The sequence below is a fragment of the Triturus cristatus genome, chromosome 7, assembly GCF_964204655.1.
Source record: "Triturus cristatus chromosome 7, aTriCri1.1, whole genome shotgun sequence".
NCBI classification, from domain to species: domain Eukaryota; kingdom Metazoa; phylum Chordata; class Amphibia; order Caudata; family Salamandridae; genus Triturus; species Triturus cristatus.
Genome location: NC_140590.1, coordinates 1,729,459,811 through 1,729,603,989, shown reverse-complemented (window position 1 = coordinate 1,729,603,989; position 144,179 = coordinate 1,729,459,811). Strand labels below are relative to the sequence as shown.

The following is a 144,179-nucleotide window of genomic DNA, read 5'->3' as shown; positions in this document are numbered from 1 at the left end:
ACTGACGTTACCACTACTGAAACCCCAGGTGGTTTGGAATTATCACCACTTTTGAAGTAGGTGCTTTCTTTAATTAATAATGCCCAGTTTACTTTGGCCACTGAACGTTGTGGAGCCCTTCTCAATAATACTAATTATGATTATTTGTATTTTCGTTTTTAGAATTACCTAAACGAACGAAAGATAGGTAGCTATGATTGCACGTTATGATGAATTCACTGTCATGATCTAATCATATGACAAATGGCACAATAGATATCGATGCATGACCGCACACATAGACGCACCACTTTCGGTATTAAACACACCATAATGAACTCAGTCACATCACACCACGATTCTGTTCACTTTCACCACTACAAATCACGACTAGCCATGATTCCTTCAGCGCATTTCCCCACTATAGCACTTTTACACAGTTCTCTCCATTCCTTATGAAAATCATAATTAGCCTATTTCAAGTATGATTATTGTACACTCTAATGTCAAGGATATTTGGTATTTTGTATATCTTGGACGACCTGTTCACCCACTGGTAGCCGGTTCGTGAGTTTCACCACCTATTTTGGTTGACATTGCAACTGAGTACATGTATTCAAGTTATGTACTAGACAGGTTTTTAATTTTCTTTTAAAACACAGCCTTGAAAAAGTCGCGGGACATACATTCCCATGTAGCGACGAAACACGTGTCGGCTGGATGTTGTGTATCGCACGGAAGACACCTAAGAATAAAGAACTACTTTCAAAAGAAGACCATTTTATTCTGTTCAACTTAAGTTCTGTACTGTTATTTGTGAGAACACCTAACAATTTGTTTGTGATACAAAAAGGATGTGTGCTAAGGACTGAATGCCATATTTTGTAGAGCTTTGGCTCTTTTTTCTGGGGAGTTAGGCGGTACTTCCCACCTTCTAGCACCATCAAAATACTTCAGACAAATAGATAATTTATGCTTAATTTCCCTGTGGCGCCGTTACCTAAACCTAAAACCCCAACTCTATTATTTGAAATATCAGGATCCTTGACATAAAGCAGGGGTTGGAAGAGGATAATGCCAAAGCTTTCATCATAGATATCCTGACTAAAGCTTTCCCGCAAGTTGCTTCCTCTGCAGTGTGGGAAGCAGAAATCAAACGGGTGCATTGGGACCATTTCAAACTCAACACTGGCCAGAAGAAGTCAGGAAAATTCTGGTATACATACAATTGTTTGCCCTTAAGGATCAACTACTGGGGCAGCCCTTAAACAAAAGACCATCCAGGTATAAGACGTATCATTTAAAATAAGGTTGGACATTTCACGCGTGACAGAGGACAGTAGGTGGGAGCTGGGTAAGCGGATCGACCCTTTGAAGGAAATAGGCGCCCAAGTGCTATCCTCAAAGTGATGTGGGACAACAAGATGTACTATTTTCATTCTCCAGAGGAGAACAGGATCATATTCAGGGTTGGCGGAGAGCAGCTCGAATTGGCATATTTCAATAGGTAGTCAGGGAGGGGAGAGGAGAGGGTGTTAGGGGAGGTTGCACGAGTGGTGGTGGGGAGCATTGGGGAAAAAAGGGAAAAAAAATGAAAAAGTGTCCTTATTTTATATAACCTCCTTTATTGGATATAGTTTGACCTGGGAACATGATGATGAGGGACAGAGCGGGCCTTATAGGAGAGGACTGTCTAGAAATCTTGTGTTGGTATGTGAACTGCCTGAGGGTAAAAAAAAGACAGTGACTGGTTCTTCAATACTTGAAGGACAGCCCAGCTAGGATTCTTATGCTTCAGGAGACGCTTTTCTTGCGATCTGAATGTATGGCATTGTTTGATAGACAAAGGTGGGTGGGTAAATTCGTTGCCACAGACCAACAATGCTTCTCTAAAGGAGTTGCTATAGTATTTAAATCAAATTTTGGAGTAGAGCTGAGCACATCACAAACAGATGAGAAAGGGCGTAGGAGTTGTGCTACTTCCTACACATTGGTCAGTTATTATGGCCCTAACGAAGATGATATCACACCCTTGAATAGTCTCTGCCATTCTCTCGCTGATTTTGAAGCCCCTCTGATATTTGGTGGGGATTTTAATGTCCTTCTAAACAATAGGCTTGACAGACCCTCTCTCAGCACCCAAATTGCCGCACCATGGATCAAAGCCCATCTCCTCGCTATGGTAAGCAATTTAAACTTATGTGATGTATGGCAGAAGAAAAAGGGTGACGCCATGGACTATTCTGTTTTTAGTAAAAAAAATGGCCACTACTCAAGACCGACTATATCTTTATAAAGCTCCCAGAAGTAGGGAAAGTAAGGAATATAGAGTTTTTGCCCATTCATCTTTCTGACCATGGTGCAATAGCTTTAAAAATAGATCCTATTCAAGGTCTCCTCCCAGAAGGTGGACCTTGAATAGGAGGCTTTTTCTGCAACCACATATTCCGGACAAGGTAAAGAGGAAGACCGCTGTCTTTTTTAATCAAAATTTAGACTCTGCACCTCGACATGTAGTATGGGATGCTTTCAAGGCATCGCTGAGAGGGGTTTTGAAGGGCGCCATTGTGGGCTGGGCCACAGCTGAAAAAAGAGAGATTGCTGCATTAGAGGAGCAGTTAATAGAGGCTGAAGCATCTTTAAAGGCTGGGCATGTGTGTGGTGTGGAAAAAGACAGATTAGTGGGGAAGGTTGAAGACCTGCAGAGTGAATTTATACTTAAAACTAAAGAAATTACGCTGCAGAAATGGGAATTCAGCAAAATGAGGGACATTGATCAGAGAGAGAATTGTGGCAAATTACTTGCAATGAAGAGCAGAATAGATAGGTCTCATAATTACATCAATAAGATTAAACTGGGTAATGCTGGCCAGTAGGTTGAGGATAGAGATGATATTGAGCTGGCTTTTTACCAAATTCTTCCAGGACTTGTACCAGGAGGATTTAGTGGTCGAAAAAGGTGCCCTAGGTCAGTGGCTCGCAGAGAAACAGCTCCCAAAGCTGAGCTTAGATAGTCTAGTATGGCTTACCCAAGATATAACAGGGAGCAAAATACTCACTGTCCTTAAAAAAATCAAGAAAGGGAAAGCTTCAGGGCCAGATTTTCCCTATTTGGCTGAAGCTTTTTATGAGATCCTGAGAGGCACCTCACCTCTACCAGACACGTGGAGTGAGGCTGTCATTGCACTAATCTTAAAGCCCGGGAAGGATCCTGCACAATGCCAGTCTTATCAGCCAATATCACTATTGAACAGCCACTATCAGATCTTTGCTGGGTTATCAAATGCCCGTCTTTGTAAGATAGTGGGACTGATAATTAATGAAGATCAGAAGGGCTTCCTCATGGGAGGTAGATGAAGGATTTGGTTTTCAATCTAATTGGCTCAATAGATCTGGCAATAGCACACGGTGCCCCATTGTTAATTATCACACTAGACGCAGCAAAAGCCTTAGATCGAGTTAACTGGCGTTATCTGAATAGAGTATTGATGGCTTTTGGTTTTGATGAGACCTTCAGAGAGGTCCTTAATAAAATCTACAAATCTCCACGGACTCAGATTGTGGTTAATGGCAGCCTCACAGCTCCTGTGTTAATAAAGCGTGGTACGAGACAAGGGTGCCCTCTGTCACCTATTCTCTTTGACTTCTACATTGAGGCTTTGGCTCAATGTTTGAGGCAGAACAAAAAGATCTATCCCTTTGTTGCAAATGACTTTACAAGGAAGCTAGCCATGTATGCCGATGATTTGATCATATTATCATTTAATGCCAGGTAAACTCTACAAGAGGTATTCACTGAAGTACTGGCTTTTGGGAAACTGCCTTGGTATGAGGTTAATAATGACAAAACCGAAGTCATGGCCTGGAATTTGGCAGTTCAGAGGGTAAGGCTATCAAAGGAGATAAGATATCTTGACGTAACCAGAGTACAGGAGCTAAATGAAATCCCTAAAGTAAATCTAGTTAGAGTCTCAAAGGAGGTTGATGCACTCCTGAAAAGATGGCAGAACCTCCCGCTTACACATTTTGGGCAGGTTAACTTGATTAAAATGTGCATCCTCCCCAAATTTGCCTACTTATTTAATAATATTTCATTGGCGTTTGATAAAGGCCATTTAGTTAAAATCCAGGGAAGAATTTCTGCTTTTATATGGGCGGGCAAGGGAATCAGGTTGTCTTGGAAGGAGCTAAGGCGTAAGCCTTTGAATGGCAGCCTGGGTCTATCTGATCTCCAGCTGTACTGTTGGGCATATCAACTGAAGAACTGCAAAATGTTACTTCTCAGGCCAGATAACACTTTGATTGGCTGCATGTTTAAGGCTATGCTAATGGACAGCATAAATTTGATGCCCACAAGTACTTTAAATAAGTCCGGCTGAAGGTTTTATATGCTGCTGTCAAACTGTTGTATGACTGCTGCTCTAGTTTAGGTTTATCCTACTATAGTGAACGGGGCCCCGTGTGGGACTCACCAGGAATACCTGAGTGCTTCTTGGATGCTTTAGTCCAGCCATGAAAAGAGGTGGGTGTTTGTCAGGTTCGGTGCTCTTCCCAAACGCTCAGGTGCAGAATGTCGCTAGTTCCCAATGCCCCTCCCAGCTTTCCGAGCAACTCGCTCCTTAATGCAAGTTCGCCTGAGAAACCTAAGGGGGGGGAAAGGGGATGGGACAGAGAAGAGCCAGTCACTAGCATCTTTTTCTTTCTTCGGTGTTGTCGTTCTTTCTATTTTCTTCTAGGTGACAGATGTGTATATACTGCAAAAGAAGTTTTCACGTTAGTTTTGGACCATGTCTATTTCTAACTCTATCCTATTTTATATTCTTGTGTAATCTTCTTCCTTGTATACCCACCCTGTCTAGAAGTGACCAATGCTCCTCTTCTGGTATTTTGGTTGTCTTGGTGTGTGCTCTTCTGTAATGCAATAACTAAATTTTAGAATTGTGTTTGCCTTCTTTTCTACCTTATGCTATTCTCCTTATTTTTCTTCCTACAGAAAAGTCTTACCCAAGATGCAACCAATGACGCCTCTACTGGATTCTGAATAGGTAAGTAGTATTTCTTCCTTATGTGATGATCTACTAACTTTTAATTGTAGTAAATCTCTGCTCTCGATTGTCTTATCCTAACTAAAGAAAACTCAGTAACTTAGTTGTCTCTAAACTTCCTCCACCTGCTCTGGTTCTCCTTTCTAACTCTTCTGTACTGTAACAGGAGCTGCAAGGAAACGCTATTCTGAGGTGGGAGGAGACAATGTAACTGCTTGTGCTGACTCTATTATTCACCGCTATATTGTGGGTGTAGTGCTAATGCTACTCGCAGCTGACTGAACCTGTTATGCAAACGCTGCTCGCAGCCCACTGAGTTTCATAACGTAACAAAATCTCTCCTGTGTTGTCTCAGCGCTAACATTACCTAACCCACAACCCTGAGGTAATATTTGCTTGTCTTTTATTCCTCACGCGCATGCCTCAAAAACTAACGCCTCATAAAATACTGAAGCGCATGCACGGTGAGCGCTTAATTCGGAACAGTCTTACTTGTGCCTTGAAACGGGGGAACTGAATGCCTGGAAATACACGACGATAACTTAATCCCTCACTAAACTTCGCGACGCATATCAGGTTGTCCTTCTCTCCTCAAAGCTTCGGTGAAGTGCGCCACTCCAACGGCCTGACACCTGGATCCTGATGATTCCTGGGGAACGCTAGAGCGCTAACCTGCTGCTCAATCGATCCTAATGTAGCAGCCATCTTAGATTCCGATCTGTTTTTAACAGTAAGTTTCTTTTTTGGATATGGTCTGATGGTCCTGACAGTACCCCCTCTCAAAGAATGTCCTCCCAATATGGGGTTATTAGGAAATCTCTTATGAAATTCCCTAATTAATCTAGGAGCATGAATGTTTGAAGATAATTCCCAAGATCTTTACTCAGGCCCATAGTTCTTCCAATCCAACAAATAGTACAACTGTCCTTTAAGTATCTTAGAATCTAATACTCGCTGTACCTCAAATTCTTCTCCTGCTTCTGTTTCGATTGGTTTAGGTTTTTTTTTAATTTGTAAGTCTTTTGACACCTTTTTTAATAAGGAGACGTGAAACACCAGATGCACTTGCAACCCTTTTGGCAACCTCAACTGATAATTTACTGCACTTAATTTCTTCTCAACCTCATAAGGGCCTACAAATCTTGGCTGAAACTTCCTGACCCCCTTAAGTCTAAGATTCTTCGTGTTTAACCACACCTTATCTCCCGCGTGTAAGTCTGGTTCCTCCCTTCTTTTCTTATCTGAATAAAACTTGTAAGTCGCCTTTGCCTTGGTTAGGTTTTCAGTGGCTAACGAATGCACTCGTGTCATGTGTTCAACTAAATCAGTGACAGCTGGTACATCTACCTCTTGAAAATTTAAAGATTGATGGGAATGTCTTCCTGTGTTTAGATAAAAAGGTGTAGACATGTTTTTGCATTGTTGTGCGCAAACTCTGCTGCCCACAGATAATCCGGCCAATCTCCCTCCTGCTCTAACAAACATAATCTTAGATACTGCTCTAATTCTTGGTTGGTGCATTCTTTTTGGCCATCAGTCTCTGGGTGATAACTAGTCGTATACCTGGAATCAATACACAGTTTCTTAGTAAAGGCCTTCCAAAAATGTGATAAGAATTGGGAAGCCCTGTCTGATATCAAAACCTTAGGTAATCCATGGGCTCGAACTATATTTTGACTAAAGGTATGTACCAAGGTTGTTGCCGTTGGAATGCTTTTAAAGGTACAAAATGGGCCATTTTAGTAAATGCATCTACACACACTAATATTGTATCATAACCTTTACTGGATGGTAAATCAACTATTAAATCTAAGGTTATGGTGTGCCTTGGATGTGGTGGAGTAGGCAGGGGCTGCAGTAGCCCCTTTGGAGCTTGCCTCTCCGGCTTTCCCCTAGCGCAGATCTCACAAGTGGCTACATACTGTCGTACGTCTTTTATCAAACTAGGCCACCAAAAAAGTCGCTTCACTAGATCTTCAGTCTTTGTTATTCCTTTATGACCTCCCAATATATCATCGTGGCTTTCTTTCAAGGCCTTTTGATGCATTTCTGGAGTCGACAGGTAAAGGGCTCCATGATGATACAGTAAACCTTCCCGAATCTCTCGCCCAGAATCTTCTCTCACCCATACTTCCATTTCTTCTAACGACATCAAGACGTGATTTCTTTTTTCCTGCGACTCTCGCAAAACTGCTCCAATCACCTTTTCTACTGGAATGATTGTCTGGGACTTGACCTCTTCCAATACTTCTTCTGTTCTTCTTCTAGATAAGGCATCTGCCTTGCCATTTTGTGCGCCAGGACGATAGGTAATGATGAAGTCATAGTCTGCGAAATATAATGAACATCGTAATTGTCTTGGTGTTAAGGATCTAGCAGACTTCAAGAACTTCAAATTTCGATGATCTGTGTAGACGGTTACCACATGCCTGGCTCCCATCAAATAGTGTCTCCACTCCTTGAATGCATCTTTAATGGCTAATAACTCTTTCTCAGTGATGGTATACTTAACTTCTGCTGCTGTTAGCTTCCTAGAACGATAAGCCACCGGATGCAGTTGTCCTGTAGACTTATGTCTTTGGGATAACACTCCTCCCAAGGCCCAATTGGAGGCATCTGTTTCTAAAAAAAAATGGCTCTGATGGATCGGGATGAAGTAATATCGGGGCGGTGGTAAAATCCTTCTTTAGCTGTTTGAATGACTCTTCTGCTTCCTTAGTCCACTCAAACCTGGCACCCTTCTTTAGTAACCTAGTCATAGGAATCAGCTTCTGAGAAAAAAATTTAATACACCTCCTGTAAAAATTAGCAAATCCTATGAAACTTTGAATTTCCTTCACTGATTTCGGAGATTCCCATTCCAAGACTGCCTTGATCTTGTTTTCATCCATAGTCACTCCACTGGGAGCTAGCACAAAACCCAAAAATTCCACAGAGGTACACTAAAGGCACATTTTTCCAACTTAACAAATAAACTGTGCTCTCGTAATTTCTGCAGGACCTTTTTGACATGTTCTTCATGTTCTACCACAGTGTTCGAATAGATTAGTATGTCATCAATATACACTAATGCATTCCGATCAATGAATTCCTTCAACACATCATTGATGAAGTGTTGGAAGGCGGCTGGGGCATTGCACAGGCCATACGGCATTACTTGATATTTAAAGAGGCCATGCTTAGTCCTAAATGCCGTCTTCCATTCATCTCCTTCTCGAATTTGAACCAGATGGTAGGCCCCTCTCAAATCCAATTTGGTATAGATTTGTCCTTCCTTCACCTGATCCAATAACACAGAAATCAAGGGCAAGGGATATCGATTCTTTATAGTTATCCTGTTTATTGCCCTATAGTCAATGCAGGTTCTCAAATCTCCATTTTTCTTTGGAATGAAAAAAAGTGGTGATGAGACTAGGGATTGTGACGGTCTTATAAATCCATTCTCCAGATACTTTCGTATATACTCCTTCAGGTGTTCATCTTCTCTTTCCGTCAGGGCATAAATTCTACTACATGGAAGATTGGACCCCGGTTCCAATTCAATTTTGCAATCGAAGTTTCGATGTGGAGGAAGTCTTTCCGCTTCCACTTCACTAAAGATATCCAAAAACTCAGCGTATTCTTCAGGTAGTTCTGTTGTACTTGTTACACAAATTGTGGATTCTTTTTCACTTAAATGAAATGCCTGCGTCTTTTCTTGACTTCGGTGACATTCCTGATAACAATTTTCCTTACAATAGTCCAAGTTCATTGTCACAGTGCGAGCTCCCCAATCTATTGTAGGATTGTGCTCGGTGAGCCATGGTAGCCCCAATATCAGTTGGAACTGTGGAGCATCTATCAAGTTGAATTGCAGAAATTCTCGACGACCCTCTTCGGAGTCCAACTCCATTGGTTCGGTATGGCTCACAATGGGTCCAGATGAAAGATTCATCCCATCTACTGCTCGGACAGCCTCACTTCTTTCTTTCTTGATTGCCTTTAACCCAATCGTTTCAGCGAACTTTAAATCACAGAAATTGCCTGTAGCCCCCGAATCTATCATTACTGTGACTTGCTTTAATATTTGTTCTCCATACCGTAATGTCATCATTACAATCAAATGCGGAGCCGCAGACTGCAAGGTATTCGCCAAGGTATGAGCATCTGGAGCTGTTTGAGAACCTGCAACCACCTGTCCAACTCCACTTACTGGTGGTGCAGAGGTTTCCCGACGGCTTCTGCTTGGGTTTCTTTGGACAATCCCGAACAAAATGCCCAGTTCCTCCACAATATAGGCATTGCTTGTTCAACCTCCTTTTTTCTTTCTCTTCTTTGGTAAGCGGACCTCGAATCATTCCAATTTGCATGGGTTCTCCCCCACGGGCGATATCACTTTCCTTGCAGCCTTCAGATTTTAATCGATCAAACCTGCCCACACTCAGACGATAATCTCGCTTCCTTTCTCCTCTTCTTTCACCTTGACGGAAATCAATCTCTAAAACTAGATCAATTAATGCTGAAATCTCTGTGGGTCGATTGGGTACTTGTGCTAACGCATCCTTTAATTCATCCTTTAAACCTCGATAAAACACAGCTGCTCTTTTGCTCTCCGGCCATTCAGTTTCTACAACCAACTTATTAAACTGAGCCAAGTAAGCTACTAAATCTCGACTACCCTGTTTAATTTCCAATAACTCATTGTCTGTCGCCTGTGAAACTCTTCTTCTGTCAAAAATTCGAAGGAATTCTTTCTTAAATTCATCCAAATCATATAATATTGGAGCATTGCTGGTGACCAGAGGCATAGACCAAGACATTGCGTCTCCACTTAAGTAAGACAATATGAATGTCACTCGAGACTGCGCATCGGGGAAAAGTGCCGGGCGACACATGAAGTGTAATGTGCATTGAGTCAAAAACACTTGTGCTTTTTGAGGATCTCCACTAAATCGTTCCGGGGGCGCCAAGGGAATTACAGGTGACAATGAATGAATTACTTGTGTCGTTATTTTAGGCTGAGTGACTGAAGGCTCACAAGAAGTTTCTTCAGGATTGACTGAATATCTAAAACTGGGGCCAGACACAAGACTACTCATTTTTAGGGTTAAATCTGTGGTTTCCTTTCTCAACTCCCTGTTCTCCTCTCTAACAGATATTAATTCCCTTTGGATACCCTCTAAAACTTCTCCTAATTTCTTCAAATCCAAACCTTCCGCCATTCTGCTCAGGAGCGAATTTAAACGTGGGCACTTCACTCTGTCAGGTTCGGTGCTCTTCCCAAACGCTCAGGAGCAGAATGTCGCTAGTTCCCAATGCCCCTCCCAGCTTTCCGAGCAACTCGCTCCTTAATGCAAGTTCGCCCGAAAAACCTAAGGGGGGGAAAGGGGATGGGACAGAGAAGAGACAGTCACTAGCGTCTTTTTCTTTCTTCGGGGTTGTCGTTCTTTCTATCTTCTTCTAGGTGACAGATGTGTATATACTGCAAAAGAAGTTTTCACGTTAGTTTTGGACCATATCTATTTCTAACTCTATCCTATTTTATATTCTTGTGTAATCTTCTTCCTTGTATACCCACCCTGTCTAGAAGTGACCAATGCTGCTCTTCTGGTATTTTGGTTGTCTTGGTGTGTGCTCTTCTGTAATGCAATAACTAAATTTTAGATTTGTGTTTGCCTTCTTTTCTACCTTATTCTATTCTCCTTATTTTTCTTCCTACAGAAAACTATTACCCAAGATGCAACCAATGATGCCTCTACTGGATTCTGAATAGGTAAGTAGTATTTCTTCCTTATGTGATGATCTACTAACTTTTAATTGTAGTAAATCTCTGCTCTCGATTGTCTTATCCTAACTAAAGAAAACTCAGTAACTTAGTTGTCTCTAAACTTCCTCCACCTGCTCTGGTTCTCCTTTCTAACTCTTCTGTACTGTAACAGGAGCTGCAAGGAAACGCTATTCTGAGGTGGGAGGAGACAATGTAACTGCTTGTGCTGACTCTATTATTCACCGCTATATTGTGGGTGTAGTGCTAATGCTACTCGCAGCTGACTGAACCTGTTATGCAAACGCTGCTCGCAGCCCACTGAGTTTCACAACGTAACAAAATCTCTCCTGTGTTGTCTCAGCGCTAACATTACCTAACCCACAACCCTGAGGTAATATTTGCTTGTCTTTTATTCCTCACGCGCATGCCTCAAAAACGCCTCATAAAATATTGAAGCGCATGCACGGTGAGCGCTTAATTCGGAACAGTCTTACTTGTGCCTTGAAACGGGGGAACTGAATGCCTGGAATTACACGACGATAACTTAATCCCTCACTAAACTTCGCGACACATATCAGGATGTCCTTCTCTCCTCAAAGCTTCGGTGAAGTGCGCCATTCCAACGGCCTGACACCTGGATCCTGATGATTCCTGTGGAACGCTAGAGCGCTAACCTGCTGCTCAATCGATCCTAATGTAGCAGCCATCTTAGATTCCGATCTGTTTTTAACAGTAAGTTTCTTTTTTCGATATGGTCTGATGGTCCTGACAGTGTTGCACGCCGGATAGACATAGTAGATGGAGAAAATTGTCTGCCCTGGGATACCTGGAACAACTTAACCAACGACACATTATCCAGATTTAAATATTACCAAATCTCAATGTGGTGCAAGAGCCAGCAGTGGCATCCCCCTGTGGACAACTCAATGGAGAACGACCTGCAAGATCAAAACCTGAAGTGGCACTCTGGTACATCTATATCCTTTCTGCAGTAGACAGGAAGCTGGAACATCCTTACTTGGTTTAGGAGAAATACTTGCCTGATGAGAAGCTGAAAAATCTATGGCAAGTATCTTTATACCTGCTTTACCCTTTGATAAAATCTGCTGCATTAAGGAGAAACCACTTTTTCACACGCCACAGGATTTACTGGTCTCCACTCAACCTGTCCAAAATAAGGGGTGGCAGAGAAGCCAGGTGTACGAGATGAGATGCCCAGAAGGTGGACGACATCCATATATTTGCCCCCTGCCTCATGCTAAAGAAGTTCTGGGGCAATGTGGGTAAGACCCTGTTGGAAGTTTTGGGTAAAGCTGTGGAGGTAAGCTCCTCTGTAAATATCTTTGGTATGGTCTTGTTGCCTGATGGGGTGGAAGGCCTTTCCGGGTTGCAGAACAAACTAGTGTTTTACTTAATACTCTTAGCAAGAAGGGAAATCTGTAAGAACTGGGGCCAGACATGAAGAACCAGAACCTTTTGGACCTGGCGGCGCAGGGTACGCCTTAATCTCCTGGGTTCTCCTGCTTAGCTACACAGAGACACGGGGACACTCTGTCAGCGTAAAAGATCAGATTTTATTAGCTGCAGCTAGTACAGTTGTCCTAGAAGTACACACAGTATGTTCTCAGGAGACTGCCACTTCACTCCGTGGCGCACAATCTTTTATAGAACATAGGTGACATATACATTAACGAAGGACACACCTAAAATATACATGAAAAACCAGTAGGAATAGCCCGAAGGAAAGTCAGAGCCAATAGAAAAAGTCAGAAAACAAAAGTATCGAGTAACTCGAAGAAGCCTCTCCTCCAACTGTGTTTGCCACCCCTCCCACGGGTTAGGGTATTTATTTATTTTATTTATTTATTAGATTTTTAAAGCGCGACAGCTACCCAAAAAGGGTTTCCCGGCGCTAAAAGATATTAACCACTTGAGCAGATCTAAAAACTCAAAGGAGGGGCTGGAGCAAATTACTGGCAGAAGAGCCAGGTCTTGATGGCTTTGCGGAAGCGGGTATGGCTGATTTCCAGACGTAGATGCTGAGGAAGTGAGTTCCAAAGCTTGGGACCCAGTAGGGAAAAAGATCTGCCCCCCATCCTCGCAAGGCGAACTTTGGGTACACAGAAAAGACCTTGATATGAAGATCTCAGACAGCGAGCCGGAGTGTAAGCACGCACAAGGGCTTGCAGATACCTGGGGGCATTGCCCCATTTGATTCTGTGCATAAGGCTGAGTGTTTTCAATTTGACCCTATTTGCGATAGGTAGCCAATGGAGAGCCTTAAGATGACCGGACATATGTTCCCTTCTATTGCACTTGCAGAGCAGTCTTGCTGCAGCGTTCTGCACCAATTGCAGGCGACGCATGATTGCTTGTGAAGACCCCAGGTAAAGAACATTTCCGTAGTCTAAACGGGAGGTGATTAATGCATTGACAACGGACTTTTGAGTGTCGTCAGGTAGCATCCAAATGATTTTCCTAAGCCACCTCAAGATGGTGAAACAGGTGGATGTCAGGTTAATGACTTGGGGCTCCATGGTTAGGCCGTTGTCAATGATAATGCCTAGGTATTAACATGTCTGTAACTGGTTTGCAGGTGGCGAGATACGTTTGAGTGTTTTGGAGGACAGTTGTGAAATGAGAGAATACGAGCGGAGGACAGCGAAGGCCAGAAGATGAGATAAAGTCAGAAGAGAATAGTGTGAACCAACAGATAGTTAAGACAGGGATTAGAAAAACCAGACAGGGATTAGTGTACTCGGCCAGTCTCTAACACCAGCTTTGTAAACAGAGGCACAAGGCTATTTCGACACAATATTGCAGGAAAAGCAGAAAAGACTTCGATCGTCGTGCTGCCTGAGTGAGGGCAACACAAAATGGCGGCGGAGCACAAAATGGCGGGTCAATTCGATCACGATCGAAAATCGAATTTTCTCAGACCCTCCTTTTGCCAGAACTCAGGCAAGATACATAGACTCACGTTAATCTGAGTCAATGTCGATGGCCATGAGGTCATCGAGTTGTTGCTGTACAATCATTTTGATATTTTCTATTCTTTGTGACTTGGGTTTAGGGATGCACACAGTAGCACAAAGGTCGCAGATAGCGGTACCACAGTGCATACAAAGGCAACAAGAGAAAATGATGGTCAAAACTACTCCAAGGAATGTCAATACCTTCCTACCCCATTTGGACAGTAGTCCCCAAAACCACTCCAATAATGACCAATCTCCTTCGTCCTGATGAATCGACTCAGAGATTATATGTAACTTAGAGATAGCTTGGTATACTGTCGGAGCGTCATCAGGTATGAAAATACAACAACTTGACCCGATCAATTTGCACACTCCACCATGGTCCGCAAGAACAAAGTCTAAGGCAACTTGGTTTTGTAAAGTCATAAGACGATCCGCCTGTAGTTCTGCCGTGATATTACTTAAGGCTCCTACAGTGATGTCTATAGTGGTTTATACAACACGAACCAGTTGCCTTATATTTCTGCTGTTGGCCATTGGACCCCAAAAAGGAAGAAATCCTTTGAGGAAATCTCCTCCCTCTTGTCCTGCTGTGTCTTTAGAATCAATAATCCCTCTGCCATATCTGTTTCGATGATGATTTGCAGAAGCGGTGTATGTAGGGGGAAGAAGGAAAGCTGTATAACAGGTACCAGAAAAAACAGTTGGCAACCACGTGTAAGCCCTATCGTGGCAGATGAAATATGTACCCTGAGATGGTACTAGAGGCGGCGAATTCTGAGAGGAGTAGACGTATGTGTGGGAACAGCTGTTTCTTTGTACGATGTCAGCAGACTGACCATTTATTTGTAGACAGAAATTTCCTTGATGAGGAATAGTCCAAATCGGTGGAGATTTTCCTTGTTTAACTTTATCACTAAGGCTAGTGACATAATGGGTGACGTTCCAGTTAGTGTACGCTTTTCTTTCGTCAACGGAAATCTTACTATTTTCCATGATTTTAGCCATAGCTACCATTCCTTTTATCAATGAACTATGACTAAAATCCGGACCATCAATATATGAACTAACGGATCGTCTGAATTTGCTTTGATAGGCATTGGAGAAGATAACAAAATAAGCCCAAGCAGAACCCTCATAAGAGAACGGGTGGTATGTGGCGCAAGTGGTATACACGCCAAAAGAATACACAATAATATAATAATACATAAAGTAATACCACAACGACTATACATTACTTTACAATGATTCATTTTATCCTTTCTTTCTCTTTTGCCTAATGTAGTCTCCATCTTTCTAAGTGGATGCTCACAGCAATCTTCCTCAATCACTTAGTCACGATTGTCTGCTGTCCTATGACACTGCAAGTCCTGCAGGCCTATTGCCACTACTCAGGTCGCAACTAAGACTCCTACCGTGACCCTGCAACCGGGATAGAATACTACATAGGAGAGAGTAAATTTTAAGTGTTCTTTAGTCTAGGTCTTAGGTTATAGTGTTCTTTATCAGGTGCAGTTTGGTCTCGGAACAATGTTCGCGGATTTGTCGTATTCAAGCGACGATGTGGTGTTATCGCTTCCTGAAGAATGTCGTCGTCCTCTTTCTCAGACAATGTTCCATTCAGGCGTGCATCACTAAAAGGTACAAATCGTGGAACCTTCTCACTCTCAGAGTCACTAATGCCCTTACGTACCCACTGATCAAACGGTAGAGGCAAAGGCACTTTCTTGCAATGCACGCCGTGAATCCAGTTTTTCTTTCCTTCGACTTTTACTGCTGTTCTTGTAGTAAGCAAAACCTGACGAGGTTCCTTCCACCAAGGCTCTAAGTTCTTCGTTCTTTGGAAATTCTTCACACAAACCAAGTCACCTGGTTGGATGGAATGACCTGGGTCTGTGGAATCCTCCGGCAAAGCACTCTGAACCTGTTGATGGAGAACACGCAATTTAGTTGTAAGTTCATGTAAGTAATCAATCAACATTGGATATGGCAAGTCTGAGTATTTCTTAGGGCGAGGGACTCCCCATATATTAGCTGGGCTCCCAAAAACCACTTCATAAGGGCTAAGTCCCAAACGAGAGTGTACAGCAGTTCTGGTGGATAGAAGAGCTAAGGGTAAAGCATCGGGCCAATTAAGTCCTGTACTAGCCTGTACTTTCGCTAGTTTTAGTTTTAAAGTTCCATTGTAGCATTCCACTAAACCCGCTGACTGTGGATGGTTTGTCGCATGGAACTTTTGCTTGATACCAAGACCCGCACAAACTTTTTGCATGACTTGGCCCACAAATTCGCTCCCATTGTCACTCCAGACAATGCGCGGCAAACCAAACCTGGGGAAAAATTATTTTAGTAGAACTTTGGCTGTGGATAAGGCTGTATTGTCTTTTAGAGGGTATGCTTCTATCCACCTAGAAAAGGCGCATACTACCACCAGAACATATTTGAGGTTGTTGCATCGTTCCATATGAATGTAATCGATCTGCAACACCTCCAATGGATATGTCGGAGGAGCAAAGTGACCTGCTGGAGTTGGGGTTCCCTTTCCCGGATTGTACATCAAACAAACAATACAATGTTTCACTACATTGTCTGCACACTTTGGGATTCCTTCGTTTTGCCACACTGGAGCCAGAAGCTTGCATATACCTTTCGCACTTAAGTGGGCTGGACCATGCGCCATAGTAACTACTGGTAGTACATAAGCGTCTGGTAACAGCCAACGTTGGCATTCAGATAATTCCACCCAACATCCCATCTCATCTAACATTCCTGTACTTTCTTTCCACTTGCTCAATTCTTTCTCTGTAGCCTCTTTCTGAATCGACTTTACACTTTCTACTGTATCCTCATATATTCCTCTCTCTCTAACCCAATTCGCAGGACCCGCAACATGCATTCGACTTGTAGCATCTCTCGCTGTCTTTTTCGCTACTTCATCTGCAAATGCATTTCCTCGACCAACATCGTCAGTAATCTTCTTGTGCGCACTACATTTCACAATTGCTATTTGGGCAGGTAAAGAAAGTGACTCAAGAAGATCAGTCACCAATTGACCATGTTGTATTTTAGTGCCATGGGAAGTAAGGAATCCCCTCTCTTTCCAAAGACGCCCAAAATTGAACGCCACACCAAACACATACTGGCTTCAGTATACACATTCACTCTTTTTCCTTTTGACAACACACATGCTCTCGTTAAAGCTATCAGTTCTGCTGCTTGAGCTGAATTGTGTCTGATACGTGCTGTTTCCACGACTGTATGTGAAGTAGTAACAGCATAGGCTGAAACTGTATCTCCATTAGGAAGCTTGAAACAAGAACCATCCAGCCATAGAATTCCATCCGGATTTTCTAGCGGCGTATCTTTCAAGTCAATTCTTCCTTTTGTCTCTTCCTCAGTACGGAGGAAACAATCATGTTGTTCTTGAACACCTTTCTCTACTGGAAGAGGCAACAAAGTAGCTGGATTTAAAGTGTTACATCGTTTGATGTGCACATGACTAGCCAAAAGTGTCAGCTCATATCCAGACAAACGAGCACTCGTAAGATGTTGTGTTTTTGTTCGGTTTAATAAGGTATCTACTGCATGCGGCACCATAACAATAAGTGTGTTATCCAGCACTACTCCAGCAGACTGTCGAATAGAAATTGCTGCTGCTGCTGTCGCTTTAAGACAACTAGGCAATGCTTTAGCTACTGGATCTAACGTAGCCGAAAAATATGCACATGGTCGCTGTTTGTCTCCAAAACGCTGTGTTAAAACTGACAACGCACAACCCTCTCTCTCATGGACATAGAGCGTGAACGGCTTACTGTAATCGGGAGTACCCAATACAGGAGCAGAACACAGAGCAGCACGCAAGTCAGTGAAACTCTTCTGACATTCGTCAGTCCATGGAAAGGGCTGAGGTGTATCTTTCAAAGTAAGTGCCAACAGAGGCTTGGCTAACAAAGAAAAGTTCGGAATCCACTGCCTACAATATGAAGTAATACCCAGAAAGGCACGTACCTCCCTTTGTGTGGATGGCACAGACATTTGCACAATCGCCTGAATTCGTTCTGGGGTTAATCGTCGTCCCTCCTTTGATAGGAGATGACCCAAATAGGTAACCTCTCGACGAACATATTGTAGTTTAGAAGGTGAAACCTTATGATTCAGATTAAACAAGTGACGTAACAATGCAACAGTCACATTTTTGCAAATATCTTCTGAATCAGCAGCGATTAACAAGTCGTCCATGTACTGAATAAGAGCAGCACCAGACGGCAAATGAAAAATATCAAGATGACATTTTAAAGCTTGGCTGTAAATAGAGGGACTTTCACAATAGCCCTGAGGTGCGCGCTTAGACCGGAAGCTTCGGCCTCCAAGAGAGAAGCCAAAAATATCCCTACTTTCTTCTGCAATGTGAATACTAAAGAAGGCATTCTTTAGATCGATAACAGAAAACCAAGTCGCTGTGGAAGGTATCATTGTCAACAGAGCAGTGATATCTGGGACAACAGGAAATTGTGGTACAACAATTTTATTTACCTCCCGAAGATCAATTACGAAACGATATACAGGAGGCTGAGAAGGATCAGTGCGTTTAAGAACAGGAAGAATAGGACTATTGCATATGTTACCTCTCGTTTCCTCAACCACATCCTTCTGAATCAAATCATGAATGATTTCCAAAAGCGCTTTTTCACCTTCAGTGGAAATTCTATACTGCGGAATACATGGCAATTCAACATTAGGCTTGAGAGTGACAACATAAGGTGGAATCTCAAGACAGCCCACATCGTTCGGACCCGTGGCCCAAAGCGTTGCCGGAAGAGAAAGCAATTCAGGTGGAAACTGATCTTTGGACAAATACATTGGAGAAGTCAGTTTCTGTCCTAAAGTAAGATGTACACCCGAAGGAGAACAATATATCGTAGCATGCATTCTTTTCAATAAGTCCAAACCCAACAGATTCTCACCGCAACCATTTGTCAAAAGAAGCGGAGCTTCCAAATCATAAGGGCTAATTGAAATAGGCAAAGGGCAAGAAACCGGATTACGAACAGAGGCACCAGAAAATCCTACAGATACATTCGTTAAGCCAGACAAAGGTGCCCCAGGGAGTTTAGAATGAATGATAGAACTTCTCATCGCCCCAGTATCTAGACGAAATGGCTCTGAAACACCCATTGTAGTGACATTAACATAAGGTCCATTCTGATCTACTGGAATCGACACAACTCCCTTACTTTGTCCAAGGCTGTCCTAGTTAGCATGAAGACTTTCATTCTCGCCTTCAATATAATGGTCTTCATTGTAATACTGTGTAGACCGAGCGTTTTGCTGATCAAAGTAATTCACGGAATTAGGAGGAGGAAAGGAACGCTGTTCTTGAGTCAACACACCTCGACCTCTACCTCTATTTGTTGACTGGAGGCCACCACGACCTCGTGGAGCAGATCATGCTCCACTGTGCTGCAATAAAACCGGACAACGATTCTTAAAATGACCTTCCTCTCTACAATAGGCACATTGATTAGGTCCTAACAAAGGTCGCGGAATATATGGCTCAGGTTTTTGATACAACCTCTGAAACTGCGGAGGCTGTTGAAACTGAGGCTGAACATAGCGAGGAGGATAAGCTTGCTGCAAGAGAACCTTCGTTTTCAATTCTTTTGTCTTTTTCTCTTGCTTTTCTTTTTCTTCTTTATCTCTATTTTCATAATATTGTGCAGTAGCCAATATCTGGGCAGAAGAAGAAACAGCCCACGAACTTTCAGAATCTTTCAATTTGTGTGACAACTCAGGAAGCAAATTAAATACAAATGTGTCCACAAATAATCGCTGTCCACCCTCTGTAGCCATATCTTGACCACAGTGATCAATAAATGTCTCCTCGAAACGAGTAAAGAAATCAGAAACACTTTCATCTTTCTTTTGTTTGCATGCCGCTAATTTATCCCAGTTAACTCTCAAGGCAGGCATCATCGTTTTCATTAATGTAATAATCCTACCAGGGAGTTCTGAAACCAAAGCATCAGGGTTAGCACCACCCACTTGAGCTGCATCCTCGGCAGTTATAGCAGCCCAATCACCACCTAATGCTTGAACATGATTCTCTCTACGAATCTTAGCCCATAATGCTTGCGGAACTACATTTCCCATCAACATATCGATATCAGCTAGATTCATGATGCAAGCATCAACCGTCTGTGATAATTCTTTATAATAACCCGCAGGGTTTTTACGAGGATCCGGTAGAGTCTGTTTAAGTGCTAAAACTTCAGATCTCTTCCAGGGGACATGTACCCATATACGATGGAAATGAGCAGGAATAGCTGGATTATTACCTTGAGCCGCAACTTCCTCCTTCCACACTGGAGGAACCTCTCTCATGGGATAATTTTTCAGTGTCAGTCTAACCGACGGATCGGAATCAAGGAAAGTCTGAGAAGACAATAAGGTTCTAAAGGTAATAAGTGTCCTTACAGCGTTTTCAACCTTGGAACCCACAATAAGTCCTTTACCAAAGTCAGCCTGAACATCTAACAGACCCTGTGGAACCGAACTCGAATTCACATCCTCCCATTCTTTAATGAGAGTATCACACATTACATTGAAAACATATCTTTGCGTAGGCGCATTCCATTGTGAGAAGGTAGGCATAATATCGGGCACACTGTACTGGGGACCCCTCTCGATCCATTTACGTGCGAGAGAGTCCAACCTTTCTCGTTCTTCAGAATCTGGGAACTGACTACGAGACTGTCTTCGAGCAAAAGCCGGAGACACATTTAAAGCTTCAAAGAAAGGAGATAAAATACCAGTGACAGTGTCCGTGAGTCGCTTGCGCATAGACGGAGAATTGGACATAAGAATAGGGGACAAGGTATTAGGCGAACTAACGGAAGGAGAACCGGTAATTGCAGGAGGAGCAGAAGGCAAAGGAGAACGAAGATCAGGAGATGAGGGCAAAGAAGTTGAAGTTAAAGGCAAAACTGGTAGAGGCGGTAATACTGGAAGGGGCAAATGTGGAAGAGCCGGAGCAGGCGGAGGTACTACTGGCGGCTGAACAGGCTGTAACAACTGGGGTGCATTGGCACCTTGTGCATAGGGCAGAGGCAATCTCAATAAGTGAGACATCAGGGGATCTTCTTCTAAATCTTTCTTGTTATCGGAAGGGGAAACAGGCAACACCGGATAGCATTTATCTATCGCCATACGATGCTGTCTCTCTGAAATTTCCATCGCATTATCAATTTCATCATCTTTGAATTGTTGGGCAGCCTGTATAATTGTCATACCCTGTGCTTTCCTATCTCGTTTTGTTTGTTTAATTTCTCTCTGTTTGGCTTCCTTACGCCAAAGGCAGAAAGAGTCAAACATTGCCGGCCGGGCTTTTCTTTTGAATAAAAGTGCTTCCAAATTATCTAGCACATCAGAATCGAAACTACCATTTTCTGGCCATTTTAAAACACCATCTTTCTTCGTGTATCGGGTCCATGTCTCGTTAAAGGCAATGGGGCCAACACCATGTTTTGAATAGAGCTCATATGTGGGAGTTCCAACCGAAGGAATCGGACAAGAGTCCTCAAGCCGGGAATCCCTATTACAACCAAAGTAACAAAGTTTTCCAAACTTAGTCAGACCAGGCATCTCGTGATTTCACCGGACTGTTCACAAACATCAAGGGGGTAAAACTCAGTTTACGCAGCACAAATGCACTTACCCCTCGGCTTTGGCTATTGCAGTAGTCGAATCTAAGTACCAAAGAAACAAAGGAACAAAGAACCAAAGGACCAAAATTGTGGGAGCGACCCACCAAATACTTAACTAAGGATGTCTGCTTACGCCAACAGAGGCCCGTCTATCGCCTCGCCTTACCATACATCACCAAAGGAAGGGCCAAGGCAGGGCGGCAGTCAGGGCAGCAGTCGTCAGTAGCCGTCAGGAAGGAGTAACCGCGCTGAAAAAGACCTTCGGACCACTTTCGACATACAGGGGTCGCTTGACGTGGCTCGCGATTCCTCCAGAATTGTCTTGCGGGGTTCCTCACGACCTTCAGGCAGAACCACTAGCACTGAAGCCGCCCCATGTTGGGCGCCAGTTGAAGAACAGAGCCTTTTGGACCTGGCGGCGCAGGGTACGCCTTAATCTCCTGGGTTCTCCTGCTTAGCTACACAGAGACACGGGGAAACTCTGTCGGCGTAAAAGATCCGATTTTATTAGCTGCAGCTAGTACAGTTGTCCCAGAAGTACACACGGTATGTTCTCAGGAGACTGCCACTTCACTCCGTGGCACACAGTCTTTTATAGTACATAGATGACATATACATTAACGAAGGACACACCTAAAACATACATGAAAAACCAGTAGGAATTGCCCGAAGGAAAGTCAGAGCCAATAGAAAAAGTCGGAAAACAAAAGTATCGAGTAACTCGAAGAAGCCTCTCCTCCAATTGTGTTTGCCACCCCTCCCACAGGTTAAGGTATTAACATGTCTGTAACTGGTTTGCAGGTGGCGAGATACGTTTGTGTGTTTTGGAGGACAGTTGTGAAATGAGAGAATACGAGCGGAGGACAGCGAAGACCAGAAGATGAGATAAAGTCAGAAGAGAATAGTGTGAACCAACAGATAGTTAAGACAGGGATTAGAAAAACCAGACGGGGATTAGTGTACTCGGCCAGTCTCTAACACCAGCTTTGTAAACAGAGGCACAAGGCTATTTCGACACAATATTGCAGGAAAAGCAGAAAAGACTTCGATCGTCGTGCTGCCTGAGTGAGGGCAACACAAAATGGCGGCGGAGCACAAAATGGCGAGTCAATTCGATCGCGATCGAAAATTGAATTTTCCCAGACAGCACCTCCTACGTGGAGAGGGTGGTAGAACTCAGTAAGATACTTTAGGGACTTAGATCAAAAGATCAATGCTCATTGGGAAAGAACTGAGCTTGGGCTATTTTGAAGGCTTTTAGATCTTGAATAGTGGCGCTTGAGGAACAACGCATCCAATCATTATACCACTCGGTCAGCTTATGAGGTGCTCTGCGGGCTGGCCCTCATAGGAACATCGGCTGAGACTGACCCCCAAGTTTATGAGCAGCAGGGGCAGATTAGACTGAGTGGTTGCTTATTCTATGGAGGTTATATGAGGACAAAAAAAATAATTTCGTATTTAGCAGAGCAGCTCCCTTGATACGATCCATCGAAAGTCGCTCCCAAAGCCAAGCTTTTGTCTCCATCAATGGACACTTGTGCTCCCAAGGGTCCTCCTGCCGCCAGGCTGGCAAGAGGGATGGAGTATGGGCCCATGGCAGAGTGCCTCCACCACTTGCATTGGGGGGCAGGGGCCTCCCAAACTTGCCCTGCACCGCTGTTTGCAGGGATGGGTGCACAATCCTTCACAGGTCAGACAGGTAACCAGATGGCTGAAGCTGGCACAAGTGGAGTCACTTGAAGGCAAGAAGCTGGAGGGTGACTTTAGGAAGGAGTCTGCTGAGCGCTGCCATCATTGTCACCTGTTGCTAGGGAATTCTGGTCGGCAGGTTGACCTCAGCCCTCTGGTTGCCAGGCTGGTCAAACAGATGACCAGTTGATGGCTGGCTGACCAAATGTGTGATTGTTGTTTGGCCAACCAGGTGACCGGCAGTCGGTCGTCACATCTGTCTCTGTATTGTGTCTCCCCCAGGTTCTGTAAGCCCCACATAATAGGGACTTAAAAGTCAGGGAAAAGGGCTTCCCAGGCAGGCCTAAGGTGGGTGTGGGGGTGGGGTTAACCTTCCTTAGCTCTTAGGCTCCGACACCAGTAAGGTGGAAGGTACCAACCCAGGGCAACCTTAGCCAATGGATTCGGGAGACAATCCCCACCAAGAGCATAGTGGCTGCAGACTGGTGAGCACTCTTGTGTCCTTTTGGGGTGTAAAACTAAGACAGGACCCCCTAGAAGGCCCAGCCACCAGCTAAGATTTTCAGTCAATCAATCAGGGGTTTATAAAACACGCTACTCACCCGTGAGGGTCTCAAGGTGCCGTGGGGGAGGGGGGAGCGGCTCCGGATCAGTCGAAGAGCCAGGTCTTGAGGTCACTCCTGAACGTGTGCAGGGTCGGGGAGTGTCTGATGTTCATAGGGAGCTCGTTCCAGGTCTTGGCTGATATGTGGGAGAAGGCTCTCCCGCCTGTTCTGTTTCTGTGGATGCGGAAGATACTGAGACCAAGGAAGAGTCTGGGGCTCATAAAGGCTAAGCAATTCTAGTAATCCCCTATGAGAGGTGGGCAAAGCCATGGCTTTCACTTGGGAGGTCTGGTCCCCACAGGCCAGGGTTCCACGCCCCGGGAAGGGTCTCTGTACCAGGGCATGGTGGTCTCAGCCCAAAGAAGAGTCTGGGGCACCTGTAATCCCCCGTGTGAGGCTCGTGAGGCCAAGGCTTTTGTCTTGGAAACACTGGGCCCGATTCACAGAACTAACTTAAGACAAAATCCTAAACTTACTATCATTTTGGTATTCACAGAAGGCACTTACTCATTTCGGTATTCACAGAAGTTAGGAGTCCTAACTTTAGGACTCCTAAATGCCTTCTGTGAATACCGAAAGTCTTAAAGTTAGGATTTTTCTCAGTTTAGTAGTAGTAAAGTCTTGAATATGATTTTAAAGTGAGAAAAATAGATGGAGTTCTGGTAAGAGGGAAAGAGGACAGAAGAGATTTGTTTAATCATTGTTGTGAGTGAGGGCTTCGACACATTTATGGAGGCCAGTTTAGGATGTCATCTGCCCAAATGTTGAAGGCATCAGTGAAGAAGGCCCTCTTATAGGGAGGAAGCAGAGTAGTCTATGAATTTGGCAGGAAATTTAGGATTTTTGACAGGAAGATATTATATGGAAGTGTGATTTATGGGGGAGACTCTGGTGACTGAAAACAAGAAGCAATGCTTCTAGGGGCTCCTAACGGAAGGTCAAGAATGGAGGAAGTGTAAGAGTCACAGTAGATGATGTAGAGTCCACCACCCATTGTTTCAAGCTGATAACAAGAGTTACACAATACCAAAAACAACCCATGAGCGTATTTCTGTAGACCATATCCTAAAGGAGTGGAGGCCAAGCCTCTAGGACTGATCACTCTTTTACAAATTCTTAGACAGCCTACCTTTTCTTCCACACAGAGACAAACACCTGAAGTCCATAAAGTTGACCCATTGGCTGCTTTAATCTGCATTCGTGTTTTTACTTGAGACAGAACAAGCACTTCTTCACACTGTGACAATCACCCTCTCCCTCCCCCACCCAGGCAGAGCACACCCTTCCTGTTTGATTAGAAGATGAAGCGAGACCTCCTCTTGGCCTCGTCAGTTGCTTTCCTGCCCATGTCTTAGAGATGAGGGACAACATCTGTGCTAGTCACCTCTGAAGACAGTATCTGCACAATAGCAGTCAGAGAAATTCTTTCCCATCTAGCCTGGGGATGGCTGACCTCACATACGTCGACGTGAGATTTTCCAAGACGAAGAGGGCACCCTTAACCTCTCAAGAGTACCAGGAAGGTAAGGATATTCTGTTATATGTCAAGTATTGATGGACAGACCTTACATTTTTTAGGAAAAGCTTCTAAAATATTTAGCAGCACTCCACTGGTTTGCCCTCTTTGTCCTGAAGTTGTTCGTTTTCTAGCCAATGCTTTAAGTCTGTGTGTTTTGTCCTGAAACCCCTTGTTTCTCATCCTATTTCTGTATCTGATAGATGTATTTATTAGTTATACAATTTGGCATTCTTAATCGCTTCCGGTTTTTTCATACTTATCCCTACTTCAGTCCTACTTCGCCTGTCCCGATGCATCGATTCAGTGTGAAACTAGGGGTGTGTAAAGTTACTGTTATATATGAGCAAAGCTTTTTTTGGAAGAATTTATCAAGCAAATTGTCAATAGCTGATTGTGAGTTGCAGTTGTTTCTGAAAATGGATGTGCTGTTTTCACCGGAATCAACTTTAAACTTTTTCTCGGAAATGTTGGCTGCCTCTTTTAGCATATTTACTTAAAAAGGATGAGCGGTGCATAATTAGCACGCACACTGAAACTTCAATCACTGGTAGAAACCGTAGTAATCAAAGGAATTACAGTTCAGTTATGAGAGAAAAACGTCCAACTTTCATTAAAACCATTGGTTGTTCGATTCTCTGCACCTGTGTGTTCCCGATGAGTGTTATCTGATTAGGCTTGTGTCATTTTTTTCGTCATTTTTGTAAGTTATACACACTACTCTTTAGAAGTTATTTACCATTCCACGTTTCCAGCATTGCTAACTCGTTCTTGATGCTAAATGTATTATTTGAATGTTTTATCCATCTGCTGGCCGGAATTCTATGACCCAATCACTGATCTCTGTTTACATGTTTCCTATCCAGTGACAGTCAAAGATTGCAGATTGCTCAGTGTTTTTAGGAACCATTTGCGCTCTATAATTTGAAGACAGAAACACCATGTCACCTATGTTTAAAACTACTTACAAAGATGCCTTTTTTGGACTAGCACTAGGGCATTCCTGCCCTATAATAAACATTTTGCTGGTGGTTTTAACATGGCATCCAGTTGGTTGGTAGACTTGTCTGCTTCTCCTTTCCACTATTTTCCCTCCGTGCGTAGTCAGACTGGCCATTGGCATAGCGGGAGGGGGGGGCGGGGGTGGCACAAATTTGGGGGGCTCTTACCTGCGGCCATCGCAGGGCGGCAAATACAGGAATCACAGCAATCCGCCCTCCACTCTTACATGCAGCTGCCGCAGGGCGGCAAATGCAAGGATCGCCACTGGTGGCCAAAGGTCTAGCTACGCCATTGAGACTGGCCATTCCCTACTCTGGCAGAGTAGGGGGCTGATGTCAGAATAGGATGGGCTGCAATGACCCAACCATGCCCAAGTAGCCCTCATCTTGTCATGGCCACCTGCAGCGTGAGGCTGGTTTGAACATTTTGCCAAGTCTGATTTTCATTTCTACTCCAGCCTCGTTTTGGTGCGATTCCATTCATAATCTCAATCACCATTGTCACTCGCTGTCATATAAATCATGAGGGCCCCTGGCCTGCGAGCTCTTGACTGGGTCTGACATGTAAGCATTTCTGAAGCTCTTCTTCAACATTGTCCCAATGCCTGAACTGCAGGAGTCCTGCTAATCTTCAACTGGGCTTAATTTGTTGTCATGAAGATTAATTAAACAGCACCAAAGCTATTAGTGAATGAAATCTTTATTGGCCCATCAATTTATCACTGACTGCCCTTGTTGGATTTGCTCAAAACTTAACTTATCAACAGAATTCTAAACCTGCTAAACGTGCCAAATTTCTTGCAGATCCTGCAAACACTGTCAAATTTATAACAAATGAACAATTCATTGAGACCCCCCCTTTAAATGTCCTTTCCTATGTTCCCCTCCTACGTCTCTGCCAATGTTCATGCACATCCAGCAAACAGTGCCATACGTATTATTTCATCAATTCTTTTGGTACCTCCTTTAACTTGCCCACCCTGACTCCTTTGGATCTGTACAAAACCGGAATACTTGAGCTGGGTTAACCTGGATTAAAACCCTCAAGACCTGGTTCTTCAGCTAAACAGATCTGCGCCCCCATCCCCTCAGCGCCTTGAGACCCTCACGGGTGAGTAGCGCAATTACAATTCCATGATTGTTTGATTGACTTGCCAAATGCCTGCCACATTTCATGCAGACTCATCAAATACAGCCCAAGTGATTAGCAAATTAAATATTTACCCCCCCCCCCCCCCCCGATGGATCGGCACAAAACTAGAGACACTAATAGAAAACCAGTCCTTCTATGCTTCTCTCAATTGTTCCACGTTTCAACATGAAGTACCAAGTTTGCAAGCACATAGTATTTGTGTCCGCTCTCCATTTAACGGGGCCTCCTTGGTGAATCTGCATGAGTTTGAAAATAGCAAGAAAAAACTCAACATGCTAATGGATTCTAAATACCATGCATATTCATCAAATGTGTGCTAAGGTTTGAAGGAAATCAAACAAGTTTTTTCAACCTTCAAAATGCACAAACATTTTAACCCTTTCAAGCCCACATGGCAAATTTTCCAAATGCTAATATCTGATGAACAAGAGGATGGATGTACATTAAACCAAGAAAATAATCAGTTTTGAGAAATGTTTGTGCCTGCCAAGTTTGGTGTAAATCATTTCAGCCTTTCGGGCTACGGGTGAGAGTGGAATTCCATTCTTTACTGTCATCTGTATTGCTGTTTAATGAATCCATGTCAAATGTGGCAAGTAATTTTCAAGTGATACCCAGTGCGGATATCAGGTTTTGTGAAGATCCAATGGGATGGCAAAGTTATGGTTGGGGGCATCATTCACAATGATGAATTGGCACAAACTTTGGCAGGGACTTAGCACATTTAACCTTCTTCAAGGTTGGTTAGTTTCCAGCAGATCCATCAATGAGTGGCTCGGTTAATACGGAAAGGGCATAAAAGTGTTCATTTACTATTAACATAGGCACAGTGTGATGAATCAGTACACACTTTGGTTAAAGCTTGGAATGTTTGCTTTTTGACTGGTATGTACCAACTCATCAGGAGTCTTGAGGGATGTCATATGTGAGGTCATAAACAGTGCATATACATAGATTTATGCACTATATTCACTGAAAAAAACAAATGTTAAAGTAACATTATAGTTAGGTACATTTCTAAGTGACAACATTAATGTTTTGAAATAATGAAAAACACAAAAATTCGCCAGTTATTGCCACCAGCCTAAATTATAACTTGCACCCCTGCCATTCCCTGCTTATCACCTCACATACAACATTACTCATGACAAGTTCTATGGCATCATTTATGACATCACCAAATGAGTGTGCTAGTCTGTTTTATAGCTTACATAGTTGTCAAAATTAATTTACTACTCATGTTTCACAGCTTGGATTCAGTTAATGCATGTACATATTTACAAACCCTCATCTGCTCCTAATGCACCATCACTATGTAGAGGTATTAAACACTTTCTAAATTTTTTTATTCAAGAGTAACTCTGTGTGCCGGTGACAGTTGATGTGTGTTCATTATGCTTCAGACAAGTTTGAGGGTTCTACAGAAAAAGTTTCCTGCAGGAGAAAGATTGCCTTGAGTCATTAGAGAGAATCTTGTCAGCAGGATAATTTATACTTAACATAGAAGACTGTGTGCACGTGTTGTTGTTATGCTAGAATAGATGAGCTATCTGTAAAGTTTTTGCTACACTGTGAAGGAAGCAGGTAGTATGTTCTTTAGCACCTTCAGATTGTGGTTATTTTGTGCAAATAGTGTTTTTTTTACAACTGTTGCGTAGAGTGTATGCTGTTCTTAGTAGTTTTTGTTTAATACTCAGTAGTGCACTTCTCATGAGAGTTTCACAGTCTGCAGACAGTGTGATAGATAGATAGTAAACTCTTTCCATAGAGAAAAAACTGCTTACAGCACCTACATTTCAGCTCATATCAACTTCATTTCTTAATGTTGGTTTGGTGAGTCAAGTGTTTGATACAGAGAAGAGCTGTCTGTAGTAGGGCATGTTTTAAAACTGGCATTCACTATTTTGGCTTTCTGTCAGCAATTGTACAGATATTGAACACTGCAGTCAATGAGTGTCTTTCGTATATCTGTGGTCAATTGCTAATTTAATCTATGCTACCTGTAAAGTGTATGCTATAGGCTCAATGTTGCATATAACGCTTGTTTTCAACATCTAAGTGAGTTGTTTGTGCGGTGGTAGTAGTAATGTCCTATTACTTACCGGTAATCTTCATTACTCTTGGTCCCGTGGTCCTCGTCCCATTCCTAACAAAGTGGAGATCACTATCTCCGCGACAGAAAAAAAGAACAGGAGCATGCTGGGATACCTAACCCACTCCCTCCCGCTGGGAGTACATAAGCGGTACCAGCCCAGCATGCAGCCTGAAAATACCAAGCCAACAACCGGAAGGCCGGCCGCCAGAGAGGGAGAGAGGGAAGTAAGGAATGGGACGAGGACCACGGGACCAGGAGTAATGAAGATTACCGGTAAGTAATAGGACATTACCCCCAGGTCCCTCCGGTCCTCGTCCCATTCCTAACAAAGTGGAGATTACCAAAGCAGAGAACCCGGCCTTCCGGAACCCCACCAAAGCCAGGGGCACCAGACCGAGAAAAAACAGCACCCAACCGAAGCAGAAGGGAGCCCACAAGAAAACGCAGGCAGGAGCACACAACCAGCCGCGCCCCCAACCAAGCTGACAGAGCCGAGACCCCAAAACAAGCAGGGGACCATCAAGAAAGCACCGCAAACGAGCACAAGACCCCCCCAGGCAAGCCCGAAGGAGGCCCCGCACCCAGAGGCAAGCCCCATGGGAACCCCCAGAGGGGCAGAAAGAAACCCCCCCCCCCCGAACCACCAAGGAAAGGGAGCCCCGGAGAAGCCAAAGCGCCCCAAAGGAGCAACCCAGCCAGGAAGGGTAAACAACCAGGGAGAAAAACCACCAAGGGAGAAGCCCACAGCCCCAGGCACCACCAAGCAGCCGTCCCAACAGGGACAAAACAGGACATCCCGGCCCAATGCTCAAGAGCGCACGAGAGCAGGCTGCACAGGGAGACAGGCCAAGGCCCAGGAAGAAACACAGCAGGGCAAGACAGAGAGCGAACCCCCCAGAGCAGGGAAGAAGGCGACCCACAGCCGGACCAACCCACAAAAGACCATACCAAGAGGCGAGGGGAAGGAAGAGGAGAACGAAGAGGCACGTCAAACCCAGAGAAACAACGAACGTGACCAACCACAGGACCAACCCCAACACACCAGGGGAAGCCACCAGCAGATCCGCAAAGACTGAAGAGGGAGGAACCAGACAAGAAAACAGGCACCGACCCAGAGCAACAACCAGGAAGAAAGGGGCCAAGGAACCCAGACAAGGCCCCCCCCCCCACCAACCAACAGCCGACAACCGCGGCAAAAAGGAACCGGAGGCACAGAAAACCCACAGAAGGCCCAGGCCAAAAGGCAGGAAAGACAAGCCGCCAACCCCAGCAGAGACACCGGACGGCTGCAGCCAAGGCCGCCACACCGGGAGAAGAAAACCCGGGCACAGGAACCAGCCAGAGGCCAGGACCGAGGCAACCAAAAGCAGGAGACACAGGGACACGAACCCAGGAACCCACCCAAGCAAGGCCAGGGAGAGCAACAAGCGCCACCCAAAGCAGACTCCACACACGGCCAGTGCACAGCCAAGAGAGAACAACCAAGGGCCGAACACAGAACCGGGGAAACAAACCCCAGAACCGGGAAGGAGGAACCCCCACCAACCAAGAGCCGACCCACAGGTCAGGAGGACACCAAGGAACCACCCAAGGCGAACCCCAAGAAGGGCAAAACAGGAAGGACGAACAAGGAGGCCAACAGCCCAACAACGCAGGCTGCCCAGAAAGACCCAAGAAGCAAACCGAACAACCTACAAGCCATCCAGCCCGGAGGACCCCAATACGGAGCATCAGAACCCGAAAGGAGAGGAAAAGGGTCAACCGACCCAACCCCAAAAACCCCAACCAAGAAGGGGCCCAGGGAACGCCACCAAAGCAAGCCAAGCCACCAAGAGAGGAGAAGCAGCAGGTGAACAGAGAGGGAGACCGGCAAGCCACAACCGTCAACCAACACAAAGGCCACAGCGCACCAGCCAGGCGCACAGGAGCAGCACAGGAAAGGACACAGGACCAACCCGGCACCCAGACCAACAGGGCCAGAACCACCGGCCATCAAGAGGCCAAAAAAGAGGCCCAAAAGCACCAGAGAACGAGCGGTCAGGGAAGAACCCAGGCAGGGACCCAGGCAGGGACCCCGCAAAGGGAGGCCAAAAACAAGGACTGCAAGGGAGCAAACGCCACAGAGGCAAAGCCGAGGCCCCAGCAGCACCCCGGAACACCCCAGGCACCCCCAAACCAAAGCAGAGGAGCCCGGAGAAACCAAAGGCGCACAACCCCCGGGTGGAGCGGGAACAGCCCCAAAAAGGGAAGAACAAACCACACAGAGCCAGCAAGAGCAACGGCCAGAGACACCACAGGCCGAAAGCAGTCCGCACGGGAGCGGGAAACGCATAAGCCCAAGGACAGGCCCACAAGGGGAAAACCACAGCCCCAGGGCCCAGGCTAAGCCAACCACCAGCACAAGGCCGAAAAAGGGGAGCGGGGATGCAGCAACGCGGCCCACACACCAGGGAAGGCCGACATCAGACCACAACCGGCAGCCCCACCAACAAATCCACTGGCCAAGCCCAAGAGAAGGCACGGCGAGGAGGACACCGGGAACGGCATCCACAAGCAGGAAAGAAGGGCACAGGGCAGCCCAAACCCACAGACAGGGAGGGGCACAGAAGCAGCGCACCCAAGAAACCAAGGAGCCACCCAGGCAGAAGCCAAGGAAGACCCACAACACCCAGCCACCACAGGAGGCAAAAGTAGCGGCAGCGAGAGGCAAAGGACCCCAAGCCACAAAGAAGAGACACAAGAGGGGAAAAGGAAACCACAACAGGAAACCAAACCCCACCAGCCAACCCAGCGCAACACAACACAGCACCAGGCAAGAGGCAAGACGCAAGCAGCAACACCAGCCAGAAAGCCCACCAGGGGCCAAACCAGGACAGCCCTGAAGCCAACAGCCAACCAAGGCCAAGGCCTACCAGGACAGAGGGAGGGCACAACAGCCCACCCCCGGGAACCCAAGAAACAGGGAGTCTGGAGGCACCAAGGACCTCGACGCAGGACGCAAGAAGCAACCCAGCCAAGTGCAACAGCAGAGGAGACGCAGACAGGGGTATAACGGGGGCCGCAGGCCCACCTCCCCGACCCACAACCAGCACGAACCTCACCCACAGGGAACCCGCCGGGGAAGGAGCCCACCAGCCCCGGCAGGAGGGCCCATCGGAGGGTAGGAGAGGAGCAAACGCAAGGGCACCGGCCCGCCCAGCCGCAACACCCAGACATGACCAGGCGCCAGCAGGGAGGAAAGGCCACAGGCCAGGAAACCCCACACAGCGAAGCCCAGAGCACCGGCCAGGCACAGGGGGGCAGAAAGGAACAAGGTCCCCCGAGCACGGGCCACGCCAACACCCCCGGAAGGACGCAAGAAGCGCCCAGAACCAGGAGCCGCAGGCAGGCACCCAGACAGGCACGCACCAGGCACGAATCCACAAGAACAGGCAGGAACCAACATGGCGGACAGGCAGTAGGTGGAAGAAGCCGGGCAACAGGCAACCAAGGCAGACATCCAGCCAGGCACCAACCAGGGGGAACAGAAGCACGCAGGGCAAGAAGGCTGGAAGCCCACAGGCCAGAGGAACGAACCAGGCCGAACCCCACCCAAAAACGAAAAAGCCCATGAGAGCAGACGCGTGCACAGGGGAGCGGGCGGACGGCCACAGCACCCGCCAGCCCCGGCACACCCCCAGCAGCGGAAAACAGGGAGCCAAGACCGCAGGTCAGCACAGCAGAAGAGCACAGCACAGGGAAGAAAGAAACCCGCTACGCGGCACCCACCAGGGGGACAGGCCAACCCCACCAAACAGAGACCGTCTCCCAATCCCCCGCCCAGACGCCATCCAGCAACAAGCACCGAGCAAGCGGAAAACAAGGAGGCCAGGGAACCCATAACCCGAGGAGGACGCCCCCCCCCGCAGCACCGGGAAGCAAGGCAGAGACACAGCGTAGAAAGCCACGCAACGCCCCCAACCCAGCAAGCAGGAACAGGGAGCGCCACAAGCCAGCACGGACAGTCCCCAACAGGAATCAACCAGCAGACGGAGAGACCAGAGGATGCCGGGTCCCAGAGCACGAGAAAGCGCCAGCAGCAATCAAGGCGAGAATACCACCTAAGCAGCCGAGCAGGTCCCCCAGCCAAGACCGCCGAAGCAGCCCACCACGCACAGCCAGACCCAGCCAGGCAAAGCACAGACCACATAGCCAGAGGAACATGTAAGCGCGAGTCAAACGTGAAGAAAAGTGGAACCGCTATGCGGTACATACCACAGGGGCAGGAAGAGCAGACCAAAACGCCCTGCCCCCAAGATCCAGCCCAGGCGCCCTCCAAGACACCAGCGCCGGGCGAGGAAGAGGGCTGCAGCAACCGGCCAGACACTGACCCCCATCAAGGTCCGCCCCTGCACCAACATCAAGAACAGCAGGGGCAACAGGGAGGAAAGAAGGCGAGCAGCACACCAACAAGCCAGGCAGGGAGACCAGGAGCACCGCCCAGCGCAGCCCCTGGACCCCCATAACAGCCACATCAGTGCGTCTTCCAGCCTGGCCAATCCGTAGGAAGACGCGCGCTGTAACCCGGAAGAAATCCGGAGATCAGGGCCGGGCACCAATTAACGCGACTCCCAGCAAGCCCGGCAGGCCAGGAGACGCGGAACAGGACGTCGAGGACAGCCCAGCAGCTCGACGAGACATCCATGGAAGAAACACACAGGTAAGGTAGCAACACGTCCCATTCTGTCGGAAGACAGAAAAAAAGAACAGGCTGCATGTTGGGCTGGTACCGCTTATGTACTCCCAGCGGGAGGGAGTGGTTTAGGTATCCCAGCATGCTCCTGTTCTTTTTTTCTGTCGCGGAGATAGTGATCTCCACTTTGTTAGGAATGGGACGAGGACCGGAGGGACCTGGGGGTAATGGGCAATTTTCTCCTGAGATATTTTGTACTTACTGTCAGACCTCTAATATTCTGCAAATTTATAGAGCAAAATGTGTGAAAGTGAAGTGTAGATGATGTAATCAGTGATGTCGTCAAAGATTTAATCTATGATGTCATCAGGGATGTCGTACATAATGTCATAGAACATCTCATGTGTGATGTCGTATATGAGGTTATAAGCAATGCAAGGCTGGGCCATAAGTTATAGTTAGTGCTGCTAACTATAACTGGTGAATTTCTGTGGTGGTTTTGATTTAAAACGGTAATGTCACTAACAAATTCATCTAACTATAACGTTACTTTAACCTTTGGTTTTTTTCACTGAATTTCTAGGGTTTTTCTTAAATTAAGACAGATCCTTTTATCATACCTAACTATAACATTACTTTAACTTTTGTTTTTTTCAGTTAATTTCTAGTTTTAAAAAAAAAATGTTTATGGAATCTTTATTTTTTTAAGTGTACACGTGGTAGAATAACTGAATAAAACATCCTGTGTACAGACTTCTGAAAAGGAATTGCTTTCCTATTGTCTCTTAACAGGAAAGTGTGCACACTTTGCAAAATGTTTCTAAAAAATTATGTTTGTGTAGAAAACAGAGTAATACAACAATATTGACCACAAATTTAGGTCAGTGTTTTACTATTGTCACATCTGCCCTTTTCAGACAATACAGTCCTCTTAGGTGAAGGACATCTATCTTTTTGCATGTAAATTTTTATTCTGCTTACATTTTTCACACTATGGACTGGGTGATAATCTTCGTCTCTTATTGACAAGCACTGAAAGAATTGCCAAATGATACTGTTATATGGCAGGGACCTCCTTCTTTTCTTTACATCTATCACAGGTGCCTGATGATTAATATTATAACATTCTGTACATTGTGGTACGTTTATGTACCTTCTTCCTTCCTAGGGATTAAACACTGAAATGTAATAACATCTTTTGACTACAAAGAGGAAAAATAAATTCTGAAAATGTTTTGTATATATATGATAAAAGCCTTGAAGTAGGTACTGTGTGATGAAAAACATGTTAGCTGTTTGTCCTTGGTCTTAATACACGTTACGATCTACAACCATTGAAGTCTACTGTCTATTTTTTATGAAGATTCATGTGAATTTCAAGATTTGTAACTATTGTTTATAACTATTGTTGAGAGTGCTTTGGTATTATATGCACTATTGTGTAGGGAAAAGTTCTCCTCTCCACATACACCTATCTTCAAAACAACGTGGATGTGAAGTACGTGGTTAGCAAGGAGTGGCTGCTCTGCTGATACCACTCCCTAGATCAACAGCGATATGCAGAGGTGTCTGGGAAGGGAGCGTCCTGTCTGCTTGCTACTCTCTGTGCCAAGACCTCTCTCTTGTATCAAAGACCCCTATACTACAGCATGGACAAGGACTGATTTCTTTACTGACACCTCACTCTTGCATGACAAGTCACCGTAGCTAAATTATAAAATAATTTGGTTCTCCATTACCAAGCATGCAGGATAAAAGACATACAAAGTACCATAGAGATGCATGTACATGCAGCACCATATTTACAGTCTGCCAATTGTAGTGAATATTGCAAAACTATAATATAATTGCAATGTATAATAATTATTAAGCGAAGAAATCAAAAGTAACTTTAAATGTTTTTATTACAAGAAATCAATTTAACAACAACACAAAACTACAACAACTATATGAACAAACTATATGAACAACTACTAATCAAACAAAACAAACAAGTATATAATATATCTATCATTGTTCTCTGATGCTCATCAGAAGGTACTAATGCCTCCCCCCATTTCACTTTATTTTCCTACAGGATTTTGATATACATATCACTTCTTTTCTAGTCATTTAGCCACCTTAGCCTGCCAAAGAGTCATCAGTTTCCTGGTATATCAGAGCAGGCTAAGTGGCAAAAACTTTTCGGCATATCAGCAAGTCTATAAATGACAGTTAACAAAGCCTAGATTATGCAAAGTTATTTCATGCTGCTGAACTGCACAAATGCTCAGGCAGTTCCACATCCTTCTAACCTCAATGCTCTGTGTCTGAAGAGGTAGTTATTGCTGAACATCACAATTGTTCTCCAAAGGCAAGTTTCCATTTTCCCCTGAAAAACAACCGACAAAATTAAAAGGATAAAAGCAACACAATACTCAATAATTCATAACAGTGATACATAGTGCATAAACAGGGGTTTACACAAGGGAAGAAATTATCTGCACAACTTGCAATCAGTATATACTATGAAACAGCGGTTCTTGTAGACAATGTATGGATAATCTATAAAACGGCATAATAGCATTCATGTACTGGAATAAAGATGTATTAGGAAAAAACATATTGTGCTGACCAAATACTGTGTTAACAAAATTTTTATTGTGTTCTTTTGAACAAAAACAATGTGATATAATATTAACAGTACTCTGTGTCCCAAGTGACAACCAGATACCACCAACAACTTGTGTTCAATTATAATGGATAGGCAGGTTTCTTTTAAGTCTGGGCAGTGAACTCTGCTCCGCTTGTGGAGTTTGCAGAGTTTCCCGCACTCCGCGTTATGCGGAGCTCACAGAGTTCCAGAAAAAACTTTTTTTTTCCTTCCTCATGTTTGTCAACATTAAGTTGTTGAGCATGAGTGAGGAAAATCCAACTCCTGGTGGGATCTTTCCTCACTTGCGACCATCAAAATCAGGTTGTCGAGCACGAGCATGGAAAATCAACCTCCCGGCAAGATTTCTCAATGTGGGCAGTCAGATTTCTCATTGCAAGTGGTCACATATGCTTGCGACCACTCGCGTTGAGAAAGATGCAGCTCAGTAAAAGTCTACTAGAGCAGCAGAAAGGAAGCAGCACCCGCATGCGCTGTGCATGGTGCCGTTTGCAATGATTGCACAGTGCGGACAAGCATCTGACACTGAAAATCACTCCAGACAGCATATATCTAACGCACTCTGCCGCTTGTGGAACTTCGTGTAGCATGGCGGAGGTTTTTTTTCACTCCGTGAACTCCACCCAGGCTTAGTTTCTTTGTACATGAAAACAACCTTATAATAATATTTATATATATATACATCGGTTTCTCTATTAAAGGTTAAATAGAGGGCCGTTCAAGGTTAATTTCAAATAAAGCTGATGACGTTTTGACCCCTGAAACATGGATGATGGGTCTCATTAGGACCTACAAATATGGGACACATGCTATAATTGTGGGCAGGCACACAAAAAGTGGAATTAAAGGGAATTGTGGTACTTACTTTGGCCCAGCCATGTGTCGATGTAAAAGGAGGGGAGGAGTAGCAGTAAAGCAATGTGACAGCCAGGTTCTCTTCATATAGTAAAGAATAATTAAAAACACATAATCTGTGTCTGGGTATCTGCTGGATAAGCCTCTCGGGAACAAAGGTGAGCCATGTGACTTGAAATCAGAGCCTTTGTGTTTGCTCCCTTTTGGTGGGAAATGTAAAAATGCTTCCACCAGATGGGAGCAAACACACGTTTCCCTGCCCACAGTACTGAGGGCAGGGACACTACTGTGTCCTGTGGGTGGGCTCCTTGGGATACACTAAGTAAGCCGGCCCCAGTGTCCCCAGGGACCCGTTTGCTTTTTTTTAGCAATCAGCCCCAGGGCATTGGAGCCCCTGGGGGATTTGAAAGTTTGGGGAGGCAGGCCATGTGCCACGAGGAGCATTCTTCTGGGTCCCCACCACAGGGCCTAGGAGGGAAGGGTTCCCTATCTTTCCCCCTTATATATTTTTTTTTCCTGTAATGGTTGCCAGTAATGTTTTCTCCTGTTGCTGGTGGGCAATCAGAGTGATTGCTCCTGCTGGAGTCAGCGAGATGGCCCAAGTGAAAAAAAGCTCCGTGTGCCCATAAGAATGCTCCAGTTTTAAATTGGCTCTCTAGTGAGGCTGCCATGAGACTCTTGTGGCTCAAAAAGTCCAAAAATCCAAATATTTTTTTTAAACTTGCTGAACGGATTTACACCATATCACAAAAAGTACAATCTGCGGACCATGCTCTAGCTTCCTGCTAAATTCGGTGTAATTCCGTTTAGCAGTTTTAGTAGAAGTGCTTCTTATAGAAGTCTACGGCGATTTTGCATTTTGGGACCCCCTTTTGTATAAAAGAAATCCCCTCCAAGGGAATGGAAGACCATGTACTTGTGCAATGCAGGTGGTTGTTTATTCTAGTTCACAATGAGATCCAACAATGGCCAAACTCATTTATGCATTACGGCTTACAGACAGAGACTTATTACAAGTGTCATTGGACATAATACACTTGTAATATAGTGGAAGGGATAACATCCAGTGGAAGGGATAACATCCACTCTTGACAAATTAGCCCATCAACCAAACTCTAAATGAGGCCCTTAGTCTTGGTAAACATCATCTTGGACAAATTAATATGCAACATTGAAGAATGAAATCAATTTAGTCATTGTTTCTTTTATGTGGAAGTGAGCCCTGAGATCGCATATCTTAGATATATGAGTCCTGGAATAAATCCAGCACCACACTTGGCCCTCTCATAGAAAATAATAGAGGCAGGGACTTAAAATAAAACCACGTAGGAAATAATGTTAAACTCAATCAAGTTATTATGGACCAGATGTACAAAGCATTTTTCCTGTTGCAAATGGCCTGTTTCACTGAATTAAGCTATTTGTGACAGGCAAAAATGCATTTTGAGATGTACAAACCCAAAATTGTGATTCAGTAACCTGTAACCGAACTTCAATTTGGGTTTTGCAATTCGGTATTAGGAAGTGGCGTGTTAAGGGCTTCCCTCCCTAATACCAAATCGCTGTGCCATGTATAAAATGTGGTCACAAATCATTCGCTTTTTAATACCAAATTCAATTTGATAGTAAGCTATTCGCAAACTCGAAAGGTCCCCGGGGGACCCCTTACCATTTGAGAATGGCTGTGAAAATGTTTTTTTAAGAGCAGGCAGTAGTCCCACGGACCAATACCTACTCTTCAAAAATGAAACTGAAAAGTTTCAGTTTTCTTTTTTTCTTTTTAAAACGCATCCAGTCATCCTTCCTGTGTTTTTAGCGCATCGCAATGGGTCACAAATCTACCTTCCTCATGTGTATTAATTAGATAGAGTTCTGAAAGGATTGGCCAGCCCCAGGATATTAATTAGGTAGGACTCTATACGACCAACTGGGATTCACAAATGAAACTCAATAGAGTTTCGCACATTTGGAACTGTGATTCCCTAATTGCGATTTGCATGGAATGGCAATTAGGAACTCACAATTTTGAACGTAGGTACATGTGGCCCTTTGACTTTTAGAAATACATATACATTTAATTTAATTTAAAAATATATATCAATGAGAAATCTATATTGTTTTATTATAACATTTTTAATAACTATTTTTAGATTTACAATTAGATATACTTTATTTTTGATTAATTACATTAATTCTATACATAATGTTTATCAATATTGATCACATAAATATAAATATAAGCAAATGTTTACTTAATTTTAATAAATTATATTTTGTATTCAAAATTAAGTTAATATTGGTGTAGAATGTATTTGTAAATACATATTTTCCATGAATCTACATAAATATAGAAAAATGCCGTAAACATTTTTTTCCTTTGACTGTTACACAGAGAGATCCTTACCCTAATGGGGAGACCTACACCTACTTTAAAAAGTTACTAGCAGTAAATTTACACTCCTATACTTTTCTAACCCTGTTTTAGGGGGTAACTTTACACCCTAAAATGGTAAATATCCAAATGTAGTATAGTTACTACAAGGTGTGAGAGTAAATATATATTTGTAGATTTACATACATTTACATTTGGCAGTAGGGGACTATGTATTTGGTAATCTTACGCATTAACATATCATGTGAGCTGGTAGATTGATCATTTCAGCTGCCTACTATTAAAAATCTTCTCTAAGTGACTTCTAACCACCACATTCTTCCATAGTTAATTACTCTTTCAATACTGGAAGTCTTATTAATCATTAAAACATTCACAGCATTAATTTATAGAAAATTCCACTGTTTAGATATATATATTTTTTTTAACTGCAACATTTGTCTCACTTTATATTTTCAATAAAATCTTGATGTGTCTGCTAACCATCACCTTTGCAATGATGATAATCTAACCATATATTTTTCATTGGTCTGTTGGTAGGGGTCACCTATGCGGATCTGAATTTGATTCATCAACCCAAAGGCACAGGTATGTCTTGCTGCAGACCTGTAACTTCATCATACTGTGTGAGGTCCTAACCAGTGCAATGCGGGGCGTACGTTATAGATAGCTGAGGTAACTATAACTTCTAATTTTCAGTGGTTTTGCATGTCAAATCCGAGCCTAACTATAATGTTCCTGTAGACTCAAGTTTTTTTAATTAATTTCTACATTTTTTCAATTCTAACTATAACATCCCTGTAACTTTTGTTTTTTTCAGTGAAATTCTATGTTTTTAATACCATTTCCTAACTATAATGTCTCTATAACCTTTGGTTTATAAATGCATTGTATTAACACTTTATACAATTTAAAACAAACAATTAACATATAAAATAACATATTTTCCTTTTTACATATACAAACACTGATTTCAATTTATTTTATGGATCCGCAGATCCACTGCAATGCCACCCCAGATCCGTTCAAACAATCACATCAAAAAACATACATTAAATCAGCTATTTTAGTGTCACATCTCTCTGGAGACAGTCTCTGTAACAGAACTCCATTGCATAATTTACTTTCCTTCAAACATTTAGCACTTCCCAAAATATTTTCAGACCAATATATACAGCAATAAATTCTCAAGAGATAGTTTGAAGAAGTGTTGACATGGCACCACATCCGTTTCAAAACACCTGAAAACCATACACACTATGATGTATGAGAGGATGGTAAGAGAGACTTAAGGTGGTGCATCATCATCAATAGTTAGATCATCTGTGAGACCCTTACCACTTGACCACACACTTACCATTCTCGCTGTTTCAGCAAAACTGTAAGACATGGTGGCTCATTGTGCGAAAGTGGAACTAAATAAATGCACCGATGATGACGTCACATATGACATCACTCATGACATGGTCAGTGACATCACTGATGACATCACTGATGACATCTCAAATGACAGTGCATTGCGGGGGCGCGAGTTATAGTTAGCTGAACTAACTATAACAGGGGAATTTCTAGGGTTTTGTATGAGGGAAATGTCCAGCTAACTATAACGCCCCTGAAACCTATGGTTTTTTCAGTGAATTTCTAAGGTTTTTTAAATGCCAATTCCTAACTATAACGCCCCTGAAACTTTTGGTTTTTTCAGTGAATTTCAAAGGTTTTTTAAATGCCAATTCCTAACTATAACGTGCATGAAACCTATGTTTTTTTCAGTGAATTTCAAAGGTTTTTTAAATGCTAATTCCTATCTATAACTTATCTATAAAGATATCATGTTTAATGATTTTCATTGGATTTCTATATTTTTCAAATTCAGTGTGTCAATTTCATTAATAATGTGTTTTTTAAATTCTTTTTATCACCATTTTTTAAACTTATTTTTTTAATTAATTCTTTTAAAAATTAAAAAATATTATTTGTTTTTATTGGGTTTTTCAAACACATTTTTTTATGTTTTGAAATATATTTTTTTAACTATATGTTCAAAACTTTATTTTATATATATTTTTTCCATGTTTTTGGATCCGCGCACCCTATGCGCACCGTTCTTGATCCCTACGCGTTAGCATCCACACATGGTATGCGTTGGGTACGTGTTTAGTGCACGATCGCAATGCGACCGGTACGCGACTCCCAGCCTATAAATGACACGTTCGATGTACGTAACGCGACGTTTACGCGGTTCTGCGATGCGTCATCTGCGTCTATGACGTGGTAGGTGCGCGAAATATTTAACATTTAATAAAACATATATATGTATTTCATGTGAATATTAATCGAAGACAAACTCTAAACTAGTCTTAAAAGTAATATATTTTTACATCTAATCCTATATTTTTTTTTAATTCAATTTCGCGGATGCGCGCTGGGTGCGTGATGCGTAAGCGCAGGTTGCGCGGATTCATGTGACCTGCAAAAAAAGAGATTTGATTGGTTCATTACACTTCCTGTTCTAAGTATTGAAAGACCCCACCCAATTCAATCATTCTTCTTTCACCTTCTTTGGAGGAGCATCTCTTTGCAGAGAAGAAGATTTTTTAGACTTAGCTCTAACTTTTTTCAACTAAAAATGGCTTCAGGGCAGCAGGCATAACCTGCATCTCCTCATTCATCTGAGGATGAATTTTTGGAGGAGGCACCACTTTTCCCGAGGGGCAAACAAAGACCAATGCCACCTTGGTCACGTGCAAGATTTGCAAAAGAGTGCTGTCGCGAGGGGATCCTAACAAGAAATACTCGTGCAGCACGGCAAGTATGATGAAACACCTAAGGACCCTTCATCCGAACAATCTTGCACGAGAAGAGTGCAAACGGATGAGAAACACTCCTGCTCCTGGGCCTTTCTGAGTTTCTTTTCTTTTTCTTTTTTTTCTGGCATGATTTCTCTATTTTAACGTTGAAAAACAGTATCTGTAAAAAAGAATCACAAATAAATGTATATTAATAACTTTCAAATGTATACTATTCCATTACTGTACAAACACATTTTATATAAAAACTGACTAAGAAACTATAGCCCTGAACCACAAGTGTGACGATGGTTAAAACACTACATGCATAGTGCATACTACTTTGAAGCAGTTCATGACCTAAAGCCTACCTCACTAAAAGACTACATGCTAACTGACTGAATGATTACAGTACTATAAGGAGACACACTGGGTGAGTAACAGGGTGTTTGCTAGAAGTGTATGCATACTGACTGGGGAATTGAAGGTTTGAAAGACAACTGTGTAGGTTGATTAAGAGGACTGCATATATAGTGGATAGGCGTTTGAAGCAGCCCATGTGCTAAGGCCTGGCTCACTGCATGAGTACTTGGGTACTGACTGATTGATTAGAGTACAGCAAGGAGAGTGCCTGGGTGAATTTATAAGTGGTTGGCTTTTGGCAGAGTGAATGGATTCGTACTTGGTACTGAATGGGTCACTAGAGGAGTGCAAAGGGAGTGACAGGATGTTTGCTGGACTGTATGGATACTGACTAGGGAATTGAAGGTGTGAAAGACAAGTGTATAGTATGTTAGAAGACTTCATGCATACTGCATAGACATTTGAAGCAGTCTATGTGGTAATGTATGGTTCACAACATGAGTACTTGGAAACTGACTAAATCATCAGACTACTGCTAGGACAGTGCCTGGGTAAAACTTATACATTTTCTGTTCTGACGCAGTGAAGAGAATAGTACGTGGTACTGCACTTTAGTGTCAAACCCTGACTCATTTTATCAATGCATAAGCAAAGACTAGCTTCTAATACTACAAAAACTTGACAACATAACCGGTTTGAAAACAGTTATCTGTCAGCAAATACACGATGTTACCAAATGCTTTTCTCACAATTCTTACCCAAATGCACACAGACTCACAGTGTGATTTTAGACAAGCAACACTATCCTAGGAGTTTACCAAAATTCATTCACTAGTCTAGAACAGGTAAGGGTACTGCACACAATCAAAAAATTGTCTTAGGGAATTTTTACAGACCACAACAAGATTTATTCCCCATACAATATGTCCAAAAACAGTACGAAATCTTGGGGTCTATGTACAAAACATTACGAAGGTGTGCCAAAGCACTCCTAAGGTTTGATAAGCCTCCCAGCACAAAAACAATTACATTGTACTGTTTTTTTGACATACTGCACACAATCTACATATTTAAGTACAGCACATTAGGGTCATAGCATGACTCATGTTATTAATGCATAAGCAAAGACTGGCTTCTAATGCTACTAAAACTTGACAACATGACAGGTTTTAAAACAGTTATCTGTCAGCAAATACACAATGTTACCAAATGCTTCTCTCACAGTGGTTCCTAAATGCACACAGACTCACAGTGTGATTCTAGACAACAACCACTATACCTAGGAGTTTACCAAAACTCATTCATTACTGTGGAAGTGGTAAGGGAACTGCACACAATCTACATATTTCAGGACTGCACTTTTGTGTCAAAGCCTAACTCATTTAATCAACGCATAAGCAAAGACTGGCTTCTAATGCTACTAAAACTTGACAACATGACAGGTTTTAAAAGAGTTATCTGTCAGAAAATACACGATGCAACATAATGCTTCTCTCACAGTGAATCCCAAATGCACACAGACTCAGAGTGTGATTCTAGACAAGCACCACTATCCCTAGGAGTTTGCCAAATCTCATTCACTACAGTGGAAGTGGTAAGGGAACTGCACACAATCTACATATTTCAGGACTGCACGTTTGTGTCAAAACCTGACTCATTTAATCAAAGCATAAGTAAAAACTGCCTTCTAATGCTACTAAAACTTGACAACAAGACAGGTTTTAAAACAGTTATCTGTCAGCAAATACACAATGTTACCCAATGCTTCTCTCTCAGTGGTTCCCAAATGCACACAGACTCACAGTGTGATTCTAGACAAGCAACACTATCCCTAGCAGCTTACCAAAACTCATTCACTACTGTGCAAGGGGTAAGGAGACTACAAACAATCTACATATTAAAGTACAGCACATTAGTGTCAAAGCATGACTCATTTTATCAATGCATAAGCAAAGACTGGCTTCTAATGCTACTAAAACTTGACAACATGACCGGTTTTAAAACAGTTATCTGTCAGCAAATACACGATGTTACCAAATGCTTCTCTCACAGTGGTTCCCAAATGCACACAGACTCACAGTGTGATTCTAGACAACAACCACTATCCCTAGGAGTTTACCAAAACTCATTCACTACTGTGGAAGTGGTAAGGGAACTGCACACAATCTACATATTTCAGGACTGCACTTTTGTGTCAAAGCCTAACTCATTCAATCAACGCATAAGCAAAGACTGGCTTCTAATGCTACTAAAACTTGACAACAAGACAGGTTTTAAAACAGTTATCTGTCAGCAAATACACAATGTTACCAAATGCTTCTCTCACAGTGGTTCCCAAATGCACACAGACTCACAGTGTGATTCTAGATAAGCAACACTATCCCTAGCAGCTTACCAAAACTCATTCACTACTGTGCAAGGGGTAAGAAGACTACACACAATCTACATATTAAAGTACAGCACATTAGTGTCAAAGCATGACTCATTTTATCAATGCAGAAGCAAAGACTGGCTTCTAATGCTACTAAAACTTGACAACATGACAGTTTTTAAAACAGTTATCTATCAGCAAATACATGATGTTACCAAATGCTTCTCTCACAGTGGTTCCCAAATGCACACATACTCACTGTGGGATTCTAGACAAACAACACTATCCCTTGCACTATACCAAAACACATTTCTTCATCTAGAAGAAGTACTACATTTTAGTGTAGAAACATAACTCATTTCACAAATTCATAAACAATGACTAGTTTCTAATTCTACCAAAATATAAAAACAGCACAGTTATCTATCTGCAAACACATGAAAAACACAAATGCTTATCACAGAATGGTTTCTACATGCACACACACTGTCAATAAGATTGTAGAGAAAAAAGTACTCCCTACACTTTAGCAGGAGAAATACATTAGTCTGATTAAAATCAAAATAGTCTACATACATCCCCTTAAAATTAAATAACTCACCTTTCAAGCTATTTTGTAGATTAAGAAGTATATCAGTCACACACCAGATATCAGTCACACACAGATTTTCTTATACAGAATCTCTGCACTGTGCACCTCTCAGCAAAACCAAAGAAGGGCAAAGTTTCCCTTTCATTTTCCACACATATACATGTAAACATCAAATCACATTCCTTCACACATAAATTCAAAAGCAAACACACATTTCTATTGGTTAAACATTTCAACCCTTTCCAAATGACATAAATTTGAACCCTTCCCCCAATCTGCCTTCTGCCTGTTACCATAGAAACAGGTAATGGAACACTGTACTGAGCACACAGGTCACAAGTTCAGCACACAATGTTGCTAATCAAGACAGCAAGTGTGCTTGACTTTTCAACATATCAGCTTATCATATATAATGTTCCTTACAATCAGTTTTTGTTAACCAATAAGAATCATGCGTTTAAAAAACAGAAATATACACCCTACCTTTCAGTGTAGAAGGTTGTCAAACAACCAATGATTTCTTGCCTTTTTTCAAAACTGCATCTTAGCCACCATTTTAGAAACATCTTACTTTCCAAACTGCAATTTCATTTACAGAGACCATCTGAGTGCATCCAAACCTCCTTTCAAGATGCTTAGAGTGTGGATTGAGGGACACAGCTATATTTTCTGGAGCCAAAGGTATGCAGAAAACAAAGGCATTCACAAAGACCTAGGTTTGCCAAATGTAGACATTAAATGGATTGGACAGAGAGGGTTAAAGTGGCACCAATTGATACCATTGGTGAAATCCTTCATGCATATCCAACACCCTGACCTCATAATAGTGCACTGTGGTGGCAATGACCGAGGCACTTTGACTGGGGTAGGTCTGGAAATCCTTATGAAGGACACCTTTGCAGAACTGATTTCACTTTTGCCCAAAACTGCCTTTGTGTATTCTAACATATGCCAAAGACAGAAATGGAACTGGTCCGATCATTTTTGTCCACAAATTGAGAAAGCTAGGAAACATGTGAATAAATCTGTTTCTGCTTTTCTCCGAGACTATAGAATGGGGTCCATTTACAATAACAATCTGCGCTTTCATATGCAAGAGATGTATAGGAGAGATGGAGTACACTTTACTGATGAAGGAAACAGAGTCTTCCTCAACAACTTTAGACTCTGTATAGGTACTTACTTATAAGTACCAAAAACTTTCAATGAACACAACAGCTCTTTTTAGAGCCACTGAAGAACAAAACACTTAAGCTTGATCTTTATCTCCCAAAAATTTCAATTTTTTTTCCTTGGATTCGCGCACCCAACGCGAGAGAATCCATGCATCCAACACGTTAGGATGCGCGCACCCTGCGCGCATTTCACCGTTTTTATTTTTTTTAAAAGGGGGCCCCTGGGGATCCTTCTTGGACCCCCTAAGCACCTCTAGAGGGTCAGAGTATTTCCACTCTTACCCCCACTAACTTGTTTTTGGCAGCAGAGTGTTTAAATACTACTGCATTTCAGACTTTATGAATGCTATTGTGGAGGTGTCTGGATACATGTGCAGATTTTATTAATTGCAGGAATAATGCTCAGTTGCACTAGCAGTATGTTATTTTTATTCACTTAAGAGTCAGGTATGTTTACCATGCTGAGAAGTTGCAGATAAACATTTTTCTGTGTATGAATAAATGTTTTAGGCTTCCCCACATAGCACACTATCAAGGCAGTCGAAAAGTGAAGTATGTTGTCTATGTTCATTGTGGTTTTAGACTTAAAAGGAGCAACAATATGGCACATGTTGAAATTGACAAAGGCAGTGCTACTGCCGAAACGCGCCTTTCGTGTGTTCCTGCTTCTAGGAAATTTTGATTCATTAAATGGTTTTATTCCCCTGACTTCGAGTGCCTGCTCTCTCTCTTATTGGAGTTTGGAGAGGTGTTGTTTGGAATATTTAGTGCATGTGATGGTGCTGATTTTAGAGCACCACCAGCGATAAGGCAGCATGCCAGCAGACCGCAATTTGCCCTTTATACACACACAAACACACACAGAGGAATGCTGAGGCCAATTCATGGAACAACTGTAAAATCCATTCTTCACAGACCTCACTTTTTGGTCCAGCTGCCACATTGTAAGTATTATCTTGTAAACCAGAGGGATTCTGGTATTGGGAACAGTCCAGCCCGAAGTGCCAAACCAGGAAACACTGAGTGACACATTTGTGTACCGCTGGCAAGTGGCTTGCTCGCTTAGATACCCAACACCTGACAGTTCTGTGCTAAGCTAAGGCTGCTGGTGACTTGCTCATGATCAGCTCGGCTCTATATTTTGTGTTTCTGACCACAGTGGACACTGAGGTGCCACCTCTAGTTCCAGTACGCAGACAATTGTGTGTCTGCAACAGATGGTTTGTCTGCAGTGAGTGCATAGATCACATTTCAGTTGAACAAAACCTTAGTTATGGATTTACCAATGGAGGATGAGGAAGGATATACAACTTTACACTTTCTTGGAAGGAAGAAGCCTGCAAACGAAGGTATGCACCTTTTGTATGACATTTTCAGCTATTCATGCCATCTTTGCAGGGCTATAACATCGAACCTCCTGTACCTCGAGAAGTGACACGTCTTACCGTAAATAAACCCTGTAGAGCAGAGACTGCCTCTCACCTCTTGTGTTTCTATGACTTTTGTTACAGTAAACTCTGCTGGGAGCTTCCACTCTCAAAACATGCACATGTAGTTAGTATTACCTTTTGGTATGCAGGTTAGACTGTCTTGCACGAGAAGAGTAAGCTTTGATCATGTAAAGTTTAGGGAATCCTCACATCCTGTGAACCTATATACCTAGTGTAACTGTAAGATCTATAATTTAGGTGGCATTATGTCCAATGCTATGGTTCTCTGCCTTGGGCCCCTGTGAGCTCTGTGGGGCAGGAAGCTCTCTCATTCTTTCACTACATGACTTCTGATACTCAGACCTCTTTGTGGTACTGACCCCCTGTGTGCCACAATGACTCAATGATTTTTGTTGTTCTTAGTTCTACCAATAAGGGACCTTCCTCTTATCCTTGTGCCTTTGTGACATGGGAGGCCAATGTATGTCTAGGAGGGCCAGTTCCATGCCAGATTTTCAGGATTGCTACTGGCTATGTTAATAAGTTCCATTTATATTGCTTGTTGTATAGTTTTGTTTGACATGGCTATCCTGCAGATCTGACTCACATACATGGCACATTCTGTCTAAGCCAGGTTTTTCTGCTTGTTGTTTTTATTTTTGGATCACGTACTGTTACGACCTGCCAGTAGTTCTGGAAATCAATTAAATTAAAATTGTAAGGCACCAGTAAGTGCAGGGTCTTACTGGGACAGAAAATAGTCTGGGGCACCAAAACAAAAGTGCCCCATTTGTGAATTAGCTAACTTAAAAAGAGATTTTTGCAGAATTGAACTTGTAAAGACATGCATGTGTCTTGCAAGATATGGAAATTGAATAAATTTGAACTTGCTGCATCCAAGGCTTGTTTTAATATCATGGAGGTCAAGGGTAAAAACTGGCCTAGCACAGCATAAAACTGGCCCACAAACAGCCTAAAAAGGTGTTGTTTGGAATATTTAGTGCATGTGATGGTGCTGATTTTAGAACACCACCAGCGGTAAGGCAGCATGCCAGCAGACCGCAATTTGCCCTTTATACACACACACACACACACAGAGGAATGCTGAGGCCAATTCATGCAACAACTGTAAAATCCATTCTTCACAGACCTCACTTTTTGGTCCAGCTGCCACATTGTAAGTATTATCTTGTAAACCAGAGGGATTCTGGTATTGGGAACAGTCCAGCCCGAAGTGCCAAACCAGGAAACACTGAGTGACACATTTGTGTACCGCTGGCAAGTGGCTTGCTCGCTTAGATACCCAACACCTGACAGTTCTGTGCTAAGCTAAGGCTGCTGGTGACTTGCTCATGATCAGCAAAGCTCTATATTTGGTGTTTCTGACCACAGCGGACACTGAGGTGCCACCTCTAGTTCCAGTGCGCAGACAATTGCGTGTCTGCAACAGATGGTTTGTCTGCAGTGAGTGCATAGATCACATTTCAGTTGAACAAAACCTTAGTTCTGGATTTACCAATGGAGGATGAGGAAGGATATACAACTTTACACTTTCTTGGAAGGAAAAAGCCTGCAAACGAAGGTATGCACATTTTGTATGACATTTTTAGCTATTCATGCCATCTTTGCAGGGCTATAACATCGAACCCCCTGTACCTCGAGAAGTGACACGTCTTACCGTAAACCCTGTAGAGCAGAGACTGCCTCTCACCTCTTGTGTTGCTATGACTTTTGTTACAGTAAACTCTGCTGGGAGTTTCCACTCTCAAAACATTCACATGTAGTTAGTATTACCTTTTGTTATGCAGGTTAGACTGTCTTGCACGAGAAGAGTAAGCTTTGATCATGTAAAGTTTAGGGAATCCTCACATCCTGTGAACCTATATACCTAGTGTAACTGTAAGATCTATAATTTAGGTGGCATTATGTCCAATGCTATGGTTCTCTGTCTTGGGCCCCTGTGAGCTCTGTGGGGCAGGAAGCTCTCTCATTCTTTCACTACATGACTTCTGATACTCAGACCTCTTTGTGGTACTGACCCCCTGTGTGCCACAATGACTCCATGATTTTTGATGTTCTTAGTTCTACCAATAAGGGACCTTCCTCTTATCCTTGTGCCTTTGTGACATGGGAGGCCAATGTATGTCTAGGAGGGCCAGTTCCATGCCAGATTTTCAGGATTGCTACTGGCTATGTTAATAAGTTCCATTTATATAGCTTGTTGTATAGTTTTGTTTGACATGGCTATCCTGCATATCTGACTCACATACATGGCACATTCTGTCTAAGCCAGGTTTTTCTGCTTGTTGTTTTTATTTTTGGATCACGTACTGTTACGACCTGCCAGTAGTTCTGGAAATCAATTAAATTAAAATTGTAAGGCACCAGTAAGTGCAGGGTCTTACTGGGACAGAAAATAGTCTGGGGCACCAAAACAAAAGTGCCCCATTTGTGAATTAGCTAACTTAAAAAGAGATTTTTGCAGAATTGAACTTGTAAAGACATGCATGTGTCTTGCAAGATATGGAAATTGAATAAATTTGAACTTGCTGCATCCAAGGCTTGTTTTAATATCATGGAGGTCAAGGGTAAAAACTGGCCTAGCACAGCATAAACCTGGCCCACAAACAGCCTAAAAAGGTGTTGTTTGGAATATTTAGTGCATGTGATGGTGCTGATTTTAGAGCACCACCAGCGATAAGGCAGCATGCCAGCAGACCGCAATTTGCCCTTTATACACACACACACACACACAGAGGAATGCTGAGGCCAATTCATGCAACAACTGTAAAATCCATTCTTCACAGCTCTCACTTTTTGGTCCAGCTGCCACATTGTAAGTATTATCTTGTAAACCAGAGGGATTCTGGTATTGGGAACAGTCCAGGCCGAAGTGCCAAACCAGGAAACACTGAGTGACACATTTGTGTACCGCTGGCAAGTGGCTTGCTCGCTTAGATACCCAACACCTGACAGTTCTGTGCTAAGCTAAGGCTGCTGGTGACTTGCTCATGATCAACTCAGCTCTATATTTGGTGTTTCTGACCACAGCGGACACTGAGGTGCCACCTCTAGTTCCAGTACGCAGACAATTGCGTGTCTGCAACAGATGGTTTGTCTGCAGTGAGTGCATAGATCACATTTCAGTTGAACAAAACCTTAGTTATGGATTTACCAATGGAGGATGAGGAAGGATATACAACTTTACACTTTCTTGGAAGGAAGAAGCCTGCAAACGAAGGTATGCACATTTTGTATGACATTTTTAGCTATTCATGCCATCTTTGCAGGGCTATAACATCGAAACTCCTGTACCTCGAGAAGTGACACGTCTTACCGTAAACCCTGTAGAGCAGAGACTGCCTCTCACCTCTTGTGTTTCTATGACTTTTGTTACAGTAAACTCTGCTGGGAGCTTCCACTCTCAAAACGTGCACATGTAGTTAGTATTACCTTTTGTTATGCAGGTTAGACTGTCTTGCACAAGAAGAGTAAGCTTTGATCATGTAAAGTTTAGGGAATCCTCACATCCTGTGAACCTATATACCTAGTGTAACTGTAAGATCTATAATTTAGGTGGCATTATGTCCAATGCAATTGTTCTCTGCCTTGGGCCCCTGTGAGCTCTGTGGGGCAGGAAGCTCTCTCATTCTTTCACTACATGACTTCTGGTACTCAGACCTCTTTGTGGTATTGAGCCCCTGTGTGCCACAATGACTCAATGATTTTTGGTGTTCTTAGTTCTGGCAATAAGGGACCTTCCTCTTATCCGTGTGCCTTTGTGACATGGGAGGCCAATGTATGTCTAGGAGGGCCAGTTCCATGCCAGATTTTCAGGATTGCTACTGGCTATGCTAATAAGTTCCATTTATATTGCTTGTTGTACAGTTTTGTTTGACATGGCTATCCTGCAGATCTGACTCACATACATGGCACATTCTGTCTAAGCCAGGTTTTTCTGCTTGTTGTTTTTATTTTTGGATCACGTACTGTTACGACCTGCCAGTAGTTCTGGGAATCAATTAAATAAAAATTGTAAGGCACCAGTAAGTGCAGGGTCTTACTGGGACAGAAAATAGTCTTGGGCACCAAAACAAAAGTGCCCCATTTGTGAATTAGCTAACTTAAAAAGAGATTTTTGCAGAATTGAACTTGTAAAGACATGCATGTGTCTTGCAAGATATGGAAATTGAATAAATTTGAACTTGCTGCATCCAAGGCTTGTTTTAATATCATGGTGGTCAAGAGTAAAAACTGGCCTAGCACAGCATAAAACTGGCCCACAAACAGCCTAAAAAGGTGTTGTTTGGAATATTTAGTGCATGTGATGGTGCTGATTTTAGAGCACCACCAGCGATAAGGCAGCATGCCAGCAGACCGCAATTTGCCCTTTATACACACACACACACACACACAGAGGAATGCTGAGGCCAATTCATGCAACAACTGTAAAATCCATTCTTCACAGACCTCACTTTTTGGTCCAGCTGCCACATTGTAAGTATTATCTTGTAAACCAGAGGGAATCTGGTATTGGGAACAGTCCAGCCCGAAGTGCCAAACCAGGAAACACTGAGTGACACATTTGTGTACCACTGGCAAGTGGCTTGCTCGCTTAGATACCCAACACCTGACAGTTCTGTGCTAAGCTAAGGCTGCTGGTGACTTGCTCATGATCAACTCAGCTCTATATTTGGTGTTTCTGACCACAGCGGACACTGAGGTGCCACCTCTAGTTCCAGTACGCAGACAATTGCGTGTCTGCAACAGATGGTTTGTCTGCAGTGAGTGCATAGATCACATTTCAGTTGAACAAAACCTTAGTTATGGATTTACCAATGGAGGATGAGGAAGGATATACAACTTTACACTTTCTTGGAAGGAAGAAGCCTGCAAACGAAGGTATGCACATTTTGTATGACATTTTTAGCTATTCATGCCATCTTTGCAGGGCTATAACATCGAAACTCCTGTACCTCGAGAAGTGACACGTCTTACCGTAAACCCTGTAGAGCAGAGACTGCCTCTCACCTCTTGTGTTTCTATGACTTTTGTTACAGTAAACTCTGCTGGGAGCTTCCACTCTCAAAACGTGCACATGTAGTTAGTATTACCTTTTGTTATGCAGGTTAGACTGTCTTGCACAAGAAGAGTAAGCTTTGATCATGTAAAGTTTAGGGAATCCTCACATCCTGTGAACCTATATACCTAGTGTAACTGTAAGATCTATAATTTAGGTGGCATTATGTCCAATGCAATTGTTCTCTGCCTTGGGCCCCTGTGAGCTCTGTGGGGCAGGAAGCTCTCTCATTCTTTCACTACATGACTTCTGGTACTCAGACCTCTTTGTGGTATTGAGCCCCTGTGTGCCACAATGACTCAATGATTTTTGTTGTTCTTAGTTCTGGCAATAAGGGACCTTCCTCTTATCCGTGTGCCTTTGAGACATGGGAGGCCAATGTATGTCTAGGAGGGCCAGTTCCATGCCAGATTTTCAGGATTGCTACTGGCTATGTTAATAAGTTCCATTTATATTGCTTGTTGTATAGTTTTGTTTGACATGGCTATCCTGCAGATCTGACTCACATACATGGCACATTCTGTCTAAGCCAGGTTTTTCTGCTTGTTGTTTTTATTTTTGAATCACGTACTGTTACGACCTGCCAGTAGTTCTGGGAATCAATTAAATTAAAATTGTAAGGCACCAGTAAGTGCAGGGTCTTACTGGGACAGAAATAGTCTGGGGCACCAAAACAAAAGTGCCCCATTTGTGAATTAGCTAACTTAAAAAGAGATTTTTGCAGAATTGAACTTGTAAAGACATGCATGTGTTTTGCAAGATATGGAAATTGAATAAATTTGAACTTGCTGCATCCAAGGCTTGTTTTAATATCATGGAGGTCAAGGGTAAAAACTGGCCTAGCACACCATAAAACTGGCCCACAAACAGCCAAAAAAACAGCCCACACACTGGCCTATTAGACTAGCCCTTCGGGTACTGCCCTATAGGCCAATCCAACGCTGAATAACAGAAGGAACCACACCTGTAGTGTCTAGCAGATTCCTACCCTAACATCCAAGATTAATGCAATGCATCTTCGCAAGCTGCAGGAACAATTCCTCATTATGGTAAAATATAATTGACTTCCTATATAGGTTCTTCGGAGTGGCAGATGTAAAATTTACAAACAGATTTTCAATGTATTTCTCATCTGAAATATTACACGCCTATGCCTGCCAGTGTGAGTGAGTTAATCAGATATTTACACCATTGGAAGAAATACCTCACACTGTTTGAATTGAGTGGGCACCTGTCACACCTTATTATGCTCAATTTCTTTACAGTTCATGGACTCCAGTCAGCTGAGCTCAAAATCATACATTAATGTGAGAGGATCTGATTTAAAGTTGGTCGGTTAATTCCGACCCATGTATAAGCCCTTGTTTAGGCATGGTTTGGGTTAAGGAGTTTGCAGTTAGTTAAGACATCCGATAATTATCAGATGTGTTAAATACCTCAAGCTTTGTTAAATATGGCAGGTCAAACTTACTGAAATTTAAAAGGGGAAATATATATGTTATTGACCCCACCATGTGGATTTTGGTGCGCTAACCACCAAAACCTGCACGTTACTTATTCCCCACAAACATGTAATGGGTGTTATTTATTGTACCTGATGAATAACGTACCCTGTAGTATTGTTATTTACCATGTGTGATAAATAGCATCTACACTCGTAATCAGGCCTTAGATTATTTACTCAGACTCGGGTCTGAATCCATTTGGTCCATTTGCAAGAAGATATCACCCATCCCCAGTCTTGTCAGCACGTGATACATGAACTTCCATTCAACTGAATCGAACGCTTTTTCCATATCAAGGAATACAGCCACTGCCTGAGCGTCCCGTCGCGTTTGCTGAATTACGCCAAATACCGCTCTCGTATTATAGGACAGATTCCTACTCGGGACAAATCCAGCTTGCTCCGGCGCTACAAGTAGCGGCACAAGCGGGCCAGTCAGTTCGCCAAGATCTTGGCATATATCTTGGTATCAACGTTAAGAAGAGACAGGGGGCGGTAAGAGGTACACTCAGCTGGCAGCTTATCTGGTTTCAGGATCGTAACTATGAGAGCCTCCCTCACCGAGGGCGGCATATGTACGTTAGCACTCATTTCCTCAAACAATGTGCTTAAGGGAGGAATGTGAACGTCTTTGAACTCCTTATAAAACAAGACCGCTTGGCCATCTATCACAGGAGCTCTACCGGATTTCATCCCCATCAGGGCAGTTGTGATTTCATTGGCGTCCAGGGGATGCAAGAGGTATTCCCTATAGGCATTTGTCAGCCAATGCAGCTTAATGTGGGCCAAGAAGTCATGTATTTCCGCATCTGAGCACCCTGCCTTAGAGGCATGAAGCTGAGTGGTCAAGTCAAGTCAAAGATAGCTTTATTCGATTTCATTAAAAACCATAAAAGCACAGAAAATACAACAATCACATATTAAAAAGAATATACAAGTAAATCCAATTAATTGTATCTTAATAAAATAATCTTATTTGAATATAAAATTGAGGGGTACTAGGACATAGAAGATCTGCATCTAATTACATATTTCAAAAATTTAGATACGGCCTTAATAGTCATTTCATCTTCAAGCATAAGCAGTTTTACAAAGGCTGGTCTGCACTGCCTTAGACCCCAGGTTTTCAGTAAAGGTATCAAATGTCTCTTCCTGCCCCACACATAAAATTTGCAGAACAAAAGACTATGAATAGATGATTGCTCAGAGATATCATCACATGGACATTTGAGTAAGTGGGGCGACCAATTATTTGTTTCAGGAAATGTGATTAGCCTATAATAACAATCAGTTCTCAAACGGGCCAGTAACATTCTGTCATAACAGGTATAATCAGGCGATAGATAAAACTGTAATCCAAAGCCCTGAAGGAGTAACTGATGATGTGAAACAGATTTTTTCGTACTCTCTTTAATCCACCGACTGTTTTCTAAGAAAGCAAGACATCGGTCTTTAAAATCCTTTCTTGAGAGCGTGGATAATAGAGTTGGATTATTAAAATAATGTGGTAGGCCCATATTTGTTAGAAAAGCCTTTATGTATGCTAACCATGGAATGTTTTTACCTCTTTCGAGGTTGATACAATCAGATAGGACAGTTCTATTTAAGGTAGTAGCTAGTGAGGTCCATATCTTATACCACAGTAACAAGGGGCTAATTCTGATCAAATCAGAGATATAAGTTATGTCCAATTCTTTATGGTACACATACGTGGAGATAGACCTGGGGACTGCTAGCAAGTACCGGAGGAAAATATTTTCCCTTACTTGAATTACCCGGCAGTCTGCAATACCCCAAAGACCGGCGCCGTATGTGGCAATTGAAACACATTTAGCTTTGTAAATGTCCATTAAGATACGGACAGGTCTACCTCCTAATTTGTTTGCGAACTGTTTCAAAGCTCCAAGTGAGCGTGCAAAAGCTAAATTCCTAGTGGTAACTGCTGGTGTCCAAGAACCCCTATAGTTAAATAAAATCCCTAAATAAGAAAATGAATCTGTTAATTCTATCTTAGACTGATTTAGAAAAGTATTACAAGGAACTTTGGACGCTGATGAACAGCTCATGGTAAAAGTTTTTCCAGTGTTAATTTTTAGACCCCTAGATGACATAAAAGTTGAAAAGGTGGTTAACGCTTTTTGGAGCCCTAGTTGAGTTCTGGCCATGATGACCGCGTCATCAGCGTATAATAAAATAGGAACGGCCTCGCCATTTATCTGGGGATAGTCTACTTTCTGCTTCAATAAAAACTCCGCCACTCCATTTATGTATAAATTAAAAAGAAAGGGAGCCAGGATGCAACCTTGGCGTACGCCTTTCATGATAGGAAATTTGTTTGTGCATTCACCATTTTTACCAAAACGGACCTTTGCTCCTGCTCCACGATATAGCTCTTTGATAAAATTCAAAATATTCAAATCAATGCCTAATAAGTTTAAAGTGTCCCACAAGAGTTCATGGCTTAAACAGTCAAAGGCTGAAGTTAAGTCGACAAAGGTCATAAAAAGGTTGCCCTTCTTAGCTATCGTGTATTTTGCAATTATAATAGCTAGATTAAGTCCTTGTTCGACTGTGCCTAGTCCTTCTTTAAAACCGTATTGAAATTTAGAAAGGATGTCGCTGTCTTTAGCCCATAATTGTAATCTATTTAGGATAAGTCTTCCGGCTACTTTCATCAACGAATACAGCAGCGAGATAGGCCTATAACATTTTGGATCATTACGATCTCCCTTTTTGAAAATGGGGACGATTATTGCTTCCTGCCAAGTCAAGGGGAAACCCTTTTTATTGTAGCTGTTTAATAGGTTGGTCAGGAGCGGGGCCCAAAAGGGGATATTTTCCTTAAATAGATCTATGGGAATCCCATCCGGGCCCGGAGCTTTGTTATTTGAACTTTCAGTTAGAGCTAGCTCCGTTTCCGTTATAGAGAACGAAATATCCAGAGGGAAACCCACAGTTAAAGTGGACAGGCTATTATTCAATGTACTTTGTGTAGGAGTTAATAAACTAAACAGGTCATCCTTCTTGTACAGTTCAGTGTAGTGATCTACCCAAGCAGATTGTTCAATTGCCAGATCTATCACATCAGTTTTTCTATCCACAAAAAAAGGAGCGTTAACTGCTTTCCAGAATGCAGTATTGTCTCTCAAACAAGACGCCTTTACTAGGGCAGTCCAGGCATTCTCCTTAATCTCTTGTTTTCGCTTTCGTAAGGTAAGTTTGTAAACTAGTCTGGCTGCTCTAATATCTAAATAATTCCTAGGCGTGGTTTTTAGGTACTGTTTCAGATTTGCATGGGCTTTGCTACATTCAGAGTTGAACCAGCCCTCGAGTTTTGTTCCCCGTCCTTCACTGGGCGTTCCAGTCAGATTGTTAGATATTTGCAACGCAATCGACTGGAAGGCTTTAATAACCATGTTAGGATCTGGAGAATCTGCCAAACAAATCATGATGTTAAAATACTGGTCAGTAATTAGGCTATGTAGGAAGTTTGCAGAATCAACCATTTTCCATTTAATTGCATATCCATTTTTCCTCGCCATTTGAATAGAATGACCATAGAGATTTTCCACTGTGTTTGGTAGTTTTCCGTTCCTCAGTCCAATATCAAAGATTATACTGATGGGAAAATGATCACTCATAGCAATATCCTCTGTATTAAACATGAGGATATTGTGGCGATAGCTGTTAGTGATTAAAGTAAAGTCTATCGTGGAATGTAGTCCATGCCCAAAGAAGGTAGGTTGAAAACTAATTTGTGGGTTGCAAAGCTCGTTAGCATAGCCCAAATTCCAATCGTGAATTAAAACATTTAGTAGATTACCTAACGTTGAGTGCTCGAAATGAGTACAACTTTCGCCCAAGGAATTTGACAAACCGCATGTACCCTTACTGCTGTGTGGGCATAAGTGACAGTTAAAATCACCGGAGAAAATAATACACGTATCTTTATGACCCCGGTCTGCCCCACGATAAATCAAATTGTTTATATCCTCGAGAGCATGCTTGTAGTCTCCCTTGGGAATATTGTTATATAAATTCACCAGAATAATTTGTCGTTTGCCTCCAAAAACGAGGGAAAGAATCTGGTAAAAAACATGACCACCATTAGTCAAGAGCTTTATTGTCGTGGTTACCGCGTTGGAAATATACGTACAGAGACCTCCCGAAGGTCTGCCCCTCCTAGACTGGACTGCAGGGGTAGTGAATGTGCGGTACCCTTCGAGATGGATCTCTTTAATTTCCCAAGACTCTTGCAAGCAGATGATATCATACTTGTCGATAAAGTCTCTAAAGCTGGGATCCGTTATTTTGTTTGATAGGCCCGCAATGTTCCAAGTTAACAAAACTAGTTTGCTACATTGGGGGACTATTATCGGATCCGTAACCGATGGATTCTCGAAGCCATCTGTTAGATCAGACTGTAGGGGATTAACTCCTGTGGTCTTTCCTTGGCTTGATCGCGGATATTGGGTGGGCATAGAGTTTTCGGGAACGATATGTGTGGGTCCGGCAAGCTCTCTACAGGGTACATCTTCTGTAGTAGGTCGAAGGAAAATATGACTCACTGCTGTTTCAGGGGCTATTCTCTCAGTTAAGGACCCTAGGGTGTCAGTTGATGGGTTGGTTCCTCTTTTGATTTGCTCACTAGAAACCCCTCTAAGGGCGCCCTCGGAGGTGGTGGATAAGGGGCGTCAATCGACCGATTCCAGGCAGCTAAACCGGTTGTCGGTCCGTATTCCTCTCCAATTGTCCAATGGGCACACGTCTCTGGTTGTTTGCCAACCCCGCACCCACCTGTCGACTACTCTATCTTGAGTGCCTGCCACTCCCCTGCGTCTATCAAAGTCTGATTCATAGGGATTCCTAGGTGGGTGAAAGAAAGACAGTCGCATTGTTGCAATATCTTCATTGTTAAGCTGGTTGGGCCATGAACAAATATAGTCAGCGGTATCCGGGTCATCGAAATTTACCAATCTACAATCACCCTTCGTGGTTTTTTTGCCTTGCCCTACCCATGGTACTCTACGTACCATAAGGATCTTGCTCGACCTATTGGGAGGCAGAGGCCGTCTTGAATTGAGCCAATGTTGTACCTTGTTTTTCAAAGATCCTACAGACTCCTCTGCATCCTCCCTCAGTTCTGGCACCCCAGTCAGGATCACCAAATAGGGAGTTACTTCCGGGGGCAAATCGACGAATGGTTTCTGTGGTAATACTTTTCCGTCAAGATTTGTCTTTGGTAAAGGAGCAGAATTTCTGGGTGTAGTAGCCTTCTGCTTACTAATTTGAGAAGGTTTGCTAGCATTACTAAATAAATTATTCTCGGAAGCGGGAGGATCAGTGACTAAGTTAGGATCTTTTAAAGATGTGCTTTTATTAGGTCGTGAGACCCCCGTTGAATTATTATTAATGGTTTGCTTCCTTACTCCGTCGTTATTTACTCCAGACTTACTCAGTGGTTTAATAAAAGCAGTCAGTTCGGTTAGTTGTTTTTCAACGCCTTTTAATCTGGCCTCTAATGGGGAGAGGTGTAATTTGAGTAATTTACTCATGTGCTCAAGGATTTTAGTATCCGCCTCTATGGCCATGCTAGTTGAATTTAAACTGGGGGAGACAGTGATACAATCTGTGTCCATCGTAGCGTTATGCGAGTCTAAGCGAGGGTTACTATGCGTAGACTGTTTATGGTTTTGTCCCCCCTTTTGATCACTTAATGGTGGCTCGTGGGTCTCCTTATCTATGGGTCTTGGCAATTTCTGATACTTTTTAGGTTTCTTAACGTATCTCGATTTTCTTTTTTTAACGAGTTTTAGAGATTTGGGTATTGCTCCCTCCCTGCTCCCCCTCCGCTGGGTATCAGTTGATTCGACTAACAAGGGATCGTGTGGGTGTGTCAAGGACCTGTCTGGTTCTAAGACCGAAAGGAATTCAGAAGCTGATACTGATAGGTCAACCATGTTAGGGAGGCTCTGGCGAGCCGGTAGAATATCTGTAGGGACCACGTCATTGATTCGTTTATTTGGAGTTTTAACTGAAGCAAAATGACCCAACGAAGATCGTTTTGCCCGTGCCAACTCCTGAGAGACTTTATGTTCCATGAGTGCGATCCCTTGGTCAATCACAGAGTTCGCTCTAACAATGAAGTTATCCAAGGGGCCAGTAATACTATTTAACTCCGTAGCTGTTTTGTTCCTGCTACCTCTTGCTCTTGCGGTTGCCATAGTTTCAATAAGTGACAAAGCACTAAATTGCCCTAAAACAAACAAAGGATAACAAAGGTATTTCAAACTATCAGATAACAAATCTTAGGGGGATAGCCCGGCCCGGTCTTAATCGGTCTTTAACGGGCTTAAACGGGCCCGCCCTTGGCCCGGGCTTCGCCCGGCGCTCGTCCCGCGAGCGTCCCGCGGGGCGTAATGATAGTTGACCTTTATGGCGTGCCTGATGGAAGAAGGGGGTGTGTCTGGGAAGAGACCTCAGGTGATCGTGTTTTCTCTGCTTTCGCTGAAAGGCCTCGCAGTCCCTCACGCCCACAAACAAGCACAAACAAGCACTGGCAATGGCGATGTGGATGAACGGAGCAGAGTCCCAAGCTCGAGCGGCTCCCGTGAAGCGGGGGCCGCGAGTCGTTTTAAGGTAGGCCGGTGATCAGGGGGTGTGTCTGGGAAGAGACCTCAGGTGATCGTGTTTTCTCTGCTGAAAGGCCTCGCAGTCCCTCACGCCCACAAACAAGCACAAACAAGCACTGGCAATGGCGATGTGGATGAACGGAGCAGAGTCCCAAGCTCGAGCGGCTCCCGCGAAGCGGGGGCCGCGAGTCGTTTTAAGGTAGGCCGGTGATCAGGGGGTGTGTCCAGGAAGAGACCTCAGGTGATCGTGTTTTCTCTGCTGAAAGGCCTCGCAGTCCCTCACGCCCACAAACAAGCACAAACAAGCACTGGCAATGGCGATGTGGATGAACGGAGCAGAGTCCCAAGCTCGAGCGGCTCCCGCGAAGCGGGGGCCGCGAGTCGTTTTAAGGTAGGCCGGTGATCAGGGGGTGTGTCCGGGAAGAGACCTCAGGTGATCGTGTTTTCTCTGCTGAAAGGCCTCGCAGTCCCTCACGCCCACAAACAAGCACAAACAAGCACTGTCAATGGCGATGTGGATGAACGGAGCAGAGTCCCAAGCTCGAGCGGCTCCCGCGAAGCGGGGGCCGCGAGTCGTTTTAAGGTAGGCCGGTGATCAGGGGGTGTGTCCGGGAAGTGACCTCAGGTGATCGTGTTTTCTCTGCTGAAAGGCCTCGCAGTCCCTCACGCCCACAAACAAGCACAAACAAGCACTGGCAATGGCGATGTGGATGAACAGAGCAGAGTCCCAAGCTCGAGCGGCTCCCGCGAAGCGGGGGCCGCGAGTCGTTTTAAGGTAGGCCGGTGATCAGGGGGTGTGTCCGGGAAGAGACCTCAGGTGATCGTGTTTTCTCTGCTGAAAGGCCTCGCAGTCCCTCACGCCCACAAACAAGCACAAACAAGCACTGTCAATGGCGATGTGGATGAACGGAGCAGAGTCCCAAGCTCGAGCGGCTCCCGCGAAGCGGGGGCCGCGAGTCGTTTTAAGGTAGGCCGGTGATCAGGGGGTGTGTCCGGGAAGAGACCTCAGGTGATCGTGTTTTCTCTGCTGAAAGGCCTCGCAGTCCCTCACGCCCACAAACAAGCACAAACAAGCACTGGCAATGGCGATGTGGATGAACGGAGCAGAGTCCCAAGCTCGAGCGGCTCCCGCGAAGCGGGGGCCGCGAGTCGTTTTAAGGTAGGCCGGTGATCAGGGGGTGTGTCCGGGAAGAGACCTCAGGTGATCGTGTTTTCTCTGCTGAAAGGCCTCGCAGTCCCTCACGCCCACAAACAAGCACAAACAAGCACTGGCAATGGCGATGTGGATGAACGGAGCAGAGTCCCAAGCTCGAGCGGCACCCTGAGTATAATAGTGCATACATCTATGAGCTATAGCCGTCGATTCCGTTAAAGGGACTGCCTGGCCGTCATTATATGCCTGACAATGTGCCAAAATTGACCACTTTACCTAGCACTGGGGACAGGTTAGATTCTGGGTCACGTATGTATAGTAATGTGTCGTCGGCGTAAGTAGAACTAACTAACTGATATCCCGGGAAACTTATTCTCCGGTGTCAATGATATTCCCTCAGTGCGCAAGTCAGAGGTTCAGCGACCAGTGTATAGAGTAACGAAGAAAGCGGGCACCCCTGCCGTGTGCCTCTGGTGATATTGATATTATCAATGACCACGTCTCTGAGTTTTATCCCAGCTGATGGACTATTGTATAGAAATCCCACCATTTGCAAGAAGATATCACCCATCCCCAGTCTTGTCAGCACGTGATACATGAACTTCCATTCGACTGAATCGAATGCTTTTTCCATATCAAGGAATTCAGCCACTGCCTGAGCGTCCCGTCGCGTTTGCTGAATTGCGCCAAATACCGTTCTCGTATTATAGGACAGATTCCTACTCGGGACAAATCCAGCTTGCTCCGGCGCTACAAGTAGCGGCACAAGCGGGCCAGTCAGTTCGCCAAGATCTTGGCATATATCTTGGTATCAACGTTAAGAAGAGACAGGTGACGGTAAGAGGTACACTCAGCTGTCGGCTTATCTGGTTTCAGGATCGTAACTATGAGAGCCTCCCTCACCGAGGGCGGCATATGTCCGTTAGCACTCATTTCCTCAAACAATGTGCTTAAGTGAGGAATGTGAAAGTCTTTGAACTCCTTATAAAACAAGACCGCTTGGCCATCCATCACAGGAGCACTACCGGATTTCATCCCCATCAGGGCAGTTGTGATTTCATTGGCATCCAGGGGATGCAAGAGGTATTCCCTATAGGCATTTGTCAGCCAAGGCAGCTTAATGTGGGCCAAGTAGTCATGTATTTTCGCATCTGAGCACCCTGCCTTAGAGGCATGAAGCTGAGTATAATAGTGCATAGATCTATGAGCTATAGCTGTCGATTCCGTTAAAGGGACTCCCTGGTTAACCACCCCCACCCCAGCGGTCTCCCTACGTTTCATCAGCAAGGCTGCCAGAACCGAGCCAGGGTGCTCACTCTCTCCATAAGTGCGAGCCGTCGCATATTTAACCATGTGTTTAAGTTCTGAGTCCGCTGTCTCGTGGTAGTCTTTTAGAAGTTCTTTAAACTCCTCCGTCACATGCTCATCAGCACCATTGAGGAGGTCCCTCTCATGTGCCTTAAGCTTTATCTCCAGATCTGAAAGTGACCTACAAAGCAACCTTAGGACTCCAGAGTGTTTAGCCATAGCTATCCCTCTGATGTAAACATTAAATGTTTCCCACAATACAGCAAAGAAGTCCACCCACCTAATATTGTGATAAAAAAAGGAGTCTATTGCTTCCAACAGTTCAGCTTTAAAAACAGGATCCAGCAGTGAGTATGGGGTGAGACGAAATGTGAATGGAGGGACTTGTGCGTGTTGGCAGTCCAGAACCAGCCATACCGGGGAGTGATCCGAGAAGGTGTGAACCAGCACAGTACAATCTCGGATTCAAGTGAGCAATTTCCTAGAGGCTAACCAGTAGTCAATTCTGGTGTGTAAATCATGATAGGCCGAGTAATATGTAAACCCACACTTACCCTGGGAACACGTTCTCCAGACACCACATAAGTCAAGCTGCATCGTCAGTTCTATGATAGTCCGCGCAGCAGCCGCAAGTCACTGGTCCTTACCCTCCGATCTATCAAGCTGCGAATTTAAAATGCAATTAAAGTCACCTCCCCATAGTTGGTCAGCCCCCCCCTATAGTTGCTCAGTTTCTCTAGCAATGTTGTGTAAAACTGCGGGTTGTCATAGTGCGAGCCATATACATATATGCTGATTGGATGAGAGTCAATGTAAACAAGTAACAGGTTACAGAATTTAGCACAAAAAGAAGGTCGTCAACATAGAGTCTTTTTCTGTATTTGTATTTTAGCTGTGCTTGGTTTGTGATCAATTGGACCAGCCAACGCGTTTCGCCCAAACAAGGGCTTCTTCAGGGCTGTAATGGCATACAATATACACATGTTTTAAAGAGGTGTGGGTCAAAGACCACAGTATTTAGTGCATGAGTTGACAGGGTTCATATTTATAGAAAAGAGAAAGAAGAGAGCTAGTGTAAAAATGGGAAAACGGCGGGGGAAAGGCAAAGAAGAGAAAGAGAGAGGGGGAAGGAAGATGTGCTAAGGGACTACAGGTGTTAGACTGGCGGTATCTGCTCAGTGTGAAGAGAGAAAGAAAGTTAATAAGAACCCTCAGAAATAGAAGCAGAATAAGCGTGTTTTTTTTAGATAACATCACTGTGTGCAAACCTTAATCCAAACAGTGCAAATGCACAGAGGTAGATTTAGACCAATCACTCGATAGCCACCTTACTGATGAGAGATGAAGGTGGGTTGTATCCTTGATTATGTACGAAAAGGAAAGGCTGTAAGTGAGCCTGTGGAGGGAGAGGAAGCTAAGTTAGGTGGAGAAAGCCTAGGGAAGAGCGTGCCTCTAAAGGATAGCTCTACATTTCAACACATACCTATTATGTTCGTTAGTATGGTTCAGTCCAGAGGATGATCCACACTCAGTGACGAAATTTATCTATGGAGTAGCAAAAAACTGGTTGTAACCAGCTAAGTGGTGTGAGGTCCATTGTGACTGAGTTGTGTCAAAGCATGCAGATTCAAAATGACATTTAAAATCACCTTGTAAAGGCACAATTGGATATCTCCTGGACAGTCAGGAACATATTCTAGTGGTGATCTGGTTAAGGGTTACCTGTAGCGCATTATAATTAAAAATAACGCCTGTCAGGTAATACTCACGATCCTTTGGACAGCGAGTAAGATAAACCAGTAGTGACCTGGTCAGGGGTTAGCTGTAGCGTTAGACTAAAAAAGGACTGAGCTTTAGTAATGCATGGTCTTGAAAACTGAGCCATAGTTGAGATTAAAAAGGTCTCTTAGATATGCACAGTAGCAGTGAGGCAATGAGTAACAGGGAGGTACTCTAGTCCTCATTATAGCAATGTGGGTATGATTTAAAAAGTATGCGAAAGAAACGCTGTCGTAGCACGTATAATGTCGTTAACGCGCATGCGGGTCAGTCATTCAAATGTCAGAGGCAAGTAATGACGTTTATTTAAATGTGAAGCAGCGTGCATAATGAGTCTCCCTACGCGGTTCACAGTAAGGCTGTGAGCAAAGGAGAAAAGCTCCAGTCCTCGTGATAGCAATGTGGGTGTGAATAAAAATGTATGTGAAAAAAACGTTGCCGTAGCGAGTTTAAAACCATTAGCATGCATAAGGAGCAGTCATTCAAATGTCAAAATTGAGTGATGAGGGTAGTGTAAACTTGAAGCAACGCGCTTACTGAGCCTCCCTAAGCGGATCACAAATTGACTTACTTCAAATGGTATTAGCCGTGTGGGAAATACGGAGCTGTGTCCGGATAGCGTCCACTAGTACAGGTAACCTGAAACGGTCCAATTCCGGAAAGTGGAGGAATTGACTGCGTACTTAGGTATTTACTCACTTCCGGTGAACTGCATGTAGTATATGCCAACAAGCAGTGTTACAATTGGAAATGCAATAATAAGTGAAAGTGAGTTGGACCGTATACGGTGATTAAAAGCTGAAACTGGATACCAGTGCGAGGTATATATGGGTATTTGTTAAGAACCTAGGAATGGTCACAAAGTATTGGTACTGATAAGGACTGTGTCGTATGTCCTGATACAAATTACGTCAGGCAGTAAAAGGAAAGGCTTAATAAACTCTTGTAAGAAAAAGTTGTATGTGGTATAAAAAGAAATTATAATTATATGTATAGTGAAAAAGTCCAGAAGATGAGATAGAGGAACCAATCCAACAAGAATTTGTGAAGAAGAGTAAAAGGTCATAGAAACACTAGGCAGAAAAACGAGATAGCAGGCATAAGCATGATCCCAGTAAATGTGAAAATTGCACAAAGGAAAAACAAGCAGGAACCACCAATACATGGTGGTTACACTAAGAAGATTTCGCTTCAATAAAAAACAGTACTGGAGTCCTAGGTACAGTCAAGTGACTCGTGTAGGAGGAGACAAGAGTGTTTGAGTATCTTAGGGCATTTGACATAGATATACACAACATTTGGAAGCAAAACATACTGACCGCTAGGATTGAACATGGCAATAGGGTACAGTGCCATCTTGGGATTTGAGCTTGTATGGTTATTGCAAACTATGAGATCAGAGACAGTAAACCGTGTTTGTAAGGGCAATGGGGTTACAGTGCCTTACATCTTAAGTCTACTGAAAATTTGAGGCCGTGTACAGCTAAGCAATAAAATTGTCATTAACTACATCCATTGAAGGGCGTAGGAAAGATCACCAATTTTCACATGTAATGTAGTGGTGTATGGTGATCAAACATGTGACTGATGGCACAAATATTAGAAAATGTTATAGGGGAAACCATAATCAGGAAAAAGAACAGGAAAGGTCTATATAAAAAGGTCAATGAAGGAAATAATGAATTACCTTATCCGTGTTGAGACCGTGAGTGGAGGAGCGTAGAGTGCAAATCCATATTGCTTTGAGTTGTCTCAGCGAGAGTACCCTGTCTCCCCGTCGTTTATTACTCATGGCAATGTCTATGCCCTGGAAGCAGAACTTAGCTTTATCAACACCCATCCTACATTTATGTGAAACAAGAGCTTATGTTGTATCTCCATTAAGTGCTGCTCTGCTGTTTTCCTGGATGCCGTTTTTTAGTAGCCTTGTAGTGCTCCCCACATAGGTCTTCCCACAACCGCAACTGATAACATAGACATCATAGCTGGTTAAGCAGTTGATAAAGTGTCTGATGTTATGTTGCAAGTCAGTGTTGTAGCTGAACGTCATCGTTTTTTTGCAGCCCAGCTGGCAGACATTGCAGGTACTACATGTGTAGAAAGAAGCCCATGGGTTTCTTGAGCCAGCTCTGTGGTTGTGGTGTATTACGTAGGGTGTAGCTTGTGCACAGCGTATCTCTGATAGTCTTGCTTCTTTTGAATGTCATGGAGGATCTTTCCGTAATGGAGTTGTTGACCCTGGGCACCCCTTTTAATAATGCCCAGTGTTTGCCCAGTATCTTGAATTCCTCATGATTTAGTGTGGAGTGAGTCATAATAAACGAGAGTCTCTGAGCTTCCTGATCAAGGCTCTTGATTTTGCTTTTCAAGGTGTCATCTCTATTTGTGTTCCTAACCCTATTTTCTGCTAGGTCAAGTGTGCGTTGGTTATAATTGCTTCTTTTTAGCCTGTCAGTGGCCAATCTGGCTTGTGTAGCAAAGTTGGACTCCTCACTATAATTCCTTAGAATGCGCAGCAGCTCTCCATAAGGGATAGCCTTCTTGGTAGACGGAGGATGTGAGCTAGTGTAGTGTAAGATGCTATTAACACTATTCCTATGTAGTATGCTGTGAACAATGTTGTCCTTCACATATAGTTCCAAATCCAGAAAGTGTATCTTGGGTTGTGACATGTCAAGAGTGAAGGAGACATTGAGGGTGTTATGATTAAGGAAGTTGTAATATACTCTCAGTTCTGGGCCAGTGCCTGTCCAAATGATGATAACGTCATCAATGTAACCGCCCCTGAATTGGATGTGCCTAGTCCAAGCTGAGGCCGCTCTTGACCATGCATGGGTATGTTCCACCCACCCAATGAAGAGGGTAGCGTACGAAGGAGCGAATTTGGATCCCATTGTGGTCCCCTGCTCTTGTTTGTACCAGGTGCTGTTAAACATTAAAACAGTTTTTGTCAAGGATGAGGTCTATCATCTCAAGTAGCATCTCGTTGTGGTCGTACAGGCTAGCATGTCTGTTGGAGAGAAAGAAATCCACAGCCACCTTGCCCAGGTCTCGCCTGATGCATGTGTAGATGGATTCTACATCTAATGTGGCAAATCACATCCTTTCGTCCCATTCTAAGTCCGCAAATGTATTAAGTATGTCTGTGCTATCTCTGACATAAGAAGGTAAGTTAATCACCAATGCCTGTAAAAAGGTGTCAACAAACTTGGCAATAGCTTAGGTCATGAAGCCTATGCCCGAGATAATCAATTGTCCTGGTGGAAAAGGTAGTTTCTTGTGGATCTTCGGAAGGAGATAAATGCATGGGTACCTGGGGCTGTAGATTGTAAGAAGGCTGCGTTCTGTATCTGACAGAAGGCCCACCTCTTTCCAGCGTGAGAGTTGCGTATTGATCTTTATGGTAGCTGCTGTACAGGGGTTATGGGTAAGTTGTGTGTAGTGTGCAGTGTTGTTGAGCTGTCTGTGTACCTTACTCTCATAGTCAGCTCTGTTCATTAAAACTACGTTGCCCCCTTTGTCCGCCTCTCTTATCACTATTTCACCATTGGTGCATAAATTATGGATCGCTGTCCTCTCGACTGGTGTAAGGTTGTCCTTTGTGTACCTCCGAGTATTGATTTGGTGCTTTTCTTGTAGGCGATATAGGTCTTCAGTCAAGAAATTGTGAAAAACCTCAATACTATTGAGGCGTACGCCCTGGGGCGTGAATTTGCTGCGGTTGTGGAGACCACTATCACAGGTGTAATCTTGTGTGATGTTCATGCTTTCAAGCACATGTTCACATGTGGACTCATTGTCAATGTCCAGGGAAAGGAGTGTGGCCACATTTTTGACATGTGATACAGTAACATCAGTGTGTGGTATGTTACTCACAGTTCTCGTTAGCTCATAGTTATTGATTGAAAAGTGACACTTGAGCTTTGCAGTTCTAACAAATTTGTACAAATCGATGTGTAAATCTGTAAACAAACCACCGTATACAGGACAGTAGCCAATACCTTTATTCAATACACTGTATTCATGCACGGTCAAAGGACAATCAGATAAATTTACAACCAGATTGTCAGCAATTGTAGCCACAGGTATATTTTTCACATTGTCATTGGAAGGGGGAGTTAGCGTTTGCTCACCTGTCTTTTCTGATACCTTGTCAGAACTCTGGGGTCAATTAGGATGGCAGTCGGAAAACCTCCCCGACCGCTATGGTAGCGGGAAAAGACCACCCGCAAGGATGACGGCATAACCGCTGGTCCAATTAGGCTGCTCCGCAGTCGAAATCCGACCGCGGCGGTCAGATTCTGGCGATTAACATTTCAGCGGTCGCTGCTGCCAGCAGCACCGCCGCGATGCTAAAAGGAGCATGTCCTGCATCTCCTTGCACTGCGTGGCAGGCACTGAACAGTGCATGCCACCTGTACCATAGGTACCCCCCCAGTGCACCCACACCCCCCAATGGGCCCCCAGAACCAGTCTCCGCCAGCCTTTCAATGGCGGTCCCTCCGCAGCGGAAAGGCTGGCTACCACCAGCAGCCTAATCGTGCCGGCTGTGCTTGGCCCTGATCCGCAACAATTGCAGCAGTCCAGCTCTGCCCACAAGGTAAGCTAGTGGAGTGCAATGGGCAGAAATGTGGCAGGTGGAAAATCACACCGCCGCGGTCACAACCGCAATGCTAATCGAACCGGCGGTTCCATTTAAGCGAAGCTCACAATCACTTTGACTTACAGACGATAGGACGCCATCTGAAAACGGCTCCGTACTTCCAACACAGCTAATACTGTTTGAAGTAAGTCAAGTTGCGATCTGCTTAGGGAGACTCATTATGCCCTTTGCTTCACATTTTAATTACCCTCATCACTCAATTTTGACATTTGAATGACTGCCCCTTATGCGTGCTAACGATTTTAAATGCGCTACGGCAAAAAAAAAATTTGCATACCTTTTTATTCACACCCACATTGCTATCAGGAGGACTGAAGCTTTTCTCCTTTGCTCACAGCCTTACTGCAATCCGCGTAGGGAGGCTCTTTATGTGCGCTGCTTCATGTTTTAATCACCTTCGTTACTTGCCTCTGGCATTTGAATGACTGCTCCGCATGCGCGTTAATGACATTATACGCGCTACGACAGCGTTTCTTTTGCATACTTTTTAAATCATACCCACATTGCTATTATGAGGACTAGAGCACCTCCCCGTTACTCATCGCCTCACTGCTACTGTGCATATCTAAGAGACCTTTTTAATCTCAACTATGGCTCAGTTTTGAAGCCCATGCATTACTAAAGCTCCGTCCTTTTTCAGTCTAATGCTAGAGCTAACCTTTGACCAGGTCACCACCGGTTTATCTTACTCACTGTCCAAAGGATGGCGAGTATTACCTGACAGACGTTATTTTTGCATTTTTGGAGAAAAAAAATTATTGGCAATTTGGTATACATCAACAGCCACACAATACAGTATTAATAATTCGTAGGTGTGCATTGACAATAATTCAGATTCAAACAAGCATGACACAACATTGTGTACTAGAATACAAACTATACCAACCCCCTTGTATCCCTCAGATGTAATGTGGTGCGCCATAGACCCAGTCATGTCACTATGTCTAAATTAGTCACTGTCATCCGATTTCTGCTCTGGTGGCGGAGGCTCACAAATATCGCCCTGAAAGTGGTTCCATTTTCCCCATATGCGTTTTTTTGGGGCAGCCCCGGTGGACATAAACAGATTTTTCTGTCACCATCGTGTGGTCCATGTCTCGACACCACTGCTGATACGTCGGAGACTGGTCCGAGCCCTAGCGCTGTGCTATATTGCGTTTGGCTAATGTCATCCCCAGTGTTTCCCAGTCTTGGTCTGCTTGGTTCAGGTCTGTGGGCTCCCAGGTGTTGAGTAAGCAGCGTTTTGGAGCAAGTGGGATCGCTACTTTGGTGACTCGGGACATTGTGCGTAGGACGGCATCCCAGAAAGAAGTAATTAGTGGACAGTTCCAGATCATGTGCCAGAAAGTAACCTCTGCACCACATTGTTGGAGGCAGAATGGGGTATCCGCCTTCCATATCTTGCACAGCAGGGTTCTCATATAATAAATACGATGAAGGATTTTTAATTTTAATTGAAATAACCTAAGGGTGGAGGGTATTGCCATCTCGGGGACATCAGGGCTATCTGCCAGTCCTCCTCGTCCAGGTCACCCACCTCTGCCTCCCATTTCCTTTTCCGGACCACCGTTGGATCTCGTTGATTGTTTATTATTTTCCGATAAGTGAGGGAGATGGCTTTTGTCTGAAGGTGGTCTGTGAGGAATCTCTCCTCTAGCGGGGAGGACTCGGGTAATGACGTTTCTGGTGGAATCACTGCCAGTAGAGCATGTCTAATCTGGACGTATCTGAAAGTTTCGGTCTGCGCTAGTTTGTATGTAGCCTGGAGTTGAGTGAATGGCACAACCCTGCCTGTCTTCCACAAGTCAGCAACTTTGGAAATGCCTATTAGGTCCCATTGTTGGAAGCCCTTGCTGTTTCTTAGTCTCCCTAGTTTGAGGGTGTCACCTGTGTAAGAGTCCCCTCCCATCCCAGCACCCTCTGTGCCTCATGCCAAAGTTGTAGTGTATGGGCCGTGGGGCCCGTGTACTGTTGTTTCTTAGTGCTATTATATAACGATCCCATAATCACTTCTGTGTCGATGTGATGATGGGCCATACGGAACGCAGGCTCATCCTACGGTGCGTGAAGCCACTGGTTTATGACGGGGAGTTGCGATGCCCATTAAACATTTGTATGTGTGGGAGGGCGATCCTTCCATCGTACCACCCCTTCATCATTTCTTCCATGGCAATGCGAGCTGTCCCGCCATCCCAGAGGAGTTTGGTTACTTCAGTATTAATCAGTGCAAAAAAGGAGGGGAGAATATGAAAGGGGGTATTCTGTAGGACATATAAATATCTGGGCAGTGCCATCATCTTGAAGAGGGCCGCTCTTCCCAGCAATGTCAGAGGTAAAGAACGCCAGTGTTTCAAATCCCGGCGGAAGCGGGCCAGGGGCTTCATGAGATTTGCCTCAGTGAAGCGCGTGACTTGAGGTGTGATATAGATGCCAAGGTATGTGAAACCTCCTTCCTCAATCTGAATGTCGCAGTTGCATAGTAATTTAGGGGCGGGGGCATGGAGAATAAAAACAATGACTTTGACCAATTAATAGTGTAGCCTGAAGTTTTGTCATAGGCCGCACAGATGTCGAGGAGGCAATTTAGCGATCGGGCCGGGGACGTCATATACAGTAAGATATCGTCTGCATAGAGCGATATGCGGTCCTAACCAACCAATAGCCCATTTAAGGTCCCTGATGATTGATCGGATCCTGACGGATCCATGCCACCACTGGTTCCAGTACTATTGAAAACAGGAGGGGGGAGAGTGGACAACCCTGTCTCGTGCCCTTCCCGAGAGGGAACTCATGCAAAGTGCGACCGTTCGCTACAACATGCGCCATGGGTTTAGTGTACAGGAGAGGCACCCAGGCACAAAACCTGGGCCCAAACCCCATATGTCGGAGCACTGTGAAAAGGAAGGGCCACTCCACCATGTCAAACACCATACGGGTGTCCAAGGAGAGGATGACTGCATCTTCTGCAATAGTGTAGCTTTGAGCAATAACCCCTTGGAGTCTACGAAGATTTAGGGCCGTGTTGCAGTGGGGCATGAAGCCCGATTGGTCAGGATGGATCAACGTAGTTAGATACGGTTGAAGTCGCATTGCCAATGCCTTGGCCAGTATTTTGTCTTCGGCATTTATAAGGGAGATTGGTCTGTAAGATGCCCTTTCTTGCGGTGGCTTGCTCCCCTTGTGAATCGCGACTATGGTCGCTAGGCCCTATCCCTGGGGAGCTCACCCACCTCGAGACTAGTCCTATACATATTGAGGAGGTGAGGCATGATTTGGGTCGGTATTTTTGGTAGAGTTCCACTGGTATGCCATTTGGCCCCAACGCTCTCCCAGTCTGAAGCGCCCCAATTGCTGTGGCGAGTTCATCTGAGGTTAGCTCAGCGTCGAGCGACGAGGCTGCGTCTTTTGGTAGTGAGGGCAAGCGGATGTCTTGGAGGAAGGCGAGGTTATCTTCAATTGTATTGGTGGCTGTCGGCGTGTATACACCTATGCAGTAGGAGGCGAGCGAATCACCTATTTGCTGTGGGTCCGCAGTTACATCGCCACTTTCCACACGGATTTGGGTTATCCACCTGCTGGCACGGTCTTTTTTGTCCAGCCAGGCCAGAAGCTTGCCCGCCTTGTCACCCACTTCGTAAATTGTGTGCTTTGTGGCTTGGAGTTTAACTTTCGCCCCCTCTCACGCAAATGTTCTATATTCTGCTGTGCAAGACTGAGTGCATGCGTGGTGTCGTCAGTTATAGCGAGCGCATGGTTTGCCTCAGCTTGGGCCACCCCCTGTTCAAGGTCTTCCAACTGCTGCCGCTGTGATTTCTTATGTCCGGCTATCAGTGCAATCGCATGTCCGCTCAGCACCGTTTTATAGGCCTCCCAGAGCGTTACTGGGGAGGACACTGAGTGTTAATTTTCAATGAAATAGCGCTTCATGGCTGTGCGAAGTCCCTTGTGTATTGTAGGGTTTTGGAGATATCCCGGGTGTATTGGGTACACCATCCGTCGTATGATATTATGGGAGGAGAGCGTCATATATAGAGGAGAATGGTCTGATATCCCCCGGGGCAAGAAGCGAACCTCCGTAACCCGTTCCAGCCCAGTCACTAACATGAACATGTAATCGATCCTAGAGAGGCTATTGTGAACTCCTGAGTGGTATGTGTATTGTCTATCTGTAGGGTGTTTAGTCCTCCAAACGTCTATCAAGCCGAGGGCATCAATAAAGCCTGTCAATTTGAGGTTTGAACTACCAGGGTCCCTGTGAGGGTGTTTATCAAGAGATACATATATCACAGCATTAAAGTCCCCCCTATTATAACATCTCCCACTGGCAGGGATAACAAAAAAGCGCTCAACGCTGGGAGAGCTGTAGTGCAGGCGGTACATAGACCGAGACTAGGTTATAGGGCCAACCTTCCCATTGGCATGTCAGTGCTACAAAGCGCCCTAGGTCATCCGTTTTGGAATCAGTGAGTATTAGCGGGAAACGTTTATTGATTAGAATCCCCACCCCACGGAAGCCGGAGGTAAATTCCGAGTGAATTGCCATCTTGTATCCCCATCTGTCTAAGGCTTTGGTGGCAGAGCCCGTCAGGTGTGTCTCTTGTATCAGAGCTATCGCTGGGCGTTTACGCTTAATATATTGAAGAACTAGCCCCCTCTGAATCTTGTCCCCAGTCCGTTAACGTTCCATGATTGCACCGTGAGATGAGGGGCCGCTCCCTCGGGGTTTTGGGGCGAGTTATAAGGGGGGGCTCTCAGTGGGTTGGTGTGTGCCATTCACGTATGCAGTTGTACAGGGTTACGGAGCTGTGCGCACTATCTCCCATAGTCTGCTGATGTGAATGCCATGTAACTAGCAAAACTAAAACAAACAGAAAAACACAAACTGTCCCGCTTTTTCCCACCCTCCTTCCTGCCTCCCTGCCCGGCGGATCCCAAACAACCCGCCTCCCCAACTGAGCAGAGTGCTTAAATCCCATAACAAGTACTTGCGTGGGGGGATGAGAGTCTATTCAAGAGCATCGGGAGGCCCCTCTGTATGATAATACAGCTTTGGCTTACAACTTCTCCTAAGGCACAGTTTCCGCCCACAGTAACGTGGCTATCTTTATACTTGAACCATATGCGTGGGCTGTGGGCAAGCTGAAAAAAACGTACTCCCTTCGGAAAGGGCGGACAGCAGATGTGTTAAGTACAATGGAAAGTCTTGTAATGCAGTCCAAGGTTGCTCAGTCCCCCTTGTCACTAGATTCAGCGGATCTGGATCCCTGTGATTCCTGGCGTCTGTTTTGTTTGTTGGGTCTTGGGTTTCGCGGATCTTGTCGCAGGACAGCAGCCGTCCAGCCAGTTGCGGGCTTCCTCAGGTGTTACAAAAAGCCATGCTTTCCCTTCCGCCTCCACTCTCAGTTTTGCCGGGAAGAGCATGGAATATTTGATTTCTTTGGCTCTCAACACTTTTTTGACATCCATGAAGCCTCGCCGTTGTTTAGTTACCGCAGCCGTGTACTCCGGGTACAGTGTGATCACTTGATTTTCTAGACAAATCGGTGGGGCGATCCTTGTCGCCTGCAAAATGGCATCCCGATCACAGAAGTTGAAGACGTTTGCTAGGATCGGTCCAGGGGGAGCACCAGGTTTGGGGCCTACCTCCAGGTACTTGTGTGCCCTCTCCACTGAAAAGAAACTTGACAAACCACGTGGTTGCAGCTGGTTTTTGACTAGGTCCTCAACAAAAAGGTCCAGGGCCGGTGCACCCACATTTTCTGGTACGCCTATTATGCGTACATTGTTGCACCATGTGCGGCCTTCGTGGTCGTCCAGTTTAGTGAGGATGCGTTTATTGTCCGACTCCAGCTGGCGCACCTGGCGTTGTAACACTACCACATCTGCAGACAGTACCTTCGTCGTAGACTCAACCTCGGTTAGTCTTTCTGACAGCTTGAATAAGTCAGCTCGGATCAGAGATATGTCAGTGGAGATCGTGCCTATAGAAGATTGGACTTGCTGTAGGGCGGCCATGATGTCAACGAGCGTAACTGAGTCTGGGACCTGCTGCGCAGGAGACTCTATTTGAGCGGGATTGGTCTGCTGCTTCTCCGTCTAGTCTTTGGTATATGTGAATTTTTCTAATTTACCTGCAGGTATCCCTCATGGGTCACGGCCTGCCATCTTGGCACATGGCGCAGCCGCGCAGCCGGCTGCTTGAAAGGGGGAGAAGGGGAGGGCAGTAGTCGCCGCTGCTTGCCGCGTTAAATTATGCAACGCGCAGCCTTTTGGGTTTCTTGCCCCCTGATCCCCCACAATGTTAGGCAATGGAAGTGGCATGCAATTTACAGTCTATTTGCAGGTTTCGATGCCTGGTGGGCAGTGCTGGCCCACACTCATGAGGCGGCTCCCTGGTCTCAGCCGCGAGCACCGGCCGCGCATCCGTCCGTCGAGCGACGTCACAATCGCGAATCTCGCCGGGGGCAGGCGCACTCTAGGTCCCGGCGCCAGCCCGGGTGAAGGCCTCCAGACCCGTCTGTCGATATTCCAGGAAAAGTTCATCACTGAGGGTCGCAGAGCATCTCATTCTGCGCCGTCTACTCTCCGTTCAAGCATTTATTATTAACGCTGTATGCATAGTGGATTAATGTGCAGATTTGCGACCGAGGCTCTCTCGGTCTCGGAGCCCACCTAGGCTGCGGCCATCTTGGTTGGCTGCAAGCCACGCCCCCGACAGACGTTATTTTGAATTATAACGTGCTACAGGTAACCCTTAACCAGATCACCACTAGAATATGTTACTGACTGTCCAGGTGATATCCAATTGTGCCTTTTTAAGCTGATTTTGAATGTCATTTTGAATCTGCATGCTTTGACACAACTCAGTCTCAATGGAACTCACACCACTTACCTGGTTACAACCACATTTTTGCTACTCCACAGATAAATTTCGTCACTGAGTGTGGATCATTCCCTGGACCGAACAATACTAACGAACATCATAGGTATGTGTCGAAATGTAGAGCTATCCTTTAGTGGCACGCTCTTCCCTAGGCTTTTTCCACCTAACTTAGCTTGCTCTCCCTCCACAGGCTCACTTACAGCCTTTCCTTTTCATGCACAACCAAGGATATAACCCACCTTTATCTCTCATCAGTAAGCTGGCTATCGAGTCATTAGTCTAAGTCTACCTCTGTGTATTTGCACTGTTTGGATTAAGGTTTACACATGATGATGTTATCTAAAAAACACACTCATTCTGCTTCAATTTCTGAGGGTCCTTATTACCTTTCTTTCTCTCTTCACACTGAGCACATACCGCCGGTCTAACACCCGGAGTCCCTTAGCACATCTTCCTCCCCCCCCTCTCTTTCTCTTCTATGCCTTCCCACTGCCATTTTCCCATGTTTACACTAGCTCTCTTCTTTCTCTTTTCTATAACTATGAATCCCTGGCAACTCATGCACTAAATACTGTGGTCTTTGACCGACACCTTTTTAAAACATATGTATATTGTATGCCATTACAGCACTGAAGAAGCCCTTGTTTAGGTGAAACGCGTTGGCTGGTTCAATTGATCACAAACCAAGCACAGCTGAAATAAAACTACAGAAAAAGACTCTATGTTGACAACCTTCTGTTTGTGCTTAATTCTGTAACCTGTTACTTGTTTATATTGCCTCTCATCCAATCAGTATATAAGTTCATGTTTATGACCAAGGGACAGCTGGTCATTTGAGGTGGGCAGTATTTTTATACCACATGACCAGCCCAGGTTGTGCAGGCTTCTATGGCCCCGCTGCTCTTCTTCTATTTTGGAATTCGGGCCATATACATTGACTAATATTAGGTCAAGACCCTTGACGCCACGCGCATGAGACGTGAACCCAGCCACATGTGTGTTTCCCTGAAGTCCCCTGCAATTAGACATTCGACTACTGAGAGGCAAATGTGACTCTTGCAGAAAAGCAACATCAACAGCATGTCTGTTGAGGTATGAAAGGACCTTTCTAAGCTTCCTAAAATCATGTAGGCCATGGTCATTCCAGGTTAACACCTTTAGTTTATGTGTTTGTGTCATGGAAAAGTGCTGAATTGTCTGACAGCCAGCAATGTCGATGCATAAATGTCACCCTGTGTACACCGTGTCCTATGAAAGCAGCACGCAATGAAGTAAATTAACATTACACTACATTTAAAGCCCAAAATAGGTCTCCCACGCCATACACACCCCAACTTTGCAATGGTGAATAACCTCTGTCAAACCCACCATAAAATAAAGAAAAAAATAACTAAAAACAATACAAAGCCCCAAACCAAATCATAACAACTCCAGGAAGTGGGACTCATGCGTGTTCAGATGTTGCCTATTCCTGCTACCTATTCTTCCTTAGTTGGCAAAAATGCCCCCTCCGTCAATGATCTAGCTAGTAGTAAGCATCATTAAATCAAACAGTAGGATCATATAAAATCTGAGTTCAACATTAGCATGCGGATCACAATCAAATGGACCCAGATACGGTCTAAGCATAGCAGAATGTCTGAGTAGCGCCCGTCTAACTGCGAACAGCCTCGTCACATGCCCCCGCCAATCTATCCTATAATGTATATATATACAGTTCCCTCAGATACCCAAGCAAACATCAAGTCTTATCTGCAATGTGGAGTATCTCAGATATCAGTCTTGGTCATAGAGGCTGACACCTGTCGCTCCTTCTTGAGTAGGCGATGCAGAGCCATGTGGCTTTTCTTTAGCCCAGTCTTTCAATGCTTTCTGTAATGCCCTGAGATCAGTGAAGATGGGAGATCTGCCCTGTCGGTTCACCCGGAGCCGTGCCTTATATAACAAGGCATAATCAAGGTTTTGTTCCCTCAGCAGTTTCTTCAGTGGAGCAAGTTGTCTGCGTGCCCCCTGCACTCGAACCATGAAATCCAGGTAGAGAGAAATGTTTGACCCCTCATAGTGTAGTGTTTGTTTATCCAGGGCCACCTTAAGTGCTGGATCTCTATCTCTGTAACATAACAGTTTGGCAAAGATAGACCTAGGCGCAGCTCCTGGTGAGGGCTTCGGGCCCAGCGAGCAGTGTGCTCTCTCAACCACAAACATTGCCCAGCAATGTCATCAGCAACTGCTCTACAAACAACTCCATATTTCCAACACTTGTGGATTCCGGCAGGCCGGTAATTCGGATGTTACTGCATCGGGACCTAGCTTCAAGGTTCTCTGCCTTCTCTTGTAGCATGAGCAGGAGTTTACCAATCTGCTTGTGTTCCAAGCACATTTCTGTTTGAGCTTCCTCGACTTCAGTGACCCTACGTTCCGTCATATTCATACTCTCAGCTTGCTTGTCCATGCGCTCTGTCATACAGTCCATGCTATAGGACAGGAAGTCGATCTTACTGTCAATAGAAGTTAAGCTCTTTTGCATGGCGGCCAGCATGACTCGTTTGTCACCCTCCACTTGGTCGGGCTTTACTGACTGAGAGCTCGGGTCCCCATCCGGCGTCTGTTCGCGAGGCCTGGTTCTACATTGTTTGAACTGGAGCTTTGGCTGGTTTTTGTCCACCTTCCCCATGTTTCCAGCCTGGGTACACGCTTCTTTGTGCTAATAGGACGTAGGATATTCGGACCACGCCTCACCGTAGAAACACTTGGGGTGCTCACTGCCGCAACAAAATGGTCAACGTGTCTCGTCAGCCAGGACAGGGACGCAGATAAAGGTGATCAAAAAGGAGTAGCACTATGGTTATCCCTCCTGGGACCAGCAATGTGGAAAGGGTCTGAGTGCTCACCAAGGGTCGTCCTCCCCCTCCAACTCCAACATGCGGTATCCGGCGTCACCCCCAACATGATGGTACAGGGTAGAGCGGTCGATGGATCAGTTACTCCTCGTTGGGTAGACCAGTCCTCTGGGGCTACACAGACAACTCACCCAGAGATTGGGGGGTCACTGTATGTTCCAAAGGCCACCAACTTTAGTCTCAGTTCCAGTAAATGATCATGGGCTTCCACCTGGCACACGCAGACAGCACTGACCCCTCCTGCTACACAGTGAGTGCACACTTCACACAGCTCGCTGCAGTCTGTGTTGAAAAGGCATGGCCGGGGCCAGCCTCGGCTATCGCAGATTCTCCGCTGCTCCTCGTGATCACTCTGGTAAGTATTGAATGGGAAACAAGTGGGCGAGCAGCACCCACTTCAATCAGGCTCATGCGGACAGCAGCCCAACAGTATGTAGGGAGGGTCTCAGGCACTGGCACTCACCTTTGCCCGCAAGTTTTCACTGCACCCCTCACTTCCCCAGAGAGACCCAGGAAGACCTCTGCCGATCAGCGCTCGACCCCTCCAGGCTACCACAGCACTTTCACCTGCAGTGGTCCGAGGTTCACCCGGCGCATCCCGGCCCTGCAGGATCCCGTATAATTGCCACAGCACCCCAGGACACGACACACAAGCTTGTGTGGGCAGTGAGGCACTCGCAGGGCACGTCGCTTCTAGCTGCATCAACAGCTTGGCTCCTAATACTCTGCGTATTGGCTCAATGCACTCGTTCGCTGTTCATTGCCTCACGGCACCTCACAGCCCCAGAAACAGAACCGATTGATCACCGAGTACTTCGCTACTTAGGCATAGTGGTTTTAATGTTGAGCAGCAAGTTTCGATGCCGGATTAATGCAGGATAGGATATAGATTGGACGGAGCGCTTGGCTCACGCAGCCATCTTGAACTCAGGCAAGCTCCGTCCCCGACTCTAGCTGATTTATTATGTCCTCTACAGCAGTCATGTTTTCCTGTAAAAATCTAAGAATGCATTAGAGTGCACTTTTTTCACATCACTAACAATATGCGACCAAAGATCCTCACATTTCTTGCCTTCGGCATTATTAGTAAGCACAAATTCTGTAAACAGTTGCCACATGTATAATATAGCATTCACAGCCTCAAGGACTGAGAACCACGGGCTGAATGACACAGTTGGTATGACTCTCTCTTTGATGCCACACAGAGCACAAAATGAGAAATATTTGCATTTTATTTGTTCCTGCACATAGCGAAACAGTACACCAGAATGGACCATAAAGTCAATAGCATTCTTCAATAACTCTGAAGATTGTAAAGATGCTTTCAGTATAACATCTAGCAAGTGGCAAGGATCTCTTACAGGGAAGTACTTCAGCTCATGTATTGATTTTGACCGGTCATCACACAACTTTTTCATATCTAAGGTGAATTACTGCAAATAGATACAATATCACTACAAACTTTGTTGAACTCGGTAAGAACTTTTTGTAGCTGCATTCAAGTGACTCTGCATTCCCTGTTTTCCAAACGTCTGGTGTCATGTTTTCATCACCATCCCAGATGCTTGGTAACAGAACTCTTTTTATATAAACCTCTCACTACACCTTGCATTGAATGTTTAAAGCCTGGGGTGTTTGGCATTTCACCTACTATCAATATTGGCTCTCTAGAAAAGGGGGCTGATTTATCCAAGGGTTTCACCTATTCTCTGTCTGTGGGTAAATGTGATGGTACATATTAGTAAAGATTCTTATGAAACCAGCCATTTTACCTATCAGTGAAAGAATCAAACGTAGCCAAAATATCAAACATGATTTTGATATTTCCTGATCGTCGACAGTTTATACAATAATTCAATAAGACCTAAATTATGCTTCTAAACCCTGCATCTTTAGACCAAAGACAACAAAACTGAAAAAGCAGATGGAAAAAAACAATATTTCAGTGACACCCCTAACCAACAAAACTCAAGCAGAATAATGTTAGTCCAGTCTTTCTTGCTGCTGCCTTGTATAACAAAGTTACATTGTATCGGCCCCTTCAGGAAGAAATAAAAATGATTCTTTCACTCCCCTACTTCTCTGTTTAAATGGCATTTGGTTTGTGGTTGTGAAGGTGTTTTTTCAGTGTTTATGTGTTTACACTGGTGAGTGCTATTTTTCTTTCAGTGGGGTTTTGTCAGTTATTATAGGTTTAAACCTATAACAGGATAGCCTAGGTATAATATTGTCCAGCATTGCCATTAAAGGGTTCTGGTGGTAGAAAGCATGAGGCGGGAGGCTTTCAATATGTTGAATTGGTTTGGGCTGGGACTATCAAAGCCAGAATATTGACGGGTCGAACTATAGTTTGAAGAATATCTAATGACTAAGACTGATAATTCGAAATGCATACTATTCTATACTGTCTTGTACACTATAGGAAATGAGCTGCCTTCATGGTTTTCCTATACACCCACCCACACACACACATGCCATGTTGTAGCCCCGTAATTGCACACAGGTAGCCTGACACAGACGGGGCTCTAAAAGTTTTGGTACTGCACATGGTCGGCTTTATAATATGAGTAGTTTGTATGGCTCACTGGGAAATCTGTAATGCTTTCACTGTAATATACATCTAGGTGAAATCTGCCCTAAAATATAGCTTTGCACCACTGACATATTGCTCTGGCTCAGCTCATAATCAGATCCCAGGCCTATGTCCACCCACACTGGGTCAGGTTCTCTACTATGTTTCCCCAAAGAAGGAACAAAAACCTCCACACGCAAAAGACACAATTATCAGTGACTGACCTAGCTCATGGGAGTGGAAAGGGTGATTGGGGATATCTGCATCCGATAATTAGCTTGCCACATGACCCCTTGGCTTGGACCTCTCACAACCACTAGAACAAAGAGGGAGGGCCAGAACTCTGGTGCCAACACAGGAAGGGTCACCTGTGAAGTTTTAGTGGGAAAGGGTCAAGCAGACATGTTAGCTAGGGTGGAGTTGAGGCCGCTCCCATTTATTCCAGAGGACATTTGAAGTGTCCATGTTGGATTGTCACAGAATGCTGTATAAGAGGGTTGAGAAAGGGGTGGATTAGTAATGTGGTACAAAAGGGGGTGGTGATGGACGGAGCATCAGAACCAATCAAACATTCACACCCAGTCAAGAGATCTGGGTTTGATCCATCACCGTTCTTTAGCCCACTCTGCCACCCCAGTTCAGACATGGCCATATGCAAATCAGTCTGACCCTGTGCCTCATGGGAACAGTCCAGCCCGAACTGCCAAGCCATGCCTTCCCTGGACCAGAAACAAGCTTCCTAGGACCGGTTTATGGCATTTCAGCCGTCTTCAGCCAGGCTTGCTTGAATCCAGTGGCAAAGTGAGCAAGGGACTCACGTCTGAGCATACCCTGCCAACTTATGGCGAACAAAGTGGTACAAAAGGGGGTGGTGATGGACGGAGCATCAGAACCAATGAAACACTCACACCCAGTCAACAGATCTGGGTTTGATCCATCACCGTTCTTTAGCCCACTCTGCCACCCCAGTTCAGACATCGCCATATGCAAATCAGTCTGACCCTGTGCCTCATGGGAACAGTCCAGCCCGAACTGCCAAGCCATGCCTTCCCTGGACCAGAAACAAGCTTCCTAGGACCGGTTTCTGGCATTTCAGCCGTCTTCAGCCAGGCTTGCTGTGATGGATCAAACCCAGATCTGTTGACTGGGTGTGAGTGTTTGATTGGTTCTGATGCTCCGTCCATCACCACCCCCTTTTGTACCGCTTTGTTCGCCATAAGTTGGCAGGGTATGCTCAGACGTGAGTCCCTTGCTCACTTTGCCACTGGATTCAAGCAAGCCTGGCTGAAGACGGCTGAAATGCCAGAAACCGGTCCTAGGAAGCTTGTTTCCTGTCCAGGGAAGGCATGGCTTGGCAGTTCGGGCTGGACTGTTCCCATGAGGCACAGGGTCAGACTGATTTGCATATGGCCATGTCTGAACTGGGGTGGCAAGTGGGCTAAAGAACGGTGATGGATCAAACCCAGATCTGTTGACTGGGTGTGAGTGTTTGATTGGTTCTGATGCTCCGTCCATCACCACCCCCTTTTGTACCGGATTAGTAATGTGGCATCCTTGGATTATCAAACACACTAAAGGTAAAGGGAGAAATTCTTTCAATAAGTCTAACCACTGGCAATGGCTCGGGGTAGTATTCCAACCAATTGTTTTTTCCCTATAAGCCACAACGGTTTGAACCCATCCGTATGTAGATCAGTGTTGATTCTGTTCTAAAAGGAACAGTCCAGCCCAACTGGCAGCCCAGGTCCTCCCTAAACCGGCATACAAGCAAACCAAGACTGCTTTCAATCTGATTGGGGCTCATCAGTCGGTGTAGCTAGGATTGGCAAGGGATGCCTGGAACCTAGAACTGTCCACCACACTGTAAATCCCATGCTGATGGAGACCCTGGACTTGGGAGGCAGAGATGGAGGTAATTATTCTCAGCTGGAAAGAGAAACACCCTGATGCCCTGCAATGATGGATTAAGGACTTTAACTACAACTGACCCCCAGGACTACAATCGGACTCTCAGGGCCTATACCCTCCTAGTGTCAGTTGGAGAAAAGACCAGGCCTCCCCATTTACCCACACAGGTGCTCTGAAAAACAGCCACAATGCTATGGAACCTGGGGCATTTGAAAAGGTGTTTTGCTGGCTGGGACAATAGGGGCTGGCAAAATGCCAGGAGAGGAGCACCACGAACTAGGCAGCTGAGAAGACTGACACAGGGAGCCAGTAAACTGAACCCCCTTCAAAATGAACCCCTTTAGGGGCCAGAAAGCCTGTTGAAAGTGCTGCTGAATGCTAGGCCAGGCCAAAATAAGCAAAACTAGCCCAAGATGGAGAATGCTGGTCCAACAATGTCCTAGATATGTATCGTCAATGACCTTTCCCTTAAACAAAGAATAAAGTAGAAGACCAGGCAACATGCTATGAGGGGCTGCAGAAGGTGCGGTAGCCCCCAGTAAGGCTTTTTGGAAATTGACACTATGGTGCCGATTCCGATCCTGGAGAAATTTTCCCCGTACGAATCGTATCAGGATTTTTTTCCGTACGAATCGTACAAGTACCGTACAAACTGGCAAGTAAGATTCGTATGGGAAAAAATACATACGAATCGCATTGGGAAAATTCCCCGACACGTCCTCGGGTCGGGAAAAGTGTCCGACACGTCTCCGGACGAATTTTCGTATGAATCGTAAAACTGAAGTCCGAGCGCGCAAGTACGATCCGTCCCGTGCATCCGATTGTACAACCGTATGGAAAAAACACCGTACGGAGCGAACTTCTATAGCAACCATGGAGACATGTGCCCGCATACGCGCCGTCCCCCCCCAGCCCCCGTGTGTACACGCCGTCCCCCCACCCGTGTATGTACGAGACGTACCCCCACCCGTGTATGTACGAGACGTACCCCCACCCGTGTATGTACACCCGTGTATGTATGAGACGTACCCCCACCCGTGTATGTACGAGACGTACCCCCACCCATGTATGTACGAGACATACCCCACACCCGGATCCGCACCGTACATATGCGGGTGGGGGTACGTCCCGTACATACACGGGTGGGGGTACGTCTTGTACATACACGGGTGGAGGTATGTCTCGTACATACACGGGTGGGGGTACGTCTCGTACATACACGGGTGTACATACACTGGTGTATGTACGTCTCGTACATACACGGGGGCTGGGTGTACGGCGTGTCCATCCGCGGCCTGGGGGGATCAGTGCGTACATACGGGGGCTGGGGGGGACGGCGCGTACATACAGGGGCTGGGGGGGGGACGGCACGTACCGAGCCCCCTATACCGCTCGCATCGCGGCGTACTTACCTTTTCCGGCACTTTTTGGGTGCCGTAAAAATATTGCCGTCCGGACTGCTGTCGGTACGAATCGTACTTGCTCGTACGTAAAAACATGCCTAACTCCGTCCGGACGTCACGTCCGCGGTGTCCCGGATCACATTCGTATGTATTTTACTGTCGGTCGGTGTTTTGTCCGACTCGTACGGAAATGGTGTTTCCGTACGAATCGTACTTGCAAGTTTGTAGGGTTTTTTTCCCGGATACGAGTCGGACGGAGAAAACGCTCCGACCGACGGTTCGTACCCGGTTTTTCCAGGATCGGAATCGGCACCTATGTCTCTTGGGCCGCGAGAACTTGTCCCCAAGAGAAGACAGTCATTGACATAAGGAATCCTAGAGCAGTAGCTTATACATGGTGCATGGTTCCATGGCTGGATTATGTGTTTGAAGAAAGACACTAACAAATATATCTATGATATTTTGAAAATGAATACTTTATAAACACTATAGCTGATATTACAATACTTTATACTGATTGTTTTTTAGTATGGTTGTTGTCCACATCCATTTTAATGGTGACACACTTGTGAATCACAAAATGTAGTTATTGTAATTAAGGTGTTGACACCCTGACAAAACCAGTAGGCCTGTCTTATATATATAATAATGTGGAATCCTCATGAACCAGTGACCTGCCTTATATAAAATATGCAGCGCAGGGACACATCATGTAGGCATGCCTCATTTATGTTAATGTGGTGACCCCTTGACAAAACCAGTACGCCTGTCCTCTTATTAATCACACCCCCTTATATTGTGATGTTGCAACTTGTATAGAAGGGGGTGTTGTGATTATGGGGTTCAGAACTCATTGTGAGTGAAAAGTGATATGAGGTTGTCACCAAAGGTATTTCTATCTACCTCTTGTATGTATTTGCAATTTAATGGATAGTATTTAGTGGTAGGGTTTCTAAAAACAAACAATGACTGGACAATAATGTATTGAGTATTGTTGTTGCATGTCAGGAAATTGAGATTACTGGCCCACACCATTCCCACTGACTAGGCCTTGGGTTTCTCTGATACACTACCGTAAGAAAGTCAAGTGCTAAAATGAGATATTGTTCCCCATGAAAAAATAAATTTGCAGACATCACTTGAGCTTCATGCTTCATAACTAATAACGCAAATTCTTACAGTGTCAGTACTGCTTCATGCTTCATAACTAATAACCCAAATTCTTACAGTGCCAGTACTGCTCTGTCTCAAATATTGCTATAATGTGTATCCCACATAAATGTAAATGTTAGCCCCCTTATTGTGGGGTAAGTTTCTATAGAAAAATCTGAATAGATCATTGATGGTTTAGAAAGTAGATATCTTTTTATATATGTAACATTGTTGCCTGTTTAGTTCACTAAGTCAATATCTACTTGGAATTAAAACTGTTAGCTAATAAGTTAAGCATTATTTACAGTGTTATTGACTTGCATGTAAAACAGATATTTCATAGTTGTTTAATTTATTTGTATTTTCAGTTCCAGCAGTGCCTCCTGTTTGTAATTTCCTTTCTAGGGCACTGGTGGCTGTGGTGGTGCTACTGCTTGCTCTGGTGATAGTTCTAATGATTTTAAGTAAGTGGACTCAGGTTCATCTATGTCACTTCCTGAACCATTTTTTCCTTTTTACGTTGTAGATGAAAGTTGATATGTTTTATTGTTTTAATCTATGAAAACATGTGGCTGTGGATTCACAAAAGCACATGCAAATCTCACTATACATTGTGCACACCAAGACATATTCTGAACTCATTAGTGTCCGGATAATTTGTATTTTTACAACAGTTTTAGTTCTAATTACATTAAACAATCAAATGAATAAACCAAACCAAGGGGCAGATTTATAATTTGGAGAAGAGGGTACACTGTTGCAAGGGCAAGTGAGTACTCTCTAGGCCAAACATTTGCACAGTCTGCTGATTAGAAAGTGGGCAGGCTGCCAGGTGTATGGTGATGGAGTAAAATTTGCCTCAGTCAGTGTAACCTTTCCTCTGATGGCCTGAAGGAGTAGAGGCCATTGAAGGTAAGCCATCCAACTATCTGCCCTATTCAGAGTGGGTGGTCAGTTTTGTACTGTTCAGCACTGCTAGCTACATCCAGGCAGTGAGGGAGAGTAAAAAACGGAAAAACTCCCATTGTGTGGGGGGGTCAATTTTCTTTTTTTCTAAATCAAACTCCCACCTTGGGAAATTGTATTAGGAATATAGAAAATGTTTGAAAAGTGACTGACACTGTATTGGTATATTTAGTAACAACAAGAGCACCCAGAACGGTCAACTAGGGACCTTGGGAATTAAGTGATTATAAACAACAATTGTCCCTAGTCATAAGAAAAATTATAGAGTTAATGATAAATAAGGACCCAGTCAGTACTTATCAAAAGGGAGACTTGTCCAGCCGGACAGAGGTCATGAATTTTACTGATATTCAGAAAGTAGCCAAAATATAGAGAAGATTAATAAAGTGGGACACAAGCCTGCGTCCAGTACATACATTAGACCATAGAAACAAGGAGGTTCAGGCATAAACACATAGTTTGCTTATAGATATCAACAGTAATTGAGAAACAAACAGTTTAGACAACACCCTTATGTCTCAAAAATCATGTTTTTAACATTTCGGGTATTTGTAAGTGTCGACGGCGTTTCGATCCTACTAAACGGATGCAAGGATCATCATCAGGACAAGGAACAATAATGCCTGCACGATGCAACCGCGGCCGCGGTAAATTCAGAACCGATATTTGAAGTTGATGCGGAGGTACGTGTCCGAGGGCTAAGTATTGCAATCGATTTCTGAGCTTGGCTCGGATTACCAGGGGTCCGTGGACCTGGGAATAGGTTCCAGGGTGATTGATTAACAGGACAATCCGACAGTGCGGGAGCAGGTTACCGGCAATGGGGCTGCTATTTTGATAAGTACTGACTGGGTCCTTATTTATCATTAACTCTATAATTTTTCTTATGACTAGGGACAATTGTTGTTTATAATCAATGACACTGTATTGGTAGCATAGTCTTTAAGTCACTCTGCATTTGTATATGGGTCTGCATGCCACACTTACAAATGGGCATGTAATGGTAAGATATGTTGCTGTTCCGTTTTTCATTTTTCTCTTCTGTGTGTGCCCTTATTCGTGGCACTGGTGTACGAGGAGGGTGGTGGCAGAGCAGCAGGAAGCATGGTTCCAGAGTAAAAAAAAAACACGAAAGAGAACTGGCATAAATGACCAGTGGACGAGGCAGCAAAGACTGCATAGGTAGGGTTTCCAGAATGCATCTGAGAAAGACTACAACAGAATCTACCATCATGTAGTAGAGAAGCCACAGAAACAGTTTGAGCTTCATTTGCATATCTTTATCTATTGTCAGTCTGCACTGTCGTACACTGACATCTTCCTCTGATCCCCTAGAGAGACCCACTGCAACTGCCGCATCTCCAGTCTAAGGATGGAAGCCTCTGGATGACCGGGTTATCCAAGGGTGATGGTCGATCAGCTCTGAATTGGTTGAAATGTGGGAGTGATAGAATGTCTCTTGAAATGACTGATAGTCTCCTTGGATTGACTTGATGTCTCATGGGATGGCTTTGATGCTCTCTCGCAGTGATTTAAGGTCTTGTTCAATGGATGCAAGTTTCCCTTGAATTGATTGAAGGTCCCCTGTGACAGCGGTGTCCCTCCCTTTTTATACAGGAGCCGCCTGCTCTCCAGTTAGCATATGTAAATGGACATTGGTCTTGAGGTGCCCATAATTTATGGAGCTCTCTTACTGTCCTAGGGAACTCTTCTTTCCAAGCAACATAATGTATTTACTCATAGGCTACTTTCACTTCTATTAAACCATTTGGACAAAAGTGAGATTATACTGCTTGGTAAAAAATAAGACATTTAAATGTGTTAGCGTCTGTCACACACATCCATATGGTATCTCTCTCTAAAATATCTGTTAACTTTGTGAGGCAGGCAAGGTCTTTACTGTTTACCAGTAAGCTAATTAGTTCAATGGAGGAGTTGCCTTGTACTTTATGACAGATATTTCACAGGAAAGACTCAGGTAATGGATGCAAGTTTCCTTTGAAATGATTGACTGCCCCTCAGCTGGCTGTGTGTGTCCCTTTTTAAGCAGGAACTACCTGCTCCCCACCTAACATATATAAGGTGGACAGTTGTAGTGTAAAAATGTTTTTATTGCGCTCTCTTCCCATCCTATTAGATGATTATGGAGCTCTTTTACAAGTAAAAATTCAAAAATTCAAGTTCCAAGTGTCTATTACCACTGAGCCAAAACATAACATAACATGTGTATTTGTAAAGCGTATGTTCACCCAGAAAGGGTATCTTGCCACTGAATAAGAGATGGACCATGTGTACAGATCTCCAGCAAGTGATAGAGACACAATTCTGGGTGCTTTTGAGTACGATGGAGAGGGTAGTCTGTCAAAAGAGCAACAGAGTACCCTCTCCTCCAAACACATGGTCTGCAGATTTAATTTAGAGGTGGATAGACCAACAGTATGTCAACAGCAGTGCCTACTCCGGTATTTGTCCTGACATACCATGTAAAGCCTGCTTGTGAGGGATAGTGAAAATAAAAATAATGCCCCCACACTCTGGGAGAAAACTCTCATGGTGTGGGGTCATCAGGTTTACTTTTTACAAACGCAAAATCCCACATTTGGAGTTTGTTTTTGAAAAAAATTAAACTTTGTAAAAGATTGATGGTTGCCTATCATGTTTGATGGAATTCTCTATCAAATCTTTGGAAAATTGGCAGGAACTGTTGTGACGACTTTTCCTCCCAACAGGTAGAGATGCCCGCGGGCCAGCAGACATCTCTAAATTTGGGTGATGGGATGTTTGTCAAGATGATGGAGTAATTTAATCCAACACCCTGATGGACATTACTCTGTTCCCCAAAGTAAGAATCAGGCCCGATGTATTTTGTGTTCTCCGGCATCTAATAAGTACCTTGTGCCTCATTAATGACATTTCACATTAGGAAGAAGGGGAAGCCTTCGTTAGGTGGAGTCAACATCATATTGTTTTCCTAGTAGTCCTTCTATTTCCCTCCCATAATACACAGTTTGGCAAGGCTGGTCTATGCCTGTATGCCAGCTGCATTTTGAGGTCCCAGCTGCATTTCCCATGTCCTCCAGTAATGTATTTGTCCTAATCTACTATAGTGTTTTTCTGCAAGACAGACCAGGGTTATGGGTCACATAGTGGAAGGCTTATATTGTATCACACCCAATGACCCATATGAAATTTGGATATGGTCCTCAGAATAGCAAGTTCTGATTCATGAGTGGCTACTCAGTCTTTTAGAACATGTTTGTGGGTACAGAATTGGTGTGAGGGAAGTCAATTGTTTTATCTATGTTGTCTTATGCATAACGTGTGGAATTCATGTGTTATGAATAGGCCTGGGCGAAGCACTACGCTACGCTCGCGTAGTTTGCGAAGTTCGCGCTACTTCGCACTACGCGAACTGCACGTAGCACAGTGCGAACACGCGTAGCGTAGTGTTGCGTAGTGCTGCGGTCATTTTTTGCTTGCTCGCGGTCCTCAACGTCAAGTTGGCGACCGCGAGCAAGCAAAATGACATCCCGGCGAGACATTTTCCTTGTTCGCGATCAGCAACTGCAAGTTGGCGATCGCGAGCATGGAAAATAAACCTCCCGGCGAGATTCCCAACGCGAGGAGGTCAGGTTTCTCATTGCGAGTGGTCGCGTATGCTCGCGACCGCTCGCGATGAGAAACTACCAGTTCGCGTTGAGAAAGCTGAAGCTCGAGTAAAAATCTACTCGAGCAGCAGAAAACTACAGCTCGCACTGTGCAAGATGCCATTTTCAATGATTGCACAGTGCCGGTTGCTTGTCCGCACTGTGCAATCATTGAAAACAACATCTTGCACAGTGCGAACATGTTACTACGCAGTTCGCGAAGTGCTACGCGTAGCTCGCGTAGTGCGAACTTCACTTTGCGTAGCTTCGCGAAGTGCTACTTCGCGAACTACGCCCACCCTTAGTTATGAATTCAATTCATTTAGATGTTTATTATCCTTTTGATGTTGATTGTATGGTTTTTTTCTGAAATACATTGAGTTTTCATTTGTGTGAAGAGGCGTGGTTGAAAGGGATATCTAGTCTTGCCTGTGGGCATGAATTACATTTTTAGTGCTGTGTCAAGTAATTCAAGTGGAATCTGGTGGCTACATGTGAGTATTGGTTCAGAAGGCCAGACATTTAGGGAAAACAACCATGAATTATGTGGGGAAAAAGAAAGGGGATGCAGAAAATAAAATTCTGGTTAATGGCTCATCAGCACAAGCATGATGACACATCTGTGTATTCTTTGGTAACACATGGAGGGTAGTCCTCCTTTCTTCTCACACATTGACTTGTGCATTCACGAGGAAATGGGAGTGAACTAGGGTGACATTCTAACAAGAAGAGCGAGTACATTTCAAGTAACCTGTGAAGGTACTGGATACCAATAAGCTGTGCATGAGTGATGGTCATGCATTGCACTGTTTCTTGATTTCTCTCTAGCAGCCTTTAACTCATGGTGTGCACTTCTCAACACATTGCTGTACAGTTTGTTAGGATAACTTGCTAAACAAGTCATTGACATTATGATACAGCATAGTACAATGGCTCCAACACAAGCCATACCACATGCGATCATTCCCTTGCATGGTGCTGATGTGCACTTACCACATGATGGCCGCCCTACTGTCCAGCCTCAAACTGTTAACACACCCTACATTTCCCAAAAAATTCAACACGCATATGTACAGTTAGGCACTTACATATCAAATTGGCACTGATGCTGTGTATGCCAAGATTTAGTCATAAATTCAAATAACATATTTTTGTAGTTAAATCTGCACACATTGAAAGAGCGAAAGAGCAAGTGAAGAATAACAACTGTTCCAAATGTTTCTACAGACAAATGTGAGGTGAAAGATGACCTTCCCTCTCAGTGATGAGGACAATGTTTCCAGTGAGAGACCACTATATGCCTGATTGATAGTTTGGCGGAGAGAGTACTCCATGCAATTACAACGGAGTACTTTTTCCTTCAAACTGAAGGTCTGCCCAATTCCTTTAGAGTCGAGTCGACCTTCAGCAAGTCTCAGTCAGCGTACACCTCTGACTGCCAGGCAGGGTAGGGGCCGTTGGAGGTTTGGCCATTCGACCGCCCACTCTATTTAGAGTAGGTGGAGAAATGGCCATTTCATTCTTTCTGTCACCACCAAAAGAAAACAGGGTGGGAAGGGTCAGTGAGAACTGTAAAATGGCTGTAAAAAACTCCCATGGCATGGGAATCATTCGAGGCACTCACTTATCAACTTGGCACTGATGCTGTGTCCGCCAAAGTGTATTCACAAATTCAAATAACATATTTATGTAATTAAATCTACACACTTTGAAAGAGAAAGTGAAGAATGACAACCATTCCAAATGTTTCTACAGACAAATGTGAGGTGAAAGCTGACCTATGGGCACAATTGATAGTTTGACAGAGAGATTAATCCTGCAACAGCAACATATTGAAGGTCGGCCCGCCTCATTTAAAGCCAACATACACCTCTGACCGCCAAGCAGCTATAGGGCTGTTGGAGGTTTGGCCATTTGTCCACCCACCCTATTTAGAGTGGGGGTGCAAATGGCCAGTTCTTACTGTGCATCACTGCCGGATAAATCCAGGTGGGAAGGGTAATTGAAAACGGTAAAATGATTGCAATGCCAGAGAAAAAACTCCCATGGCGAGGAGATCTTTAGTATTTTTTTCAAAAAGAAAATCTCACTTTGGTATTTTCTTTCTTGAAAATAAAAATAAAAACATTGACAGTTTGTTGCGTGGCTCGTCATGCTGGCTGAGCTTTCCTTTATACTTTCAATGCATTCAATTATTTACAGGAAATGCTGTGACGGCAGTTCCTGTAAATGCAAGAGATGTCTGCTGAGACAGCAGACATCTCAAAAGTTGGTGTGCCGGTACTCCCCAAGGGTGAAAGAACACTTTACTCAATCACCCTGATGGAGGAAATCCCCATCCACCAAACTCTGAATCAGGGCCTATGATTTTTGATGGTGGCTCCCTGCCAGTTTATGGTTGGTGAAGCCATTAAGCCTTTATGTTAGGTGATTAAAGCTCTAGTGATTTGCCATCCAGTGGCTTTCGCCAGTAGCACCGGGCTACTGTGCAGACACATTTAGTTGACCTGTAATTTTCTGATAGTCATATTTGTTTGAGAAACCCAAAAATTAAAGCAGAGTTTGCTAAGTTGTTTTTTATATCTAGGCACAATATTAGTCACATTAAACCATACGTGTTACAGGTGCTGGTATTTTGATGGTGTCTTTATACATTAGTTTAAAAGCTCAACACCAGAAGGAAGAGTTGCGTATTATTATGTTTCTTGATGGAATGGACTGTGCTGTTTCTATCTGTAATTCAGATCTTCAAACATTGTGATACTATTACCTTTTCAAAGGAAAAGTTATGTATTGTAAACTTTTTGTCTCCATGCATGCGCTATTAAATTATGCCACATTGACCCCTATCTGTTTAATATTTCAGCCCATAGGTTTTCCACTCAAATTCATTCAAAACCAAAGATGCCTGCTGCCTCTTACGGTAACACCACCCGTGATATCTGTCCCACTTCCGGATTCACCTTTCACAGTACATTATTGACATTGGAGGAGTTAAAGGACCATCTGTGTGGAGAGTTCAACGGTGAGAACAGTGATTTCATGGCTGGGACAAACTGGATCACGTGCAACACTAACGTCATAGCTCAAATGGTTCTAGAATAAAATAAAAGTTGCCAAATTATCAACTACAAAGCAGTCAAATCAAGAGAAAATGGGATTAAGAGAAAAAGTTAGGACTACAACTCCCATTCTAAAAAGACAAGTTTGAGTAAAAGTGCTCCATCTATATGGGAACCATGCCCAGCCCTACTGATAGAAAAATAGATTCAAAGAGGATAAAGCAATAGTAGTGAAGGGCAATAAAGCATGAAGGGTTAAGGTGGGACTAGAGTTACACATGCTTGGAGGAAGAGGATGAGTAAGGAATACAAGTGTCAGTGAGGGGTGTACTAATCTGACAGGAAAAAGAAGAATTTCAGATTATAGAAAATGTGGTGCTGCGAAAAGGATTTGGGGTAAACCCGTACTGGTTGAGACCACTGGTGGCTACCAGAAGCAGTGGGTGGAGTCAGGAGATTGGTAGTGGAGATTTGGGATTCTCAGTGTAAATTAATAAAGTTTCCCTTTCACTTGAGTAGGGACTCTCTCTCTTTCACAATTCTGAAAGGCCCCAAGCATTAACTCTTTGATGATCCCTAGTTATTAGTACATAGCATGAACACACTCTGTTGAAATATGTCGCAGTGAGAAAGTGATTAAACATTGGAGTGGATGATAGTTCACCATATGTAACAATGTCAATATTCTTGCTAGATCCAGTAAGGGTTTTAAACCAAACTCAATCTTTAGTAGCTATGTCACAGAGCAGGTAGGCTTAACTTCAGAAAATGTGCAAAGCCTTTAGAGCTACCCAAACATTTAAAAAGCTTAAAACAAAACAAAATAGAAATCCCACTCCAATTTATAAAAATACAGAATATTAATGAACAAAATGCCATCGAAATGACATAAATCCAAAAGGGGACCAGAGATAAGTTTGTCCAAAGATTTGGTCTTAAGACAAAGTTCTAACTTAAGTTTAACTTAAGTTTAACTTAAGTTACGATTTTTTCTTAAGACCAAAACTTAAGACAAACTTAAGACAAAATCCTAACTTTTCTACTCCTAAATGCCTTTTGTGAATACCGAAAGTCTTAAAGTTAGGATTTTGTCTCAGATTACTTTTCTGAATCAGGCCCATGAATTTTAAATGTTTTGAAGAAAAATAGCACAAAATAGTGCAAAGTTCCACCTGCAGGAGAATGGGCACACGAGATTGGGACAAAGGTAAGTTTTAAGGCTGACTGCGATGAAGAATGTGTCAGACACCAGAACTAAGATCATTCTAATGAACAAGCTTACTCCCTACAGCCTTCAGTAGAAGCAAGCAGTAGACATACATTTGAGTGACAGGGCTTGATGTTGACAGACTACGGCATCAGGATGGAGTCTTGGCATTACAAAAAGTTCTCAGGTGGAACCCTACCCACTTTTGCTGCAGTTTCTGTGTCCTCTACTAAAAACAATCCCACAATGACCCTCTCTACCTAAAACTAAGATGGCAGAACTTTTTTCTCTTGTCCAGAGCTCCTGTGTCCACCTTAGAGGCATGGCCAGGGAAATGAACAAAATTATTTGCAGTGGTGACTCAAATCAGATTCTGGATGCAGCTCCTCTCTCACTGGGATTGGTGCTTGGCTGACTGAGGAAAAAAGAGGGAACAGGCCCAGATATGAGCTACACCAGCCAGTGACAGGGCAGCCCCCTTCGAAAATAATTAGGTTCCGGTACACCTCCCAGATGGTCCTCTTGTCAGAGGAACAAAGCAATTCCCCACGTCCAAGCCCTTTGTCTCAGTTCTGGGAGCAAGTTCACACCTCATCAAGGCACTATTCAGCTCCTGGTGACAATTGGAAACATCATGCAAATAGGCTTCTAGAGAGTTTAGGCAGGTATAAACTGATTTTTAAAAAGTATCTTTCCCAAAAATTTCAACTTTACCAATGAATTGCTCTTGCTATAAATATTTAAAAAGTCCAAGAATTATCCTTTTATCTGGATCCCAAGTGGAGGCGACATTATTAAACTTTAACATTATATCCCAATTCTACCCTATTGAACAGCTAGCTCTGCTACAGTGAAAATAACTTTATGGGCTTTCTCACTGTATGGGCATGTTTTACATCAAACCTTTACATCTCCTAGTTTTAAATACCACGAACCTTGCCTTATTGGGCATTAAAGGCTACTCAGGAGTGAGTCCATATTATTTAAAAAGAGGATTTAGGCCTGCCTGCAGGGGCTATTTTGACAGGTTGTATTTTCAGTGTAAACCTGCGCAGTTAGGTTATTAGTGCCAGGCCTGCAGGCATGTTTTGCATTGTCTATCTAGTGGTGGCACATATGTCTGCTGCAGTCCATTAGTGACATTTAACTGACAGGCCACTGGTACAAATTGTACCATATACTAAGGACTTATAGCTAAATTAAATATGCCAATTAGGAGTATAGCTATTTTTTACATGTTTTAGAGGTCAGAGCACATGCACTGGGCATTTGTCAGCATGTCCCAGTGTGCAGAGTCCAAAAAGCAGCAATGACAAACAGCAAAAAATTGGGAGATTTACTCCTCACTTGCAACATAACACCGAACTAGGAATACCAGTGTATAGAGGTAAATATTTTTAAAAGATACTTACAAAGTTTATCTCTTAATTTATTCTGGTATTATATAAAATGCTTTGGTGATTAGGATTACGGTAGATCACAGGTCTCAGGGTGGTTCGTCTCGGATACCATCTATATTTGTACATGTGTTCCTCTTTAGTCCATGTGATGTACGTCTCTGAAAATTTTACTTGCAGGTCTCAAATGCTAATTCTATGACCCTTCCATGTGTATTCTCATGAAGCGTGTATGTTGTTGTTAATGTGAGAATGAATTGAAAACTTACAATGAGTGGGTTGATGCCTGGGAACAACACCTATTTTGAAAGTGTCTGTAGTGTGTTGCCCTTTCCAGTAGTTCACCGTCTCTGCCTGACACAACGAAGTTGTGATCTTGAGAGCATATGGTAATCTTTTATGGAATAGAAAAGGAAGCTGTAGATTTGTATTAATGCTGTGGTTTCCTCCCATTAGAATCCATGTGTGTGATTTGTCCTTATAAATGGCTGAGTTTCAGACAGAAGTGTTACTTCATCTCTGAGCAATTGGAATCCTGGGACTTCAGTAAACAGTATTGTCTATCCCGCCATGCTGATCTTCTAATAATTGACGACGAGAACGAAAAGGTTAAGTATTGGGATTGACACTGTTCATCTGATTGTAATATAACGGAAAATAAAGGTGTGTGATGAGAATATTGTAACTTCTCTTCCCCATGTGATCTCTTTTTAATCATTTTACTATATGAATAACCTGTTTGTGAGAGCCTAAACGGTTGCATGACAATGGACCAAAAATCCATATCACACCAATATTAATTATAGTACTTGACTAGCTCCAGATCCTTTCTGCCCCCATTACAAGTGGTCTGGTGTTTGGCGTGATAATGATCATACCCAGTTTAAATGGCTCCAATAAGTATAACATTTTCCGATGCAATTGCTAGTTTTACCCTCAGGATCCGGATTTTGATGCTTACTGCACCAAAATCCACATTTCCAATATTTCCCAGATCTAAGAAATTGGGTTATAGGTTGAGGGAGGTGAATGTCTTCTCAAGCAACGATCACAATCATTGTCAGAGTGAACCACAAAAGTCACTAAATTAGCATGTGCAGAGCACTCTGGTAGTGTGACACATACGACGTCAGGCTTAACTTAAAGGCACTGTGTTAATTCTTTATGTAATGTTTTATAAGGTGGCTTAGCAGAGCACTGCTTGTCACTTGTGAAGGTATTCAGGTGCTGAGTAGGTGAGAGTAGGCGTGTGGTGAGGCTGGCCTGAGTACAGGCAGTCACGATGGTCCCACTTCTTGCAGAACTAAAGAAATGAAGAGGAAATCCTGATGTATTGGGTGAGGTTGTTCCAGGATTTGGTGGCTTGGTAGGAGAATGACTGACCTACCGTTCTTCTTCTGTGGATGTGGGGTGAGTGTGAAAGTGAAAGTGAGGCTGAGCGAAGTTGTTTGGTGGGCTGGTTCACGTGGAGATTAGAAAAGGGATGTGGAGAAGTGAGGTGGTCGATATAAGGAACTGAAAAAAATTATGTTGAGAGAGAGGTGAAGAAGAGAGTTGTGAGACAGAGAGAAAAGTGAGAGAATGGTAGAGAGAGATTAGATCTTGAGAGATGGAGAGAGATATGGCACAAAATACGAAAGCCATAATACATTTTAGTATGTTAAGTTAGCCTGTCTACCTTTAGTCCGCATTCAGAATGCCGTTATCTTTTGCAGAACTTTTGAAGGAAATAATACATCTAAACAATGACTTTGCTAACACACAAGGCAACACAAAACAACTGCAAACTAGGCAACATGTGTGTTGTAAGTTCTGATAGTTGATGTGTAAAATAAAATATATAAATATAAATAGAGATAGGCACAGAGAGTGGAGAGAGAGATAGAATAGAGAGATCTATTTGAGAAAGAGAGATGTGAGGTAGGCAGAGTTGAGGTAGAGATAGTTGAGACAGAGAGATAGAGGACAGATACACATAGATTTCAAAGTAAGTCAAACGAGAGGGAAATAAAGGGCTATGAGATGGAAGCTATGAGGTCAAGTAAGAAGACAGACATGCCAAAGAAAGAAGGTGATGTAGGGAAAGGTAGAGCATAGTAGCAGCAGTGACTGGTGCAGGTAAGCGTGGTGGGGCGGGGAGATGTTTTCAATTGATATGAGTGGATACTAGAGTTTATAAAATTCTACCAGTATTTTAGGGCTAAATGTTGACTTGGATGTTGGTCTTAGCCGAAATGAAAGAAATTCTTTAAAAGAAAAAGGATGTATATAGCATTTTTACTATAAATATTGGGGAATTATTTTGGAGTTTTGTAACTCAATACAGAGATTGCTTTAGCATAAAAGCTGTATGGTTATCAAGAAACATTGTAAAGTCCACAAAACCATCTATCTACATTTCTGCAACATTATTAAAGACATATGTAATTTTTTTTGCTCCAAAGAAAGGAGACTAAGGTAGAATTTATTTTCTTGAAGAAATTAGAGGGAATGAATGAAGGAAGTAATATTTACCATAAGTTCAGCTAAAGCATGTAGAATAGTGGGAATTACCATCATTTTAATGGAATGTAGTTAACCCCACGTGTAAAGAAATATAGGATTCCAGCTGGTAGGCAGTGTAGTAGTGTTATTTAGTTTAGCTTAACTTTATCTTTTATTGACTTTGTAAACCTTAAACTCAAATATTTTATCTTTTTAGCATTCCAGGTAAAATAATAGTATTAATAAAATCATGTTTGGAGGAATATTGTAAAGAGGCAAATTTTCGGATTTTATAAGAGTTGAATTTATAGCTGGAAATTGAAGAAAACAAACGTACTTCCGTTAAAACAGTAGGTCAGGAGATATGGGAATTTGATATGAAGCAGAGAAAATCATTTCCATGAACTGCCTTCTTAGCATCCTTTTCATTATTTTGGAAATCATAAATATTTGAATGATGCACTAAAAGGTCCAAATGCCAAATAAAGGTTAAAGGACATCCTAGTCACCTCTGCTTGGTGTGAATTGTGTAGATGAAAAAACATTAACCAAAATAGAAGCATGAGTTAAAAAGTATAAAAAGGAAATTGAAGATATGACATTGGCACCAAAACCAACCCAGTTGTGAATTTGATCATTTAAAGGCAAGTAACTTGGCTGAAAGACTTATTTGCATCGAAAGCATTTTCTGAACAATTATTTTTTATTTGTAGAACTTAGTGAGAATATTAAACAACAGCCTAGTACTATCATGAATACATCAACCCTTAATACAACAGGATTGTTCCTTTCCAAAAAACATTTGCAGATACAGTTCTAGAAGAATAGCTAAGATTTTTCTAAATATTTCATAATCAATATTAACTAAATAAATAGGGCTATAGGTTTTATAGTATTTTATGTTTCACCATTGTAAGGGATTTGGCATTTTAACAATCAAAGAAAAAACCTTTGGGTTGCATGGTTTGAGACTAGACAGTGGTGCCGACTGGATCACATGCAAGTTGAGGCACACAAGCAGTACCGAATAGGCCCAATGATTTGTCCTTTTGGGATGTTGGAGTACAGTGCGTCCCAGCTTCACTTAGATCACTGGAGGCTTTAGTGGACAGCGCCTCTGGGGGAATTAGGGTGTTTGTGGTCCCTTGGACAATCCTTTGCCCTGCTTCACTTGAGGGCTTTGGGCCCCCCTCCCCTTGTGTCCCCGTGATGGTGAACTACTCCCCATGAACGTAGGCGGTTGGCCTAGCAGGAGGCCTGTCTGGATAGTGAGATCTGTCCTGGTGGCTCCTGGCATAGAAGAAGTGCTGGAACTTCGGTGTTGGAGCTCTCTTTTCTGAAACTGAAGGGCTTGTTTTCGTCTCTCTGGGTACCTGCATCGTAGCACCCTAAGGACTAAGGCAGTACCCGTGGTTCCTGGTACTGCTGTGCGGCTCGTATTGCTGGATGGAGTGAATGGTTGTAATCTACTGGGCATGAGAGTGCCATGTGGGTGCCCACTCTGTGGTTTGGAATTTCAACACCCTTGCCCTCTCTTGTCAGAGCCATGGCCCACGCCACCAGATGGAAGGGGGCAGTTGTTAGCACTCAGCTGCTTCCTATCCTCCCTCATTGATATGGATAAAGGCCTATTTAATCCTCATGGGCACTCTCCTACCACCTTGGTTTCCATTCTGTCATGCCATTACAGACACTAGGGAGGCTCTGGAGAAGAAGATGGAAACTGTAGTGGCAAATCTTAAGGGACGGCCAGCACAAGCTCGCAGAACATTTAACAAAAACAGAGCACACTGCTGTTGACACGCAGCCTGCTGTGGGGGCCTCACTGCACAAATGTGAAGTTGATAGAGCGGATACATGCCCTAGAATATGGAGCAGAGGATGCAAAAGGAAGAGCATGCCAGAATAATATCTGTATTCTTAATCTTCTGAAGCAGATGGAGGGGCAGGACATGTTTTGTTTTGCTGAAAATTGGATATGGTCAGAAATAGTATCAGTGGACTTCTCTCCCTTCTTTGCTTTGGACAGGGTGCATAGGGTACCAGCCCACTCTCCCCCAGGTGTCCAGCCCAAGATGGTGGCGGCACGTGTGATCCATTTCTGCGACGGTATTGCATCCTCCACATGGCCGGGGATAAGGGCGACCTCCTTATTGAGAGCCAAGAAGTTACCAGACCTTACACTGGCAGTCCAGAGATAATGCTCATCTTTTCTGCAGGCCAAGGCGAGACTCAAGCTGCTGGAGATCCAATATGCCATGCTCTTCCTGGCTAAATTGAAGGTCCTTGCTGACAACAGAGCAAGGTTCTTTATAACATATGTATTTGTAAAGCGTATGTTCACCAAAGGGTATCTTGACACTGAATAACAGAGGTTTTATTGTTACCCAACTCAATGGTACTCATTTTATCAACCTCAGAAGGATGAAAGGCTTAGTGGACCCACCGGGATTTTTAACCTGGGACCATGAGGTCAAACACAGGCACCTACAGTGGATGCATTAGTCCACTAGCCCACTAGACCTGGCCTTTATGAATCCAAAGAATGGATTAGCATGGATCAAGGCACACGTGAGGAGCAATGATGTGCCACACATGGCTGGGTGATCTCCGAGAAGGGCGAGAAGGCAGCATTGCCATAAATCTGCCTCACCTAATTGTCCAATGCAGGAACAGGCTTTATAAGAACAAATGAGTTCAGTGACAGCATTGGCGAGTCTTGGGGGGGGGATTTACCATGAATGTTAGATCTACAGATGGTGTGAGGCATTCAATGTGTTGGACTCGAATGGCAAGTCTGATTCTACTCAGCAACCTACCTCGGATGCTGAGATGCCGCAAATCACACCTCGCATGGTCTGGGATGAGGATGCCTTGTTGACTGTGGACATTTTGTATTTGGTAACTGTATGTAGTGTGCTTGATAGCTGGGCAGCTCAACTGTTTACTGTTTGATATTTGGGTTGTATTCCATGAAGGCAGGGTGGTGTGCTGAGGCCGGGTGCTTCCTTTCTTCAGTGGCACCCGTCACCCCACAACTGTTCACTGGGTGACACATACCTTGGCTTTGGTTTAGTTTTTTGGAGATTGGATAGTGGGTCTTTTGCCTGTCTGTCCTCGGGGAGTTGATACTTGTATCTGATGAGTCTACTGCATGTGTGATGGGGAGTTGATTGTGAGGGGCCCTTTTCTTGGGGGCGCAGCCTGTGCTTACCTATTTCCAACAGCTTCCATGCTGAATAAATGTAAGATGCACTCCTGGAATGCTTGAGGCCTTAAAAAACAAGTCCAAGCGCTATATGGTCAGGTGTATCTAAAGAGTTGGGGTACAAGTAGCTTTCCTGCAGGAGACAGGTCTTACCACTTTGGAGGTTGCGGCACTACAGAGACTCTGCATTTGCTTTATACCATCATTTCGGCTTTCACCAGGGGGGGTTCTCATATGGGGGTTCTCATATGGATCAGACCTGGGGCACAGTTTCAGGTGTTAAAAGAGAGGGTGGAAAAAGAGGGGCATTATGCAGTGGTGAGGGGCCATTTAGGGGATATACATTAAACACTGGTCAATGTTTATGTCCCCGATACAGACCAGCTGAGGTTCTTCTTGGATGAGCTGTCATTGGTTCTTGCACCCTATATGAATGCCCCCATTATTGTTGGGGGAGATTTCAACTGTGTGGCTGATCCTTCCTTGGATAGATACCATCCACCTTTATGTGACTGAGGACCGCCAAGGAATTGGCCCACTGGATACAACATTGGGGTCTGGTTGACACCTGGTGCATGCAACATCCTACTGAGCATGACTACTCCTTTCATTTGTACTTACATGACCTGCAAGTGTGCCTGGACACATTTCTTTGCTATCCAGCAGTGCATGCACAGATTGGGCACTCAGAATGTCTGGCCAAACGTTGTCCAAACCTTAACCCTATCCTTATTTGTCTGACCTGGACACCTGATTGCACTTGTATCCCTAACTAGCCCCTTTAGTGTGAAAATTTGAAGGACCAGGCGTTCTGTAAGTCTGTAGGGGAGGAAATTAGAAAGGATTTTACTGAGAATGCAAGGATGGCTACATCAGCCCTCATCGAGTGGGCGACTTTCAAGATCGTCATTCGGGGGCACTGCATTGCTCCAGTGGTGGTGGGTGATGGTCGTTGCGAGAGGTGAAGCATGTGCAAGAAGTTATGAATCATGCCCTGGAGCACCAACAACACACTGATACCTTTGTGCACCATTCCCAATTGTTAGAAAAAGAGAAACTGGCAGCTCTCCTGTTTTGATTACAGGGAGTACATGATGAAGGCCTCTACGGAGCATGGTAATACAGGGGCCTTGCTTGCTTGGCTGGTGAATCCCACTAGGCGGTTCTTATAGATCCTGGAAAGGATTGCTGGTGACAGAACCTGGGTTTATTATGACCCAGCTGGTATTATCGGGCTGTTCCACACATGATCTCTGACTCTATTCTTGGGTCTAATGCCTTTACCAACTCTGTCTTCAGTGGTTGCTGATGCTGTGGAACTAGGGACAGATGTTTCCTTAGCGGAGGTTATCACTGTGATCAAAGCCATGGCCCGGAGTATAGTACCAGGGCCGGACAGGATGCTGGTGGAGTTTTATGCCAGCTATTGGGCTCAATCGCTCCCCCTCGACTTGACGTGGATTTGACAATCCCCCCACCTCAAACCGGGCCATCCTCCTCAGGACTTAGCAGTGTATCGACCCCTATCAATGGTTAATGTAGACTATGAAGTCCTGAGCCCATTGTTGGCTACGTGATTGCTGACCTATATGCCTCAGCTTGTACTTGCTGATCAGATGAGCTTTATACCCGAATGGACACAGTGATGAATATCAGGAGGGTGGTGGAATTGATACTTGCGGCATCTTCGTTTAATGACCAAATGACAGTGATGTCCAAAGACATTGACAAAGCTTTTAATGGCCTTGCCTGGGAGTATTTATATGCAGTGCTACGCAGCATAGGCCTCAGAGAGGTGCTCATTGCATGGACAAGGCTACTGTAAGCAGTTTCCACAGTAAGGGTTAGGAAGGCGGGGGATAGTGTCAGATTCTTACAGAGTATGGAGGGGTATGCAGCAGGGTTGTCCCTAAGCGCCAATGTTATTTGCTTTTGCGGCAGAGCCTCTGACAAGTAGACCGCGAGACGGCACATATTACAATGGTATCACACTCCACAGAGGCGTGCATGATATGCGTATGATATGCTGTTCTTTTTAGGGGACCATAGGGTGGATAACCCTGAGACTGTCAGTCTCCTTGAGGAGTTTGGAGCTATTTCGACTCTGAGCATGAATTGGTGATAGACTAATGTGCTTCCCTTGTGGGCGAGCTTCACAGGTCCATCTTCGCATGTGGGGCTTCAGTGGGAAAATACCAGCTTTCGTTAGTTGGGAGTCCAACTGTACAGGATGGAGGCCGCCTTGATTGACAGTAACCTGGACAGAGCGCTTGCAGGGCTCCGGGGGGGTCAACTTGTTTTTGGAAGCCTTTTCCCATATCAGTGGGGGAAGAGTAGAGCTCACCAAAATAATGCCTTTACCCCAGCTGTAATACTGTTTTTCTACCCTCCCTAAGTTAATCCCAGAGGCATGTTTCGGATACTGCATATCATGCTCATTGGTCTCATTTGGGGGATGGGTTGCTCTTGTGTGGCTCTTGTGAAACTTCAGCGCCCCATTCTGGATGGTGGGTTGGCAACCCCTGACTTTGAGGAGTATTATCTGGTGGCCCAATTACAAGAAGCCAGTACGACCGGGGGATGCCTGTTTGAGGAGGAGGGCACTCCACCACTGTCCTGGCTGTCACAACTATTAGTCGAACCTAAATGGGCGCTTGCTGATTCTTGCACCCACAACTGGTGGCTAAGTACTGCTGGGTTTGGTATTTGCAGAGATCAAGGATAACCGCTTCCTACTTTCCTGTCAAACCCTCCATTGGTTGGCGTGATTTTTCCAGGAGGATGCCACTCATTGGTTGGGAGAATGAGTGGCCCTCGGGTTGACAAATCTTGGTGACTTATATGGATCAGGGATCCTGGGGTACTTTGAGGACTTAGGGCCTGATTACAATAGCGGTCGGATATTCGTTGGACCACCATCATTGAGGTAGTGGGACTAGCCTCCTACGAGGCGGCCTACGCACCTACCGCATTATGATGCGACTGCCACCGGGGCACTCGCACGCCCTATCTCTTGTATTTTGGTGGGGATGAGGTTAACAGACCCTGCTGCAAAACAGAAATAATGGTACTTGCATTTCCCTGCATTACGTGGCTGGCACCATACGGTTCCTGCCACATGGTGCAGGGACTTGTAGGGGGGGTACCATAGGTGCCCCCCAGTGCCCTTGCCCCAGGCCCATGGGATAAGTAGGGCCCGCTATAGGTCCCCAAATCTGTTTACTGCCGTTTCGTGGCTGGATGACTGCCGCGGAACGACTGGCAAAATTAGGGATATCAGAGGTTGTTCCCAAAGCCAACTAAACCTAATGTTACCACTAGGTTCCTTGATCTCTCCCTAATCCTGACAAAGCGTCAAATGTCACTTAATTTGAAAGTGAAAGAGGGCCACAGATCTGCAAATGGTGTGTGGATTCGCAGCGACAAGTGGATTATAAGGGTGCAAATTTGCTCAGGGAGGCGAGGCAAAGCTCTAAAGGTAGCTCAGGCCTGATATACTTTCATGGAGGTGTTGCGCTCTAAGTGGGCAGGCTCAGGAGCTCCTTACTTCCCTCCTGGGAGTGAGAAATGTCTTAGCTTCTCCCTTTTGTATGTCCCTCCACCCTTCTCCCACCTTGTTGGGGGTCCCCCTTTCTTTTCCTTTGAATCCCCTGAAAGGCAATCATTCCTCACTGGGCTATTCTGGCTCTTTGTGGCTGCCCCGCGCCCAGCCCACTCATGTTGCCCAACTCAGATACTCCTTCAGGTAAGACCTTTTGTGTAGCTATTGTAAGATGTGTATAAAAGTTGAATGATTTCTTCAGACCAAGCTAGAGAGTGGGGGGTGTTTGGGTTGTAGGTTATGGTTAGATGACTGCATTGGCTGACTGTAGGCTGGACATCTCTTATTATTATGTCTCATCTTGATACCAATTCCTAGATGGAGATCAGAATTTTACATCCAAATGTATACGATGGATCTTATGCAAACTGTCAAGAAAAACACCTTTGGAATAATGATCTTTAAAAGAAAGTCCTGTAATAAATTGAGCAATTTAGGCAAAAGGAAATTAGAAAGTGAATATAAAGTTCAGCAGCATGGAATCCATCAGGTGCAGGGCGCTTTCCTTTTTTAATAAAAGTAATGCTGCAATATGATCTTCTATTCAAGTATCACCCTCTAACGTGAACTCAACATTTTTACCAAAACTCATGTATTGAAGTTCATGGTTTTGCAGAATTTCATTTAGGAGTTTATATATTATTTATTTTTTTGGTCCTTATCTCATCTTTTAAGCCTCTGCAGGTCTTATGAAGCCGCTGTAACGATCTGTGGGCCTCCCGGCTTACCGCACTCGCTTTGGTCACTCGACCAATCCCTTTTCGTAAGGGAGCTTGGTGTAATCATAGGACCAGCTATATTAATCTTAAATTACGACCCCAATTTATGAGAGGATGCCAGATGTTTAATGGCTTATCCTCTACACCTTCATATTCCAATCGGGCAATAGCAAACAAGGCTTTAAGCCAGTCCTCCCTTTTCGGCGATAGGGGATCTTTCCATTTCTTGCAAATCTCTCTTTCCGAGCTAATAGTACCAGATATAATAGTAGGCCTCTATATAACTGTGGAACTGTCTGACAGATTCTACCATCATCCCAAAAAAAGACTAGTGGCAAATTGACATCAATATTGATCTTAAAAATATCTCGGAAAGAGTCGCCAACTCCCTTCTAGAAGATTTTCAGTTCCGGACACTCAAAAAATACATGTAAGTTGTTGGCTGAAGGTGACAAGCATCTTGGGCACTTAGGAAGTGGGGCTGGGACGAACTTGGCTTTCTTTGCTGGAGTATAGTAAAGACTGTTAATAACGAAGAAATGGTTCTTTTTTAAGCTGGCTGGTTTGATATACTTATATAATACCTTCAATGAGGGCTCAAAAAGTGACTCTATTAAGGGTCCAAGTGGGGTTTTGATTCCACACCATCATTAAAGAAGGAATCTCGAGATATTCGGCTTCTATTAGGTAGTGATACCATACTGAGATTTCTTTCCTTATTGGATGGGTGGATTGACACAACCTTTCGATCTCCCCATTCCCTCTTACTTCCCCTTTTTCTGCATCAAACCAGGACACTAACTGTAGATATTTAAATCTAGAGAACCCTGCACCAATCCTACTTCTCAAATATTCCCAGGGGTGAATCCCCTCGGAATCTGCCAACTCAGACCAAGTGATAATACCCGCACTCTTTATAGGCAACGCCAAACTGTCTCTAAGGCAGCCCGGTGTTCCGGGCGCATCCCAAATGGGGGCAAGGTCTGAATAATATCCTATCCCCCATCTGAGTCTAACCTTATGCCACAACTCCAAGGCTGCACTCAAAACCTTCAGGCGTACTCGCTTAAAGAACTTTGGAGCCCCAAACTTGTATAGAAAGGCCCCTCCTTCGACTCTCACCATTTCCCCCAGCAACCTACCCCAGGCTGACTCCTCTGGTTTCACAAGTAGCATCCGAATGCTTTTAAACTGAAATGCTACTGCATACAAACTAATATCGGGAAGGGCCAACACCCCTTTATTAAGTCTGCGTCTAAGTTTCTTCCAGGCCAGCCGGACCCCCTTGTCCCCCCACACAGAACTCCCAATCTTACTCTGCACCTTACTAATGCTCTTATTTGAAAAGGTAAGAGGTATAGTGGTGAATAGGTAGGAAAGCTTAGGGAGAATGACCATCTTTATTAGGTTGATTTTTCCATAAATAGTTAAGGGGAGATTCCTCCATCTACTGAAGAGGCGATCTATTTCTTTAGTAACTCTATTGAGATTAATCTGGGGAATTTTTTCCAGAGCTTTAACAATGTAAATTCCCAAGTATCTAAACTCTGTGCTGACTGTTCCTGCCCATTGATCCAAGTTCCAGCACATTACCTCTGTCTTTGATTTGTTGACTGAATAGCCAGATAGGGACCCGAATCCGACCAAAAGCGCCTCTACCCGGGGGATAACCACCTCAGGATCACTCGAACATAATATTAGGTTGTCTGTGCACAGAGCTATTTTACAACTTTAATGTTCAGACCTAAAAGGATAGATTGAATCATCCAACCTAATAGCTTGTGCCAGAGGTTCTATATAGATATTGAATAAATGGGGCGAGATCGGGTAGCCCTGCCTGGTTCCCCTCTGAATATTAAAACTTGAGGTTAATAGACCATTTAGAAGAATCCAAGCACAGGTTCCCTGGTAACAATTCCACAGGGTTTGGATAAAAATGGGGCCAAATCCCATTGTCTCCAATTCTTCCCATAGGTACACCCAGCAGACTCTGTCAAATGCCTTGGTCGCGTCCAAGGCAACTATGGCCAAAGGATCAGATCTCTGAATGGCCAGGTCGATGTTACCTATTAACAGTTGTGTCTGCTCCTGGATGTACCGTCCTGTAACAAAGCCCTTCTGATCTGTATGAACCAACTTGGGGACCAGTTTCGCCAATCTCCCTGTCAATATACCCATAAAGATCTTATAGTCGGCATTTAGCAGGGAGATTGGATGATATGAGTCCGCTTTTAAGGGGTCCGTGCCTGGTTTCAGAATCAGAACGATTGTTGCCTGCTTCCAAGACTCGGGGACCCTACCAGTAGGACAGTAAACTGAGTTAAAGATAGTACCCAGTACAGGGATCAACTCTTCTGCAAGGAGTTTTATAAAGCTATGTCTACTACCACAACTACCACATCTTCCCCCCAGGCAGCCCCTATAGGTGATATTTTAAAAAACACGAGCCAGGTTAACTCTCTGGAGGCTCTAAGTACCTTGAGCCCTTTGAAGGAGAGGGCTGTAGATATGCTATTGGATATAGTTCCGGTCATGATGTGCCCGGTAGTAAGACTGTCAAATAGGTATTCGGCAATGGCAACTAATGAACTTTAAATTTTTCCTACAAAACCATCTAATGCTTCCAGCTTAGTACAACCTGGCATAACAGACGACAATGTAACTACCAATAGTGCAGACACAGCAGACATAGCAGGCAAATCTGGTGGGGTGCAGTGGGTAAAAAAGAAAAAAAATCAACCTCATCTCACCTTAGTTATCAGGATATCTCGTCAAGTAGGGGTGGTAGCCTTATAGGTAAAGGGCAGGAAAACAAGGCCTAAGGGAAAGAAGGACCATCTTTATTTCTTGGAACGTGAATGAGTTAAGGTGTCCCCGAAGGCAAAGGTTGATCTTTAAACACCTGGAACTTTCCTCTGCCCAAGTCTGTATATTACAGGAGACACATTTGAGCTACACAGAAAGTTGTTTAATCTTTTCCAAAATTCCTTGGATAAAATGTTATAGTGTGTCACATCAGACGTCTCATAGCAGAGACGTGGCAATTTTGGTTAAACATGGTGACCTTTGTTGCATAAAGAAATCACAATAAGATTCTTCTGAAAGGTGGCTAATAGTCCAATTGGCATTAGAGAATGTAGATCTAGTGTGTGCCTCGTTTTATGGTCCAAATGTAGACGACCCAACCTACATATGTAAATTACAATCAATACTGACTCTGGAATCCCCCCCTATCTTATTGGTGGAAATTTTAATGTCCTATTGGATCCATGAAAAGACAGGTCTAATCTGAGTTATTATGTAGAAGCACCGAAGATACGTTGTGCATTATTAAATATGATACAAGATCTGGATTTGGTTGATGTATGGAGGGCCAGGAAGGGAGATCAACAGGGTTTCACGTTCTATAGCAAAAAATACAGTCACTCCTCCAGGATTGACTATATATTTACAAATAGATCTACCCTGAATGGCCTGGAGGGGATTTCTTTTATGCCAAGCCACCTCTCAGATCATGCTCCAGTGCAATTTTTATATCAAATAAAAGGGCTGCAGCTGCTGCCAAGATGGACGCTGAATAGAGCTAAGCTTCTTGACTCGGAAGTTATAGAGGCTGTGAAGTCTTCCTCTTTAGAATTTTTCTCTTTAAATATGGATTCTACAACTATGGATTTCATTTGGGATGCATATAAGGCAAATCTAAGGCGGAGGCTTCATGGCATTATCTGCTCCAAGAATAGAGCTGAGGCTGGGGCACTAAAAGTATTGAGGAAAAATAAGTCAGTTGGAAAATGAGAGGAATGGACTAAGTAACGAGGATCCAGAGCGTCTATTGCAAGTCCTGAAGGACTTAGACGAAGTAAGACAGGAGTATAGAGGGAAATCAGATGCAAAGTGTAGAGCGTGATGGCATTCTAGAAATATGCAAAACTTTGAATACGGGGAGAAAGCAGGAGCCTTATTGGCCTGGAAAGCTAGAGCCGATCGTACTACGAATAACATCAAAGAACTGATAGTAAATACCAACGGGGAGACTTCAAGTAGCATCGAAGATATACAAACTTGTCTCCTTTCTCTTTTTTCAGACCTCTATAAAGAGGACTTGGCTCCATCCCCCAGTTCCATACAATCATGGTTGAGCAATAAACAGTTGCCCTCCCTGTCAGAGGTGAGTAGGAACAGTGTAGACGCCCCCTTTATGTTGGAGGAACTAACCGAGCAAATCAAAAAATCTAAGAACAAAAAAGCTGCAGGTTCGGATTCACTTCCGAGTGAAGTGTATAAACTCCTTGCAGAAGAGAGGAGTGTATATGTTTTATAAAAATATATAAATTCAACTAAAATTGCTACTTCTTTATGTAGGGTTTCATTCTAATCATTAATTTTTGCAGGTTTCTTTATTTTTAAATAATTTGCTAGAAGTTTGCCAGTTTTATTTTGGCAATTATACAACTGAGGACTATATCTATAAATGAATGTTCCTGCATTGTCTAGATAATTTGTTAAACTGAAATTTGGCAGGAATTAATTCCAAGAGACACTCTTTAGATTTTGAGGTGAAATATTTATGTTCTAATCTTTTAATAGTTTTTTAAAATCAGATGGATTTTCCAATAACATTTTTTGTTTTTTGAAACATATCTAATAATGAAATCTCTAGTCCTTGCTTTAAAAGAATTTCAAATGATATGTGAAGGGTTGTAATGAATGGAATTGATATGAAGGAATAAAGCTGTCATTTTTTCAAACGAAGATATAAAATAATTATTGAACAAAATAAGCATTGTTAAAATGCTGATTTGCATTACCTTGACATTTAGGAAATACATCTATATATATAGTGAATGGAGAATGATCTGAGATCAGAATAGATCCTATGTCTTCTAAAGTTACATTTTCAGATAAATCATTAGAATTTGAAATATGATCAATTCTTGTTTGGGTATGATGTACTAGAGTAAATATTGTATATTCACTTAGGGTACGGTTATAAAGTCTCACAAGATCAATTAACCCTTTTGTCAGGTTGCATTAGCAAAAGGGTTTGTGATTTGTTAGAAATAAATGAGAGAGAGAGAAAGAGAGGGAGGGAGAAAGAGAGGGAGTGAGAAGGAATGAGAGAGAGAGAGAAAGAGAGGGAGAGACAGTGCAGACACTGCAGAACCAGGCCTCAACGCGTACACACTGCAGTCCCCCAGGTCCCTCATCTGAAACAGTTGCCAGAGACATGAATGATAGAGTCCAATCAGTAGCACACGCCATCAGCCCTTGCCCGCCCCTGCGCACACAGGCTGTTGCACCCCAGCCTCTCCCGCCGGCCAGCCGCGATTGCCCGCCCCTGTGCAACCAGGCCACCCTGCTCACCTTCCGCCACCAGCGTGTCTCCAAGAGGGCCCATCACATGCCGGTGGGAGCCCCAAGCCCAGGGCCCGCGACCAAGGCACCCGCCACATCATGCAGCCCCGCACCGCGGGCCACGAGGATACACACTCGATTCTGGGTCTTGATTTCGCTATGGCAGAGAACATATCAGTGCACCCGGACTCATCTCAGGCTGCACATCCGCTCAGCCCTACAGGCGCCACTACCTCTTTGAACGGCGAGGAGATGCCACGTGGCGGTAGGCCCGCACTGCCTGCTGGCTCAGGCCTACACTGCAATCCGGCAGGGCTCACACTAATGCCACCATTCTAGACCGCCTGCATGGCGCATCATTGAAGGCTGCACACCTGCTCAGCACTCAAGGTGCCCCTACCTCAGTGCACCGAAAGACACCGTCCCGTGGCAGTGTGCCTGTGCCAGCCACAGTGTATCCAGTGCCACCAAGTCTGTGCACCGCAAGCCATGGACCCTTTATGTTTGAGTCCCGTGGTGCGGACGCCATTATATCACCCCGGGCACTGGGCAATGTGCTGTGCCTGGGCCCAAGGCCCTCAGGCAGAAATGATGACCACACGGAGACACCCAGTTACTGAGTGGAAAAGGCATCCAGCACGTGCGCAAGACCCTTTATAATGGCAGGGTCACATGTCCTGTGATGCCTGTGCCGGATGGGTGTGGTGTGGGTGTAAACCAGCCATGAGGGAGTGGCTGTGGCATGCTGACAACTAGACCTGTGAGCAGCAGATCCCTACAGGAGGAGGACGTGTAGCGTTGTCCCCCCCCCGTGAGCGTAAGCGGAGTGGGCAGGTCTGGCTTATGCCAGTCCAGCATAAGGGTGTGACGAATGACCCCGGGGCTCTGGGCGTAGTTACATCCATGGCTGGTCAAGGAAGTGACTAGTGCGTGTGTCCCGGCACGCAATGGGCAATGTGTCACCCTGTGACCCAAGTCCCACAACATGAGTAACATGGACGTAAAGTGAAATCATTGGCCCTACATTCATCCATACCTCCACACTTGCAAGTTCATTAACATGACACATCGGTGTGAAAATGAATGTTTAATGCACATCCTGTGGAGTGTTGCAGCCGGTTCACAACACAGGGCCATGCAAACCCCACTTTACATTGTTAGCCCTTGGAGGGCCAGCCAGAGTCCTTCAGGGAGTGCAAGTACATAAGTAGAGGAAGAGTTGAGTCCGCAGGCTGATAGCTGTGCCATTGGTGAGCAAACAGAATATGACACTCCATGTCGAGGTCCAAGGTGAGTGTCGCAGAGTGCATCGGGGGAAAAGGGAAGGTGATGAGGCAGAGGGCAGAAACAGGCCATATGGGGGAGATGAGTACTACCGCTTCCTTCTGACCACAAGGGCAGATCCATCCACATCTTTGTCCTCTGCTGCTTCATGTGCCTCACATGTGGGTGGTGGTGTTCTGTCTCCAGTACTCTGTGGCAGTGCCACCTCAGGGGCCGGAGGTGGAATCTCCAACACACTGTGTGGCACTGACACATGAGGGGCTGGAGATGTGGATGGAGTGGTAGCAGCAGCATACATCAGCGCCAGGCCTTGTGGCAGCAATGCCATGAGGAGGCTCTTTAGGGCACTGAGTGACCCAGCTACCTCTTACCGGTGTGCAGCCATGGCAGCTGCTCTTTCCGCACGCGTCCGCTCCATGTTCTCCATGAGCCTCCGCATGAGTCCCAACTCCTGGGCGAGCTTCCTGGAGCCACTCTGACTAGACAGTCATTCTTGTTGCACAGTCAGGACCCTGGCGATGTCAGCCATGGTTCATTGGAGGGCATGGAGCAAACTGTGGGTGTCCGTCAGGGACTTTGAGTGGTCCCTGATGGGTCTTAGACACCCACGTATGTCGTCTAGTTTGTCTGCCATGTGGTCGAACCTCACCTGCACCTGTCCAGCCAGCTTCTCCTGACACCCCAACACACGGCGTTGGAAGGCCATGTGTTTGTGGTGGGGGTCCTGGTAGGCAGCCATTGTGGTGGGTGCTGCCTGCTGTGTGTTCTCTGCAGGGGGTGGGTTCTCCTCATAGCACCTGGAAGTGGGCTGCAGAGGCTGTCCATGAGCTGTTGGAGGGCGTCAGAGTCGAAGGTGTGGTGGTCCTTTTCATCATCAGAGAAGAGAGGTTGGGAGTGCTCTGCAGGAGGTGATGCATTTCCCACTGCAATGTGAAGGGGAGATGCAGTTTAACATTGTGTTCACATGTATGTCGACGCATTGTACATGTTTATCGGACTGAATGACAGTGTACGTTGTGACTGTTTGTGGGGTGCTGCCTGTATGATGCTGGACAGTGGACATTTCGACGACATAATGGATGTGTGTTTGTACTTGTCCATTGTCAACTCACATTTCCCTGCGATGCCATATGTGATTGGCCATTTTCTGCACACAGGCGGCAACAGTTGTGTCCTGTGTTCTGTTGTGGACGTGTTGCGGATTGTGCCACATCGTCGTCAATGTTGATGTGCTCTGCATGTGATGTGTGTGTGCAGCATTTCGGGGGAGTCACCCCTGCAGCTCTGATTTGGCTTCCCCTTCTCCCTTACATGCGGTGTGCCTCTGACTTATGTGCTTCTGCAGTGCTGGGATGTTGCATACTTGGGTGTATTGGTCTCTTGGTGGGAGTTGGGGGTCTGGGGAATGGTTTGTCCACAGATGTGCCATGCTTACCTGTGTATGTGTGCCATTGTGCCCATCTCCCCCATCCTCCCAGTCCCTGGTTGTTACTCACCCTGTTGCTGTTGTGTCCGGTCATGTTGAGCAGTGTCCGCGCCCCCGACTCCTGCCACCGTCTCCCCACTGATGACTGTGGACACCATTTCCTCCATCTCATCCAGCTCCTCCAGTGTTGCTGGACTCCCACCTCCAGTCTGCATTGCTGCCTTCCGGTTGTTTGTGAGTCTCTGCTTGGTTTTGCGCTTGACATCATTCCAGCGCCTCTTGACCTCTTCCATTGTCCTCTTCAGCACTGAGACTGCATTCACCTTGTCCACGATGGTCTGCCATATTCCAGTTTTTATTCCCAGTGACACAGTGGAGGTGACGAACAGTCGTTGATGGTGTTCTATCACCTCCGTTATCAGGATCCTGTTTTCCTGCGGACTGAACTGCTTCTTCATACTCTTCCTGTCCTTGCCCTTCCCTGACTCCGAGGTACCAGGCTGGTCCTCCGGGGGGCTTGTGGAGTTCTGGTTGTCCTCGGCACTTGCTCCGGCTGACTCTGTTGTCCTTTGCTGTTATCTGGCTTTTGTATTTATTTTTTTTCCTACCTTTACGGTGCTTCTTCCCGCATGTCGCGTGGGGATTGCAGGCCTGTGACTGGTTTTCGCTGATTTTGTATCGTGATTTGCATCATCGCCCCTTTTTTTGCATTAGTGTTTCGCATTTTTGCGGTGTCGCGTTGATTTAACGCGTTCATTTGACGCGTTGCGGTGGATTATTGCATGGTGCCGCCGTGTTGAGAATACAACATTGACACAGTGTTACTTTCCCATGATAGACTGCGATGTGAAGAGTTGCGTTTGCGGTAGTTATCACACGTTCTTGAGAATATCTCCCTCTGTCTTTTAATGAAAGAATGCAGTGTCTTCACATTACAAGAAATGGCTTAAGAAGCGTGCAAAATAATATGAGCATTTAAAATTGATTTAATACAAATTAGATGTTGTATGTAATATACATTGAAAAGTGTTTTGACCAAAGAGGTACACTATAACATAATATATATTTAAAAGGCAAAACAATAAAATGAAAAATACAAAAGTTCATATCAAGCAAAAAAAGGAGAAAAAAAAATATTTATTAAAAAGAAAAGAAAATGAGGCAGTTGAAGCTTCATGTGGGGGATGAACACATCCGGGCTCCATACATAACTATACAGTGAATAAAATGATCAACTTAAATAAAGAAGAGCAAGAAAAACCATGAAGAGAATTATGAGTAAACAAGCCCATTGCATATTGTATATAAGCTTTCAAAGATATAGTATGACATTCCTGGAAGCTATGTATACTCTATAGCATAAAAGAAAAAGAAAGGAATCTGTGACAAGTCACCATAGTCAATAAATTCAAGCAACAGTGGATCGAGATGTTGCCATTTCTAAGACTCTATAGTTGTCTAAAAAAAGCTATAAATTACTTGGATCTTCATATGTTTTCATTTTATTCCGATAAGTAATTCTAAAGAGGCATGGGCAAAAGAGTACACATCTTACATTGAGAGATCAGAGAACTAGTCTCATGCTTGCAAACTCTTTAGATTTAGCAGCTTTGCAAAATCCTGTTTGAAGTAGAAAATATTTTGTGACCAAAAGATTTGTTTTTAGCTTTAACAGCTGCAAGAATTTTGGGTAGATCTGTAAATTCCATAAGTTAATTTAAACTCCTCTGAATTATTTTCTGAGCAATAATGTTAAGACTGGTTTATTGCCCAACCCGTGCATCCTTTGAATATCAAGAGATGGAGCTTTTGACAAATCTAGAACTTTATTAAAAAAAGAATGAAAAAGGAGAATTCACTGCTGTCTGAATTATCTGGTCAACCAAGCATTCTTGGATTATTTCTTCTATTTTTTAAGGTGGGAAATTTCAGATTAGAAACAATTTACTTTGTGAGCACAGTCTCGTAGGTGTAAGATTCATCGTAGTTCAACTTCTGACATTCTGATCTAAATGCTTGATCATTTATCATCCCAATTTTGCAGTACTGTATTTGTTTCTTCAGTCTAAGTCTGTAATGCTCGGTTTGCTGGAGAAGGAGAATTGTTCTTTGGCCTTTGTGCAATGCAGTTATTAGATGCTTTAGCAATACAAGAATTTGATGAGGAGGAAATAGAAGTTGTCTTTTTGATAAAAAAATAATAGCTTCCTTTTGTTTAGGAGAAGTGTTGTCTTCCATTGCAGTTGATTTGGTATCAGTACTTGCATCATAGAAAGTTTGTTAAATGTAAGAGTAGAACACGTCTGATTTGAACTCAACGTTCTCAATTTGTCCATAAATGAGAGAGACTAGGCCATTGGATGTAAAATGAAGAGGCTTAGCCTAAATCAACAGATAAAGTTAAAAGATTAGCAATACAAAAAAATACTGATGTGAAAGGCAGTCAGAAAACAGAGATAACTGGTTGGCAGTTTGAATTATAGCTGAAATAAGTAACCCAAAAATACACACAACTATATTCCTTTATGATGTTGTGTCTCATTCTTACTGCAAAATATCATAACTAGATTAAGTGCTTACAGAATGAAAAATATAATAAACGTATTCTCATAAAAATTGTGTCAAATGGTGGATTCGGTTATAAGGCATCAGAGCCAATTTTTTCTCTTTATAAAAATATTGAAATAGTCAGGGAAAATGTGAAATTTTAGTCCTGCAGCTCTCATTACAGTGCTTACTATGAAGAAATTACTTTCAAGATAAGACTATTACAGAAGCAAAATTAGTGCACAAAAGAAAAGCAAGCATGGTAAGAATTAGACATTAATTGAATGATTATCGCATATACTAACTGCTGCAGGGCCACTTGATTCCTTAAATACTACTTTATAGCCACAGCGTGATTCCTTTTGTCGCTACAACCTCACATTAGTGTAACAACTGCTATGGAAATCAGTCAAACGGGTCCATCCACAGTCAGCTCCAAGCCAGGCAAACCCAATAGGATTTAATTTTTACAAGGTTTTGGACACCGAGAGTAGGCACAGCAGGCTTTTTGTGGATTCTTGGACCCCGCGTTAAGAACTGCTGACTCACATAATAAAAACACCTATATGAAATCCATGTTGCTACGGGAGAAATGTGTAACACCACAATGCAATATCCTAAGCACTGTCATAAACTGCCTCATAAAAAGCATGACATAATGTACCAAAGGCCTCATGACAATGGTAAAAAGTTTACTAATGTTCTCAAAGTCAGAGGATTTCACAGAATACCTTTCCTCAAAATGAAAACTGCATAATTACAACTTTAATTGAGTGTCAGTTCAGCACCTTCACACAATCATATCAACTTTAACACACTCATCAACATATTCACTCAGCCTCCCATTTGCATCTTGTTCACCATTCACTACGTATGGCAAGGGTGGAAGTTAAGGTTAGTTTAGTATGGTGGGGGTGGCAGATAAGGTTAAGGTTATTGAACCTGCTCTTCACTTTAAGCAATTTTATGTGTGCATGTATTTAACAAACTTTTTTTTATTAGGATTTCATAGAGGGCAAAGAAATAAGTAGGTCCTATTTTTGGATTGGCATGCAATACAACAAAAAAAACTCTAAATGGACATGGCTAAATGGCTCTACACTGCAAAAAGGCAGGTAAGTCTCAAATCCCATTAAGTTATTTTGCTCTGAAACAGAGACGTGCTCTGCATTTTGCAAAGAATTATAAATGAATGTAAGTTTGGCAGAGGAACATCTCATACTAAATAAGCTAAGGAGAGCCTTTCCAGTGGTTGCCGCTAGACACTGGAGCTCAATACCCCTAGCTATATGGCCTAGACAAATTCTTGTCAATTGTCAAAAAGTTTGAAACTTGTCTTTTCCTTAAATCATATGATTTAAGAGTGTAATCTGACTGTGGAATTTCTTTTTCTTGAGTTGCGCATTGTATTAATTTAGTACCAAGAAAACTTTTGATGGGTGTATGGTGTGCTCTATAATTTTTTTAACCTAAGATATGGTGCTGTTGTCCTCTTTCCCTGTGCTGGCACAATCCAGACCACCAATGCACACATCGTTTGCACTATTGTCTGTTAAAATAAACATTTTGAATCTTGTCAGGAAAAAGTTACATAGTCTCATATGCACTTTTTTCTTTATAAATCTACTTTATAGTGTAAATGTACTGCAAGAAGGGCACATTTTAGAATGGATGTTTTTAGTTTCCTTACATTTTTAAATTGCATATCTGTCTGTCTCTTGGCTTTAACATTGCAGGTCATGTGAAGTCTTTAAGAGGGTGACCCCATTAAGGAGACTAGAGAGCAAACTCTTTTTTGGAGGGTTTTCAAGTTTTATAAAGTGTGTTATCCCATTAAAGTCTACTGAAGCATTTTGTTTGTTATGTGGGTAAATACAAGTAAAAAGAGGGTAACTGACAAAATGTGGCTGGGTTGGTAGAAAATCTATGTGTCCAGCATGTGTGCAGATATTGTTTTCATTATCACTTGATTAGTGAAATCAAATGGGGTACAGGTACAGCTTGTTGAAGTACTTGAAGTATGGACAGCCTCGAAGACCCTTTTAAAATGATTGTAGGATGTCATCAGTAATGATATCAATTATTTAATTTGTGTTGATATCAGTGAAGTCATCAATGATGTCATTTAGCATATCACGAGTGATGTGATATGTGAGGTAATAAGCAGTGGATGATGGGAGCACAGGTTTTATGATTGGTAAATTTCAGTGTATTTTTGTTTTTTAAAAGTTATTACCTTATTATAACTATAATGATACTTTAACCTTTGTTTTTTTTCAAGTGAATTTACCTAGGTAAGCTATGATCCTATTATGGTATCTAACTATAAAGTCACTCTAACGTTTGCTTTTTTCAACAAACATTGCATAATGGCAGTCGCCACTGTGTACTTATAGTTAGATCACTGTGTTCGTTGGAAGAAATTTTTTGTTTTAATAATTACTTTGGTGTTGTTTTACGAATCTTACTAAAACCTTCTAAAAAATGTTTATCTTTCTTAGTCCATCATGGAAAGAGTTGCATCAGAACCCAGAAGGCATGCCTTTTGTGATTTGGTGTAAATTCATTCAGAAATGTTTGAGAAATTTGCATTTAAAGAGGTACTCCGGTTGAAGAAGTTAAAATATAAGATATCTCTGATATTCCCTGTGGGAATTCTGTTGTACAGAAAATGAAAAAACAGGGCCCTTTTAATTGCCCAGAAGAGGTTTTTCTTCTTCTGCCAGTTCAGTATCATGGAAAAGTGATTGGTTCAGCAGTACAGAGCAATCTGATTGGCATATCCCTGTGTCCTGAAAGAAATTCCAAAATAGGCTATGAGGGGCAGGGTGGGGTGAACCTAACCCCAGGCTCTTGTTGGGGGATTCAGGGGCCCAGCGGGCCGAACATAATAAAATATCTTCATCTGACAAATACCACAATGCTCCAGTGGGACCCACTCAACACTCCCATGTGGTACTGCGATGCTCATGAAGGAGCCACCCCACAAGCTTCACTCTCATGGTACCATGCAAGCTTCCTCAGGGCAACTACCTGTGTGGGAAACTATATTGTGCAAGCTTCCAAAAGGAAGCTTCCACTGTTACAACTTATTATTGGGTTGAAGCCTGAGCAATGTATACAACATGAGTGCTGCAGCACTGCAACAAATTGTAAAAATAAAATGGTTGGGTGACCATGAGGGGATGGGTATCCACAGAGAGTGCACAGCATGCGCCTGGTCAACCATGTAATTATGTTCGGCAACCCTCGGGTTTTTTGGGCATACCCCCTCCCACACTGCAGACAGAAAGCTAAGTGGTATTGGGGGTTTGGTTGAATATAACAAAATATTTGCTGAAAAAAACTAAAGTTAAAGTGATGTTATAGTAAGGTATGATAATAAGATCTTAACTTAAAAAGATCCCTAGCAATAGTTTACCCATACATTTCTAGAACACTATTGCTTTTTTCCCTGTTTGCAACCACCATGCTTCCTTGGACGACATGAACAGGAGAATACAATGTTGAAAGGCCACCATAAATAAAGCAATCCTTCTGGTGCTAAAATGCTTACCGTCTACTGGCTAAGGGTTTCCAATGACAGAGCCAACTGAGGTTCCACCATTGAAAATTAAGGTGATATCCAAGTGGCTGGCAGAATGGGGTTTTCACTGACCTTCTTTGTGTTCATTAGCATATATGGAATGTTATAGTAATACAACACTTGAGAATGTGCTTCCATCTTCTGGGCGAGAGATATGAGCCCCAACTGTTTTATTGTGCTTCCATGGTGAGGCACTAGATTTTAAATAAGATGGTTGTCTTTGGATAATATTATCATCTGGAGGAAAAATGGTGAATCCCCGGTTATCCTTGAAAACCTTCTCATCACATCATTTTACTACAATTTGATTTTGAGTTCCCATCAATAGAACAATGATGCCAGAGAGAATGCCACAATCTATCAACTATCTTTAAGTTCATTAGTCGTAAATCCTAGTTTCTGATTGGCCATTGATGCAAGAAAGGCCAGCCCAGTCAGTGTGAGCCCAGGCACCTTAGAGGCTGCCTAGATATATGGAAAGCATATGCCTTTCTTATGGTTTTGGAGAGCAGTGCTGCATTGTTCTTGTGTCTTTTGTGTGACTAACTTCCTCTCAGTGCAAACTTGAGTTTGTTGGGCTTTCCAGCTTGACCTCTTACTCTGGAATACGCTCCTCTTCAGAGTGTTTGTCTTCCATGTCAGGCCATAGCAATAGGGCCTCATCTGCATACCTTCACTTGTTCTACATGTATGGGTAAATAATAATTTCCAGAATCTGTTTCCTGGTCAGACATCCATTGCAAAAGAGCTTACCCAGAAGTCCAGAAATATTAAAGCTACTGTCACAATAGGTGTCTATTGATTTAAAAATGGGCACTGTGAGAAAGACATAGCCAAGCAAGATGTGGTGGCAGGAATTATTTTGTGTTGCTCCAGCTAACCAAAGTAGTTAACTTCTTGACATACTTTTCACAAAGGAGGGCTGGCCTGCTACCACTTTGTCAAGGAAATATGAATTCCCATAGGGGCAGAGGATATTTCCTCCTGGTGAGTCTCTGACCTCCCGACAGACATCAGGTGCACAAATGTATGAGGAGGTGTATTGGGCCTCACATAAGTAGACTCTTGCAGCCTGAGTCCAACCAGATCTGGAAGTAGAAAGTTATGTAGAGTTAGGTAAGTATTTTGTCAACAGTCATGTCTCAGAACTGAGGGCTAAATTCACAAAGGGCCTCTGCCTGTTGTGGCCAGTATGCCTCACAGGTGGGGAAGGGGTGGGCATGGGGGGTTGCTGGGGGGATGGGGTTGTGGGGTGAGTGGAGTCATAACATTGTTTTTTTTTATCTTACCTTTAGACCGGAGACTGCGTCTCCTCTGTTCCTGCACTCCTGCGTCCGACAGGAACAGGAAGCAGGAAGCCATGCTCCCCCCCCAAGCCAATCACAATGCTGCAGTGCAGCAATGTGATTGGTCTGAGTGCCCTGACACATCACTCAGCCAACGGCTGGAGGGGTGGGCATGTTCTCCATGCGGGCTGCAATGCAGCCTGCAAGGAGAAGGAGAAAGTGTGCATGACTGGTTTGGGCAGCCCGAGAGTCACTGCGCACTCAGGAGTGGGCAAACTACTACTCCCCTGCCGTGCTTCGTAAACAGGGCAGAGCAGTCCACCAACACGCCCGGCCGCAAACAAAACATAAAATGGTAATAACTAAAAGTTATTACCATTTTATGGTTTTGCTTCTTGCACTGCGAGAAAGCAGTGGGGCAATGCTCCTACGCCATAGCAGAGGAGCCGCCATTGGCCTCTGCACAAGTAGTGGGGCTCCACAGTCATGGCAGGACATCTGTTCTGCAGTTCTCCATTGCAGAGTTCCTACCACAAGTGTGAGGCCCCTGCCAAGACAGCCTGGCAAAGGCCCTTTGTGAATCAGCACCCGAATGCATATGGAAGTCAGATACCAGACATAGTAAAACTGCAGTGGTGTTTGTGAAATACAACTCCAGGGACTGCAATATGGACATGCAAGTTTGAATAGCCTTAACTGAACAGTAGACCATGAACTGGTGCTGCATGTACGATGTCCTCGCAGAGTCCACCAGTCATTGGATACATGGACATCACACAGACTACACAAAATCCAAAACACACAAAAATCTACATTGATGTATGATTAAAAGAAAAACATAAGTTATGGAAGCTATAGGAAATGGCCATCTTCTGGATGAGTTTCCACTTAATCGTTTTGCCCTATCTTCTGTACTATAATTAGGGGTGGGTGCCGCGTAATTTCCTGTAGCATAATATGTTAAATTTCAGCAATTCCACAACAGGCAGAACCTTGCACTTAGAGCTATTTTCTTTTTGCAAAATGCACCCTTGTGTCCAAAATGGATCCACAGATGCATTTTGCGCAGACAATCATGCTAAATGTAACATAACACATTTTGCGCAGACAATAATGCTAAATGTAACATAACACAATCAGAAGTGACCAGCAGCCGCACACAGTCATTACGTTCATTACTACTGTGTTCCTGCATTAGGATGTTTGCTCCAAATTATTCATAGTAATGCAAAATGATGTAATTGTAGAATTTTCAATAATTGTTTTTCAAAAGAATAACATGAAACTATAGAAATTATTCTGATTACTAAAGGTGCAATTACAATTCCACCTAGTCCAATCTAGAACTTTACTAACAAGGAGTAAAGTGACGATACTCCCCCTTTGAACATGGTTACATTTAGAAAGTTACCTTTTCCCTGCTTCAATTTGCTTTAACTATCCAGAAACTCCTTACCTGTTTGCAGCTCAAGAATAGATGTGAAGGAGGTGTGTGATTCCTCTTAGGAGCACACCATGGGCTGACCTAAATGGCTCCTCTGAGTTAAATAAAATATGTAGGGCAATAGATGTGGCCATTCAAATCCTGCCTGACACTGACACATCTGTTTAGCCACATGTAACACTTCAGCACACTTAAGAAATAGAGAGTTGCATGCCCGGATAATTCTTCAGTATTTCTTTGGATAGGATAGGATAACCATTTATATAGCGCAACGAATGCCGAAGCCTCTTGGCGTCTTAGGATCGCAACTCACAAGGGAGAAATTTGGGCCTACTCCTTATACAGGTCAGTTGTGATAGGACAGGGATTTCACTTCTGGGAGGAATGCGGGATCAATGGACTTCCTTGTGCTGGCTCTTTTATTGAGCCAAAGGGCTTCTTCCTTAGCTCCTTGGCCAGCTGTTTTTTAATTCCAAGGGCAATGCTTCAAATTATATTCTTGTTTTCAATCACAGTGCCTCTAAGTGTTACTTTCTAACTATTGTCCAGCCAGATAGCATATGTCATGAATTAGAGTCTTTCTATAGAGCTAGATGGAAGCAAACTGACTGACAAAAAACGATAAATGTCTGGTGCTCCAACCTGGTTGGTTTTCCACTGGGAAACAATCTTTACCTCACAGTCAGAACAGCAACCAGCCTAAAGTCACTACCCCAAGTGTGTTGTTTCCACGTGTTACTTTACAACGCAAGCCTTGCAGTATGAGGTGCGTTTTAGACGGGAGTTGGATTTTTAAGTCTAACATCTCCCCTACTGTTGCATAGACTGGAGTTGGAATAGTAGTTTATAGTAATACAAAGTCCAGTGGCCACTAAAGCAAGTCATTGTAATGACTTGCGTGGTAAACACATGGTAACTTTGCATTCGGGGTAGTGACTGTGTTGTAGAGGCATGTGGGGTAAATGCATGCAGGGTTCCATCATAGAACCTTTCCACCTCATTAATTGGTGGAAAAAATGCTGTGTCTGCTGGCCAAATGCCGGTGTCTATAGTGTTCCAACACCTTCCCTCTGTAGAATAGATATGCTCTGCTTTTCCACAAGAAGAAAACATTCCATTGCACTGGATTTTCAGTCCCCACTTCCTGTTTTGAGGCTTTGTCTTTGGAAAGCGATACGGTACTGGAAGTAGTACAGAAGCGCAATGGCTGCCTCTCACAGGTCTTACATGTTAGAGAACAGCGCTGGGTGTTTCGCCTTGGGACATGGAAAAACGGATTGAACGATGATATCCCATGGCTACAAATGAAGTAACTTCCCTTAGCGCTCACTAAAACATACACTTTAACAGTACCCATTATAAAGACAAAAACACAAACAATAGACACAGTAATACATGTGAATAGAGCTATACGTAGTTTCCCTTACTCCCTAAAACTAGAATCATCTTGATCAGCAATCATGCGGTAGCTGTAAAATCAACTTGTGCACTAATTGTGGGTTTAACCACACCGTCACCCTGACTGTAAACAATCTGGGTTTGTTTTCTCTTCCTTTCTTCTGTGTAAATACTCGTAACTGCTCCCGTCATGAAATAATACTCATGAGCAGAGCACATGTTCCCCATATTTCTATATAACGTGTCTACACACGTTAAATCACTCCCTTGTATCTCCAGAAACTATGGCAGGCGCTTTCATTGGACCACAGCTGGTCCCGCCCCACCCCAGGCAATCACCTGAGGTAATGACGGGACACAGGAAGCGGCATGTCATAGAGCAGCGCCATGTGCTGACACACCCCCACGAGGGTCAGGCAACAAACAGGCAACGTGCAGTCCTTTCTGCATGCTTCGCTCAGGACACAGGAAATGCAGCATCATCACAGTGCGCCACGCTCACCTGAAACCCATATTGCATGCCACGATCCCACCCAACAGTATAAAAGCTTGCTGCGCACTACACTTAATGTCACCGGGGAGGAGGCTGGACGCATGCAGCACTAGGTTTTCTAGCGGGGAGTACGCCTTGAACTGTAAGTCGTTGTTCTGATTTCTTCTTCCAACAGGTTGAAACTATAGTAGACCAAGCACGCCCTGACGGTTTTTTCTGCTAACTAATTCAGTATCTTTGATATACCTTCCCAACCAGTCTGGTTTTTAACCCTTTTGTCTTCATCCTTTATCGTCTCCCACCAGAATGTGGCCACAAGGATTTCCCCCCTACCCCTCCCATGGGGCAAATAGGTTTTTCCAATAGGGTAAGACTTCTATATTTGTTTCACATGAATGTCAGAGTGAACACAGATGCCTGACACTCATATAAATTTTTCACCTTTTTCACTTTAGGAGAGAGCAGTAAATATGGAGCGTGACTGTGCCACATCAAGGTCTACCGAATGACAACCATTTTGAGTATTATATGTTTGTCTCACCCCCTCTCTCTTATAGGTTTCTCTAAACAGGTGGCAGCTGGCTATAGGCCTACGCCCCCAGTGGTAAGATTGGAGCCCAATATTTAACCTCTTCAGTGCCCATGATGAGATGGTCTCGTCATGGGCAGCGGTTGCGCTGTGCCCATGACGAGACCATCTCGTCATGAACCCCGCCTGCTAATGCAATGGCCGGCACAGGGCGGGGAAAGGGCGTGGCACTGAAGGGGTTAAGGTCCTGACGAATGCCACGTACCCAAGTAGACAATACAGGCAGAAACATGTTGACCCCCTATTAACAATCACTGATTCACAGCGGCGACGGGATGATAAGGTCCCCACTCACCGCACTTATATATTTGAATCCCACATAGTCAATCAATCAATCAAGCCATTTATAAAGCGCACTACTCACCCGGAGGGTCTCAAGGCGCTGGGGGGGGGGTGCCGCTACTGCTCGAACAGCCAGGTCTTGAGCTTCTTCCTGAAGGGGAGGTCGTCTTGGGTCAGGCGCAGGTCGGTCGGGAGGGAGTTCCAGGTCTTGGCGGCCAGGTAGGAGAAGGACCTTCCTCCAGTTGTCGCTCTTCGGATGCGGGGGACGGCGGCGAGGGCGTGGCTGGTTGATCGGAGATAGCGTTTGGGAGTGTAGAAGTTGAGGCGGTTGTTGAGGTAGCTCGGGCCTTGGTCGTGTAGGGCTTTGTGTGCGTGGGTGAGGAGACGGAAGGTGATTCTCTTGTTGACGGGGGGCCAGTGCAGGTCTCTCAGATGTCCGGAGATGTGGCTGCTTCGGGGGATGTCGAGGATGAGTCTGGCTGAGGCGTTCTGGACCCGCTGGAGTCTCTTCTGGAGCTTGGCAGTGGTTCCGGCGTAGAGGGCGTTGCCGTAGTCCAGTCGGCTGATGACAAGGGCCTGGGTGACCGTCTTCCTGGTCTCGGTGGGGATCCACCGGAAGATCTTCCGTAGCATGCGCAGGATGTTGAAGCAGGACGAGGAGACGGCGTTGACTTGTCTGGTCATGGAGAGGGAGGAGTCCAGGATGAAGCCCAGGTTTCGTGCGTGGTCTGTCGGTTTGGGTGCGGTGCCCAGGGCGGGGGGCCACCAGGAGTCATCCCAGGCGGAGAGCGAGGAGCCCAGGATGAGGACTTCCGTCTTGTCTGAGTTCAGTTTCAGGCGTAACCCCATAGAATAAAAATTGTTCAGGTATACTATGATGGTTTTTAAATTCACTCACTCCTTTTTTTGTTTGGGCCCCCACTTAGTTTAGAAGTGCATCCCTGTCTTCAGGTGTATGCCCGCCCTCTATCAAACGCGGTTTTTAGAGGGCGAGGACTGGCAGATGATGAAGCATGACACCTGGTGGTGTGTGATGCCAGTCCGTCAATTCTTGTGATTTGCCCCTACTAAATTGGGCATCTTTTAGACACAACTAGGGACGGTCCTTTCTGTGGTTCATAGCTTTGGTTGGAGGCTGACCGTTCTCTAGTGCCCTAACGCCTCTAGTTCCCTTCCCGGGCCAGACCCTGGGTGTAACTGAGGTTCTTTGCTTTGTACAGCCTCTTGGCTGTGGGAACATTAACTAGGGCCTACTCCACAACTGGGAGTCTTTCGAGGACTGTATTGGATAAAAGCCAAACGTCCCATATACTATAATTACATTGGAAGTCCGTGGTGTAGCCACAATCCACCTCCTTAATAATGGAGACGGAAGTCATGTTTGACGAAGACACCTTTACAGAAATACTGAGAACCCCCTCACTACTGGCAGAAACAGTAGTAGCATGCACCGTAAAAAGCTCTTACGAATGGGAAGCTCTAACAACCAAGAAGAAAGAACAGATAAGAACAGCTCTTCATGGAGCTTTTATGACAGAATACCTGAGGAAGAACTCCGCTCCCAGGGGCCTGATAGTCACCAACGAACCCAGACTCTTTCTGAACAATAAAGAATTCAGGATCAACTGGTCCGGTATAGCCTGGAAATGTACCAAGGACTGGCTGGCGCTCATTATTAACACGGCAAGACAACTGGCGGATGCCCTTCTTGTTGAGATCCAGCAGAGCGAGAGTCGACTTAAAACGACTATTGATATCAAAATCTTTAAGAAAAAATTAGACGATATCAATAACGACCATCAAGAATACCGGAAATTCCTCACCCAGTCAAAGATTACCAAACTTCAAAAGGATGTCTTGAAATTCAATAGGGATACAGTCTACCCCTATACGACTGATGAGTACTACGACAAGGCTCCAGAACCCCAACCTACAAGGAGACGACAGCAGCAACAACGCCCCCGTCCAACTCCCCTGAACTGGACTTTCAGTTCAGGAGATGAGCGCAGTACATCAGAAAGCGGCGAAGAAGACAATGGAGGTACTACCAACCAAGGTCAACAACAAAGACCGCACCATAACCAACAGATGTACGCCCCTCCAATGAATCCGTATGGATTTTGGCAGCAACCACCGTTCTATCCGCCGAACTTTGGCTATTATCCCGGCCCACAACCTTATTTATCCAGGGGCAGGGGACGAGGCAGAGGAAAACAGAAACAATGGAGAGGACCAAGAGTAAACTGGGAGGAAACCGCGGAAGACCAACTAGGCGCAGTAACAAGGAGCAGGGGCAAAGGCACCACAGCCTCAACGAGCAAACAGACACGAACATAGTGAACCTGAGTAATTACCAACTATCAGGACCTGAACAATCAATAATACAGAAAGGTTTAGGCTTTGTACCCACTCCCTAAAATGATCCATTTACCCTACATACCGAACTGGCACATTTTTTTCGGAAAATCAGACTCAGGGCCTTCTTTGGAGACACTGAAATAAACAAACCGAAGGACGATGGACATACTGATCTAAGAAATAAATCTACCTTTTGTCCACCTATACAATCCATTCCATGCCAGGTTCTGGCTTTTGAACAGGCAGTATTGGCAGAAATTGAAAAGATCGATTTTCACAATCTAAAAGGCTTCCAAAACCTAACCCGGGAAGAAAAATCCGCGATGTCAAATCTCAAAACCAACAGAGACATCACGATTAAACCAGCGGATAAAGGTGGGGCCACAGTGATCCTGGACACAAACGCATACGATCAAGAGTGCCTGAGACTATTAGCCGATGCAACCAGCTATGAGGTTTATCAGACGGACCCTACTGGACGCCTAATGACCAAAATAAAGTCCATTGTGGTAGAAGCCGCCACCAACAACTGGATTACACAACATGAAGCAGACTTCCTCATTAATGAGAACCCTAGGATGCCCAGGTTCTATACCCTGCCAAAGATACATAAAAACAGGGTCCCACCACCAGGAAGACCCATAGTCTCAGGGATCGGTTCCATACTAGAACCCCTATCCCAGTTCTGTGACTGGTTCCTGAGACCTATTGTCCAAAATTCAAGAACCTACCTACGGGACACCAAGGATGTTCTCTGTCTCCTACATGACATGCCTATCAATCATATGGAAGACACCCTGGTCACCATGGATATTGAAGCACTATACACCAGTATACCACAGGAGCGCACTTTGCAAGTGGTAGAGCAAATAATTCTAAACCAAGATTGGAACTATGTCACACCACAACACTTCATAATGGAATGCGCAGAACTGGCACTATGTGAGAACTTTTTTGAATTCAAGGACGTGATATACCACCAGATCAAAGGTACTTCAATGGGGAGCACATTTGCTCCCAGTCTGGCATGCCTCTACGTACACCAATTTGAGGAGGACCATATCTTTAAGGAAACCAACCCCTACCTTGATCAAATCAAAATGTGGAAGAGGTACATCGATGACGTTCTGATCGTCTGGAGGGGTACCAATGAAGAAGCACAATCATTCGTGGAATGGATAAACAGCATTGATCCACATTTGAGATTCACACATACCATCGACAAAGAAAGAGCAATATTCCTGGACCTTGAAATCAACCTATCTTCAGAAGGCCTACGCACAAGAGTTCACAACAAAGCAACCGACAAAAACAGCCTTCTGCTTTTTGAAAGCTTCCATCCCAAAGCTCTAAGACAAAACCTCCCGGTAGGGCAATTTCGGCGCATCCGCAGAAATTGTTCAGAAATTTTAGACTTTCATGAACAAGCAGACACCCTGGAAATGAAACTCAGAGCAAGAAATTACCCCAAAAAATTGGTCAAGAATGCCAAAAAAAGAGCTCGAAACAACAACCGGGCAGCTCTTTTAGAAAATACGCCAAAGGAGCCGGCCAACCGGATGGTGTGTGTCACCACCTTTACCCCAGCGTCCAACAAAATTTAGAACATTATTCAAAAGAAATGGCGCATATTAAACACCAGCGACAAAGTCTGGACCCAACCCCTATTTGCGTACAAACGCAGTAGGAACATCAAGGATGAACTAGTCCATACAAAACCACCAGCCGCTACAGATGACAACCAACTGACACTATGGGGCCACCAACGACCAACTGGACATTACCCCTGTGGCGATTGCGTATCATGCCAATTCACAGCCACCACAAAAGAAGTTGACATAGGTACTGAGCGGCCATGGACTCAGAAGAACTTCTCTAACTGCAACACAAAAAATGTAGTGTACCTACTCAAATGCCCTTGCCAACTCATGTATGTTGGCATGACTACTAGGCGTGTAAAGATCAGAATTAGTGAGCACCGGAGCACTATCAGAAGGAAGAAAGATAACACCAAATTAACAAAACACTTCCTTGAGAAAGAACACTCTGATAAAGATCTAAGATGGACGGTACTGGAAGTAGTACAGAAGCGCAATGGCTGCCTCTCACATGTCTTACATGTTAGAGAACAGCGCTGGGTGTTTCGCCTTGGGACATGGAAAAACGGATTGAACGATGATATCCCATGGCTACAAATGAAGTAACTTCCCTTAGCGCTCACTAAAACATACACTTTAACAGTACCCATTATAAAGACAAAAACACAAACAATAGACACAGTAATACATGTGAATAGAGCTATACGTAGTTTCCCTTACTCCCTAAAACTAGAATCATCTTGATCAGCAATCATGCGGTAGCTGTAAAATCAACTTGTGCACTAATTGTGGGTTTAACCACACCGTCACCCTGACTGTAAACAATCTGGGTTTGTTTTCTCTTCCTTTCTTCTGTGTAAATACTCGTAACTGCTCCCGTCATGAAATAATACTCATGAGCAGGGCACATGTTCCCCATATTTCTATATAACGTGTCTACACACGTTAAATCACTCCCTTGTATCTCCAGAAACTATGGCAGGCGCTTTCATTGGACCACAGCTGGTCCCGCCCCACCCCAGGCAATCATCTGAGGTAATGACGGGACACAGAAAGCGGCGTGTCATAGAGCAGCGCCATGTGCTGACACACCCCCACGAGGGTCAGGCAACAAACAGGCAACGTGCAGTCCTTTCTGCATGCTTCGCTCAGGATACAGGAAATGCAGCATCATCACTGTGCGCCACGCTCACCTGAAACCCATATCGCATGCCACGATCCCACCCAACAGTATAAAAGCTTGCTGCGCACTACACTTAATGTCACCGGGGAGGAGGCTGGACGCATGCAGCACTAGGTTTTCTAGCGGGGAGTACGCCTTGAACTGTAAGTCGTTGTTCTGACTTCTTCTTCCAACAGGTTGAAACTATAGTAGACAAAGCACGCCCTGACGGTTTTTTCAGCTAACTAATTCAGTATCTTTGATATACCTTCCCAACCAGTCTGGTTTTTAACCCTTTTGTCTTCATCCTTTATCGTCTCCCACCAGAATGTGGCCACAAGGATTTCCCCCCTACCCCTCCCATGGGGCAAATAGGTTTTTCCAATAGGGTAAGACTTCTATATTTGTTTCACATGAATGTCAGAGTTACCTTGAAGTTTCGCTTTTAAATACATTTTCAGATGAAATAATGTTTGTTTTGACTGCAAACCCAATTTATGGAATCTGTTAAAAATATATGCATGCTCCAAAAACCCAAAGCTGTTGTAATTACAGTGTTACAGGTGGCTATACATACTGTTTGCTAGTTCATCTATTCCTTTTACTTTTACAGCATTCCAGTGAGACCCTCGGAGCCTGGTACCTCCTGCGGTTCCTACAGCAACAAAGAGATCTTTCCTCTTTACTGCAATAACAAAGCCAAGTGGATCTGTGAAAAAGAGGTGATCCAGTTCGACAAGAGATGTTTCAGCAGCAGCTAATAATCCCAAGAACAGAGCTGAAAAGTTCTTATGAATTTTAGTTTAAATGTGCACTGTTACTCTGTTATGTGTTACTGCCGGAAATGTGTTTAAAAATAAACATGCCGTTTATGAAGCTTGAAAATATTGAGTTCGATGTTCCGCTTGGAGATATCTAAAGTTGTGCTTTTCTTCCAATGTTTAGATGTTTGTTCTTTCTGGTGGATCCTGTTGTTCTGTCAATGCTTTACACACAAGCCAATAGCTTGCTTGGCTCTCACATTATGAAGGCAAAGCCGACTGTCTTTCCCAAAGTGGTTTCTTCTATGGTTCAGCGTTCATGCCATCCAAAGGCTGCTTCATAGAGCTGAGAAGATGTTTTAAAACAATGTTAGTTGTGTGGCCTAAAGAATCCCTTATATAGGATATCTCACACACCATGTGCACAATCAGGCAGACAGTGTGAGATGTGTTCTGGCACAACTACCTCTTTTACCGGCCACCACACTTCCATGTATCTACTGTACGTTAGATTGTACATTAACAATTCTATGTTGTTAAGGTAAATACAGACTAAAGATGACCACGAAATGTATGGAAATAGCATTCATCAACAGGCAGGGCAGGCTGGCGAGATTCGTGGCCCAATTGCCTCAAAAAATACAGTCACTATATGTGCTTTTGTGCTTACACCGCAGCGGAGATGGGGTCTAATGGCTAAAGCTGCTGACTTTAGAAAGCAGACACCAGGTTCGAGTCCTGGCCTTAGTTTCACATCTTTTGATACAGGTGTTGTGTAATATCTGGTATCCCCACGGTATCGTGTATCCCCTGCTCTTCGGCACTTTTCGGAAACGAAACTCAGCCCGGGCAGGTTCAGACAGAAGCAGCTGATCACTGCTCGGGCTGAGTTAGGGGATACACGATTCAACAGGATGCCGAACTCGGCTGTGGTGATAAAGCACCTGATTCTTTTGAACGAAGAGAGACAGACAGAAATAAACAAAGAGAATGAATCGTAATGGAAATAGCAATCAATTAGGTTAATAAACATTGTGAAAGCAAATAACTGTTGCTGAAGCATATCGAATCGTAACGAAATAACATGAAGGGAAGTGAATAGAACGGCAGGGGTTCAAATAAGGGGAAAAATAATATCAAAACGAGCGAAAGATTAAAGGGTAAAGGTAAAAAAAAAAGGCAAGGAAAAAAGCAAAGTATTAAAAGGGGGCTAGAAAGTGTTTTGATTTTCATATAATAAATATGTTACAAGGTGTTAATGACAAACATTTAACTTGCACAATAAGTTGAAAAGCAGTGCATGTTTAGTTTGACTCATACAACATACTTGGCATACCAGCTGCCCTATCTTTTTGTGTCCATGCTAATTAAACAAGCATGGGCAATGCAATCGGTCTCATACTTTTGTGAAGGTTAGATCTAATGGCGTTGTAAATGACACTATTTTTTGCTTATTTTTTAGGTCGAGCATGGGCAGCGCATGCGCTACTCTGTGGTATGATGTATTGGAGCATGGAATAGAAGCCCCGCCCACTCTCCTCCCATATTTGCCATTGGCTTTTGTCATTGGCCTTCATAAATGCTGGCTTCTGATTCGTTAATAGGCTTGTCAGTCCTTCCTTAGTACCGCCTTGTCTTCATTTGTAACCTCCCATGAGGACTGGCCCTTTTACTTCGGTTGTTACAAGGTACGTCTTTTTTAGTCTGTAAGCATTTTATGCGTGCTTTCACTTTCCAAGCAGCCAGGGATAATGGAGGCCGCTATGAATACGTCTCGCATTTACAAGAGATTGAACTATTGGCATTGTAAATGACGATGCCTTTTATTTATGTGTCATTTAGCAAAACAGATAAATAAAAGTCATTGTCATTTACAACGTGAATAGCTTAAACTCGGGCAAATGTGACACCTATTGCATTGCAAATGCTTGTCATACATCGTTCCGGGTGCACACTGGTGGCACACATTCTGATGTTTGTTTCTCACATTGCTGGTTTTCGTACGCAGATACTGGTGCACGCTCGTGTCTCAGGCTACACAGCACACATTCTGGGACTAGTTCCCTTACTGCCTTTGTTCGTACACGGATCCTGGTGCACGCTGGTGGCTCCATGGCATACATTCTGGTGCCAGCTTCCTACTTGGCAGGTTTTTGTACATGAATTCTGGTTCACGCTCATGTCAATCACTGCACAGCACACTCTAATGCTGGTTTTCTACATAGCAGGGCAGGTTTTCCTACACAAATCCTGGTGCGCGATTGTGTCGCATGCTGCACAGCACACTCTAATGCTACTTTTCCACATGTCTGGTTTTTATGCACAGATTCTGGTGCACGCTCATGTCTCATGCTGCACTGTACACACTAATGCTGGTTTTCCACAGGGGTATTTTTCATGCACTTATCCTGGTGCACGCTCATGTCTCACTTAGCACTGCACACATTTTGATGCTGGTTTTCATACACGGATCCTGGTGCACGCTTGTGTCTCACGCATCGCAGCACATTCTAATGCTGGTTTCAAACATGGCTGGCTTTCGCGCACAGATCCTGGTGCACGCTCGTGTCTCACGTTGCACAGCACACACTAATGCTGGTTTTTCACAGGGCTGGTTTTAATGCACAGTCCTGGTGAATGATCATGTCTCGTGCTGCACAGCAAACTCTAATGCTAGTTTCCCACATGGCTGTTTTTTCCACACGTATACTGGTGCACGCTCATGCCTCACACTGCCCAGCAAACTCTAATGCTGGTTTCCCACAGCTGATTTTCGTGCACTCTTCGCGGTGCACGCTAATGCTTCACGCTGCAAATCACACTCTAATGCTGGTTTCCCACAGCTGGTTATCGTGCACTTTTCCTGGTGCACGCTAATGCCTCACGCTGCACAGCACACTCTAATGCTGGTTTCCCACACGGCTGGTTTTCGCACACGGATCCTGGTGCACTCTCATGCCTCACACTGCAAAGCACACACTAATGATAGTTTTCATACATGGACCCTGGTGCACGCTCGTGTCTCATGCAGCACAGCACACTCTAATGCTGGTTTTCCATAATGCCTTTTTTTAAGTTTAAGGCACAGGTACTTGTGCACACTTGTGTCTCACGCTGCACAGCACACTTTAATGCTGATTTCCCACATGGCTGGTTTTCACGCATGGAACCTGGTGCACACAGATTCCTCATGCTGCACAGCACAATCTAATGCTGGTTTTCAAATGAGTTTCTCCTACTACAGGCATGTTATGTTATGTTATGTTATGTTATGTTATGTTATGGGGCATTTATTAAGCGCACAGCTACTCCAAGGAGTGTCCCGCCGCTGATTTAACCCAGACACAGAAAGCAAACTGACATCCCCTCCCATTTTAGTTCTGAAAAAGCCAAGTTTTCACACCCTTACGAAAGTTTAAAAGGTCGCATTCCTGTTGCAGCTTAAAAGGAAGGCTTTTCCATAGCTTTGCTGCCACCACCTGAAAGGAGCGACCACCTTTACGAGAAAGGAGAAATTTGGGCACATTTATTAAATGTTGTGAAGATGAGCGAAGTGTTCTGAAGGGTTTATATAGCTGAATCCTGTTTCTAAGATATGGCGCACCAATCTTATTTATGGCTTTAAACGTTAAGACCAAGGATTTAAAATATACCCTTTGTCTTACTGGCAGCCAATGTAAGGTACTCAGGTGTGAGGACATATGGTCTCTTAGCCCCACTGTCAAAACTGCCCTGGCCGCAGCATTTTGAACCACCTGTAAACGATTCAACAGATAGTCTGGAAGACCCAGATACAGTACGTTAACATGATCAAAGCCTGGACAAGTGTTTTCTTATGCGCAATTGGGAGAAGAGGGAGGAAATTTTGCATAGTTTTCAGCAGTCCAAAACATGTACCAGCCGTAGATTGGACCTGGGTTTTCATCGACAGATCGGAATCAATTTTTATTCCCAAATTTTTTGCCGTACATGCCGGCTTTGCTTGGAGGGCGTAATCTCTTGGCCACCATTGGCGCCATTCATTATCTGGGGTATGTCCAAAAAAGATAATTTCAGATTTATCTTGTCGGAAATGGCCCTTTTTGCAGGGTCATCCCTAAGCTTTTTGCCTTCCTCCTGGATTTTTCCTAACCTGTTTTTGTTGGCTTTATGACTCTGGGCACTTTATCACTGCTGATCAGTGCTAAAGTGCATATGCTCTCCCTTTGTAAATATGACTATGTGAATTGGTATATCCCTGATTGGCTTATTTGGTTTACCTGTTAGTCCCTAGTAGCGTGGCCTGTGTGTGCCCAGGGCTTGTAAACCAAATGCTGCTGGTGGGCCTGCAGCGCTGGTTTGCGCCACCCACAGAAGCAGCTTGTAAAGCATGTCTCAGACCTGTCACTGCAGTATCTGCGTGCAGTCCAGAACTGCCATCTTGGCTGTGAAGTGCACCCACTTCCCAGCCCCTGAACCTTCCCTTGGCATCATGTCAGCCACCCCTATGGTAGCATTTTATGTGTAAGGTAGGACATGCTCTGATGTGTGTAGCATGTCCTAGTAGTGAATTACACCCAATTTCGTTTTTCACTACTGTAAGGCTACCTGTTCTCCATAGGCCAGAATTGGAGGTTTTGGCTATTACATTCTATAGTCCTAACTGACCCACAGAACATGGTAGAAAAACGAATTTAGTATGCCTGAGCTCAGAATATTAAAATACATCTTTTAGTGAAGGTTATTTTTATATTCTGTGTTTGAAACTACCACTTTTAGAGTATAGGTACTTTCTTGCCTAAGCCTTCCAGTGTGCTCTGCTATTATGTGTATTGGCTGTCTGGTTTTGGAGGGACAGGGCAGGCTGAGTCAGACCTAGGTTGAATAGAGAGATCTGCCTTGGTGTGAGGGGAGGGGTAGCTCCTGCACTTGAATAGGGCTGTGCCTGGCAACGTGAATGCTGGCTCCACCTCCCACTGTGCTTCTGAAGGCAGACCCCCTCTTTCTGAAAGGAAGGATGCAGCCTAGTAAACAAAGTGCTCCAGGGCTGGGCAGAACTGGTTCTGGCTGGGTTCAGAGACTTGTGGCTCCTAAGAACAAAGACTTTGGGGGTATAAATATTTGTGCCCCAACCCCTGCAATTTGTATTGCTCCTGGACAACAAGAAGAACCTCTGTCCGTGTAACTACAGGAATCTGCAGGAGAAGGACTGTCCTTGTGCTTGTGTGCTGTTTCTGGGACTGGCCAGCAGTGGTTACTACTGGACTTGGAAGAAGAGGAAAAGGACTTTGAAGGAACTTTTATTTTGTGGCTACAGCAAGGGCTAGAAGAGAGCTAGACACCTGCAGGAGTCTCAGGCACATCAGACTCCACCACCAGCCTCCTGTTTACTCCCAGCGAGGATTTCTATCTGCAGGTGTGGTTCCTGTGAGTTCCAGGGCCTCTAGTTCTACTGCTGAGAAAAGATTGCTGAAAATCGTCGCTAACCCCCGTTAGCGAGCCGCTGCAGCTGGTGAGCGTGAGAAAAATCGTCGCTCTGCTCTCGCCGAGCGCTCGCTAACCCCGAAGATTATCGCATCATCCGTCAGCGGGCCTGAAAACGCCCGCTATCCCCGAAGATCGTCGCATCACCCGTCAGCGGGCCTGAAAATGCCCGCTATCCCGAAGATCGTCGCATCACCTGTCTGCGGGCCTGAAAACGCCCGCTATCCCGAAGATCGTCGCAGGGTCTGTCAGCGGGTCTGAAAACGCTCGCTAACCCAAGGATTGTCGCATTGCTTGTTAGCGTGCCCCAAAGCGCTCGCTAACCCCAAATGCTCGCATCAAGCTCATTGCAGCGCGGACGCCGAGAGTTCGCCATTTTACCCGCATCGCATCAGGATCGTCGCTCCCTCGCGGAGTGCCATTTTCTTTCATCGCAGCAAGATCGCACACGTAACAGGCTCGGTGCATCATCCTCCCTTAGCGGCAAGGATTTTATCGCATCACCGGCTTAGCATGAAGAAGTTTGTCGCTTTGTCCTGCCCGCAACCCAGCGCATCATCCTCCCTTGCGGTAAGGATTCAACGCATCGCTGGTTAGTGTGAGGAAATTTATCGCTACAACTCCTTAGCGACATTTTTGTTGCTTTGCTACAGGAACCAGATACTTTGTGAGTAAAAGGGTCGCAGAGACCACTGCATTGAACTGAACATCATTTTGTTCACCTTGAACTATGTTTGCAGCATTTTTAAAGTAACCCTATTTTTCTAGTATTGTGGTTTTTACTGTTATTAGGTCTCGCCTTGCTATCGCGTAAGCGATCGCAAAGCGAGACTATAGGGGCTTTTAAAAGTGCTCCCAAAAAGCGGATTGCATTGCTAGCACGCGCACAATCACGCGCTTGGTGCCGCCATGCACTCCGCTTTTTGGGGATCACTTCAAAGGGTTTGCTCCCCCGCCCCCAAGCGCGCGCTCGCGCACCACGCTCCGCCGGGCTTGTTCTTTCGGCATGCAATCAGGCAAGCTGCTGGGCAACCCCGGAACTTCCTTGTAAGACCCGTGGGGTCCTAGCGTTTTCCCTTTCCGCCGGATTCCCCATCTTCCAGGTAACGCGGTGCGAGATGGTGCTCCGCTAATTTGAGTAATTTAGCTGAAAACTGCTACATTTGTACACTGCTTGCATGTAACATTTGAGGGAGATTATCCGAATTCCTATAGATGGTAGGGGTGGTAGTATTTTGGTGTCTTGCAGGTATTGGGTAGTAGAACGGTGGGCCGCCCGTTTTAGAATTTGTCGCCTGTTGCCCATCAGGATTCTTTATATTTTAAACGTGTTACAGTTAGGATCCATATGAGCAATAAAGTCAATTTCTACTCCATCACGTCCTCTTTCCCGTTGAACATGTTTATTGATCTGTTTCTGGTGTCTTTTTACTAGACTTAAGATCGTGTTTTGTGAGCCTGTCTACGCATAAGGAGGCCACCAGACTAATTTGCTTTATGGCTCAGCAAAGACTTGTTAGTTATTCTCTCCCGCTTGTTAAACAAGCCTCACTTCTGCCCCGGACTCAATTCTGCCCCAGAAAATGGGTTTACAGAAAGCCTTCTCCGAGCGTACAGCCTGAGGCGATGCACCTGGAGCGAGCATCCGGGCCTTGGTTACCCATATTGCTGGATGCGGCTGTCTGTTCACCTGGAGCCCGCCTCGATTATCATATTTTTTTGCAATGATTGAATCCAGCAACTAATGTCTGTCCTTGTAGTCTCCTCCTCACCACCCACGCGCGTGCGCGCGCACACACACACACACACACACACACACGCACGCACACACACAGTCACACACACAATCACTCCTCACTAAAACACACAGGTACACACTTCTTTTTCATATTATTATTATTTTTATTATCAAATATACATAAACAAAACACGTACTCTTGCATGCACACAACAAACACGCATGCACCCTTATTCACATACACGTAGGACAAATACAATGGGGCATTCATTCACACATGCGCTTAAATATGTAAACACTGAGAAATACGCACATACAAGCAACAACAGTTACAATGCATATCACACCTTCACATATATCCTGCTTATGAATACACACATCCATTACCATATTGCAAGTCAGACACGACGAATACAGACAAGCACACACGTATAGTAACATGCAAAAAACATAGCCGTAAACGCGCACGCACACACACATGAACCGACCAAACACACACATACAGAGAGACTTAACGCTCACGCGCGTATCCACATGCACACATTATGCACATACACACATGCAAAAAAAAATCCAGCAAACACACACCCATACACCACACTCACTACACATCGGATTGTTTGGTAATGGTTGTGTACGGAAAATAATAGAGCGTATCATATTCAGTGTTTCTGTTGCAAAGACCTGCCATCTACCAAGCACCCGAAAATGTCCATAGAAGAGAAACTTTCTTTGATGTCACCTCATCAAATTGACCTTATTTTATGGCCACAATTATACCTCAACGAGGTTTGTCTACAACGTTGGCTTCATGCTAATTTTCCTCCTAACTGGGTTAATTGGAATTGGCTCGAACTGTTTATGAATAAGACATGTTGACCTCATTTACAGCGAGTAGTTGAAATCCATAATTTTTCAACGTAGCACCCCTTGCTTTAATGAGCTTTCAAATGCATGCGGAAGCCACGTTTCTTTTCCATTTGCAAAGCCAATAGCCCTCCATTTAACTAATGCGAGACCTATTGCATTGCAAATGCTTGTTGGTCTTGTGATTAAGTCTATATAAATATACCTATTTTTTTATAACTACTTGAGTGGTGTCCCTTTGTAGTGTTCCTCATTGTATTACTGTGTATGGTCATAAATGCTTCACACACTGCCTCTGAGATAAGCCTAGATTTTGGCTAAACCAATTAAACACCTCAGTTAGACAGATGTTGATTTTATTTCCGTCAAATGACTCCTTCTTTCCACAAGTAAAAAGCAGTTGTGTATCGTCAGCATACAAAATAATGTTTGCCCCATATTTTTCGGCCAATAGGCCTAAAGGGGCCATATAGATATTAAAGAGGGTAGGACTCAACATCGAGCCCTGTGGAACCCCTACATTTAAGGCTTGAATGGGACTGGAAAAAGGCGGGGCCCAAATTGTCTGCTGACGATTTCTTAAGAAGGAGGAAAACCATCTGAGAACCGTGCCCCCGATAATACTCTCCCTCAACCTAAGGAGGAGCCTATCATGGGGCACGGTATCAAAGGCTGCTGATAAATCCAGTAATATCAGTACAGCTTTGCCTCCCATATCGAGTGAAGTTTTAATGGTTTCAAAAACTTCTAACAGGGCCGTTACGGTACTGAAATTCGCCCTAAAGCCTGATTGACTGGGGTGGAGCATATGGTTTTCTTCAATAAACTCAGTCAGGGTTGCGTTTACATACTTCTCCACCACTTTAGAAAAAAACGGTAGGAGAGATATCGGCGTATAGTTACTGACTACCAGCGGGTCCGCAGTTGGTTTTTTTAAAAGAGGGAGAATTTTTCCATGTTTCCAGATTGCAGGAAGCCTTCCCTCAGATAACGACAGGTTAAGTATTTTATTGACTGCAGGGTTTATGACTTTGGCAATTGTTGCCAATATTTTTGCCGGAATAGGGTCAGTAGGTGATCCAGATTTTAAAGCTGACATAATCTTTAGGGAGGCTTCCTTAGTCATAGGAGTAAACTCCGACAAAGATTTCCCGCTAGAAGGATTTATAGGAGAAGAGCTGGGCGTGCTACTATTCCCAGAACTCCCAAACAAATCTTGAATTTTTGGGATTTTGTTATAAAAAAATTGTGCCATATCATTAGCCCAGGTGGGCGTAGGAGAAAAAGGGCTCTTTGTGGCAAGGGGAACTGTGAAGTCTTTAACAATTTTGAACAGTTCCTTCGCACAGCTCTCTGCTTGCTCAATTTTCTTGGCCAGGAATTGCTTTTTACCTTCACGGACTTTTGCATAGTAAGCCTTCAGAGCACCTTTATATATAATTTTTTCCTCTGGATCGAAATTCCTTCTCCAACGCCGTTCAAGGACCTTGCATGCACTTTTACTCTTTCTCAGAGACTCAGTAAACCATGGAGCCGATTTTCGGCCCTGTTTGGCTGCTCGTAATTTAAAAGGGGCCAATTGCATGCTATACTCCTGGAGCCAATTTTCCAATGCAAGAGCATCTTGCTCCAGATTGTTTTTGAACACCAGGGGAAATTTCTTAAGCAGATAGGCAATTGTTTCAGGGGTTATTTGATTAAAAGACCTAAAAGTCTCCGATCGAAGATTACAATATCTCAATGGTTTGGTTAGAGTTTTAGCTATTGTAAAACTGATCAGAAAATGGTCAGACCAGATAATATGCTCAGGGGCCTCTACTTCCAGCTTCGTAGAGGAAAAAATCTGGTCTAAAATATGGCCTTTTTCATGCGTGGGGTGTTTTACATAAGGAGCCAACATAAAAATGTTAAATAACTCCTGAAGTTTGACAGAATCTGCATCCATGACTTGGTCAAAATGAATATTGAAGTCCCCTAAAATCAGACACTGTCCAAATTTGGTCATAATTGGTGTGATAGCAGGACCAATAGCTGCTAGAAAACTTCCGGCAGGCCCAGGTGGGCGGTACACCAAGACCCCAGCAATCGTTTGATGGGGGGACACTGTTAGACTAAAGCCAAGACACTCAGCTCCCGTAGGTTCTGTCAACGATATTTGTTGACAAACCAAAAGCTGTTTATAAAAAATCGCAATCCCTCCACCTCTGCCTCCCTCTCTGTCCTTCCTCAGTATCCTGTAGCCAGGGGGGAGAGCACTAGCAACTGTAGGGTTCGATCCTTCATGTAACCATGTTTCAGTAAGAAACATTATCTCCGGCTGACTATCTAGAAGGAGATCATACAGCTGAAGTTCCTGTTTATTCATCGACCTTACACTCAGTAAGGCAAATTTTAATCTATCTTGTATTAGTCCCGCCACACCCGGCTTACCTGGCTCACCAACACACTCCCTTCTGGGTTGGTAATCCTGGCCCCTTGGTTGGATACTAAAATTCCGACAGCAGATGTTGCAAAA

The 144,179-nt window shown here is 44.1% G+C and overlaps 1 protein-coding gene across 5 annotated transcripts; it reads left to right on the top strand.

The window, feature by feature from the left end:
• The first annotated feature begins 25,075 nt into the window (after window positions 1-25,075).
• LOC146812910 (C-type lectin domain family 2 member B-like) lies at window positions 25,076-133,708 on the top strand. Of its 5 annotated transcripts, none has more exons than XM_085614644.1 (7): window positions 25,076-25,268; window positions 40,623-40,757; window positions 88,105-88,200; window positions 95,216-95,374; window positions 98,472-98,623; window positions 119,642-119,754; window positions 133,449-133,708. In XM_085614644.1, exons 3-7 carry the CDS (start codon window positions 88,191-88,193, stop codon window positions 133,594-133,596), a joined length of 582 nt encoding a protein of 193 aa, XP_085470770.1. In that variant the 5' UTR covers window positions 25,076-25,268; window positions 40,623-40,757; window positions 88,105-88,190; the 3' UTR covers window positions 133,597-133,708. The 5 variants fall into 5 exon arrangements, with proteins under 5 accessions (XP_085470770.1, XP_085470766.1, XP_085470768.1 ...); XM_085614640.1 differs by having other exon boundaries at window positions 25,090-25,268; window positions 40,623-40,670; XM_085614642.1 differs by lacking the exon at window positions 95,216-95,374 and having other exon boundaries at window positions 25,121-25,268; window positions 40,623-40,670.
• The last annotated feature ends 10,471 nt before the right edge of the window (window positions 133,709-144,179 follow it).

Coding starts and splice junctions, on each gene's coding strand:
- LOC146812910 (XM_085614640.1), top strand. CDS start 25,190: ATGGCTGACCTCACATACGTCGACGTGAGATTTTCCAAGACGAAGAGG. Junction 88,201..95,215: donor GATAGTTCTAATGATTTTAA/GTAAGTGGACTC, acceptor TTAATATTTCAG/CCCATAGGTTTTCCACTCAA. Junction 98,624..119,641: donor TTGACGACGAGAACGAAAAG/GTTAAGTATTGG, acceptor TTTTTTTATTAG/GATTTCATAGAGGGCAAAGA.